Source organism: Ambystoma mexicanum, chromosome 3p (genome assembly GCF_040938575.1).
Source record: "Ambystoma mexicanum isolate Mex_15411 chromosome 3p, UKY_AmexF1_1, whole genome shotgun sequence".
NCBI classification, from domain to species: Eukaryota; Metazoa; Chordata; class Amphibia; order Caudata; family Ambystomatidae; genus Ambystoma; species Ambystoma mexicanum.
The window spans coordinates 338,542,173-338,686,351 of NC_090925.1; the positions used below are offsets into that span (position 1 = coordinate 338,542,173).

The 144,179-nt window shown below is 44.8% G+C and overlaps 1 protein-coding gene across 1 annotated transcript; it reads right to left on the bottom strand.

Annotated features, from left to right (window-relative positions):
- Nucleotides 1-12,731: 12,731 nt before the first annotated feature.
- PSMF1 (proteasome inhibitor subunit 1) lies at nt 12,732-119,201 on the bottom strand. The gene is made up of 7 exons (XM_069650933.1): nt 118,942-119,201; nt 90,363-90,515; nt 62,769-62,851; nt 61,559-61,738; nt 27,984-28,037; nt 26,061-26,219; nt 12,732-14,879 (listed from the first exon to the last, which is right to left on the bottom strand). The coding sequence occupies exons 1-7, from the start codon at nt 119,071-119,073 to the stop codon at nt 14,828-14,830; spliced, it is 813 nt and encodes a 270-aa protein (XP_069507034.1). The 5' UTR covers nt 119,074-119,201; the 3' UTR covers nt 12,732-14,827.
- Nucleotides 119,202-144,179: the final 24,978 nt, after the last annotated feature.

The following is a 144,179-nucleotide window of genomic DNA, read 5'->3' on the forward strand; positions in this document are numbered from 1 at the left end:
GTTGAGCATCTAATAAAGTCCCTATTGATTTAAAATATTTAACAGTGACCAGCTGAAAGCAGTATACTTGAAAAGTAGCTATTTTCTTAAACAGTGTTGCACCAGAGCAGGGTCCTGGTCGAGTTTGCAGCCCCTCTCAACCATTCACACACTTGAATGCGTTCAAGGTGAGCATAGCCGAATTAGTGGCATAGCACACAATTTAGGGGCCCCCTTGCAAGCCATGCTGAGGGCCCCCCAAGCTCCTTAAAGCACAGGGCATGCCACACCGCAGGCCAGCCCGGACCACCATGTGTGTACAATGTCCATGATGATTATGCCGCAGGGGCATGCACTACTCCAAGTGAAAGAAGTAAATGTATTCTTTTGCATCCAGTGATTGTTGGAACGTTGGTTTTACTTTGCACAATCCTGCACTGCGAGCACACGCAAAGCTATTGCTGGACTTCGAGCGCGGCCCCGAGGAGGCGGAACCGGCGCTAGTCACGTGGATCATCACGTGATCTACTACAGCTACAAAGCGCCCTCCCATCCACCCTTGCGGCGTTAAGCCCGGCGGTGACAAGGCTGCTAGCTGTGCTGTTGTGCGGCTGTTAGGCGCTGGTGGCACTATATTCTGGTTTGGAGACTGCAGAGGCATAATCTCTTTGATCCTTTCCAGAAATCAACAATCTACGTGTGCTATGGTGTAAAGCTGAACGTTCATTAGATCGCAGGTAACTAAGTTACGTGCCATTTTAACTTTGAAAAGTCAAGCCTCTTTTACATTCTCTGCTCAAGTTTGATTCCGACTCCGAGGGACCGAAACTATGTATAATCTAACCGCAGGAATGCCATGTGTGATGGACAAAGTTATGTTTGACAATAATTCTTGCACAACTCCAACTGGTGCATTAGCAAAACATTCTTTGAACACTCCGATTATCGATCTGGTACCCAAATCTTGTGACAAGCCCAAAAGCCTTACACAAACCTAAAAAAAACCCATCATTTTGACGCCAATCAAAAAAACGCCAGTTTCTAATCGTGACATTCGTAATTTTTATGAGAAGATTACGAGTGTCTCTAATCAAAGTGATAACTCGACTTCAATATCTAAGGCTAATGAACTCCTTATTTCTCAAATGCCTATTGTTGTGTCGCAGGAAGTAGCAGTGCCATCTTGTGCTTCTAACGTTTCGAAATTAGGGATTACGATCTCTGATTCTACTATACTCGCTATATCAAAGTCCCCTCAAAAAATTAAAAAATGTCCACAATCCATCCCAGTGGTAATAGAAGAATCCTTGAACGAAGATGCAATATCTAGTCATGATGACTGTCCTGTATCTTGTAACGAAACACCTTTGAATGATTCGGTAATGGGTATAGAGAATGTTGAAATAAGTGGTGTCTGAGGAGGTCCCGTTACTAGATTCATCAGTCCATGTAGATGGCCGAGAATTAGAAAACTCGAGAGCGTCAGTCCTGACAGATTATAATCTACCTGGCTCTATGGACTCAAGACATGGTGAGGACATATCCTTTTTACAACCAACGCCGCGCCGATGTCAATCCACGAGGAAACCTCGTGAACATTCGGCCAATCCTGCTCTTATGGAGATTACTTTAGGAGCCATAAATACCACTATATCTAGTCTGTTTAAACTGTATGAGTCCCTAGATTATAAAATCACTAGTCTTGCCTCCAAGCTAGATATAATTGGAAATGAGCTGAAAGTTGGCTCTCACCCTGTTCCCAATACATCGAAAATGGAAAATATCATGCAAAGATTGTCTAATTTAGAGACCTACTGCTTGTCTAACCAAACTGGTCAAACTCATGTTGGCTCAAGTATTGCGCAGAGACTCGTAGCATTAGAGTCTCTTCGCAACCTACCCATCATGACAGACTCAGTTTTGCCTTCATTTACCAATATTATTCGTCCTGTAGAAAGTGTAGAGATCACCGCAGAAAGAAAAAACAACTCTTGGATAAGTGTTGATTCTCCTGAGAGAACCACTACCCAAGATCAGTGTGGTGCTAAAACTGCCAATAGAGCTACACAAAAAAAAAAAAATCTCACCGACTGACACTAAGCTAAAAAAAGAAAACGGCACAAATTAAAGTTCCTTTAAAAAATACAAATGCTTTACCTAAGCCTAACTCACAGCAACAAAATGTCTCTGTAGTGAATCAGAAACGCTGATTGCTTTATACCAGCGTCAATAGAGACACTTCGAGAACCTTTAACCAATAATGTCACTCCGCATATGGGTGTACATGTGCCATTAAGATCTGTCCCCATTCCAGTTAACCATTCAGTGACACTGGACTTGACTTTGGGTTATATGCCACTAGATGATCTTCTTGAATTAGTGTCTCACGGTTCAAATAGACATACCAGGTCAGCTCCAAAAGTCCACAGAATCCATGACACACACACACTCAAGAGTGATGGTATTTGGTGTTGAGAAACCTTCCACTTAAACTGCCATACCACAACAAGGCCCTGACAATCGGCTGAGTACTCTTAAAGCTGCAGTTGATTCCTATCTCTTGAATAGATTGTCAGAGGTGTTGCCAGAATCAACTCCCGTCAATCTACAGTCCCTTCAACCCAAAACAGTACACTTTAGCAATGAACAGACTAATATCCCATTTAAAGATGCAAAAAACCCCGAGTCTTCCACAGCCTCTACATCTGGTGGCTGCTCTGGGCCTAGGGCCATTCAAATTCCCAAAAACACTGACACTCAGAAAACAGTGTCAAAAGTTCATGTGAGTGATAAGAGACTCTAGTGCTCTGAGATTTAAAACTTATCACACTTTGATTTTGAAATGCTGTGATGGTGATTTTCCTAAATATGATCTATGTCGTGCTAGTGTGCTAAATATTTTTGGTGATGTTGAGGGATTGGAAGCAATTGCTTCGAGTGACATAGATCAAATTGAATTTCTTTGCGATAGGAATCTATCTGTTGTTCGTTTATGGGTTAAATCAGGAGTAGTGCGTAATTTATTATGGAATGCAAGAATGGAACTGTTTAATATGGGGTTTTTATTGGCCCAGGCTCCAGCCCGACAGAACCTTCATAACCTGATAATATAGAGATACTCACAACCCCTGCAGTAGAGCCATGTGTATGTCATTTCTGTGTCAATGAAAACAGCCATAATTTAATATCATTATCAATGCATAACACTCATTCATAACCAGAAACGGGAGTCATAAGTATTGAAATTTCACTTGCCAGTTGGAATACGCGGGGCTCCTCTCACCTTCAAATGGACCAAAAATGATAATTTGAATAACTATGATATCGTAGTTTTGCAGGAAACATGGATGTTACATGCTCCTATATGGGACAACCATGATCTTGTTTTACTACCAGCTGAATTCTCTGGTAAAGGAAGGCCAACTTCTGGTCTGCTAGTGGCAGTGAAATCCAGTAGAGGACTTGGAATCTCTGCATGGAAATCTCCAAATAAAAGTTCATTCAGCTAGTCAGAATCACCATTGGCCTAGAAACATACGCCCTGATTAATCTTTATCGAAATCCAGTGGGCATTCTTGTAGAAATATTCTACAGTACTCTACCGAGTCTTTTTGAAATAACTGCTATAGAGATCTCTGGCATCTTGGTAATGGGTGATTTAAATCTCTCATGCCTTGAAACTAACAAAAAGAGTATACATTCTGATAGTCAGAGATGGTTGTTATTCATGAATGACCTTAATCTAAGGATGGCGAATGGTGCTATTCTTGGCGATATTCCTCCGATGAACACTTGGGAGAGAGGAAATTCCAAGTCCACTATTGATTATATTTTTATGAGCAATAATATTTTTATGAATGCCACCAAATTTGCTGCTGTTAAGCAGGTACAAAGTGACCACCATTTATTATCTCTTGTTTGGTCCATTGAAAACCAAATTGTACCGGCCACCAAACAATGGTATAGACAACCTCTTGTGGTTAATAATGGTAGGAATCGTTTTAGCTGGTCCTATGATAAACTTTCAGCCCTAAACACTGCTATTTTGAACAGCCATGGAACAAGCAATGTTGAATCATATGTTGATACCTTAAATACTTTTAAGAATATTCACTTACTGAAACATAAGACCTCCGTGATTCATACCCATGAATTTGACTTAGCACTTCATGCCCGCAAAAAGGCACATAGAAAAGAGATTAGAAGCCTCCGTAAATTACCCATGGCTGATCAAACAAAAGCTATTAAAATCAGCCAATTGTCATTATCGTAATTGGGTTCGATAAAGGAAGGCTGCCCTTTTGCAAATTGATGGTGAGAAAATTTTGACAGCATGTTACAAAATAAATTCTGCCCAGGTATGGAAATTACTAAACATTTGTAAGGCTGGCTCTCAAGTGAATTCCCAAATTAATGCTGTGACAGAAGTACTATGGATTAACATTTTCACTAAACTATATGCTGACAGCAAAATGTGCAATTACACTCACAATACGAGTATGGTTGGAAGGTGGTGTTTGAAGTGCTCCGTAGCAATAGTTGAGGACTTTATTAAAAGATCATCCTCCTCAAGGGCAGCAGGCCCTGATGGCCTCTCGAATTACATGTTTAAACAAAATGTAAATGAGTGGGCAAATATTCTAAATAATGCCTTTCAACACATCATACAAATTAAAACCATTCCTAATTCATGGCGTTCATCTATAATTGTACCAATATATAAAAAGGGTGACCGTAAGGACCCCAAAAGCTATCGGCTGATGGCATTGCTAGATGCGCCGGGGAAAATCTTTTCAAGGATGGTTTAAGGGAATTTAATGAATGGACAGTCAAAGCTGGCTTCCGCGATCCTGCCCAAACCGGGTTTGTTGCGGGTTTGGGGACTGCGGTAAACTTGATCACCTTGAATGCCATCAGACATCAAGCTCAAACTAAGAGATTTCCACTTTATTTCGCATTTGCGGACTTACACTCCGCATTTGATTCTGTTTCCAGACCAAAACTTATGGCTAAACTAATTCATGCCGATTGTCCGCCAACTCTGATTGACATTTTTTTACTTCACTCTCAGACAATAAGATTAAATATGGAAGGGCTACTCTCAAGCGCTGTTACAAATAGAAGCTTAAAACAAGGATGCATTTTGGCATCAGCATTGTTTAACTTTTTTATTAATGATGTGCGATGGATTTTCACCAAGCTCGTAGCTGATGCCCCAAAATTAAATGTGAAAATTAATGCTTTATGGTACGCAGACGATCTTGTTTTAGTATCAAAGACCAAGCGGTTTAAATAATTTGTTAAATTCACTTTGTTTATATTTTCGAGATAATGAATTAGTTGTTAATAGTACTAAGACCCAAACTGTTACATATGTCCCAAAGGGCATGCGAAGAAAGAGAATGATTTGGCAAATAGAAAATACTGCTTTACAAATAGTTCCAAATTACATTTATTTAGGCCTCATTTTTGATGGCCGTCCGTCCGACCATTCGCAACTACGTAAAATGGAACAAAAGCGATCCATTGCCATATACCAAACCAGAATAGTTCTTTCCAATTATGGCAAATTTACATTAAAGCCTGCTATTATTTACTGGAGCCAGAACGTAGTTGCTACATTACTATATGGTCTCGAGACAGATTGTACAATTTCAATTACTTTTCTGAATTCATTAGAAACACAATTTTGGCGTGCTATTTTACACTTACCACAATGTACCCCAGGAGTGCTCATTCGCTGCGAACTTGGGTTAATCTCATTAACTGCAATGTATAACGGGCGTCTATGTGCCTTGTTACGGAAATGTTTGCTGTCTTCAAGCAATAATACCACACTAGCTACAGTTACCAGCTATTTACTTAAAACCTCTGAAAGCTTTCCGAGACAATGGTTAAATAACATCTTTGCTGTTATGCTGTTATGCTGCATGCTGATATTTCTCTTGAGACCTTCCTATTTAATCCAGACCAGGCTAAAAAAAAATGTATCTGATGGATTGGATTGATACGAGGGATAGATGTCCCCAATATAAGGATTTTGATGCCTCAGTATTCAGTCCCAAACGCTATAGAGAAATGGCTTCATATTTAAATCTAGCTCCATCAGCTGCCTCAAGATATGCCATATTGCTCTTCCGATTTAATATCTGGCCTACCCGTGAGATTAAAGCCAGAAGGAAATTGATACCTTTTGATGATAGATGGTGTCATTTTTGTAAAGATAATAGTGTTGTTGAGACACTGCAACATGTAATTATTGACTGTTGACATGTATTATTGACTATTTAAGGAGGACTCATTTCCCAAAACATCTTGCGTGCTTTGCACAGATGAACCCTGAACATCGTTGGATAGCATTGGCCGCTACTAAATCCATGAGTATTAGTTTAGCCACCATTAATTTTTTGGCAGCTTTGAAAATGGAATGAATGGCATTTTATCGATCTGCACAGATGCACTTTAAATCAATTTAAATTACCTTTGAAAGTGTTCTCCAAGTGTTTGTAGATTGTATTCTTGTGATTTTTTGTGATGAGTTTTTATGGAGATTTGTTGGTGTAAAAATTGAGAATCGAAAATTGTAATTGTATATGTAAAAATCGCCTTTTTTTTCCTTTTTATTTTACTCTTGTTAATGGAATGATTGATAAAATTGTAATGATTGAAAAAAGTTGATTAAAGTCAACTATATTCAATAATAGAAAAAAAAATGTGTTCATTTAATCAAAGCTTAAATGTTTCACCTAGTGTAGAAAGAAGGGGGGCGTGCCTCTACCACATACATAGCCACCACTGGTGGCTTTTGAGTGGTTTTATTGGAGGGTGTAAATATTTGCCACAAGTATGCGATTGCGACTGAGCCTAGAAAGGGGGCATGCACCAACAAAAACAGGTTTGGGGTGGAATCGGTGTAATTCTCCCCCCTCCAATGACAGGTTTTGAATAATGAGTTAAAATGGTTCATTACACAGCCCACTTTCTGTAAAAATGTGGGTATGGGCAGACAGTTTGCATTCGGTTTTGTAGGGCAACTCATAAAAAAGGTACAATAGATGCAAGTCACCAAAAGTGCACAAGCACTTTCCCAATACATGGTCATGCCGGTCCCTTCAATATATGCCAGTATAAAAAACTTGCTGGCTCCACCAAAATTTCTTCAGATTTTATTTATAGTATCATTACTGGCACCAGGCCCAAAGCGGTTTCTGCCAGTGCTCCTATGTAAGAAATACACCCTTTGGTTTGGCCATTAAAAGCGACATGTCACAAGAAGGAAAAAAAACAAAAAAGACTAGATAAAAAAATGTAGTCCAACAGCCGCTCTCTGTACAAACCCCAAATGGGTGATATAGTTTAAACATGGATTCCAACAATGGAGATGTAAGTTCTTTTCTTCTTATGTATGAGTTCAATAGAAAAACACTGAATTCAAAGTAGTAGTGACGGTAATATGTTTATCAAAAACATGGATTCAAATAAAGGAGGAAAATCACTAATAATGTCTTAGTGAGGATTCAGCGGTCACATCTCATATTTTAAATAGACTTCTTTTACCAATGCATTTCGGAGCTTATAGCTCCTTCATCAGGGTAAGTCTAATCCAATTACATAGAATACAAATATATAACACAACATGTGAGAAATAACACAATATATAAAAAGACAAGGGTCTGGGACCCAAGGTGACACCTCTGGTGCCACCCACTACGGCTGAGATGCATTTTTACTTTCTCTTATTTTTCCATGGGCTGCCATCTTTGGAGCCTGTGTGGTTGTATGTTTTTCTTCTACTACTATCTCTGTTGTATATTTTTATAGTATTTTTTGATAGTATTTTTTCTATGTCTATGATATTGTTGCACATTTATTTTTCTTTTATCCACTTTCCTTCTTTCATTTACCTGAGTGTTGACAATTATATTTATAGTTCCATACATGCCCATATATCTCTAATGCAGTCTCGCTTATATGTACGTGCCGCATCACGCTGCTCGCCCGATGCGATGCTGTCACGTGGGTATTTATAGCAGCGTTACCATTAGCAATGCTTGCTTACAGCGATGCAGAACGGCGTTTTCCTAGCCGATACAGACCCCGATTATCCTCCAGGTAACCATTGTAGATGTTCCTTTGTAACTATAGCGCCACTACGCTCCCGAAACTCCTCTTAATGCACACTTTTGTTTCCGATAGCTTTATCGATCCGTCTGTACTCTGTACGCTGCTGTTACTGACAGCAGACCACACATCTGCTCTTTGACTGTGGATTCTCGTCTCTACGAGGCCAAACACGTCTCGTGAGTCCTTTTACATCATTTTCCCTTCGTTTACCTGGTCATATTATCCATGCTACTTTCAGTTATTTATTCTTTATTTTTTTCATTTTTTCATTACATATTCCATCCTGAACCCACATCGTGTCTTTGGTATGTGATTTTCAATTTTTACCTTGTCTTTTTATATATTGTGTTATTTCTCACATGTTGTGTTATATATTTGTATTCTATGTAATTAGATTAGACTTACCCTGATGAAGGAGCTATAAGCTCCGAAATGCATTGGTAAAAGAAGTCTATTTAAAATATGAGATGTGACAGCTGAATCCTCACTAAGACATTATTAGTGATTTTCCTCCTTTATTTGAATCCATGTTTTTGATAAACATATTACCGTCACTACTACTTTGAATTCAGTGTTTTTCTATTGAACTCATACATAAGAAGAAAAGAACTTACATCTCCATTGTTGGAATCCATGTTTAAACTATATCACCCATTTGGGGTTTGTACAGAGAGCGGCTGTTGGACTAGATTTTTTTATCTAGTCTTTTTTGGTTTTTTGGTTCAAGAGTCAGGGTGTCTCCAGACTTATTGCAGCCAGCTCCTGTAAGCATCTATTTGAGCGTCAATTTATCTTCATTTTTCGACTCTAATACTCACACAGTGGTGCCCACTTATCTTTGCTACATGTCACAAGAAGGAAACATGTCCTAACTGGTTCCAATGTATGCCAGTCTAGACCCATAAGAAAACTTACCCTCCTTAATACTACTCATCATTCTTGCTTTATCAAAGATGCCAAGTAATAAATGCCATGCCACAGTAAGCAATGGCTATACTGGCTGTACAAAAATGCCAGTTTAGCCAGGTAATGACACACACGAACTTGTCTTTGCCCGAAAATAGAAGTAAAACATGCAGTCAATAAAGGATGTGTCAAAATTGCACTAGTGATCCTCAGGGTCAGACGGACCGAACACCACATCTCCTCTCACATTCATTCACCACACAGGCATGCACCCACCCACTCAGAACATTCACACCCATTCTCCCACCAGTATACACCTTCAGTGGCACTCATATATATATATGCACCCGACCATTCACTCACCAATAAACCTCTCACGTCCACTGCATTCTCCACCAGGAACGCACCCACTCGCCCAGAACATTCAATACACACACCATCACATTATCAAATGTATTCCCATTCACCCACCACTCACTGACCCATCCACCTTCTCTCGCGTCCAATCACACTGCATTCTCCACAGACACATACCCATCCACAACAGTGAAATACTTCACATTCATACTCCTTCACCCAGCAGTCACTCACTCGTACACCTTCTGTTCCATCCACTCTCACTGCATTTTCCACATAGGGGGACACACACACACACACACACACACACACACACACACACACACACACACACACGCACGCACGCACGCACACCTTCTTACCCGCTTCTGTCCGCCACTCCAGGCCACACTCGGCTCCTCCGTGCTGCTCACAAACAGGAACCATAGGTGACACCAGGAAGCCGGAGGAGAAGGGAATTGGAGCTGTATGTGGCATGCAACACGTACCATATGTCACAGTCAGCTCCAACCTTAGCCTTCACGCTGATTGGTGAGGGACACCCCTGCCCCCACACGTGGTGTGGTGGGCTGCAGTGGCCCCCACTACGCCAGTGTCCACGAATTTCAGTTAAGAAAATAAAAAAAAAAACAGGATTAGAAGGGAGACCACAGGGGCCGTGGCTGCAATCCCTACCAACCCCCAAATGACGTCCCTGCTGTTCTGGGAAGAAGCTTCAATTAATCCATCCCAGTTTTGATTTTCTTTCCACCATGTGCAAAGACCAATTTTACATTTGGTAGCGATTAAGGATAGGTGAGCAAAGCGTGGGACTTTATTTGTTATTCCACCAGTGTTCCTGCCATCATTAGAGTGAATGGATTAATAGTCCTATAATGGAATAGTATTCTGGCGTTCACAAATTCTTTATGCAAATATCTTTATCACTGCACGGATAATCATTAAATTTGTTCAATGTCTTTACCACTATGTGCCTAAACACTGATATTGTATTCTACTTTACCTTTTTCCCAAAAATATGTGCTGATTGTTTCATTTATCTATTGAGGATCACTTTCTGTAGGCAGATAGATTTCTTTCCGAATATATTTCCAATGGGAATACTTTTTGTATTGCAAATGTGTCCTCAGGTCAGCTTAGAGGCCCTTTACAAAATGTCTTGGAGTTGTTGTGCTGGAGCTGAAAGACACAGGCTTTTCCAATCCACTTTTGTCTGAGCTACTGGCAATCAAAAAGAGCATTGGCTACAGAATCGACAGGAGCAAGACAACAGTGTATTTATTGCACAGTGTGGGTTCTTACAGGCTGGGTGAAGTCCAATCCAGTTTCAAGCAATAACATGTTAGATGAGGGCAACAAAATATAATTTCAAGACCAACTCTGTCCTTTCAGAGGAAGATAGTTACTTCTATGACAGATTATGCAATCCATCCAACTCATTCCAAATGCTTACCAGCTCATGATACCTCTGCAGGAATATCTAAAAAATCAATAGAACAAATTTAGGGTATGCTGGCAGACATGATCATTCTATTTTAGGAGTGGTCATCTTTTCTTGGTGCATTAAAAAAAACAACTGATTCAAGGGGTTTGCTGTAGAGCTTCTGGTCCTTTTGGAAATTGTCATTATTGGGCACCACAGGAGCATTGGTGATGCAGAGGTCTCAGTCCTTGTGCCCAACACAAGCATTCTGAAGTGGAGAACCAATAACCTTGCATTGCAAGTCTTTTTACTGATGCTCAAACATAAACCCAATTCAGATGGACATTACAACAAGTGTGTGCCAAGTCAAGAAACTGAGAAGAAATAAAAGTGTCACAGAATAACAAGTGAGTGCAGAATACCAAAGACTGTTTTTCCAACCAAAATGTGACCAGGACAAATTGCAATTGAATTAAAAAACGACATTGTCAATTTTAGGAGATGTGGGAGTCCCCTGCTCCCGACAGATCACTATAGCACTTCTGAAAACTGAGAATGCCTATACTTATGTCCACAATACCAAATTAGGCACTTCAGAGCAATGCATCTTCGTGTTAGGATCACAATTGTACTCTCTACACATATTCCTACCACGAGCCACAGCCTAAAAGACAGTGAGTCAAAGACTGATCTCTTCGTTTAGGCTGCAACAGGTTTGACTTCAAAAACTCCTTCAAATCTGAATCACTCATTTAATTCTACTCAGTATATAGACCCTGGTGTACAGAGATACGGTATTCTTAATCACAACCCTCCCTCATTAACAGTGTGGATCCTTAAATATGGCATGGTAAACTTGTTAGAAGTCTGGATGGGGATTTTGAGGGAGGCTATATGCCTTTCACATACATATATTATTTTTTTGAAGTGGAAGTATTTCATCACTGAGGAAATGCATCTATGGCTGCTATCTGGAGGGATGTACCATCAGTTCACACATTTTGCAAACTTGCTGTTTGGACTCTGTGCTAGAGAGCACTGCTAGGTGGATCAAGCCTCTTCGAAAAATCTTTGGGTGGGCCATCCCTCCTGTCCACCACCCAGCAGTTGGTGTCAGGGTTACAGACCAACAGCTTATGAATCTATAGGACTGCTTGCCGATTAATGGAAAGTTATTTACCTGAGGCATTAACTCTCCAGTAAGGATATCCTCCCCAGATACATAAGTGATCCGCCTTTACTGCCCTGTGCATGGTTGGATGGTTTCTATTAATGCCGACTGAGGCTGCTCTGTGGATGCAGTGAATTGTGAGAGGAAACAGGCTCAACCATAGTCATAAAAAGGTCTAGTGCATCACCTGTCTGCGAAGAAAATACTTTGTTGCGTCCATATTTTAATATAAATCAACATATTCAAAATCCAACTATTGACAAACCATGTAAGAACTATTGTTCATGTAAGAACTATTGTTACATGCAAGATGTCTACATCTCCATTTATACTTGATATCTGAAATAGTGTGCCATGCCCCATCACAGTTTTCAATAACTCTTGTGCGTCTAAACTGGCAAGTGCTTCCAAAGTGAGCCTAAACCTACTTCTTTTAAATGTTCTGTAAACCCCTGGAAAAAGGTCCTGTGGGAGCACAGCTAAAGCAGATTAAGCCTTTAACCACCACCTTCCCATTAAGATCATTTTCTCAAAAGGACCCGACAGATCAGGTTGAGGGATCAGTCAACAGACTGATAATACTGGCCTCAGAACGGCGTAGTACATACTGATGAATTAAAAAGCAACAGGCCTCAATAACGAACATAAGGTGCCACAAATTAACCTAAAAGCACCCGTGACCACCAATACGGTATTAGCCTTCAACCATAACACACCACACAAACCCAGAAAGTGGCACATACCACCATAGAAACATCACACAGCAGAATATTTTCTTTTACTTAGCTTTAATGTTACAAAAAGACATTTTAAACAAAATAATTCGAAAGTGCAAATAAGCGTTGCTATAAATGAGTATCTACAAAATCTAGAGATGGGGTCTTCAACCTGCGGTTCTCCAGACGTTTCGGACTACAACTCACAATCCCTCACCATACACCCAGCAGGGATGAGTGTATGGTGAGGGATTGTGAGTTGTATTCTCAGGCACCTGATTGGAGTTGTATTCTCAGGCACCTGAAGAGCCAAAGATTGCAGACCCCCGACTAAAGATATGAATCAATTTGGAAGATTCAAAGTGCAAGAGACTGATACCAGAAGAAGCTTTCAATATCGACAAATTGGTAGGGTGGAGGCAAAGTTCACGAGGAGCTTCCAGTGCAGATCAGAAGAACCTGGAAGTAAGCCTAGGGAGAAACTTCCATTGTTTGACACCGTAATGCCAGGAGAAAGAGGCCTTGAGTAGATACCAATGCAGATCTAAAGGACTGGAGTTCAAAGTCAGGTGGAGCAGGCCATAGATCAAGAAGGACAGTAAGTAGACATGGAAAAGGGGGAAGATTCCTTTATGAGAGACTGCACAGCAAGTAAAGCTTGCATTAGCTCTAGAGTAGATCATAAAAGAAGCTTTGGCTGCGTGAGATCATAGAAGAAACACTGAAGTCTAGAGGAACTTCCAATACATGTAGGAGAATTACAAATCGGCGCTCAAGGAAGTTTCCCCCTTCAGTCACCCCAGAAGGTTGGAATACTGGGGTCACCATATCAGGGTCATAGGCAGTTGCTTTTTAGTGAGATGAGTGTTATGAGCATCTAGACAATTGTACACTTTTGATGAAGCAGAAAACTAAAAAAAAAATATACCCACTAACTAAAAGGAAAATTAATAGAATAGGGCAGAAGAAACTTGGAAAACTGGTCGGAGAATGTTTATAACCTGTGCCTGGCTCGGCATACCCGTATCAATGTCCATCGAGAAACTTCCATTCAAAACTCAACCAGTGCAATCAGCATTCCTGATCCCTCCCATTACACTCCACAAGTATCCCTTCGCTCTTTAATCCACCATCTCCTAATCACTCTACTGTCTCAAATAAGCAGGTTTTGTCGTCTCACATTCTCAATCATCTCCCTCACCTTTCTTCTATGGGATTCTTTATGCTCCAGAACATTCTGGAAACTTGTTTATTTTGCACCTTTATGCCATTCTCATTACTTCTGCGGCTCTCTCCTTTTACTCACCCATTCAAAATTAGTATAGCATGCATGCCAACTGTTCATAGTACCACCCCTCAGAAACCCAACATTCTCCTGATCCCCTCATCACACCCCTTGAATACTCTGCAATGTCAGGTACCCTTCTAAAGAGGCTTTGCACTATAACCAGTTACCTATCCAACTGCATTCTCTGCACGCTAATCTTTTAGTTGTATGCTATGCTAACTCAGAATAACTAGTTTCTCCTAGGGTATGCACTAATACTCACTCACTCTGCATATGTTCTAGTATCTCCAGATATGCTTTGTACACGTACACCTCTTCCCTTCCAAATAAACCTCTTTCACTTGGCACTCTACTCTCCTAATCTCCTGTACCAACCTCTTGCAATGCACAAAGTACACACACTTGATTACAAAGTTTGCAGTCATTGTGCACTCATGACTTACCTAGACCACATTTCAACTGCATTCTGCTGGGCCCCATACCTTAATGTATGCACACTTTCTGTACTCGTGGCCGCCTACTCAGACAACTTTCTAACTTTTCATTTGCCACGTCCCCTGGAATGCAGTGAAGATTATAGATAAGAGTTCTGCTGAAAAGGAGGGAGACCAGGTCCGGCAAAAGAAATTGAAGGCTCAAAACTGCCACTACATAAGATGTTAGGGGATATAGATTACCATGAATAAGTCACCCCCTTCAGCAAAACCAGGATATAGAGCAGTCTCTTGAAGCACAACTGAGACAAAGCCTTTCCCTTTAGCTCCCAGAAGCTGTGGAAGAGCGAGCTTCCTCATCGAGGACTGGCATGTGCATCCTGGAGTGGGAAAGCAATCTTCCTCATTGAGGATTGGCAGGTGAATCCTTCACATGAACATATCATCATACCCTGGGGGAGGCAGGTGATCAGGATCTGGGCTGTAACAAGAAGATTAGAGCACTTAAATTCACAATGGGATTAATTCAACTCCCCCGATTCCCCCAGCCCCCCAAGCCAATTAAGGTTACTGGCACTTCCCCTCCCGCACCCCTCAAAGTCCTTCGTGCACACAGCTTCTCACACTCATACTTGCATCTGACACCCCCCCATTAATTTTTCCACATTTTATTTGTTGATTGCAATAGGCAAACTTACAGACAAATCAGCATGGCCATGAGACTGCATCAGTGTAAACAGACATGTATAGGCGCATTATACTCCATGCGCTATATATTATAATACCCTCTTCCCCCTGTCCTCCCTTCTACTACTGGCACATACTACCGTACCTCATTCATCTCTTCTTGCACTCCTCCGCTTCATTCTCATCTTGACTTTGTGGCTCTCTCTGTGAATGATGCTGCCGCCTCTATCACAATACTCTCCACCCTTGACTTACTTTATCCTACGCCCCACCCCCTTTTCTCCTACTCGCAAACCCCAACACCCATGGCTGTCCCTGCAACTCTGCTCTCTCCGTCGCGTTGAGCACCATTGGTGCAAATCAGGATCTGAGGCCAACACCTCATTGTTGGCCTCTCTTGCTCTTCTTATGATGGCGCTCTCCTCTCAGCCAAACAATCTTATTAGGGAGGTACAGGAGAAAAGCGGGGGAAGTTAGTTGTAGAGGAAGATTTTTCTATGTTTCCTGAAGGCGTGGTAGGACAGAGATTGTGAGGGAGCTTGTTCCAGAAAGCTGGTGCCTGGGCTAGAAAACTTGCCCCTCCCGCTCTTTGTTTCCTGTTGGATTTTGGTATGATAAAACAGTGTTTGTAGGCTGATCTGACCGGTCTAGTTAAAGAGTATTTTTTGATTGTGTCAGTTAGGTATTGGGGTGCCTCATTGGCAATGCATCTGTGGGTGATTGAAAGCAATTGTCCTTAACCGGGAGCCAATGGCCAGACTTTGTAGCCTCCGATACGTGGGCATGTCTGCCAATGTCAAGTGCAGCTCAGAGAGCATTGTTTTGGATTGTTTGACATTTGTGCAGGTTTTGTACTGCAGCATAGGGAGTTGCAGTAGTCCAGTTTGGCTCCTATTAGGGCCTTGGAAATTTCAATGTGGTTCTGGAGGAGAAGAAAGGTTTGCTAGCGTTGATGAGTTCCTTTGCATTCCCCAAGGAGGCAGCGATGTGGTTGATCTGGCGGGTCATGGTGAGTGAAGAATTCAGGTAAACGCCTAGAGTTGACAAAAGAGTCTACCGGTATCTTGTGGCCGTCAATGGTGAATGATTTGTAAGCCTCGTGCAGTTTGGTTAGGCGGGCCGGTGATGAGGAGCTCCGTTTTCTCATCGTTGAGGCAAAGGCTGTGTGCAGCCATCCAGGATTGGATGGTTACGTAGACTGCATTAATGGGGAGGGAATCCGTGGGATGGTCACCAGTGAGATGTACCGTCTCCGCCTTTTTCAAATTCGTACTCCTCCTTCCTCTTGACCCTGCTGCTCTCACTTCTCCACTCTTGGTTTTGGATCTCTTACTTCACCACTAAGGTCCTGCTCCTGCGCTCTGCCATTACTACTACTTCTGACCCTTCCTTCTCCCCATCACTGTCTACATTTCTCCCTCTTTCTAACTCAGACACTGCCTTTTTGTCCCAAGCTCATCCCCGCCTCCGCTACCTCAGACCCCCATTTCTTCCTCCCTTATTCTTAAAGTCTACCAGCCCTTACTGCCTTATCTCACTGCTCTCTTCAATATTTCTCTTATCCCCATGCTTTCCTTCTTCATTTAAACATGCCACTATCCTCCAGATCCTTAAAAAACCTTCACTTGCTTATTCAATGCCCTCCAATTTACATCCTGTCACTTCTCCCCTAACTTTCGTAGCACTTAGAGCATTCGGTTTATTCCCAAGTATCCTTTTATTTCCGCCAATTCTATTTTTTTGTATTTGTATTTTATTGATCTTTATATAGCGCGTTTTACCAAAGCGCGCTATATAAACAAAAGAACATCAGCAGTACATTAAAAACAGTATAATCGCTTGTCTTCACAGTTAACTACTAGGAGTAAGAAAGGATTCTGTAGTAAATAAGAGTTTAGGGAGGAGCGAAACAGTGAAGTGATCGATCAGAGGGATAATGGAAGAAGGTTCCAGTGAAGAGGAGCCAACAACTGAAAAGACCGAAAACAAGATTGTGCGCAGGGGGCACGTGGAACAGTAAGTAGAAGAGTCCAGGACGACAGACGGGGAGTAAAATGAAATAAGAGAGGCAAGATAATCAGGGGCAAGACCATATAAAGATTTAAATACTAGACAAAGAAAATAGAATTTCAACTGAGAGTGAAAAGAAAGCCATACAAGGGAGTCGAGAGAAGAGGAGAGAGTCATGATAGGATAATGAACAAAGCAACTGAATAGCAGAATTAATAGATTTGAGTGGCGCTAGTCGTGAACGAGGAAGGCCAAAAAGACAGAGCAGTGGAAAAGTTGAGAGAAGATTAGAGAAGAGACCAGGAGCTTAGAGGCATGAAAGGTGAGAAAGGGACGAATTTTACAAATATTAAAAGAGGCGAGAGGGACAAGCGCGAGAGGTAAGTGAAATGTGATGACTAAAGGAGAAGTGACAGTCAAGATGGAGACAGATTACGGGCGGTCCGAGAAATCAACAGAGAAGAGGGCAGATAAAGAATGAAGGCAGGAGGAGAATGGGGAGGAGGAGTAGTAGTAGTAGTAGCAGGAAAGAAAAGAACTTCTCATTTTCTCACTTTAAATAGCAGGAAACCAAAGTCCTCAATGACTTGATAGCAGTAAGACAGGAAGAGAGAGTGGCATGGATGTCAGGTGTGAAAGACAAAAAAGAAAGAGCTGGGTGTCGTCTGCATAAAAGTGATGCGACACTCCAAAAGAAGAAATAACGGGGGCAAGGAACGAGGTGTATATGGAGAAAAGGAAAGGACCAAAAGACCCTTGAACTCCATGATCAAAAAGAAAAGGAGAAGTGTTACCACCCCAAGATACAGAAAATGTGCAGTTGGATAGATAAGAGAACCAGGAGAGGACAGAACTACGAAAACCAAGAGAAGAAAGTGAATCAAGAAGCAAGGAATGGTCCACCGTGTCGAAAGCACCCGAGAGATCAAAAGAATAAGTAGCGAGGAGTGTTTCGAGTAACGAGCAGTGAGAAGAGAATTAAGCACTGAAGTCAAAGCAGTTTCTGTACAATGACATGGACGAAACCCAGATTTAGTAGGAGGAAGAAGGGATAGATCTGAAACAAAAGATGAGATTTCTGAGTAGACAATACGTTCCAAGAGCTTAGACAGAAAAGGTAAAAGAGATGGGGCGGAATTTTGAGGCGAGAGAAGGATTAGCTGTGGGTTTCTTGATAGGTATAATAATCGCATGTTTGAAGGCGGAAGGAAAAGTTGAGTTCGTAAGACAAATATTGAAGAAAGAGGTGAGAAAAGAAACCAAAAGTGGGTAGACTTTGGGAATGAGTGACAAAGGAAGAGGATCAGTTGGAGCAGCTGTAGAGTGGGTTCTAGCAAGAAGAAAAGCAACGTCAGAGACAAGAGTGAACTTAGAAACAGTGATAAAGGGAGAAGGAAAAGATAAAGAGGGGTTAAATAGAGATGGCAAAATATCCTAATGCAGATTATGTACTTTAGAAGTGAAAAGGTTAGCAAGGTCTGAAGCAGTTAAAGGTGATATAGTGGAAGGATCGGATGTAGGAGGAGAAAGTAGATGAGTTAAAGTTTGAAAAATAAAGTGAGAATGAGAAGATTGGGTAGTAAGAAGATCAGAATAATAAGTGCACTTAGTAGATTTAAGACAGGAGTCAGAGTGTGATTTGAAAAGTATGTAGACTGATGGTCAGAGTGTGATCTTTGTGCCATCGCCTCGCTAGGCGACGGAGGAGACGTGCATAGATGCAAGATGAGAAGAAAGCCAAGGTTGTGCCGGTTTACGAGAGGATAAAAAGGAAGAAAGAGGGTAGAGTTGGTCCAGACTACAAACTAAGGAAGAAGAAGAAGAAGAAAAGGATCAAGGTTGCTTCGTCTGCAGTAAGAGTAGAAAATTGAGTGAGAGAAGGAAGCGAGATAGTACAAGTGTCATAGAATAGGGTATAATTAAAATTACGCAAATAACGTCTGAAGAAAGTAGTTGACATGGAGGGGAGAGGAGTGGCAGAGACTGAAGGAAAAAGAGACCAAGAGTAAGAAATGGTCTGAGAAATAAGTAGGAAGGGAAAAAACAGAAGCAAATGATGAAACAAAGATCAGCTCAAGAGTAGAGCCAGAAGAGTGAGTCGGAGGAGTCAAAAGTGGAGAAAGTAAATATGAGTCTACTATAGAGAGAAAGGGTGATCCAGTATATCAGAGGAAAGCTGGAGATTAAAGAGTCCCAAGACAAGAGGAGTTGAAGTGGGAGAGATATCAAGAAGATGATCAATGCCCTCACAAAAAGACCCCATTGGGTCAGGAAGACGATAAATGATCAGAAATAAATAGCATGAGGAGTTGTGAAGGATTTAAACATATATTTATTCAAACGATGCATAATTAGGAAAAGTAAAAGGCACAGATAGGTATTTAGGATGGAACAACAAGCCAATGCCGCCACCACGTCCAGAGGCTCGGGAGACATGTGAAAAAGATGACAGGGAAGATGTAAGAGATGCAGCAACAGTTGTGTTATGTGGGAGAATCCATGTTTCCAGAGACAAAGGAAGTGGAGATGCGAGCAGAGAAATAAGTCCAGAACAGCAGAAGTCTTATTGCAAAGGGACCTTGCGTTTAGTTTACCGAGCTCAATCACGGTCGAAATTTTAGTAGTTTGAGGGTAGCTGAGATTGGATGACCGGGTAAGAGTATTGTCACCTGGCTGAGAACTAGAGAGCATAGATCGAGAAGATATTGGGATGGGTTAGGCTAAGAGTTAGGATGGGCAGAGTTTGCAGAGCATATCAATATGTGGGTAGTGGTCTTGTGTGCAATGTCAAACTGACACTTGTTTTCTATTAATGCTTGTTCTCGGCGATCTGCAGAGTTGTCTATGCAAAAAAGTGGATTGGGGTCTGACCCAGGCCAAGATGGAGGACTTCCCAAGCTGAGATCTAATTTGGAATGTTGAGGGGCGATTGTCCAGGCTGATCATTCTAAACTCCCCGTCATAGTTACTCTTAGATTCGACAGTTTCTTGTTAGTTCCTCTTAGGCCTACCCATTTTGAACAATTGGAAGCCAGAAGACTCTGCAAGCCTGATGAGATCTGCAGTCACTAATTACTGGTGGGAGCGCAGATTTTTGCGAGCTACTGCACGTTTAATGAATCTGTCAAGACTTTGCCTTGTGAACTGGTCAGGGAAAGCAGAGACTTAAAAGCTTGAAACTGTGAATCGGTTTGAAAGTCTCATGTTGATAGAAGACTGATCCCTTTGGAAACTGTTCAGGAAAATACCGGTTTAAAACAGAACTATTCACGTAATGTTATTGTTTGGTTGAAGGTGCTCATAAACTTGTAGAAGCGAGCAGCGCTTCAGGAAAAGGCAGCGTTTCCCCAACCCATCTGCTAGTAACTGCACCAATTAACTGTGAAACCAAAATATTTAAACTCTTTTTTGAGAGCGGTTGTTGATTCAGTTACCTATAGGAGCAGCAAACCTTTACGCACATTCAATTGGGCATTCAGAGCTTCGTGACAGCATGCAGCTCCATTTTCTGAATGCGGCCGTAGTTATCGCGTCAGCTGTAATTCCTTTCTTGCTCCTACGCTTGCTCAATGTAACGTAACTTTCTAAAGAAATAACTATGTGGGAAACGCACAGAATTTATGTAAGAAGCAGTGAAAGACTTGCAAGTGGTGAAAGACTTGGAAGCACGGCAGAAGTAAGTAACGTGCCGATCACTTGCATGTAAATAGTTGAGGATCCACACACGCACTGCCTAAGATGGCGGCCACCTTACTGTGAATTCTGGGAAACTTAGTTTAGGGTGCACACCATAGGAAGAGGGGAGTAGTAGAAGAGTTTGAAGACTAATCCATTTTTGGGCCGTAATATTGAGACGAAATAACTAGCCATGGAGGATGTCACTGGAAACCGGCTGAGCAGGCTAAGAATTCTAAGATTAAAAGATTTCAATAAGCAGCACATTTTCTCTTACAGGAATCAAATTCGAAGTCTAGAGTTGTCAGTAATTCTGCGAATATTGAATTGTTAAAACATTTTAAAAAAGGAGTATTTGGAGAAAGACTGTGGTAATATGAAATTCCTGATGAGGCTGAACTGGCACAGCACTATCCTTCCTCCAGGCTAGTAGAGGAGGAGCCATAGGTATAATCTGAACTAAGGTCTATTTAGAAGTGTTTCTTTGTGCGTAAATGTGCATTAACCTCTTAATCCTCATGCATGGTTCAACCAGCAACAAGAAGGGCTCCTGTGTCGTTTTTTGTTTTGTCCAATTCCCCTTCCCCCCCGCTGTCCGATCCCCACTATAAATTGAAAGTGAGGCGCAGAGCAGCTGGTGAGGGACTGTGGGGTTCAGCAGCTCCTACGGAAGGCAAAACGGGACCCTAGAGTCAGATGCTTTCGACTGTGGACCATTCTCTTCTTCTCTCCTCCCTTTGCTCCTTTGGGTTCTCTGGTTGGGTCCTAAATTAGTTTGTCCTGCTTATCTCATCACACTCCGTTTCCTGGCCTGGCAAACCTTCCATTCCTCCCCTTTGCCTTCTGCTTCAGTGTCCTTTCCTCCATTTTACCTGTAACCTTGGTGTTCACTTCGACTCCTCCCTTTCCTTCCCACCCCACCACACGTTCCTGCAGGTTTCATCTTTTTAACATTCGGAAAGCACAACCTTCTCACCTTCCATGCGACTAATCACCTTATTTGTTTTCATGCACTTTTACTGCTCCTCCCTTCTTTTTCGTCTCATTTAAGTTCCTTAAAATGTATCTATAATTCAGCTATTTATGTTTTGTCCCTCCCCTAGTTATTCCATTTCCTCTGCTATTTCGTCCTGTTAGTTGCCTTTTCACACCAATCTGAACTTTCTTTGCATAATCTTTAAGTCCCTCGACAACCTCGCCTCCCCCATATCTTTATTCCCCAATTTCATTATTTTCCCCACCTCACTCTTCCTTCTCGGTCTCTAGTCCTCTGAAATGTACTTTGCCCACTTTGTTCACAGTTTCCACTCACTCCCTCCCTCTCTTGGCCCCTTTACATTGGAACGCACTCCCGCTCTCCCCTGCTGTTTGTCTTCCTATCCCTTGTTCTGCTCTGGTTTTAAAGACCACCTGCTTAGTTCTAAATATTGTGTCGACATGTCATTTTACATCCAATTCTGTACCGTTTTATGAATAATTCTGTTCATCGCTATATAAATGAGTACAAAAGACCAGGATCTGAGGTAGTACCCGATGTCTAGAGTATGTGGGCCATTAGCTGCTATGGTCTGTAAGGATTGCCTCTAATGCCTCCCCATGCAACTATCAGCCAGCAGAAGTAACGTATTGACTAGAAAAATGAATAGAGTTGTGGAAGCAGCTGGCTGTCGGTATAAACCTCCTGGCTGAAAAAAAGATAACCTGAACAGGGAGTATGGTGAAGACACTCCCAGAATAACGTATATCACGGCAAAACCACACCTACATAGGGTATAGGCACTGGATGCAGGAAACCTACTTGCGACCAATCCTGCCTTATATCCAGAGTTCATAGAACCTGCACGAGGTGCGACAAAAACAAAATTATGGAAGAGCCCGACACAGCGACACCAGGAGACACAAAGGGGTTACGCCAGAACAAGTCACAGAATCTTAGGCAGCTCAAATCTAATCCACAATAAACGCCACTGAAGGGAATGGCCAACAAAGGCCAAGGCCCAGAGCTGCAGATCCAGGCGGAAGAAGGGGCTAGGACTCCCAGAAAGCGCAGTAGATGCACATCCCAGCCAATACACTAGGGAAGCACCAAGAAGCAAGTAACAACAATACTAGTAGCAGGTAGTCCATGGGAGAACCCTAGTTCATTATACAGGAGATCCAGTCATAGGGGGGAGACAACCGAGATATGGCACAACAGGTCAAGGAGAGGCACTATCAATTAACAAGGAGTGGGAGAATGCTTGAAGGCAATGAGAATAGACTAGAAGGAATGAGAAAGGGTAAGCACGGTTTCCAGGAAAAACCTGTAGTTCTACTGGTCCTGTAGCTGGCCAGAAAATCTGCTAGTGCCTCAAAAGAGCATATACAAGCGTTGAGGCGTGAGGGAACATGACAGGTGCATGTATTTTACCAATGTCCACACCATTTTAACCTCACTTTAAATGTGCATTGCATGTTGGATGTACATCTGTACCAAAGGTCAGCCTCACTTGCATAAGGTTTGGATACTTTGAGAAGCTGGTAACAGCTCAGACTATGCCGTTACCGTGAGCCAAAATGCCCCTTTCAATATCAACTTGCAGAATGGAACTGGTGAAGGAAAAGCAAACTTCCAAGAATAGAGTTTGAGCTCCCAAAAATAAATCCATGTTCAGCACCAACATCGCTGTCCATTAAATAGGGTTATTCAACATCATCCAGACTCTACAATGTTGTGTACAACCCTTTGCTACTCTAGAAGTACGCAGTTTGTCCAAGAATTGCCTCCCGGACACACCGTAATGTTCTGAAAGTAGCAAAGTGATTTAGGAATAATCACAGCAAACATCTCAGGAAAAGCTTTTTATAAAGATAATTTTCCCAACATTTTATAATTTAAGATCATGCCAGTAAAGGTCACAACTCACTGATCTGTGCTTTTACCCTTACCCATAAATAAATAATGCCTTAAAGGGCCCATTTAAAAAAGAAAAGTGCATTTTGACCACTTCACTACCAAACCTGAGAATTCACCAAACCTAATAGCTGAGCATGACAATAGTGAAACAGCACTGTTACTAACTCACTTCTTTCTTCTCACCACTCTAATCTGTCTTTTTGGCTTGCTTTCCTTGACCTTTCGAGTGTTTTTGATACAGTAGATCACTATTCTTCTCATCTCTTTCAAATCTCGTTTTTTTCGAGACATTGTTGAATTGGTTCCACTCCTGCCTCACAAGGCGTACGTTCTCAGTTTCCTAGAGCTGGTCATTATTCTCCCACTTTTCCTCTTCTACATGGTGTTCCGCAAGGCCCAGACCGCTGCTTTTCTTTTCTCTCTATACCTTTCTTCTTGGTTCCATTATTTCTCTTTTGGTTTCTCTCATCACCTTTATGCTGATTCACAAATCTGTATGTTTTCTTTCCTTCACTGATTCTCGTCCGCTTGTCTTCTGCTATCCAGGCCTGCATGCCTTCCCATTATCTTCACAGTAATCCCTCAAAAACGGAAGGTTTTTCCTACTTTCACTATCCCTCCCTCTTCCTCCCCCTTTCCTTTCTGTTCCATCTTGTTCTCCTTATTTCTTCTTCTGCCCGTAATCTTGGTGTCATTCTTTATTATCTTCATCATCTTTCTAACTCATATCTCGTCTATCTCATGCTCCTGTCGCTATCAACTTTTTAATATTTAAAAAGCTAGTCTGTTTCTCACTTTTCTTCTACTAAGCTTCTCATTTCCTCGCTAGGTTTCCCTCATTTATTTTACTGCTCTCCTCTTCTTCTTTGTCTTCCTGCATCTCATCTTGCCCTTCTTCGTTCTATTTATCAGTCTTCAATCCAGGTTCTTTGGACCCTTGCACCTTGCGATTATATCACTTCTGCTTAGATTCCCTGCAATGGCTTTTTTTTGAAAATCGTTTGCTTTTTAATTTTCTCTGTGCCATCTTTAAGTGTCTTTATGGCCTTGTTCCTTTTTATCCTTCTTCCATAATCTCCTTTTGATCTCCTGCTTGTTAACTTCGTTCTGTATCGCTTTTTCTTTTAACTGTTTCTCATGCACCTTGTACAGCTGGTTGCTTTGTACAGCACTTCAGCGTCGAGCGTTCTAGAAATTCAATAAAAATACGAATACAAATATTGACTTCAGGGTCTCCGCTATAAAGCAGTTGAGCGCTCCGACGCCCGGAAATGCCAAACCTTGGTGCATATGATGCGATCAAATTAATTTCACCATTGGCTCCACTGGTATTGCAAAGAGTGGGGGGGCAATCTGCCATGTTCCACACTCCAATAAGAAAGCCTCAGAAAGAGCAGTTGAAGGAGACCGTATTGAATGGTTTGATATCCAGCAAGTCTTCCAAACCCCACTTTACCCATGACCTTAAAAAGATTTTGCCAGGACACAGAATCAAATGCATTTTAAGCGTCTAACACTGCCAAGAAGGGACTGCCAAGACGGGTTAAACACTTAAGTGTTAATCTATAACAGGGCAGAAATAGTGTTGAAGATTAAGGGGTGTCATCTCCAAGGGATAAACCCTGCATAAAAGAAGGTGTTTGTCTAATAATTAAAACTGCAGACATGTTTTTACATCAGTATTTATTAGAGAGAAGGGTTTATAGAAGCCACACGGCTTGGGTTCCTTGCCTGGTTTTAACAAGCACGCTAGTATGCCCTCGCTCATAGAAGGGGATAAACAGCCAACATCCCAAACATACTCCCATACTGTCAGCAATTTAGGAGCAAGCGAACAAGACATCCCCTGAAAAATCCAGCTGTTAAGCAATCCAAACCTGGTGCCTTTGCAATTGGAAGAAGTAATTGCAGTGCTCAGTTCCGCTACAACCTCCATCAAGGATTCGAAGTGGAACGCTTGACACATAGCAATCAATCTCTGTGACAAATTCTGCTCAACTGCAGAACACACTACTTACACACCATCTAATAAATTGAGCTCCCATTGAGCTCCCAATTCCACTTTGGCACACGATACATACACTCACCTACCAGCAAATTCAGATTACCAACCTTTAGGAGATGGAAACCCTTTGAATTTTAGCACAAGCAGTCATCAAGGAACATGTAGCTCTCATACACCTTATAATGAACGGACAACTCCCTCTTGGGAACACCCTTCTCTCCATTAATTGTTCACTGCCACCTCTTTAGCAAAACCCTTACCCGAGGGTGCACAATGCTCATGCAGCACCATGTCCAAAGGAAGGCAATACACTTAAAACCGCTCAAACATAGGTAGTTTAAAGCTCTTGTCTACAGTGAGATGATAAACAGATTTCAACAAATACTCACCCAGCACCCCTGGAACCTGGTGGTCCAAAAGGGTCGAAGCGGGCTCCTGGTGGCACAGATCCTGGGGGCAGACGGCCTGGGATCCCAGAGGAGGGATCAAATCCTGAACGTGGGAATCCAGATCTTAAAGGATCTACAATCATTCCACCACTACGACCTCTGAAAGATGACAAAATGAAAAGCAAGACTTGTGAAAACAGGAGTGTGAAAATGTATAAACAAGTATTTTGGCATATGAAGCGGAGGCTATGGGAGAATATTAGGAGGATGTGGCAAACGGGTTGAATGTGCCAGGAGGAAGTGGAAAGGAGTGCATGTGTGCAGATGGGGGAAGGGAATGCAGGGAATGTGCTGGGGTATGGCATGGTCTACTGGGAGATGTTACGTTATTGGGAGCCCAGCTGACTCACTCCAGCGTCCTGCTCCATGACTCCTCACCATTGCCTTACTGTTGTAGTCTTACAGTAATGGTGTCTTCTGGTGGTGTGTTGTGGCCATTCGGCTTCTCTAGAGCAGGAGCCTTATACCTAGGATAGCTGCAGCATGGTGCTCTCCGCAACACATTCGTCCAGTGTGGATCGACAGGAGGCAACTAGAAAGCCTGGTGCCTGTATAGGGTAAAAAGGGACTGGGGAACCATTCTCCGCCCCACTCACCCTTGTCTCCTTCAAACCTATTTGCTTTCAGCTCTAGAGCACTGGTTTGTTTTGAACATCTGCTATTTCTATCCTGGTCCGGTGGATACTCTGCTCCAGAATTCCTGGCATAGGCAAATTTGGCGTGCTCGCTTTTGCACATTTCTCTGCTTCTTCAGTGGTTTCCTGAGTCTGCTTTCTATCACCTGCTCAACTTGTTCTGGTCAGGCTCGCTGATCATTTCCGTTGCTCCAACAACATCTACTAGACAGAAGGCCTAAATGTGAGCAAACTTGTGTGTAGGGAGAGCTGGGCAAGTGCGTGGGTGTGCGTGGACACACTCTGATAATGTGAATGAGGGGACAATGGAAGGGGCCGTGGCGTATCCAAGGTAAGAGCATGTAATGGAGTTGGTCATTGTATGTGGGTGGAGGGAAGGCTAAATGTGTGCAGTAATGGTTTAGGAAAGAGGATTGTGGATTATGTCAAGTATATGTAACAGCATATCTTTCCAGTGAAACAAGTAACTTCTGCTCCCACCCCCATTGGTCCAAACTCAAGGTTCCCTCATGTTGAAATCAGTATACTCCTGGATGGTTACCAAAGCATGCTGTGTTTAAGCTTGTCTGCACCACTGGAAATTCAACCAGTCAGATAGCACAGTGAGCTAAGCACTCTCCCCTGATATATGTATGCAGCCTGCTGTGGAAGGTTCGAATTCCAGCAGGGTCAGCTCAGTCTTTCATCCTTACAAGGTTGATAAATTGAGTACCACTCTGTAGGATAAGAAGGTCTTCCATTATTTCAGTGCTCCGAGACCTACATTATTACTATTATTTTTCATCCAGAATTTATATTATTTCATCCAGAGTTTAGTCTTAGTTATGGACTAGACTCGTTTTTCGAATAACTGCATGACCATGGCAAGATATTTTCCTGCATGTGACCAAGGCAATATTTTTAGGTCTCCCCTCCAAAAAGCTCACACCCCATAAGTGCTGGGGCTCTATTGTGGGATTAAAAGTGAAGTTCCTGGTTGTAATAAGTAACCTTTCAAACAAAAATGATATTCAATGCTCGTTTCAGCCAACTTAAGAGCCACAACACATACCATTTTACAGTAAAGGTAGCGCTGTACTACCAGTCTGTCGTCAAATTACTTATCTGGTTCTTTCCCTACTATACAGCCCACATTGCACCTACCCTCTCCCTGGTAGAACTCTGTACACGCAATAGAAATGTGCAAGAAGAGAAACTCGGACTTGCACTGCAAGGTGAACACACTCACGAAATGGGGTCCAGGTCAGCTCCACCAGCTGCAAACGGGTTTAATGGGTTGATCCTGGAAGGCAAACAAGACATAGAAAAATAGAGTGAGGCACGACGGCCACTAATATCGAGGCTCAATGACAACTGATCTCAGTATTAGAAAGAGAGGGGACACAAAAAACGAATCACATAAGGTGAGTGCAATGAGGAAGCAGAGTAAGAGCAAATGAGCGAAAAGACATGGGGCCTCATTACAAGTTTGGTTGTGCAGGAAAAAGTGGCAGTAATTCCATTACCGCCCGCCACGTCTAATCACAAATATGGGTGAATTACAACCGATTTTTGAAGGAAAAGTGGAGGATTTACCTCCAGCTTGATGCTGGAGGTAAATCTTCCACTTTTCTTCCAAAGATCGACAGATTTACCAGTAATTTCGTTTGTGGTAATTCCGCCATAAATCCCCAATGGAGTTCTATGGACTCAAGAAATGGGGACTAACAGCGCCTACCACCACTTGTAATCCAGTGATAAATCCACAGGAACAAGAGGCGATAATGGTAATTCTGTTTGGTGGTATACTGGCATGTTTACCGCCTGAATACTGCCAAACTCGTAACAAGGCCCACATAATAAAAGGATTGTACAGAGAAACATTTAAAAAAAAAAAAAAGGAGGATGGAATCGTGTTAGTGGAAGTGAGAGTGTGAAGATTGCTAAAGCAGTATGATTTATAAAACATGAACATTAATAGAAAATAAATCCAGTTTCAATTGTAAAAGATACAAAACAATGACATGAGTGAGATCTCAAGAAACTAGTGCAACTTACTGTACGCCAGAACCGAGACCAGGCAAAACAATATATTTCAAGAGGTTTTTTCATGTGCAAATATATATTTTAATTTTGTTTTCCAAAGCTCGACAAATATGAAAACCGGAAACAGATTTTTAATTTTATAAATAAACTAGCATTTTAGGGTCACCAGTACATCATTAATTCGGAACAGTTATCAGAACCTAGGGTTTTGTGCCTGCGTCGGACTTCTTCTAACAAGCAAAATTATATAGCAATCCCAATCTGCTCCCACCTTCTTGCGCCCCTTTCCGGTGTGTTCAGTGTAGATGACAATATAATGGAGTGGAGTTTTTATCTACCCGTCTCGGTCCAAGTCACTATTTCTATTCTGGATTCTGGCGTTACTTTTCTACCTGGCTCTCTTGTGTCCATTGACTTCTAGTCCTCCCCTTTGCCCGGTTTCCTTCATTGGGCGTCATATCACGTAAAAAATGGGTCCCACTCCATTTCCATGCAGGTTGGGGCAGTTATTTATTGAGCATTTGTAAGGAGTCTACACATTAGAAAGTGTTTCGAGGCACCACAGGACAAAGGGGGGTGGGAGGAATAACAATAAAACAGTTCTACTAGGCCGTGCGACATTCAGATTGTGCAAGCGCAATAACAGTAAGTACAGGGAGAGGGAAGAGGGTGGCAAGGGGGGCCCAAAGTGCTAAGGGAAGGGGGCAGCTAGTGCGAGGGTCCAGACTTGGTAGGCTAGTCAGGCAAGGGTCCCCGGGGCAAGTGCTGGTAAGAGGGGCGAGGGGGAGACACATTGAAGGAGGGCCTGGCCCCAATAAGGCTCATGCAGGGTGCAGGCAACCAGACAGAGGCAGGTGACCTAACAGGGGAGGGGGGAGCAGGAGTGAGGAGGAGAAAAGGAAGGTCTTCAGAAGCTGTCAGAATTTAAGGAGATTCGACCAAGACAGAGGGGCAGGAAGGCCATTCCAGCTGGAGACACCAGCCGAAGATATAGATCTACCCCCCCCCCCACCCTCCCGGTTTATTGAAGCGTACGACTAGCAGAGTTAGAGCTAGAAGACCGAAGAGTTCTAGCACATAGGTATTTAGGGAGAGAGAGTTGGATGTAGTGTGGTCCCAGGCTCCAGAAAGCCTTGTGAATGATGCAGAGGGCCTTGAATTTGATCCTTGCAGCCACAGGGAGCAAGTGGAGAGTTTTTAGGGCCGAAGAGATGCTGTCCCTGGACTTAAGGCCAAGAATAAGTCTCGCAGTCCTAATCCAGATTAGTTGAAGAGGGAGGGAGGAAAGGGGTAGATTAAGGAAGAAGCTACTGCAGTAGTCAAAACGAGAGGAGCACAGTTCTGGAGCCATTGAGTTTCTTGGGGAAGATCAGAAAGGGAGAACGGCTCTGAGGAGGTGAAGCTGAAAAGTGAGATTTCTTGACACGGTCAGTGATGTGAGGTAAGGAGAGAGAGGCGTCAAAGATAACACCCAGGCGTTTTTCCTCAAAAGAAGGTAAGGAGAGGGAGCCCAAGGAGTGCCGTCATAGGGGGGGGTGGAGGATGGGGCAGGAGTCCCAATGAGAAGTATTTCAGTCTTACTGGCATTAAGGCAGAGATCATTAGAAGCACACCATGCCTGAATAGCAGTCCGTCGGGAATGAGGGAGGAGGAAGAGGAGGGAAGCTTAAAGGAGAGCAGAGTGTTGTCAGCATAGCATTGAGAAGGTGGAGAGAAGTTGGAGCTCAGGTGAGGGAGAGGAGCAAGGTAAATATTGAAGAGCCACGGCGAGTGGATACAGGGACGTGGCAAGTGGAGAGTGAGATATAGGAGAGGAATGGGCGCAGTTGAACTTGGGAGGGCCTATTCAAGCAGAAGGAGGTCAACCAATCCAGTGCCTGGACAGTGATGCCTAGGGTTTCACAAAGCCGATTTATGAGGGTGGACTGGTTGACCACGTTGAAGGCAGAGGTAAGATTGAGGAGAACAGATTGAGAGCAGGTCATCACAGGTGTTCAGGAGCAGTTTTCGTTCCTCGGGCTGCTCTGAAACCAGACTGGTGGTTGTGAAGACAGCCAACAGATTCAGTGTGATGTATTAGTTGGGAGAGTACCAATTTTTCAAGGGGTTTGCCCAATAAAGGTGTAGTGGGCGATAGTGAGCCGAACAGGAAGGGTCAGCAGATGGCTTTTTAAGAGGAGGTACACAATGGAGTGCTTGAGGAGTGATGGAAAGGAGGCAGTGGCAAAGGAATGGTTACAGAACTCAGGGAGGGAGCAAGAGAGGCAATGTTGCCCTTGATAGTAGGAGCTGGGGAGCACCTGTTTGGATGACACTTTCATAGAGCAGACTGTCTTGGTGATCTCATCCGGTGCTATTGATGTGAAGGACGAGAGGAAGGAAAAAGAGGGGCCAAGGGAGGCACAGGTACAAGGGCGCAGGTAGGGAAGTAGAAGAGAGGACAGAATGTCCTGTGTTTTGGTAGTGAAGTGGGTGGCCAAGGCTGTGCATAGGGCCCGTGAAGCAAGATTAGAAGTAGAGACAGAAGTAGGATTGGAAAGTTTCTTGCACATTTTGAAAAGTTCAGCCGCGTTTGTGGCCCCGGATATGCGGGCTTGGATGTGGGTCAGTTTCCTGGAGCGGATGGAGAGTCTGTATTGCCTTTGGAGCAGGCGACAGGCCAGGCGACAGGCCAGTTTATCATAGGATATACTAGAAGCCAACCATTTTCATTCAGCGACTTTGAACTTGTGTTTAAGCGAGGCAAGGTCGGAATCATACCAGCCATTGCATTTGGAGGCCGGCCTAATGCGGATCCTCATGGCAGGGGCAAGGCAATCAAGGGTGTTGGAGATGGAAAGGTGAATGTTAGCAAGGGCAGAGTCGGTGTGGGAGTTGATAGCAGGGCAGGGGGAGGAATGAACAAGGTGGCAAAAGCAGCTACTGACACTCGCTTCATTGGTCGAATGATGGAGAAGGAGATTGGCAGTGGGGGCAGAGGCTTACCTGGGGGGCCAGGAAGCACAAGATGGGAAGAGAGGAGAGCATGGTCAGGCCAGGATTAATGAAAGGGTTAGACAGGGAGATATCAGCAGTGATGAGCGCATCAAGGGTGTGCCCGGCTGAGTGGGTTGGACCAAAGGGAAGACTGGTGAGGGAAAGAGTCACATAGGTTGCGGAAGGGTAGAGTGGCTGCATCAGAAGAGTCTAGATGAATATGGAAGTCTCCAAGGAAGAGAAGCTAAGAAGTAGGTCATAAGAGAAGGTGAGGTTGGCCTGCTCCGAGAGGAAGAGTGAGGTCGACCTGGGTTCCTGTAGATGGTAGCGAGAGTGAGTGAGCGGGAAGAGACGACGCAGAGTTTACAGATAAGACATCCAAAGGAGGAGTAGGTTTGGGTGGGTATGACAGACACAGGTACCAATTCAGTGTAGGCCGGTTGGACCTGGGTTTGGAGAGGATTTCATAACTCAGGAAGGAGAGTGTCAAAGCAGTGACAGAGCTGGCACTGAACCACGTCCCAGTGAGAGCCAGGACGTCAAGGTCAAGGTCTTCAAGGAGGTAACAGATGTCAGAGGAGTATTTGATAGCAGAGCTAAAGTTGAGAGTGGCTAGGTGTAGCCGGTTGCTACCTTTAAAAGGTCTTCCGAGACAGGGTACAGGGGTGACGTAAAGCCGTCGGTGGGGGGTGAAGAGGCCAGAAATGTGAAAGCCGGAGGAGTGGCCTGTGAAGGAGGAGGTTGGGCTTAGAGCCCTGGGCCATCATTCTGATATGATGCACCTAGAGGATAGGAAGTGGGCCAAGAGGACTTCCAACCTGTTTCAACCATTAATGGGTGAAGAGGAAAAAGGGGATCTAGATGAAGTGCAGTGATGCTCCCTATTTAGTATATTTGTTTAGCTTTATGGACCAATTCACGCTGTGTTGGGAGCTGTAGTCGCTTCTAGTACATGGCCAGGCTTGTGCTCGCTACTAACATGTTGCAAACCATGCAAGGGAGTGTTCCAAAGTGAAATTGGAGGCGAGACACTTCATAATCAAGCCAGGTAGTGTAATGAGGATGAGAGTATGTTCTTTCTAGTAGGAGATCTTGATTTGGGGAGTAGAACACGTGTATTTGTGTAACCCACACGTGTTTTGAACCTCAGGAGTCATTTTCGAAGCGATATGAGGTTGGTTCATACTAGGTGGTTATTCTTTTGCTGTGCCGGGGAGGTGCCCGAAGGAACAGTTGCATGGATATTTCACAAATTCTGCTGTGCTGAGGGGGCTTGGTAGGGATCTTGTAAGAGTCGCCTGGTGGCCGATCTGGCCTCCTGTGCACAGCACTTGTTGCACGCCTCAAATCAAGATTTCATACTCATTATTGGAGAGAAAATACTCTCATCCTCAGAGTACATGGCGTGATTGTGAGGGGTCTCAACCCTCAATTTAAAATTTCCAGCCAAGGACAGTGGGGCACTGTTCTAAGTAGACCTCACCACACAGAGCAGGGTATGCATTAACCATCAAATCAAGCCTGGTAGTTCTGTGTTTCTAGTGCTCCCACAAGCTCTTAGTCTTCCAAAGTGGCCAGTTTCTTCTGTGATGCCGAAAAAGAGCAGCATGGTGGTTAGCCCACCATGTATCCCATCAAGGTCCTTAATCCATGCAAACACCTCTTTCCAGTATACCTGGGCAAGAGGACCTCCCCACCAAACATGACAATACATTCCATCTACCCAACATCCCCTCCAGGAATATGGGTCCATCCAGGGGAACATTTTGGCTAATTTCTGGGCGGGGCGTGAAAGGGAATTGCCATTTCTTCAGTAGCTTATAGGTGTGCATCTAATATTGCATCGAGATGCAAGATTGCCAGACTCCTCTACACAAATATTGCCATAGGTCTTCTGAATTTCCTCTGTCTATATCAGATTCCTAGGAGGTTTTGAGGCTATAAGTCAGTTTGTGGATTTCTCGACAATTGGGCTTTGCATAGATTTGAGATTCAACCCTATGATCCGGTTTGTCCAAAATCTGTTCTAATGGGGATAGAACCCTATTATGATTGAAAGTTGTCTGGCACACCCCTTTCATAGAAGACGATGTTATGCGACTGTATTAAAGCCATGTATGACAAAGAAAAGGAGGTTGCCCTTTCAATGGCAACATCATGCCGTCCTGTTTTGTGGATATCCATATGCTGATATGCTGACTGCCATTAAAAGGCTTACCAACCTTCCTTGAGATTGGATTATTGCAGAGTAGTGAATTTCCTACGGCAAGGGTTTTCTTAATATGGTCTGTCCCTTGTCTTTCCAGGATGAAGTGGGTAGATATTTACCATTTACCAAGTCTGTTGGCCAATATGCTAGAAAATATTGTCTTCGAAGTTCGAGATATGAGCATGTAAGATTCACAGTTGGATTTAGCTTTCTCCTCCTTCGGAATGACAAGATTTCTTGCATAGGTAAATGATTTTCCCCACCTGCTCCTAATCAAGTATCTTTGTAAAGCTTGCTCAGGCATGGTGCAAGGACAACTCCATATCTTTTATAAAATTCTGGGGTAAATCTGTCCACTCCAGGATCTGACCCTACTTTCATTCTGTTGATTGCCCCAGGATCTCCCCTCTGTCGATCTGTACCTCTAGGCTATCCTTTCCCTGGTCTGTCAAGGTAGTCAGGCCGGACTCCCCAATTCCATCACTTCCCCAGCTGTGATCTTCCCACTCCACCTGTATAGGCGTGTTGCATAAACAACCAAATCTTCACACTATTTTGATGGGGTGGGTGAGAGTTTCCCCCGTGCTTCTCTCAGTCCTATCTGTTCTCATGGGGTTAGGCGCTCAGCCAGGCCACCAGTAATGTGTGGGGTTCAACCCCTTTCTCGTAGTGCTTTTTGTTTGGTAGATCTCAACTGACCAAGAACCCGGACCGTCCAAAGGTTTTTAAGTTCTAGTTTTTTGTCTAGAATGTCCTGTAGGACCCCTTAGTCGCCTCTCCACGTCCTCAATAGTTCTCATTCTATGAGGATTCCCCCACGCCTCCATACTTTCTGCAATCAATAGGCCCCTAAACATCGCAATGGCCACCTGCCATGTTATGTGGAGTGAGTTTCTCTGTGCCATTTATTTCAAAGAATGCCCCAATTTTGTCATGCATTTTCTCACAAAAGAGCGGACCTTTAAATAGTGTATCATTACAGATCTATCTCCTTTCCGTTTTGGAGCTTGCGCCCAGCTCCAAGGTAGTCCTGGGCAGACCAGCCCACTATTTGAATGAAAGCAGCTAATATTGTGTTCCTGGTCTGCTTCGACCTCTATGCAGTCGATGGGCGTGCAGATTGTATGTGGTTGTGAAAAAAAAAAGTACTGATTTAGCTCTGAATTTAGTTCCCACCAAACGTCTGTCAGAAAATGTGTTTGCAAAGGGATGACCTTGCCTCTTACGCTCCTTCACCAAGAGAAAACACATTTTTCTGTGGTATTGCCACCATGTTAAAAACTATCACACAGACTAATGTGGCCTCTTTCCACCCCAATAGCAGGTTAAATGCATCTGCACAGAATCTTGCTTGGTTCTGGTTTGAGATGTACAGAAAGCACAGGGTGACGGTCACATCCCAAAAATGTTCCTTTAGTCGCCAACAGACGCCCATGTAATGGCCTCTTCAGGTCAATGATTTGTAGCCCTAGAGTTGTTCAGATCATCATTCCCTCTACCCTCGTTTCTGTTTTATCTGAGGCCCATACCGTGTTTACCATCTAGCTTTCCTTTAATTTGTATTTCTCTCCAACCAGATACCGCTGCTCTTGCAAGCACAGTAGGTCTAATGAGACTAATTCAGTCACAGGGGAGCCTTTTCTTGTGAGGCAAGGGAGGTCAGCTCACTAGGCGAGACCCTCCATAGGGGTTGCAGCAAGAGACCTCACCGGGAGAGCCCCCGTCCCCCTTGGGGATATGGACTCCCGTTCCCGAAGAGGAACTCCCTTTTCCATCCCAACCCTACCTTTCATGTTGGGAGAAAAGAAGAGGAATATATTTGCTATACTGGTGTTGAATGTGAAAGTCAGTACCCGAGAGGTACTGAGATGAAGAAACCCGGAATGGCAACCAGACACTAAGAAAGGACTTCCCTGAGATGCAAGAAAAGCCAGAGAGCAGTGTCATTAAAAGGGGAGGAGAGAAACCAGCAAGGCGAGAGACCCAGGAACCAGTAGAGAGAGAGAGAGACATGCTGATGAACTCAGGAGAACACTGAAGTCCAAGAAGGGTAAACACTTGGAGAACAAGTGCCTGAGTTGCACAGTTCCCAAGACAGACGAGCGAGTGGATGTTTTTCCATCATGAGGCTAGTCCCAGAAGGAACTTGCACAAGAAGCTGGAAGGAGCAGGTGCCCGAGCTGCACTGCTAGTGTCAGACCAGAGTGTCAAACTGACACCAGTCCTGTGGCAGACAAGACGGGGAAAGAGATGAGAGCTCTATCAAGCCACTACCACTTACCTGAGAGAACGCTGAAGGGTGATGGCAGAAGTAATGCGCTGGCCAGCAAACCAGAACCGAAGGAGGAGAACGCTGACCCGGTGACGCAGTACCTTACAGAAGTAGGTAACGGGGAGAGCGGGAACCCCAGATAGAGAGGCGGTCAGAACGATTGGCATCAGTATAATCGTCACTGTTACCAGAACAAATAGAATGATCATACTCGTCCCAGTGAAAGGTCCAGTAACTCGGAGAAACATTGTGAACAGCATACTTGTCCCAGTGAAAAGGCCAATAACCAAGAGTAGAAGAGTCAATATCCAAGAGAGTGAGAACAAATACTGGGAGTATCATATTCGTCTCAGTACTGAAACGAGCGATCAAGCGAGTGAAAGTCAACCGGAGCTAGAAAGCCTTTTATACAAACATATAAACCCAAGAGACACCAAGTGGACCCAAGCTGAAAGAACTTCAATCGGAGGGATACTTCAGGGGAAACTAGGAGGCTGGGAGAACCCCCTTCAAGAACTAACAAACTTGTACAAAAGATAGTGTAGGATTTTCAGATGGTTCTTGGCTAACATGAACTGAGCTGAGAAAGCCTCCCCAGGAGAAGGGAGTCATTCTCCTGGACGTTCATGGTTTTGCATTAATAGTGCGGTCTTAGTAGCTTAGACTTTTGGACGACAGACTTTTCTATGGACTTCACTACCGACTAGGAGCACCCCAGTTAGTCGTGGTAGGTAGGGAACTCCAAAGAATAGGGATAGCAAGGCATTTTTCTATTTTAAATAAAACCTTTGAGAAACTGTCCACAAGTAGTCTGTCTCCTTCTGACCCGTCACATATGGTGTCAGAAGTGGGATCAGGCACAGCTGATAAAAACTGACAGGCCCTACAGTTTAGTGAGCCAAGTACCAAAGCCGCTGTGCCAACGCTGGCCATTGCTTAGTCGACTGGGTTTGACCTCCAGAGTTTTGCAGAGAGAATACAAGCAGGTGAAAGGCAATTTATTCCTACAGGGTTGATACCATCTCCCCCTAAAGGGACATACATCAGGCTAACTTCAAATCAGGTCTGGCATGGAAACACAGCCTCAACATAATGGCCCGAGCTATAGACCCAGAGTATAGAGGTGATGTGAAGGTTTTGTTACACAATCATAGAAAACATCCCTGTACTGTAAGGGAAGGTGAGAAAATTGCATAGGGGATTTTAGAAAATCTTACCCATTCCCCAAGATGTACCATAACAAACAGAGACCAATAGGGGCTCGCAAGGATTCGGAGAGGCTGATAGAGTGAAGTCAGGCTAGCCAACTGCAGCGCTTGATGAAGCTGGCCTTCTTCCCGATATAGCTTTCGCACAATGTAATGACCCAATACTGATGGAAGCATTCTCTAAGGCAATCTCGGAAGAAAAAAAAGTTGTAGTCAGATGGGTCCCTTTTTCTTTATAAAGGAAAGTCTTTTGTATTGGAGATATATTACCCCAGAAGGGAATCATAGTTCACAACTAGTCGATCCTAGAAGACACAGACGGATGGTGTTGGAGTGGGCCCACTCCCACTTGGCAGTTGGCCATCAGGGTGTGGGTAAAACACAAAACCAAGTTATACTGAAGTTCTATTTGCCCAGAATATACAGAGACGCCAAATAATTCGTATTAACCTGTTTATTTGCATTAATAAAGCGCACAACAGCCCTCAGGCATTGCAGCGCTGTTACAGAAAGCTTGCTTAGTTACATAAGTGCTAGTTAAAACATACATACATACATACATGCACACATACATACATGTTGCCTAGCCCCATGTTGCAGGGCGGCTTACTTGGTTGCATAAGTGCTTCCGAAGACATGCATATATCCTAACCTCTTGTTGCAGGGTGGCAGCAGTGTACAATGCAGAGTCAATTTGGGTGGCACAAACATGCTGCCCAGCCCCATGTTGCAAGGTGGCAGCAGTGTACAATGCAGAGTCAATTTGGGTGGCACAAACATGCTGCCTAGCCCCATGTTGCAAGGTGGCAGCAGCATACAATGCAGAGTCAATTTGGGTGGCACAAACATGTTTGTTCATTTGTTGTGCGCACCAGACCCTGAGGTAGCAGGGCGCATGAGAGCAAGTAGGTTTACAGCTTAGTTACAAAGGTTACACATTGCCCAGCCCCATGTTGCAGGGTGGCAGCAGCATACAATGCAGAGTCAATTTGGGTGGCACAAAACATGCTGCATATTACAGTCAATCAGGTGGGTGCAACACATTACAAGCCACACCTCAAGTTACGCGGTGCTCAAAGCAAAGGATGCAGGTAGAACATTACGGTCAGTTGGGTAACATTGGGTTTCTGAGCATCACAGGCGACCAAGGGGAGTGGTTGGGAGGCACACAGCATCACATGCGACCATGGCGTACCTGTAACAGAGAGGGAGCAGACAGGGGCCTTAGGAGTGGACCTTGGTAGGCCGAATTGAATCAAACCCCAGCCAATCAGGGGGTGGCCAAAAACCAATGCCAAAGCACTCCAGTGCAAGAAAAATAAGGCGGCCATCATGGAGTGCCTGGACAGACACATAGTCATGGAGGAGGTGATCTGCTTCCAGGCAAGCGGCGGCAAGCAGCGTCATTTACAGGATCCCTTTGCCAAAAGAATTCAACTACCCCTGTACCACCAGCTCCCCTACAGCCCTTACCCATTATTGAGGTCCCTTTTTCTGGTATTGTCATGGATATCGTAGGTCTACTTCGGCCACCCAAGCTGGGTAATAAGATAATTCTGCTCATCGTTGACTATGCTACCCAATATCCAGAAGCCTTCCTCCTACGAAACAACACAAGCCAACAAATATGAAGCATCTCATCCCTTTACTGTTCAGAGTAGGATTCCCTAAAGAGATCTTAACTGGTCAAGGGACCACATTTATGTCACGTATGATGTCCGAGGTGAAAGAAATCCTACAGATCAAAACCCTAAGAACTGTTTATCACCCACAGACTTGACGGACCAGTCGAACGCTTTAACCAGACCTTAAAGAAAATCCTCAACAAGCTTGTAGAAGCCGATGGCTCGACCCGGGATAAAATTATCACATGGGCACTCTTTGCTGTACGAAAGTTCCCTCAAGCCTCTTTGGGGTATTCTCCCTTCAAACTTCTTTACAGTAGAGAACCTCGAGATGTGCTTGATATGCTCAGAGAGGCAGGGGAGAAAAAGGAGGAAGCTGTGCTACTTGTATCCCAAACCACACAAAACCTCAAACAGGGCATGGCTACAGTCAGGGAAATAGTAAGAAAACACTTGGGAGAGGCCCAGGAAAACAAAAAGGTGCAACATATAAAAAGACCACCGTCCGCTCCTTCTCTATCGGACAAATGGACTTAAGTCTTACTACCAACCTATGACAATAAGATGCTATGAAAGTGGATTGGACCACATAAAATCCTGGAATAAAAAAGGTCCCTGTAACCATCTGGTCTCACAACCTGATCAAAAACAGAAAACCCAGATTTATCATATCAACCTTTTAGAGTGGAGGGTAGACCCCTTGTAATGCTTTTAAATAAAACATGGCGCTTGTGCGCAGTGCATCCTGGTGCACTCTAAGCCCTAGTGGACATTTGCTTCATGCCTCAGTGGAATCTGCACTTGATGCGAATTTTTCAGACAATAAACATTTTGAACGTTGCTCGTATTGTTCCACTGGTAAACATGTTTTTCAACGTTTTCATTGCTTATGTTAGTCTGCATTGCTGACTCAAGGACACTTGGGAAGAAGGTGTGCGAATAAGCTAGAATATGTCGGTTTCTAGACTGGTACCTGATAACGTTACCCTAGAAAATGTCAAAACTGAGTGAGTTATGGAGTTGCATTCTTGAGAGAGGGAAACGTTCTGCTCCTTGAAGTTTACCATGGGTCACTCCTGCCAACGGTTAGACACTTTTATAGACCCTTCTGGCTCTCAAGCACCACCCCACTATTGCAGAGGGCTTAACATGAGCGGGGCTGAGGCGGTCAGGTGGAAAGCTTCACATGGAGGATGGACCCATCAACCCAGGCCTGTTGAGATCTAGATCTCTCTCCTTGACCGTTTTGAGACTGTTCAGTGACTTGTGGCAAGAGGAGGATGTTCTTTGCTGCTGTGTCAATGGGGATGTATTTTATCTGGACCTCTTATTCTTTGCACATATAGAATTCCCTTATTCATTTAGTATTTTTGTTGCATTTATCCATTTATTGTTTTTGTCAATGGTATGAATAAATAGGCTGTAAATAGCCATTCAGCAGTGCAGATGGTTGTGAATAATTGCTCTCCAGCATCCAAGGTTTTAATTCAGTGCATTGGGGGAGAAAACAGCTAAGAGTTCTGTGTAATATATCCAGCCACTTTGTGAAAGCAAAACATGTTGGTGCTGTGAGCAGGGTACCTTGTGATGAAAAGTTCCAGGTACCGAAGAACTTGTGCTTGAACGCTGGTGGGCAATATTTGTGTTGGGAGTTTATTTTTGCGGTGGGAGTAAGGCTGCTTTAATAAGTGCTTTGTGTATGCGTGTTGCGTGACTGCATTTAGGTTGCAGCGAATAAGTTACGTAAATAGATTAAGTTATTGTAAATATGAACACATTTAAGAAAAAAAGAGAAGGGGTCATCTGCTGGCGGAGACTGCGTTAGTACTAGGATTCCAGGGTGGGCAAAGAGTCCATATGATAAATTAGCCCAAGGATGGGTGTTGTGCAGGATTGAGTGAACCGTGGGACGAGACCCTAGGTGATGCAGGACCTGCAGCGGTCGTGTTTTGTTAACAGCAAGTTTTAGTAAAGAAGAGAAAAGAATTAGCCGCACTGGGATGGCAGGGGTGGATTCTCTTGTATGCATTCAGAAAAATGCACCAGAGGAATGCTGAGTTGAATGAAGACATTTTACGATTGGAACAAAAGTTGACTGCTGAAAAGCACATTGCGCTAATGCAGCAGCTACAAAGCGGTGGCTGAGCGGGCAGCCGTATGGGTCACCCGATACAAGTACAAAATCCGGCGAGGTAAGACAAATAAGAGGAAAGTGGCAACTGTGATTGCCAAGGCAGGGGTGGACTGGGACCCATATCGATGGGACGGTGATGTCTGGCACTCCACAGACTCAGATCATTTCAGAGGTTGACACAGAATCTAAATCTAAACATGACAAAAAGACTGTAAATGCTACACTGGTAACGAGGCATAGGGCTGGCCCACATCCCCATAACCTGTGGGGGGGGGGGGGCGTTGTGTGTAATCCTCTAGTGTAGTCCAATTCACAACAGGAGATTGGCGAGATTATTACTCGGTTAAGGCAGAAAACAGGGGAGCCTTTGCTCACCTTGATAGTGAGCATGTTTGATGGGGTGCCACAGGCTTGTTGGTGTACCCCATAGATCGCCACTCTTTCTGCCTTTATCGAATGACATCAATATACAAGAAGTATTGCGGTCAGGGCCTCCTTCAGGCGAGGGTGACCAGGCTACGCAGGGGTAGTTGTTGGACCAAGCGGCCCTAGGGTGTAAAAGTATATCTCATTACTACAGATTGTCCTAGTGAGGAAAAGAAGCAGTATACATTAAAGGTGGCAGTTCAGAAGATCAGAGTCTGCCATGAAAGAGGCAATTCATGTTGAATATCTGGCACATATGGGGGTCGTGCAACTGTATGTCCACCAGAAATAGGGTACGGCCCCACCAGCATATAAAAGTGTAATTATGACCGTTAGTAGGTATGACTGGCAAACCAACTGATGAGGTGGTTGATGCAATTCTGCAACTGTCAGATCTGGGTGAATGGGACAAAAGTGAGGATAGAAAGAGGGAGGGGCGTAGTGAGAGAAGAACGGAGGGCCGGAGACAAGATAGAGACTCCAGGGTGTCAAGAAAGGACCCGTTTTTGCTATTGTTGAAATATGGGTGTACTACAGGGGCGGAGGGCAAATTGGCAGTATTGAAACCAGAGAAAGATGGGACTGGCTGGGAAGGCAGGTGATGACCATGCCAAAAAAGGACATTTCCTGAGGTGGTCTATGGGAGTCCCTTCGCCGAGACCATCCCAAGTATGCCGATTTGAGAAAACCGTGAGTGCAATGTTCGAGTCTGAATCGGAGTACACTCACTCTAAATTTGACTAGGATTATGTCCAAGTCCCGGCAGCTTCAGCTCGTATAAAAGTTGACAGACTACCTCATGTTAATGTTAAGATCTTTTGGAAGCATGGAAACACACAAGAGATCCAAGCTTTGATAAGACACTGGGGCGGAGGCCTCACTGACTGATGGAAATCCTTCCAGGTTTAAAACTCCTACCATTACTGAACTGGGGTGGTAAGGAAACACCAGCGACACAGACAGGAGTGAAAATGAAGATCGGTAATTTGCCAAAGCAGAAATAAAGTGTTGATTGTCCCAATGCCCGAGTATATAATTGGTTTTGACATTCTGGAAGGGTTGACTCTAGGACTGGGAGGTAAACACATTAACTTCAGTTATTGTAGGCAAATTAAAAATTCCTCTGGCGCATGTGCCTTTGGCCATGAAGCGTGCATCTATGAAGCAATACCGCATTCCCGGGGTCCATAAGGAAATTTCAGACACCATTAAGGAATATGTAGAAGCAGGAGTATTACATCCAATTACTGCTGCTTGGACCGACCCACTGTGGCCCGGGAAAAAGGTGGATGGAGTAGGAGAATAACTATGGATTACAGCGAGTTGAACAAATACACTCCTCCTTTAGTCTCTTGCAGCCCGAGACACCGTCACGTTGATTGAGAACATCGAAAAGTTTGAGGGAGCCTGAGACTTAGCAAAATGCTTTTCTCTCTGTGCCAATTGCTGAGGACTGCCAGGAACAGTTTTCATTTTCTTGGAATGGGCGGCAGTATACCTCACTAGCATATGGGGTTCTTGCACCGCCCAACAATTTGTCACTAGATGCTGGCAGAACATTTGGACAAGATACTATAAGCCTGACATACATATCTCGTATTACATTGATATTTTGATTCAGGGCAAAGGTGAACGAAGTGAGCAAGATCAAGTGGAAGTAATCATGGACGGGCTGAAGAAGGAAGGGTGGGAGAAGGAAGGGTGGGAGATTAACTCGAACAGAATTCAAGGGCCAGCGAAGACTGGTGCATTTCTGGGAATTCAGTGGCAGAATGGGCATTGAGAGATGGTGCCGAAAGCTCAGCAAAAGATACTAGAGTGTATCCCTCCTGTGAACAAGCTCAGCAGTTCATAGGGCTGTTTGGGTTTTGAGACAGCATATACCACATTTAGGGCAGATAATGGCTCGACTCTACAAAGTGACGTAAAAGAAATAAAAGTTTGAGTGGGGCGAAGAACAGAGTGTGTGATTTGGCAAAAGACACTGTGTAGCATGTGCTTGATTTGTGGCCTTTGAAGTAAGGAGAAGGAATTAAGTGCATCTGTACAAGATAATTACGCTAACTCGAGCTTGTGGCAAAAGCAAAACCACAACACTATGCTTTAAAGTACACAGACCAAATCATAGACTGTATTTAGAAAAACCTTTTCATACACATCCAGTAAGGTCGCATCTATTCTTGGGGAGTAAAAACCAATAGTTAGTTACTCTTAGATCACCTTCAGTAATACAAAGGTAGTATACCCTAGCAGTTGTACCACGACACTCATCAAGAAATCACATAGCAAACCAACTGGACAATATACTTCTCTGAATAGTGGAACACTTATTCTAGGAATAGTAGAAACCTATAACTCTGATTCAGGTTAACAGTTATTGTAGGGGAGTAGGACCTTGGGGTGTAATATACAATTTACTTTACAGCTCAGTGGAACACTGTGTAAGGTCAGTAAGAAACTTTTACACTAATTGAGGATTGCACCATGTATACCAGGGTCAGTTACACCTAAAGAACACTTTTCACGAATGGCACGCAGGTATTCTAGGCAGTTAAAACCTACATACTTTTAAAAAGGAGCAAGAAGCAACTTAAGGATCGGAATAACCTACGGCAGACTTATTCTGGACAGGTTAACAGCAAGTCAGGGGAAGCAAGACCCAATTGGGGACACTCATAGTTTATATCCTAACAGGAATAGTTCAGTGCAACCAATGGCATTACTTTTGGGAAGAAGGGGCCCAATTCACTGGTGAGCATATTAACCTTTTATCTACTTTCTGTTAAACTGGCAAGACAGTTTATAAGGAAAGTAAGACTTTATACACTTTTCAGAATGGCAGATAATTTCCAAGCTAAGTAAAATAACCCTACACAGCTTTGCAAGTGAAAAAAACACTTTCAAAGTACTTTTGTAACTGTTCACTCTGAGAGCTACAATTACCAACTAACTATTTAACAAGTAAATCAACTTTTCAACACTTGGTTTACTTTTCAAGGCAGATCCCTTTAAATATCCAGCCCTTCCCAATTCTATGAAAGAAGTTCTCTCAGAGGCAGAAGAGGAGCCCTAGGGGTCTAGGAGCCAGCTGTAGGCAGGTGAGATAAGGCTCACTTGCAGGCAAAGTCACAGTTCCTGAGGAATACTGTTCAAACAAGTGAGTATTCTACTTTAAAAGTTAGTTGGGTGTCCAGGTACTTCAGAGAAGACACACCTAGGAGGATTCCGCAGGGGGCCTAGACGACCTGGATGAGAGAACTCCCAGTCACAAGAAACGCCCCAAAGCTACTCAGGAATCACAAGAGACTTAAGGTAGGTAATGCCCAAGCCAACACAGCACAGAAGAAGAGTGCAGCAGGAGGACATCAGGATCTGCAGCCAAAAACCTGATCACTGGATTCCTTGTCAAGACGACTGCACCATGGAAGGACATTTGAAGCAAAGATCAACAGGGAAGGTTCCAGGCAAGAGTTTCTTTGTGGCTGGATGCTGTTCTGTGGTTTTGGCACCCTTTTCAGGAGCCAGAAGACGACTGGATATCTCTGGTCGGATTCCCGTTGTTTGCAAGGTCCAGCACTCCTCTATTCATGTTTCTGGAGGTCAAGCAGAATGCCCACAAAGTTTCAGCAAGATTCGGAATACCATGCACCGCACAATGGCTCGAGGTCTAGGCTATTGGGGGACCGCAGCATGACGCGGGATCGCTCAAAATGCAGGTCTTCTTAAGTCTACTGGATCTCACCAGGCTCTGGGTCGGGGATGTCATTTTCGGAGTCCCCAGGCCGATTGGAAGGGTAACAGCAGGCTCTCCGGTCGCTGGAAATCGTCTCAGCCGCGTTTTCTTCATGATGCTCTTCAGTTCCAGTGGTCGACTACGTCTTCAGCTTCCAGGATCAGACTTTTATGCAGGAACCAGCCAAAGCCAATCAAACAGCCATGCGACATTCAAACTTGGGGGGGTTGGAGGTCCATTCAGTACAGCCAACCTCCCAGTTTGAACCGGATTCTCGCAGGCTGGAACACAAAGGGCTGCAGAGTTTTGGACCCCTCCCTCGCTTCCGGTTTTCACAGACACTCTGGAGCCTGGGCAGGGAAGCCACAGGATTCCCTCCCCCCCCCCCCAAGCCAAAATTGACAAAGGATTTTCCCACCCTGGAGGTCAGGGGAAGGAACAAGAAAGGACAACGAACACTGAAATGGCAAAAAAGGAGACAGGGCCATTTTGGTAAAATTAGCACCCATTGGTGCCTTTACCAAGGCTGTGGTAACAGCCCACGGTAAAGGTGCACCGAATTAATAAAAAGGTTCACTGCCACCAGCCATTAAAGTTAAGTTTGTCGTTGTAACATAAATGTTACAGTAAAAGGAGAACAGGGACACATTGTGTCTCCCCAGCACTCCACATAAGGTCGGGTGTGCTGGTTTCAGCTAATAAAGTGTTACCAAAGATCCTTTCTACCCTTGGGAACTGTAGTTCTCACAAGGTTAGCTACTGAAAGGTAAAATGGGGGAGCCCCAAGGGCAATCCTGCAACAATAGGCAGTATGTGCCAAAAGTTGTCTAATAGGATAAAATTAAAAGGGCACTATGGAAAGTCTTAAAAATGACACCCATAAAAACAGTAAAAGACTTCAGGGTGGAAAAAGGTTCCCACTCACTGAGGTATAGGGAAAAAATAATCCACCAGTAAAGCAAAAGTTTGAGGTAGACACAGGTCAGGAAGATTTATCATTGCTATGAAAATCTTACCCAACACAGGGAAACTCCACCTAGATTTAGGGCCAGGGAGGCATTTTTGCAACCCCCCACTATTATTTAAATAAAAGTATTTGGGCAAGCAAACACTGTCTCGTATGTTCATCCCCTAAAACCTGTCAAAGACTATGTCCTTTCCACCTTATCTTGGAAGAGGATGTTAATTATGTCTTTCATTGTTCTTTCCAGAGTGGACACGCTTTCCCAGCCTCTCTCCCTTACCCCAAGTAGGCAGAGGTTGCACATTCGCTTGCACTTTTCTAGATCAATTTTTAAGACTAGGGACATTTCTCTAGTTGAGGTCTTGTATTCCGGTGTCAAATTTAATTTCTGGGAGGTCGGCTGAGACCTGGTTGTTTGACAGTCTCCATTTTATCCTCTTTGTCCATCCTCTTCTTTAACTCATTGTGATTGAGGTTTGATCGCTCACCCGCAGGGAATTTTATTTCCTCAAGCAATAGTTTTAGGTCCAATGTAGTTGCTACTTTGCCAAATTCCTTTTTATGTGGTATTTACGTGGTCATGTCATCGCCTGTTGCGGTTAATATGGAGTGGGGGGTACACGAGGGGGGGGGGGGTTGCCGATAATGCTGCAATATAGCAACTGTCCTCTTGACTTGCATTAATGTCCTTTTGCAGACAATCTTGAGCTCATGTTCGTTAGGGTTGTAACACTAATGGAAGGTGTAAAAGCATAGAGTAAGGCTTTAAGGCCTTCCATTAACATCACACTCTATTTTCAATCATTTGTATGGCAGAGAGGAGGGGCAGAACGTAACTTGTGTTTCTCCTTCCTTCCTTCCTTCCTTCCTTCCTTCCTTCCTTCCTTCCTTCCTTCCTTCCTTCCTTCCTTCCTTCCTTCCTTCCTTCCTTCCTTCCTTCCTTCCTTCCTTCCTTCCTTCCTTCCTTCCTTCCTTCCTTCCTTCCTTCCTTCCTTCCTTCCTTCCTTCCTTCCTTCCTTCCTTCCTTCCTTCCTTCCTTCCTTCCTTCCTTCCTTCCTTCCTTCCTTCCTTCCTTCCTTCCTTCCTTCCTTCCTTCCTTCCTTCCTTCCTTCCTTCCTTCCTTCCTTCCTTCCTTCCTTCCTTCCTTCCTTCCTTCCTTCCTTCCTTCCTTCCTTCCTTCCTTCCTTCCTTCCTTCCTTCCTTCCTTCCTTCCTTCCTTCCTTCCTTCCTTCCTTCCTTCCTTCCTTCCTTCCTTCCTTCCTTCCTTCCTTCCTTCCTTCCTTCCTTCCTTCCTTCCTTCCTTCCTTCCTTCCTTCCTTCCTTCCTTCCTTCCTTCCTTCCTTCCTTCCTTCCTTCCTTCCTTCCTTCCTTCCTTCCTTCCTTCCTTCCTTCCTTCCTTCCTTCCTTCCTTCCTTCCTTCCTTCCTTCCTTCCTTCCTTCCTTCCTTCCTTCCTTCCTTCCTTCCTTCCTTCCTTCCTTCCTTCCTTCCTTCCTTCCTTCCTTCCTTCCTTCCTTCCTTCCTTCCTTCCTTCCTTCCTTCCTTCCTTCCTTCCTTCCTTCCTTCCTTCCTTCCTTCCTTCCTTCCTTCCTTCCTTCCCCCATTGAAATGCTCCAGCATTTGCGCCGATATGGATTTTTATGCCGGCACAAATGCTGGTGATGGCTATGGGGTCCCCCGGCATCATGCACTAGCAAAAGCCGGTGGACCACATAGTGATCCATTGTACACAATGTCTGCCATGTGTATAATTAAACACCGTTTGACATGCTGGCATGTTTGGCAGCATTTAATTTTAATTGAACGCTGCTTACCAGCGTTCTCAATTAAAAGTAAAAGCTGCCTGGGGGGGGCGCTGTTGCACACGTTGGAAATGGCCGCCTGATCTAAGAGCTCCCGCTCCACCAAGAAATCCTGAGCTAGTTTATCCGTCCAGCGCTGCCTGTTTCGGCTCGGACGATCTGGGGGGCTGACCCGGCCGCCCGTGGGTGACCAGTCGAAATCCTGAGGCTCCGGGTCCGGGGACGCCAGAGATACGGCACGATTCAGATTGACCGGTACACGGAGGGACAGGAATCCGGAGGCAAGCTCCAGAGCAGTCTACTACAGAACCGCGGCGCAGCTAAAACGGCTGGGCCCAAAAGGGGAGGAGCTTGGTCCCGGCTCTGCCCTGACACTCTTCTAATGGCACGTTACGGCATCTGGGCTGCCGCGGTGTGGACGACTCTCCGGCCCGTACCTGCCCAAGGCCCGACCCAGCCCCGGTAGGGGTTGCCGCAGTTGCTAAGCCTCAGAGAACTCCTTACGAACCCTACAGTGCGGAGCAGGGCGAGGCATCCAGTGCAAATCGCAGTACGCGGCCTGAGGAAGTAGGCCGCGTGGGTAGTAATACCCACACAGACGACCGGTAAGGAGACGAGGCTGGGCGGAGAGGGAGCCCCCGCGGGATGCCACATGGTCGGCCGGGGTAGCAGCTAAATCGGACCCGCAATCACCCTTGTTGAGGCGGTAGGCTCCAGTGCCCGAGTGGGCGGGAAACCAGACAGGGTGCTGGCCCGGGATCAGGCGGCGGCGCGGGACCCCTACTGGAAACTGTAGAATATTTGGGATACAGTACACAGCACCACCTGGAACGCCATTCATCATGGCGGAACCACAGAGGCCGGCAAAGGGCTCCAAGACTCCGGGGAAGCTGAGGAAGGGCCCCATGGACGCCTACACGGGGGGGGGGGTCAGGGTCAGGCCGCGTCGGCCAACGCCCACGCGGCCGACACCGAGAACCCTGCTGCGGAATCCAGTGAGAATTTGGACAACCTAACAGCTATAGTCCAAAATGGGTTTCGCTCAATAAACACAAAATTGGATGACATAGTCTCTACCATCGGCTCCTTAAAGGCTAGAGTGGAGAGGGAAAGCCTACGCATAACGGAAAGTGAAACCCGCATCAGCACTAATGAAGACACTATCTCGCACCACAGCTGTGATATCATCCAAAATTAAGGAAAGCATGACGAAGCTACAGAACAAGTGCGAGGACCTAGAATCGCGCTCCAGGCGCAATAACATTCGTGTTGTGGGTGTAGCGGAATCATTTGGAAAGGGCCAAATGGAGACACATCGAGACACTGCTTAAAACCCGGTTCGGACCGGAGGCCTTCTCTGAACAATTTCTGGTGGGACGAGCACATCGTACGCTGGCCCCTGCACCTAAACCAGGCGCGCCACCACACACCATAATTGCTCGGCTCCTCAACTATAGAGGCAGGGACACAATCCTACGAAAAGCGAGAGAGGCGGGCACCCTTCACTATGAGGAAAGTCGCATACATTTTTATCTCGATTTCTCCTCTGGAGTTCAAGCGAGCAGAAGGTCCTATGAGCCAGTTAAGAAGCTCCTAAGAGAGCGCCGGATTCCATACGCTTTAATGTTCCTGGCAAAAATGAGGCTTCAACATGCGGGCAGGGCCCATTTCTTCGAGTCCCCAGCGGAGGCCATGCATTATATTGAAACTTCGATACCCCTTCCTCCCAGAGGGGGCAGACCAGCACAAAACAACAGGCCCAGACCCGTGGAATGAGAAACACTTGTGTGTCGACCCTGCTTGGGCCCGGGGTCCATTTGAGTAACTGATTAAGGTACACCAGGCACTTTGGTTGGTAGAGTTGTTGGACCTGATTGGCGGCCATGTGAAGCAACATGGCCACCCGTGGAATGTTCCATAAGTTGTATGGGCTACATCGTCAAGTTGGGGGTGAAGGGGAAGTTACGTTCAGTTGTTGGATGGACTTATGGTGGCATTTTGTTGAGGATTTTGGCTACCTTCCGGAGCTACCTCTAAAGGGAGGGTGGAAGGGGACGGCCTGTTGGTTGAAAAGTAAAGTTTTGGTCATGTTTGGGCTGGCACTGACTGTAAGGCACGAATACTGTGAACTTGTCAGTTTTGAAAATGGCTTATGTTCCATCGCGGGTCCCCGGGGGTGGGCTACAGGTTAAGCTGCTGACATGGAATGTGAGGGGGTTGAACAATCCAGTTAAGGTTAGGAAAATATCCAACTACGTCTCCAGGCATAATCCACAAATACTGATGTTGCAGGAGACCCATGCAGTGGGGATGGGTAATTCTCACATCCTGCCCGGGTGGGGTCCCCTGAGGTTCCACACGGACTACTCGACTCAGTCCAGAGGGGTTCTCACCCTTATTCACCCAGGCCTTGGGTTCCGGTTTGGTGGTCACAAGGTCGATCCCCAGGGGAGATTTGTCATGGTCTGGGGGGAGGTGGTTAACCAACAGCTTCTCCTGGTTAATAGATATGGCCCCAACATTGATGACCCGGCCTTCTAGCTGGATATATATCAGATGGTTATATCACTGGATATTTCGGGTGTCTTGTGAGGGGGGGGGGGGGGGGAAAGACTTCAACTTGGCCACATTGATCCGGTTCTTGATAGATCCTCTACGGTGATGAGGCCCCCAAGCAGGACAGCACTGAATCTTAGACATGTCATTGCACAGCTCTCACTGGTTGATGCGTGGAGGGAGGTCCACCCGGGCAGTAGAAGATACACGTTTTATTCCTCGGTACATGATTCCGAGTCCAGGATTGATTACTGGTTGGTCTCCATGCCCATGACGCCCTCGGTTGAGCGATGTGAAATCCTGCCCCGCACCCTCTCAGATCACTCCCCAGTATTGTTGGAACTATTATTCCGGAACACCCCAAGTCCCTTCAGGAGGTGGAGGATGTCTGGTGGAATGTTATGTGAACCCGGGGTAGTGGAGCCACTCCATGTTGAAATATCGGACTTTCTGTCCAATAATATCGAATCGGTCGACAGACTCTCGACAGTGTGGGAATCATTCAAGGTCTGGATGAGGGGTCTGTTGATGTCTAGAACTACGGGTATGTTAAAGACTGTGAGGACCGAACTGTCGTCTGTTGAAGTGAAGTTAGATGCACTTGATAAAACATTCAAATACGCAAGACAAGAAAGTACTAGCTGATATACACACACATCTCCAGGAATTTGACAAGCTTGCACTGAGGGAGGTCCGATATGTGGCGGCCCCGCAGGTACGGGGAGGGCAACAAGGCTGGCAGGGCGCTCTCCAACCTAATTAAACACGATAAACGACCCACACAGATCACAAGCATACGCACGCAACAGGGGAGGGTTCTCCTTGGGGATAAGGACATTAACAGGGAATTTATGGAATTCTATAAGAGGCTATACACTAACCAAGATAAGAAAACATCCGCAGAAATCAAGACCTATCTTGAAGCCCTCTCCCTCCCTAGGCTCCCTGACGAGGCGCGACTGGCGATGGATCAGCCAGTAACGATGGAAGAGATTGGGGAAGCAATCAAGGATCTGTCAACAGGCAGGGCACCGGGGTCAGACGGGTTGGGCGCTGAATTTTACAAGGAGTTCCGTGAGGAACTTGTGCCGATACTATTACAAGTGTGGGAGGAGGCACTCGAATCCGGCAGATTGCCCTCAACTATGAGAGAGGCCATAATAGTGGTACTCCACAAGCCCAGGCGACCACCACAGGACGTTTCATCCTACAGGCCCTTGTCACTCATCAACACGGACGCTAAAATCTTTGCAAAGGTCCTAGCGAATCGCCTTCTGCCAGCAGTCTCAACCCTAGTCCATCCCGATCGAGTAGGGACAAACCCATTCTGATCTACAGCCCTAAACCTCAGACGACTCTTTGGTATTATGGCACAGATCGACCCCGCGAGGAGCGCAGTGGCCATATCCCTTGACGCTGAAAAAGCGTTTGACTCGGTATCGTGGGTCTATCTCCTTTCGGTGTTTGAGGCGTTTGGGGTGGGTCTCACCTTTATACGATACGTAAAACTCCTATATACGGAACCTGGAGCCCATGTCCTGACCAATAAAGCCATTTCCGAGATGTTCCTCCTGGAGAGGGGGACCAGACAGGGGTGCCCTTTTTCGCCCCTACTATTCGCACTGACCATTGAACCCATGGCGGCCGCTGTCCGTCTTAGACACTCAGACAAAGGGATCACTATGAAGGGTTCCAACCTAACTAATTTCGCTTTACGCGGATGACACATTGTTATATGTCAGGGAGCCTGAGGTAAATATAGCACCCATCATGACAGAGATCCAGGGGTTTGCAGAATATTCCGGGTATACTATAAATATGCCCAAATCAGAAATATTCCCTCTAACACCTGCCACCCGATGCCCTACAGACACAGGGGGACTCAAATGGTCCGCAGACCACATTAGATACCTGGGAATACTGGTCTCCAGGGACAAGCTCACACTCTATGCAGATAACCATGAGGGCTCCCTACAGGCATTAGGCTCCAAGCTTCAGATTTGGGGGCGGCTCCCAATTTCCTTATCCGGCCGTGTTGCCATTCTTAAAATGGTGGTCCTCCCTAAACTTTTATACTTATTTGTCAATATTCCTATATGGCCGGGCAGGGCCTTCTTCTCCAAGCTCAGATCCATGGTGGTAACATTTCTCTGGAACGGGAAGACTGCTAGGATTAGCTGGGAGAAAATGACAGAGCCCTATTCCTCTGGAGGGATAGCGGCCCCCGATTTCGAGCTTTATTATTACATCTCCCAAGCCCAATTTGCGAAATATTGGTATAATGACGAGAACAGTACACCCCATGCATGGATAGAGGAACACACCACACATCCCACGAATATACAATCAGTTATTTTCGATCCAAAGTATAAAGACACATGTGCATATAATCCGGTTAGCTGTACAGTCAGGGCATGGATGGCTATATTCAAGAGGCTGGGAGTGGAGGTCCCCTACAATCCAGAGGTACCGCTTTGGAACTTCCCGGGTATACCCCCCCACGCATGATGCTAACATACAGGAGTCCTGGGACTCAAACGGGGAAATGAAGCTGGGTGACATGTTCGTTAATGGTGTTTTTGTGGACCGAGGTCTCTTGCTGAGGGCACTGGGGGGTGGACCCCTGAAAACGTTGCAATATTACTGTATGAGGTCTGCATTCCAGAAGAGGTGGCCTCTCTTCCCGGATGAACCCCCACCCTATCCATGTGCGCAGTTAGTAACATGTAAAAATGGCCTGGGGATTTCTAGGTTATACACAGCTGTTCAAGCTCACACCCCCACATTAAATCAGATAAAGGAGCAGTGGGAAGCGGATTTACAGGGGACCATTGAAGAAAAGAAATGGGCCAGCTATTGTGCGTTATCCAAGAAGGTCTCACTTAATGCTGGCCTAAGGGTGATCCAATTTAAAATCCTGAACAGGCTACATTATACACCGGCCAAAATCGCAAGTTTTGCATTGGATGCATCCGACGCCTGTCCTAAATATAATGCTCCTCAGGCTGGATCCTTTCACATGTACTGGGACTGCCCGGCACTGAGGGGATTCTGGAGGGCGGTGGCTGAGCTGCTGGAAGAAATCACTGAGGTGCCCCCCGATTTGACTCCTCAGAAGTATTTGTTTGGGGACATTGGCAAGCACTCAGAGAAAATTAGAACATTATTTAACATTTCATGCGCTATTGCCAAAAAACGTATTTTACAGACATGGAAAAGTTCTCTCCCGCCCACCCTGAACCAATTTCTACAAGAACTGACATGTCAACGAGTCTGAGGAACAGTTTGTTTTAACCCGACCCTCGGCATGCAGACCCAAGGACATTTGGGGCCCGTTCAGATTCTACCTATGTAATACGATTACTGAACCCGACTTGTCTTCATAATATTGCTATGCGAAATGTAACGGATATTTTACTCCTGATGTAACAGTTAAACAGATGTGCTGTGGTGTAACAGCCTATACGTGACCACTAATAAAAAAGTTTTAAAAAAAAAAAAAAAAGTAGAAGCTGCCTGGCATGTGAGCATGCCAGGCAGCTTTTACTCCTTTGCATGGCGGAGTGCAAATATGCAGGACAAAAAGGTGGCAAGTTTACACTCAGTCTGTGCAAATGATTAACATTTAGGGCGGAATCCGGCTACGCCCGTGTGCACACATACCAGGTCCTTGCTGCCAAATTACGTTTTAGAGCAATATGAGCTGCTCTGTCACTTTATCTGCCCATGTGGGTGCACTGTTGAGTTTGCTCTGCTTTGGGCATCCTTCCTTTAGCTCCCACTGCCAACCACCATGCGATAGTAGGGCCTTATATTCTACCTTTCTTCTGTCTATCACCTTTGATAGAGTGTGAACAGGTTATCTTAACTTATATATGCAATACTGCGATTCCCCGGTGTTCCTCTTACTGTGTTGGCTTGGTAGGATGGTGTCAAGTCCTCAGATTTTTGGATTTGATCAATGATTTGGATTTCAGCCGGTTTCCCCTGCAACCTCACTGGTGTTTCAATCACTGGTGCATCTGTATTGCCTCACGGCTCCCTCCGTGCCAGGGGTGTTCTATGCAGTTTTGTGCCCCGCCGGTTGGCTGAGTGTGGGGTTGAGGGCGGACGAGAGCCTTTACTTGCATATCTATATACACAGACTTGCCTCCACCCTGCCTATCGGCCCATCTCACTCCTTACTCTCCCCTCGCTCCCTAAGATAATCCTCCGCTCACCTCCTTTCCACGTCGCATGCCCCTTGCATTCAACCTAGTTTCTGCTCCTTGCTCCCCTTCTTCCTAGAAGAACCCAACTCCCATTCTATCTGTATTTAAATCCAACTTCTACTTTCTGAATAACCACTTGCATAGCATTCTATGGTACCACATCTCCCTGGTATCCACAAAACTAGAACCTAAATTGGGAATCAATACCTAAAATCTTCCCTGTCGTCGTATCACTTGGATTCAAGTCACATTTATTCAATTATTCCTTCTCTTTTGGAGTTAATCCATAGTTATGAATTCCTGTATTTTGCCTTCAGGGTTACACACATTTTGGTGTATTTTCTGTGTTTTCCAAATAAACATTTATTCTTTATTTGCGTTTTTTTGGATTGCAACTAGTTAAAATTTAAAAACTATGTTTCGGAGTGTTGGACCTGGACCGATGATAATCGAGGACTAGTCGTCAAAGGTCACTCCTATTTCTATTGGGTTTGGAGATCTGTTTGTTGTGTGAACTCCGTTCCTCAGTTTATTAAAAGAACGATCCCTTCTTAATACTGGGATCGAAATGCGGTCTGATGTAGGGATCTCCCTGATCCGTGTTGGTCTACTTAGGTCGCAAAAAGAAGCCGACCGGTTTCAGTGGTATAGAGATGAATGTCACCACTTTCTTCAGGGCTAAAGACACGCACCGATTTTATGTGCAGTCTGATTTCTTCTTGTTGAATGGGCTGAATCTCTAATATTCAGGAACAGGAGGTCGCCCTGTATGGTACATGGAGCAGGGTGTGGGAGGGAGAGACAAACACAGGGGAACTGCTACAAGTGTTAGGAATCGGGGCCAGGTTTCTCAAACACATGGCCAGCGAAAACAGGGACACCTCTCTTGCTCGAAAAGAGGTTCACAAATGGAAATTCACTCGGAACGTTCCAAGAAGAAGAAGAAAATCCCTCCCCCTCTCCCTCTCCCTCTCCCTCTCCCGAAGAGGGCTCTGCTCTTAAAGATACCCCTTGTCTTCAATGTCCGATAGAGGATAAACCATCACTACTCAAATCTTTCCTTCCCTCTCCCCCTCCTCCAATAACTCTCTCCATTTCTTTTATTGGAATAAACTTGTCCATGTTCCAAAGTAACTCGCTCTTCTGAAGGCAATATCCTACTTCCAAGATGACTTCCAACTCTTTCCTCCAAATCTCTCCTGCCCACCTCCAATCCTCTTCTGTAACCTCCCATATTCTTGTACTGCCCCCCCTACTCCCTCTTCAGGAAATCTCTGCCTTGACAGTCCCCTCCAAACGCCTTCATTCAGCTCCTTCCCGGGCGACCTACACATAGGGACTCAACAGGTTGCTTTTTACAGTCCGATTTCCCCTCTTCTCAAGAAGTGCATAGGGCCATGGCCTGGACCTAGACAGCATTGTCTGGGGCGGTATCTGGTTGGTTCATTTGATTGTGGGTTACATGGGAAGCAGGGGTCTGGCATAAAGGAACATCGAGAAATGCTGCCATTTTGGATCTGAAAGCATTGTTGTACACTGGCAGGTTTTCCTCCCTGTTATGGCCCCCCTCATACTGCCGGTCTCATGCTGGGTCCCCTTTTTGTCAATGTGCGAATGAGGTCACACTGGTAACTTGCAGTGACAAACATACTCATTTGTATCCCCGAAGTGGCCCCATCAGGGACAGTAGAGTTCTATTCATCAGTGTGTAGGATCACACATACAATTACTCTTGCTTGCCATTTGCTGTGCAGTGTTTGTTGTCCTGCATGGGCATGCCATATGTTGAGGTATTCCCTAGATACTCGAGTTAACATGCTTTTTCAGGTGGTGCAGCTGCTCTGATGTTGAAGCATTCCAACAGCTTTTTATGTAATGTGTCCATGAGGTCTTCACAGCCATTCTGAATGCTGGAGGACTTCTCCAGCAATTGTGCCAAATTAACCTCCTCCACCCCCACCCATCATCCTCCTCCCCCGCCCATCCCCACCCATCCTCCTCCTCCTCTTCCTCCAGCTCCCGCCCATCATTCTCCTCCTCCACCCCCACCCATCCTCATCCTCCTCCTCCACCCATCCTCCTCATCCATCTCTACATATCCTCCCCTCCAGCCCATCCTCCTCCACATCGTCCTCCTCGTCCATTCACGCACATCCTCCTCTGCCACCCCCACCCACCCTCCCCGTCATATCCATCCATCCATCCATCCATATCATCGTCGTCGTCGTCGTCCACCCCTCTCATCGTCCTCCTCGTCCCAGCTTCCTCCACACCATTCTACTCCCTCACCCTCTTCCTCCACCCACTCTGCCTGCCTCTCCTACAACATCTTCCCCTCCTTGGTCCAAGTTCTTAACATATCTGGTTGCCATACTGAGGTCAGGTGGAAATGCCATGACATCTGCTTGACATCAGCACAGCCCCCGTTTGTCAGCCTTCTCACCACAAACCAGGCTCACGAGAGGGTCTGCTGCTTGAGTTTGGTTCCAGCATTCTCAAATCTGAAGAGGGACAGAGAAGACTCGTATGCCATTCCCTCTCACACTTCAGTTTTTCCTGCAGAGCACCTCACAGTCCTAATCCGTTAGGCAGACACTAGCATCCTCTTCTCTAGGTTACTTTAACATGTATTGAAGGTGGGGGGGTCGGGAACTACAGATGGTTTGTGTGACAAAGTAAGAGGCTCTGAGATATTTCCCATATACAGGGGTAGTGCTGTGCAGCAGACATTTCCTCGCGGGTCCCCCGGCGGGCACCATGCAACACCATCACACTAGACAGTGATCAATTGGTCAAACATGGAATAAGCGATCCAAAGACACAGCGCTGACATTTCATTGGGAGAAAAGGGGGTGCTCACTGCAGCCGGTGAAGCTTAAAGAAAGATTCCCCCTTGACCACAGCACCAACCTGGGAATCCCTGATCACATTTGACTGCCAGAGAAGAGAGGTTTTACTTTCTCAGAATAGGTAATGTGTGTGGACCAAAAATATTCAGATGGGGTGCAGGTAGGTAGTTGGAAGGTGTAGCAGATGGGGAGTCCACAGCAAAAGCACCTTCACTTTAGATGTACTCTTTCGAAACCATTATGCCTCATTTACTGGTCATCTCCATCCCAGCGATAGTTACATTTGTATTTATTGATTTAATTTTGGCTATGTATTGAGTGTGATCATAGCTTTGCGGGGGGGGGGGGCAGGGGGCTGTACACCAGTAGCAATTCCAGGCACACACTAGAAGGGTGTGGGGAGATAGTCCATTCAAAGAATGAAGACATGCAAAGAGAGGAGGTGGGGTGGAAAAGATACCTAGATGCACACAACTAGAACTTTGGTGCAACGAGAATAATATGCATGTCAGAAAGGAGAGCTCAAGAGTCAAGGGAGTAGTATATGGTGGATATTTATACTGGTGCTGCACTTTATTGTAACACAACCTCGACTGTAGTACTATCCAAGTTGTTTACTTTTTTTTTTAACTCTTTATTGGCATTTTATAATAACAACCCAAGTACCCTACCCCTCCCAACCCTCCCAAACCACACTCCCCCAAACCCCTCCCCTACACACATTGAATAACTTTAATTAAACAGCATTAGTAGCTCCCTAACCCCACCCACCTCTGCCCCGACCCCCCCCCTCTAGTGTCCAGATTAGCACTTCGGGCATCCACTCCTTCCATCGATCACAGCATACAGACCTACATCATCCATGGTTTCCCTGAGGATCAGACTTAGTCTTTGCCAGTTCACTAGTGCCTCCTTCCCCCATTCCACCTCACCCCCTCATCCTCCCGCCCCTATCTGTATTTCTTCACGGCGGTCGTAAATAGTGGTCCTTTGACAGGTCATTAAGCAATTGGGTCCAGTGGTTTGTTACATCTTCCCCTTCCGTTTCTGAGCTCACCTTCTGCAGAACCGTCAATTCTGCTAAACCCCATCTCCGCACATCCTTTCGCCAGAGGTTGATCTCCAGGCCCTGTGGGCACTTCCACGCTATCGCCATTCGGCGTTTAGTCAGTATAAGCAGAAACCGGCCCATTCTGTTCCGCACTTTATGCCTCTTCACCCCCCTGGGAGCTTACCCCATAGACATGTTTCCAGACAACGTTCCAGGCCAGTTCCTAATAAACCATTCACCCCTTTTAGAACCTCATCCCAATACTCAACTATTACCCTACAGTCCCATATCATATGCCAGAACCCTGCCTGCGCCGCCCCACATCTTGGACATTCATCCGATAGATCCCTGTTCATTGCCCGGAGTACCACCGGGGTCATATATGTCCTATGTAAAATATTGAATTGAACCAACTGAAAACTAGCATTCCTTGATGTCTGCCGGACTAGCCCCCAGATCTGCACCCAGTCTGCACTTGGTATTGGGCGACCCATGTCCGCCTTCCATTTCCCCTTGACCCCAATTCCCCCTCTGCCCTCCCCTCCCAAAGGGCCTTATTGTGCAGCGAAATGCAGGCCCTACACCCCACCGCCTGGTCAAGTAGTACTCCGAGTACCGAACACGACTCCGGCTCCTCCAGGATTTCTACCCACAGCTCTGCCAGCCTATGGACCACTGCCCCGTAGGCTAGAAAAACACAAGTTGTTTACTTGACCAAGCTCACATTTATAATGTAATAGAACCATCCAAGTTAAATAACGGTATATTTGCTCTGGGAATGAGACCAGGTTAAAACACCCAGCGTTGGACAAAAAGTAAAAGGGACATCACTGAGGGAAAGTAGATCGAATGAAGGTGGATTAAGAATAGAGATATCACTGGATTAATTTTTCAGCAGTATGATAACCTTCTAGCAAAGTGACGGTAAACCAGTTATCACAGTATTGAGTATTTAAAATGTCTCTTAAGGTAGCAGTACTTTGGTAAAACAGCTCTAAAATGTTACAGATTTGATAAGCAACAGATCAAAAAGATAATGTTAGTTTAATTTACTTGTAGTTTCCTTTATTTTGCTTTAACTACATTGGATAAGGCCCAACACAAAACGTGGTTAGTTTATTTTCGGGTTTAGGGATTTAAAAATGGAGCATATGGTGAACATTACAAGTTGTATTGGATAGCGTTGCATTGGATTCTTGCTCAGGGACCAGTCCATTTTTCAGGGCCAACCCATGCACATCAATGTTAATGACACCAAGTGTTTAACCATTTTAAAAGGATTAATAAGTCTGAATTAAGGTGCCTCTTTACCAGCAATTATTGATCACCCCAACAAAACTTTGGTGAGGCCCATTTTCCCAGTGCTTGTGTTCCAGGTCTGTAGCTCTATGAATATCAAATGTTCCTATTAACCAAGTCACCACTATCTTTCTGTATAGAGTGCCTAGAAAGAGAATGGCAGAGACCAATAGTCTTCCTTAAAGAATCTTTTTTCCTTCTGTTAAGGGAAACACAACCACTCATCCCAGCACAATTATATCACTTGTATGTGAAACGTAACACCAACCAACAGATTTTGTCCTAAAAAGGTTGAGGCCTGGCGGGCGGGGTTATTACTGTACCCCTGACGCGATCAACTGTTACATTTCAGTATTCCTGTTTTTAGAAGGGTCTTCAATTATGGATCCACTACTACACTCATTTTTTACTTAACCACTGCCATGCTCTATGTTAACCTTGTGGTGGGCAGCATAATTACAAAATCAAAAATGACATACATGTCAATGATTTTAAATAATTAAAGCTACCCTAACTTTAAAAAACTGCTAGCTTTTTATAATCAGGTTGCCAACCACTTGCCACTAACGTGTTTGCCCACATTGAAGCCCTTCTTCCCAATACTTGAATCACCCAAATGTTGAAAGAATAGCAATAGCACCTACAGTTGGACCATTCAGCATTTGGTGTTGTACAAAACACCATAAAGAATAGATGTCAAGTTGCTATTCAGCAAAGCTAAGACAATGGGGGCTAAAAATAAAATGTAGTAGATTTCTTTTTCAAGAATTATAATTGCCAGTAAAAGCTAAAGCCAGAATTAACAGGTCATGGTTTTGAGAAGGCCGAGCAATGCTTCATTTTCTTGGGAACATATGTTAGACCTCTGCAGTGCAATAGCACTGCTGAAAATGTGTTCCTTTACAACTAATCACTTTCCTTTGACAAGAAACAGAGGATAGATGGTAAATCGGTATTAAATAAATTAAGGTGGTTAGAAAAAACAAGGCCTTCACTGTACAAATACTGCATACCTTTACCCTAGGTTAGAGTGCGTTCATGAAAATGAATCCTTTTAAAAATGTGAAAGTTACGGAAACCTGGAGAGATGATGCTATCTAGTTGTCGACGGCAGAAATAGACGTTTTGAGAAAAATCGCATAATTCTGGATAAATAATGATTATCTTGTCCATCAATTGCAACAGATTTGGAGTATTTGGAAGAAGGCAAATGCCAATATTAAACTCAATGTAATCAAAAAGTGCAATAGCTGTTCTATTAGTGAAAGAAAGAAAACCAGTAGACTAGATGGCCTTGTAATCTGCAGTCGAAACTGTTTGGAGTGTCCAGAGATCGAGGCACATTGCAGCCAAAAATGTGATCTGATATGTAATCAGCTAAGGTGGTGGTGCTTAGCAGGACATACATTTCCTAAGGGGAATGCCATACGATTTAATGTAAAACACTCTTCACAGGGTCACTCACCTGCTTGGATGGCCACTGGGTTGTGGATTTCGAGGTGGTATACGAAGAGGATCATAGCCCCTAGGGTTTTCACGCGTTAGAAATTCCTCCTCCGCCTTCGGTTTCTCAGACTTACTGGAGAACGGAGAGATGATGGTAGAAAGGAGCTGGCGACTTAGTTCGTCACTCTTCTTGAATACGCTGTATAGAGGGGAAGGCGGGAGAATGAGAAACGGGTAGGTCTGTGCTGGGATTCAAACTAATGACCAAACTTCCTGATGGGATACCTGAGCTTGATCCAGACACAGAGAAGAAGTAAAAGGATGGGAGCCAGGGAGAGACGGACAGTTGTGTACTGCTAACAATACCACAGAAAACCACATAACAAAAAAATAAAAGAATAAAAAAAAAAAAACAAAAAAAAAAACACAGATTGGACAGAGAGACAAAGAACACCGGAAACATTGTTCCTGTGATAGGGCCATAGAAAGCCTAAACTTGTCTTCAACACAGAACACGAGAACCGTGCACAACTATCACACCATAACACATCATAGTCGCAGCACAAAGTTCGGTAAAAGCAGGGAGCATCATAAATGTAACAATATGCCACAAATAGGACTTCAGAAAACACTAGAAGTGTCCATAAAGTAGCCCACCACAAAAAACAGACAAATGGTGCTTTAACAAAAGCATGACACAAAGCCTCACCAAAACCACAATTCACAAGCAGAACACCATGACAATATGTCGCAAACAATAGATACCCAAACTGAGGCACACACATTTCACAAACAGAACCATAAGACCATGCCACCAGAACTCCCGCCTGGAACACAAGCCAACATGCCATGCCACTGCAACAAAAACAATATTTGTAATTACCTGTAGCAATTATGTACTGAGAAGACACCTTTTTGAATATTGAAAGTGTTCCCAGTTATCTTAATAACTGCACAACAGCTGACTTTTGAAGACAGTACCAAAGCACTGCACCACACACAAACTTTAGATTTAAGTTTGCCCTTAGTCATCATACATCCACTTAAATCAACTGCTGCAAACTGAAATGTCAGAGTGCCCTGCACTGCAAAGTCCCCCAGAAACAGGAGTAAATGTTGGAAAACAAGAGCACCCTATCAAACATCCAGTTCCTTGATAAAGCAATTGGCCCCACGAAACCAGAAGGGATTCCCAGATAAAAGAGGCAGCTCAGGATCATTGCAGATACCTGTGAAAGTTCTGCAAGTTGTCTTGATCAATGTAATCTTCCACATTCAGTGTGAGGTCCACGACCTGCTCCAGCTTGGGGTCCTGAAGGAAAGAAATGGAGCAGTTTGTGAGTAGTGAAGATGGGCAAGAATAAGCCAGATTGCAGACACTGGTGCTGCGAGGAACGGCCATTCAACAGAAGATTGTAGCAGAGATCGGCATAGCTTCAATACCAAAAGCAGCACCTTGGCAGGAGAGGCCACCCAGGTTTTTCCTAACCATAATTTCAGTCAAAGGCAGCCTAACATGGACATCCTCGACCAAGTTAGATTCTCCAGGTTTCCACAGATGCCCAAATCAGATCTTAGCCCCAATGATATGCCTGGAATTTCATCCAAAGAGCAGGCAACAATTTTGTGGATAACCACACCTCCAGTTTCACTGTAAAGAGCCTACCATTCCAAAATGCAAACAATGTAGAATCTGCACTGGCGTCCACACTCCACCTCTCCAAGCTAGTCACACACTGTGGAGCTAAGGCAGGTCAATGCACCACCCTAATGGCTTTAATGTCACAACCTGCCAAAGAAGGTGCACAGTTGGTCAGCAGGTGCAAGTGGATCTAGGTGTGCAAGTGGATCTAGGTCACGTGGCCTAATCCCCACCCACCAGTCAATCACTGCTAAACTGTTGACCCCTTCCAGTTTGGTGCCCTTTTTCCCTACTTAAGCAGCCCAGTGGCTTCTTTTCATTTGCAGTTGGTGACCAGGTGAAAGTGGAACCATCCCCACCCACCTTCTTAGCACTTCCTCTTCCTTTCCTCTCTTAACTCTTAGATCAAGGGCATCTATCGCCTGGGGCGTCCAAAGTGAAGGGCAGACGAAGAAAAGGGTAATTCCTGTTCGGACCGGGACGCCCCAGGTACAGAACCCCTACGCAGACAGGTAAGCATGCACCGACATGCGTTTTCTCCCTCCGTCCCCACCATCACCAGGCAACACCAAATGTCACCGACATCGCCCCTCTTCTAAGTCATGGACTCTGCAATGCAGTAGCCTCACCCACATCAGCCTCAAGCCCATCAGTACCCCCACACCATCCACAACATGGGAGGTTGATGCTCGCCAACATCCACTCAGCTATCACCCATGCAGCAGACATCACCAACCTCATCACTACACACTACCTTGACGCCATCTTCATCACCGAGAATTGGCTGACACCCACATCCTAAACATCATTGTACCAGACAGCTACAGCATCCAACAAAGAGAAAGGCAGAACAATAAAGGCAGAGGCCTTGCAGTCAACCACAAGACCTTGTAGTCCTGCACCACACTGGACGTCGACAACATTGACTCCTCCAAAGTACTCTCCTACAACTTCCCGCTGTCCCTGACAGACACAGTCACCTTCCATCTCATCTACAGACAGTAAATCCAAACACTGCCTTGATCTGAGACTTCACTGTCCTGGTCAACACCATATCCTGCACGCACAACATCTTCCTAGGCAACTTCAACCTCTCAGGAAACAAGGCCACCAAACTGATGAAGGAAGCTCTCCTCAGTCTTCTTGACACCCTCAGCCTCACAGGGCACACAAGACAACGTATGAAAAAAGTAAAATCCTCAACCTAATCATCACTGCACTGCCTTACCTCCACTACAGCTCTCCTCTCCAGCTTGACTGGTCTGACCACCTGCTCGTGCCTTTGAACATCCTGCACACCACTGCAGTCAAGCACTCCCAGCAGTAACCCATCTGACAAAACCTTCAGGTCCTTCAAGAACTTCCAGATGGAAGCCCTCCGGGAAGAGCTTGCCAACCTCCAACTCACATGGACTGACCACTCTCAACCAACTGCAACCCTCTACTGTAAGTACTGTACGCTGCCCTCTCAGCCTCCATTACCAACACGCGTCTCTGAAACAACTCATCTGCAAACCAAAACATTCAGCAGCCTTGTACACACAAGAACTCATCCTGAGCAAAAGTGTCAGCAGGAAACAAGAGAAAACCTGGTGCCGCTCCAGGAACAAATCAAACCGGGTGCTCCTCAAGGAACTGCATGCAAACGGTCGACAACTAAACAAAGCCAAGTCCTCCTACTATCATCACACCATAGCAGAAGCCTACAACAAAAGTAGAGCCCTCTTCAAAGTGGTCAAGCACCGAGTCAACCCGCTACGCTACGCTACGCTACCCGACCCTACCCTACCCTACCCTACCCTACCCTATCGGAAAATCCATCAACACCTTAATCGACAAAATCAGCAAGATCCGGCAGCACATAGACAACAGCTCTGCATCCACAGACCCACCTCACGTCCCTCCTTGTGAAATCTCCACACCCTGGACAACATACAAGACACTCTCTACAGAGGACCCTGTAGAAACCCTGGCCGCCCTCAAAGGCACATCGTATACAGACGACATCATCCCAACATCTATGCTCAAGACCCTCCCAGCAGAAACTCGCCTTCCCTACCTGGAGATCATCAACAGCTCCATAACTCAAAGCACCTTCCCATCGACCCAAAAGACAGGACAAATCCTCCCTCTACTAAAGAAACCCACTCTGGATCCCGACAGCCTAGGTAACTATCACCCCATAACCAATCTTCCTGTCCTAGGTAAGATCATAGAAAATGTGATAGCAGCCAGCACAACTGCAGCAACACATTGACACCAACAATCTCCTCCAAACCTATCATTCCGTGTTCAGACCCAGATGCAGCACAGGGACAGCAACCATACAGGCTGACAATGCCCTCAACATCCTGGACGACGGCCACCCTTGCCTCCTGGTTCTGCTTGACCTCTCTGCCGCTTTCGACGCAGTAGATCACCAGACGCTCGCAGACATCCTACATCAGCGCATGGGGGAGGGGGCGGAATCAGCGACCTTGTCCTATGCTGGTTCAAGTGCAACCTCGCCAACCACCAGCAGTTTGTTCGGATGGACTCCTCTAGATCGTCTATGCTACCAGTCACCTGTGGAGTCCAGCAGGGTTCCACCCCCCCTCAGTGATCTTCAATTTATACATGGAGCTATAGAGAGCTCTCCGAGCCACACACAACATCCACATACGCCAATGACACACAGCTTTATCTCAAGATCGACTCCATCAAGGACATCCACAAGGTCAAAATCGGCTTCTCGCTGATCCACCCGCCGACACCAAATTCCTACTCCTCACCAAAAACACTTAACACCCAAACATACAGGCTTGGCTATCAACCATGAACCCCGAGGGATTCACACCCGAGCTCACCTCCTACACCAAGCCCCTCGGGTTCCACATTGACAAACACCTCTCCTTCAAGACACACATAGCTAAGAAAACTTAACAGCTAGGTACCAGCTCTCCCTCATGCGGAAAGTCAAGCCTTTCTTCCCTCCGGACAGCTTTAGATCCACCATTCAAGCACTGGTCCTATCCCACCTGGAAGGGGGCAAAGCCCTCCTTGAAGGCCTCCCATCATCCTCAGTTGTGCCCCTGAGAAGTGTCCTACACGCAGTCACACGCCTCATCAAGGATCTACACAGATATGACCACATCACCCGGCCCTCATCGACCATCAATGGCTCCCACTAAATGCACAAATCACCTTCAAGTCTTGCGGCATCAACTATAAGGCAGTTGCCCTCAAGTGACCCCGCTACCTCGCAGAGAAACTCAGCATCTCCGGCAGAGAGCGCACCACCATAAGCCAGGACACATGCAGACTTGAAATCCGCTGCTGCAAAAAGGAAAAGACCAGAAAATAAGTCTTCTCTGCCTATGCCCCGAGACTATGGAAACTCCTCTCAGTCAGCTGTTAGGGAAATTTGTCACTTGTATGCTTCAGTTCCTCTCCTAGTGAGACTCCCAGCACTTTTTGCTGGAAGTCTGGACCTTTTTCTGAAATCCTGAACACAGATCCCTTTCCACTCATTCATTCTTATGGGCTCTGTCTTTTGGAACTCTATTCTTTGTATTTTACCTGTCCTATGGAGTCGATTTTCCTCCAAAACTATTAAAAGGTATCTATATTTTACGAATGCAGCACACAGCTCCTTATGGGCAGTGTTGCTGGGTTACTTTGGGTCCTCCTTTGAGCTCATTTTATTCATCCTAGAGTAACTATAGTGATTAAGATACTTAGCATCTCTCCTAAAACTTTAGTCTCAGGTATTGGCACACACCACCTATTGTAGAGTGCCAAAGGGATAACCATTATCCCCCTTCTCTCTGCTCCTGTGACTTTTTAGCCACAGACAAACTCCTAGTTATGGCTGGTGGCAGTGAATGTGTCCTACCTACTATTGTGTGATTTTTCTATCGCAGGCTATGTCCACAACAGATACCCAAGTACTAACTTGGGGCTTTCCTTTTTTCGCCATTACTAGCATGGTTGTTCTTGGTCAGCCCTTCTACCATACTGGGAGAGGTCAGGGGGAAAGAGGGGTGGCATGTTTGTGCGCATTTTGCCTTTGGTGGGAACCCTTGGGTGTCCCTGCCTAGGCTCTATAGTGTCTGGGCAGGCAGGAAGTGGGGGGGGGAGGGAGAAGGGAGGGGTTTCCACCACCCCGCCCCCATACCCCTGGTCCTTTGTCTGCCAGAGTGCCTGTATGGGACCAGCTCCCACTGGGGGTCTGGCTGTCCTGATTGGTAGCCAAACACTCCTCTCTGTAAACTGCCAAGGAAGATTGCAGTGGAGTGAGCGCTGGAACTGGTTAAAAGGCAAGGCTCCTGGAGCAAAAAGCAAGTCGACCACTGGAAGCTGAAGTAACCGAAGAAGACGACGACCAAAGACACCTGCAGACCCTTTGCAACACTGACGCAACCACTGCTGTCCTAACCCAGTTTTCTGTGTGACAGAGGTACTCCGAAGAGGACGACTCCTTCCCTTTGACTGGTGGGAACAACCAGTCCCTTGACGACCTTTGATTTGAGCCATCTCCCGAGGTCTTGCGAGTTTCCAGAACTGCAGGACCCCAAAACAGGAGACCTGCTACCCATTTCCAGTGCATCATTGTGGAAAGGCTGAAGTCTTTGCTGAGCCCTCAAAGACACTCCAGAGACACAATCTAACTCATACAGACCCCCTCAGCAGAGTGTGGGACTGCAGGAAACGAAGAAGATTGACCGGGCGAACCGCGTCCTTTGTTGATGCTGCAGTAAAGGCGCCAAAACTACAGAGTCACCAGAGGAGTTTATGAAAGCCGTGCCGGAGGTCCTCCCTCGAGACTACTGCTGAAAGAGCCAGTCCATTGTCCTGCCTTTCATCATCAGACCAAGGAATCCGGAGGTCGAGTCCAGCTCTGCCACATTGAGGAGAATCCAGCTACAACCCCATCTTACCTCAGACTCAAGCCACAGCTTGTGTCCTTTTAGCGAGTCCTTTAACAGGGTCTTCAAAGTTGGTTAAGCTTTCTGCATTTTCTTTCCTAGAGACTAGAAAGTATCCACAGGAACATTTGACTTCTGCAGATTTTTAAGACTTTAAGCCTCTCCGAATTGCCTTTTAGCTAGGGTAGCGTTTTGCACTTCTAAAGACTTTCTGTGCACAGAAACTGCTTCTAGAACCTGAAGCTCTGCTAGGATAACACTAACCAACTGTTTTCTCTCCCAAAAATCACTATCTTATATGCGTGTGCTGACTAAATGCAATTACTGTATTACTTTGTGGGTGTGCGTTATTACCGATAGTACGGTAGACCTGTCAAACTCCTGGAACAATTGTGCCTGTCCAGCAACTATCAACCAAGTTGAGAAGTATACCTGTGTGTTGGTTTATTGTGCCAAGTATTTAACAGTGATGTTGTGTAAATATAATAAATCTATATTTTTAATAGAAATGTATGTGTGTTTCTTTGATGTGCGTTACTAATTGGGTTTAGTGTACTTACCTACAGCTCACATCTTCCTCTTAAAATAAGCCTGACTGCTCTGCCACTCTACCAAGGTCTCGGAGTAGTACAGTCTGATACCAAGAGTCTGGTTGGGTGGGGGAAGTGGATCTCCAAACCACTTGGACAGCTTACTAAAGTTTTACCTCCAAGTGAGACTTTAGGAACACTCCCCTAGAATCAGACTCCCCCACAATTCAGAAAGCACTCCAAACCCACCTAGTCAAGGAGTCTCTTGTCAACACCTAGGTCATAACATTGTACCCCCCTCACCCCCAACACCACTTAACTCACTAGACGCCTTATGCCCCTCTACTCCGAAGCATCAGTACTGTTGTATACTTCTCTCAAGCGCTCTGTTGCTTCTCAAAGCTAGGTTTGTGCTCAACAAATACCATAATATATATAAAAGTTTAAAGAAGGTAGAGATACTACCATCCTCAGTTAGCATCTATCGTAGATGGTCCAAACACATTGGGAAATCAAATTCCATCCCTTCAACAGGCCTCATAATTTGAAGTCTCCACTAGCAATTGGTAAGTGAAACTTGACTTTTGGCATGTAAGAATGGTGTGCTGTGAGCATGCGAAGAACTGAGAGGGCAACTTGATTTTTATTCCTGGTTAGTAGCTTCCAAAGTGGTTGACACCAGACTTCACACAAAAGTCAGGATGACACCCAATTTAAGAGTATCCAACATGCGAGTAGTGTTCCAGAATCAATACTAGTCTGAACTTCTGACACCGATTTGTAAAATAGTTGGCTCTACGTGCAGACAGCACAGCTTTGTCTCAAACATCATCAGTTTTACTGTGATTGGAAATCCTGTAAATTGGATGTTAATAAACTTTAAGATTTGCATTCAGATAACAAAAACAATAGGAAGAAAAATAAATCTTCCAGAAACGTGCAGTTTTGTTGCCGTCAAGATTTCTGCGTTAAAGTTATGCTAAATGGAACTGTAAAAAAGTCACAGAAAAGCTTAAGGTACGGTACATGGAAATGACCTTAGAAGAGCTCTAAATGAAATTCTACCAGACAAGGAGGAATGATCATATATAAAGAGATTGATACAGAAAACTAGCAGAGTGGTAGGACATAGGAAGGGGCTTTAACAAACTAGAGAAGGGAGAAAGATGAAAGCTATGAAGAGGACTAGACTGAAATGGCAGGGAAATGGGAGATGTGAAGATGCCTACACAGGAGGAAAAAAAAGACAACATGAAGGGATACAAGCTTTGAATAGTATTATATGGAAAACTGACCGGAGTGGTGTGTGCCATGATGAGGTCAAGATAGCCTAGCCAAGTATAGTGGTAAACTATAAAAAGCAATATATACAACACAGTCAAATGAGCGTGATATGGAAGGTTTATAGTGAGCAGACAAGGGTAAGAGGACTATTCAGTCAGGATGAAGTTGAACATTAGTTTTAGTAGCTTGGAGAACTTTAAATTGGGTTTCAAAAGAAGATGGGAGTGCACCGTGGCATTTGCGCTGGGCTTTGAATATCTAGATTGTTTCGGGGAGGCTGCCGATATGGCACAAGTATGGTCATTACACACTGCGTCCAAACATTTAGAATTACACATGAATGTATAACCTGAAACTTACGTGTGCCTCATACTACGCTTAACTTGCAATTAATCTTTTTTTCGATATAATTAATGCTCTAGCGCCAACGGAATTAAACCTCTGAAAAAATGTAAGTGGCAGCATAGATCTGCATTGGCTAATGCATCAGTCATTTTTGATTTTAACTTGGATAATTTAGTAGATCTAGTCTATTATAGAGACATGTTTCATTGACGACTGCAAGGCTTTATATCATACTAGCGTGGCCATAAATGTTGCTATGAAATGGGGGAGTCCGAGGAATCAGGGTGGAGGTGGAATCACCATTACATAGATGGTAACCTTTGATTCAACTGTCCTTTCTCACCTTTTGTGGGAAAATATGACCGATGTTAGCAAACATTGTCCTGAATAAACATAGGACTATGAAACTTTTGCTCCGCTCTCACCTCGAGATTCACCCAACTTGTTGTTTTAAGGTCTCGATAGACTGTTAGAATTTTTGTAAGGACTGTTATTATATCTTGGATGCAAGTCATTTTTAAAAGTATTGCCACCTCACGATATTAAGCATCTGTCAAATGAACCTACTCATGTCTCGGGAGGATAGCTCAGGGACAACGTGCTCGCCTTGGAAGCAAGGCGACACGGAGCAACACAGGTTCGATACCCGGGTCCGTGCTTAGAAACCTCTGGGTATTAAGCACCTTATAAATAACCTATCATATCATACCTATCAAGGTCATTGTATAGATAAAGTTCTCTTTAGGGATCCAATATGCATGCCAGACAGCACCATACAACTGGGTCTGGCAATTTCATCAGGTTATTTAGTATCAATTATTGTTCAGCCATAGGATGACAGAAAATGCAAGGTTACAAGTGTAGTCGCAAACTAACTTCGCCTCAAGTCCAGAAATCATGAACATTTCATTACGGCCTTGGTCTTGCTTCCGCATTGTGTGGGTTTGGCTCTTGGGTTGTGGCCCGCTGTGGTCTTGTTCCCGTCTGGAAACCCTCTGTTTTGCTCCCGTGTTGTGCCCTCTAGGTTTCTGCTGACCATTGATCTTGCTTCTGGGTCACGTTCAACTGTGACCCTGCTCGTGGGCCGTGCCATCCTATTTGCACTGCCACGATCTTGTTCCAGGGTTGTGCCTGCTGTGATCTTGCTGGTAGGCTGGTGCCCATTGTGCTCATGCCCGGCATGGAGGAACTTGAGAAATGGACTATAGATACAAAAGTGGCTGTAAGGAAGAAAGTCCTCCTTCACATCTGTTTGAGGGGACCCGGGAGGGGGGTGGGGGGTGGGGGGGGGGGGGGAATTCTCTTCTGCTTTTATTTAATTGTGTCCCGACTATTTTCCACCCGTAAAATCCATCTAGGTTTCACTAGGGGTACAACAATGTATATGAGATCCTGTAGGGTGCCAACAAGTGCCTCTCTGTGCAAGTATCCAGATAAAACAGTTGTATTGTTTCTGGGAGGTGGCAGTACGCGTTGTAGCCATTTGTACTCATAAGAAGCCCGTCCCTTGCTGAAAAATCGAGTTACTTTACAGTTACAACTTTACTTTGTGCCATTTGTGCGAATGGGTGGAGACCCGGAATTATCATGTGGGGTAATTTCAGTGTTAGGAGCTCTGTCCAGGAGCTCACAAGAGTGTGTGGGGTTACATGGAGTTCGCAATGGGCTAACTGCAGGGGATTCTTTTGGAATGGGCATCCCACTCAAAACGGACCACGGGGGAAAACAAAAAACAGAGGTTTGTGTGCAGCGGCCAGCTATGGTTGGCTGGCCCTAGGAGTTTGATGGTCCACTTGTGTATGATTGGTAGTTTAGGGTTAGTCTCTATTCTCTGGTTTAGCACAACAGCCAATACTCTACGCCAGGAACTTTATCAATTTGTTGGTATTCAACCCTGAAGCATCCAATAGAGACGACTGACCAGACAACAACTTTGGAAGCGCAAACACCAGAATCGGTCGATAATTTGAAAATCGTATAGCAAATGTGTGCAACTGTGACAAGTGCCCTTTCCCCTCGCTCCTGTAGGGACAACTGCATTCTCTCTTTTGGAAGCGTTTTTGTTATCCTTTAATTCTTAGGGCTCACCATGTGCAGCTTAATCTCTGAACAGTCCACCACATTCTCCTGTTATCCTGGTGTGGTGTGGAGGGTACGCAGCAAATAACCTGTGTATTAGCACCCTGGTACCATCCAGCAGTGTGTCCTTCTGGACTTATTTTGAACCCTGGTGCTCTTTGAACCAAATGTTGGATCTCTGAACTGCCATTGTTGAGCCAACGGTCAACTGCATGCATTTCTTCAGGAGGTCCCTTTGAACTGGGCAACCAGGTCAGATCCTCTGTGGTTGCAGTCAGCCAAGGACCTTGCTCCCTGTGCTACTCCAAGGGCACCACTCGGCAGGCTTTTTTCTAGAACATCTGTGGGGGGGATTCTCAGACTTACCTGTCAAGTTAGTGCCATTCTTTCCAAGATTTAGGGCAAGCGTCCAGTTGTAACCCTTCCAGAGCCCAACTGTGTCATTCCCATAGAGGTGACGGCATCCCTGCTGGTGATTTCACAAATATCTGCTGTCTGTGAGTCTGGTAAGTACAACTCTTGTGTTGGACTGCCTCTGAAGATTTCTCTGATCACTATTGAAGTCTTCTTGGGTCTAAACTGCCTTGTGGGAGCTATGTGGGCCAAAGGATAGAACATTGGGGGGGGGGGGCGTTGGGTTTCTAAAGTCTGTCTGCTTTAAGAGAAGTCCAGACTTATGTGAGCTATATGAACATTGTATTGTTCTGTGAGACAATATTTTTTAACAATATTCTGCAAAAGATTGTTCTCAAATCACAGGATAACAGATGGCCCCAACCTCAACAACTAATCTCCCCCCTTTCACTGCATCACAGTCCCTTTCAGTAAACAACCTCGGGCAAGGGGTGGATGGAACAGCCAATGCTTCTTGGTGGCCGCTCAGGTCCCCCTCTCCCCCCAGGAGGTCAATTCACGGGGACCCTGAGCACCAGAGCCACTATAACGCAGATTATAGCTCAAAAACTGCCCTCCACCCCACCCTAGGACTCAAATGAAGGGGAACAACTAGAAAACTTACTACAAGGTCCCATTCTCAAACACATACACAATCCAGCATATGTAAAGATATGGAAACAAAATCTTAACTCAGGGGACACATCTGCTTTAGACTGCTCCAGTCTACCTCATGGTTATCCTCCACCCCCTAGCTTTCCCCATGTGTTACAGCGAGAGGGCGGTACCCTGGGGGCCTTGATGTTTTCTACAAGGAGAGTTAGTAGAGATGTTTTGATCCTCCGGAGTCAGTAGCGTAGCGACTTCTCTCAAACAGCTTAGTCTACACCTTTTTATAGATCGGTAATCTTAGCACTTAATGTGTGTCTACCCGACCCATCAGCCTCCCCATTAAGGTGTGTGCATGATATAAACACAAAACAAAATGGGCACTCTGCTAGCAATCGGCGAGTGATAATTCACTCTTAAGGAGAAAGAAATGGTGTGCTTTGTGCATTTGGAGAATTAGCGGTCATGGTGGAGGTGTGGGTGGCAAGTAGCTACATGACATTTCCTTTTTACATACATATTCATTTAGAAATTGAAACGTGTGCAAGACAGTCTTGAAAGTCAGACAATGACGCCTATGTAATTTGGCACTGCCACAACCCTGGAACTAGGCACAGAATTCCGTGGAGATAAAGGTGAATTTTCAGAAAAAGAATGCAGGTCATTTGATGTTCAAATAGGTCTTATTAAAGCAATCTGTTTTATCTTTAACTACGAATGGGAACCATCGTACCACTGAGCAAGAAAAATGACTATTGATTTGTAATGTAAAACTCCACAAACTGAAATGTGCCTCTGCATTATGAGCAACTTTAAGAACCTGTGCACTGAAGGTGGAGAGGCCAATTATGAAATTGGAGAAGTACACGAAGTACTGTTGACTGGTTTGCCACGCTGATATTTGGATTTCTGATTTCAACTGTGAGTGCAGATGTGAAGTGCCTTGGATTTGCTCTGCGAGGACTCGAGGAGGAAGTCTTTACTGGCGACACAGTTGTTGCCTGGTTGCCGGAAACCGACAAGGTGACTGTTGCATATACGTTTTCCCAGCGTGACCGTTGTGGCTAGCGTGGACTTTGTGCACGTAGTGCTGGTTTATTGAGCTTTGCGATCCTCACCTAATCCCTGAATCCTTTTCTATTTTGTTTAAAGGTCGCTCTTCCGGGTTCCCAACCCCTGGATACAGACACCCGTTCTCTATTTATATAAAATACCAGCGCCCTGCGCACCCGCGCGCGCACCGGAGAAGTACACGAAGTACTGTTCACTGTTCACAGTGCGGGGCACAGGCTCTAGTTCTTTTGTTTTTTTTGTCCGACCTCTAAACCATTTTTGTTTCTTCAAGAATTGGAATGGTTAACAGGCTTCGTAGCGGACAAAGGATTCATGATACTATTGGTGAGATGATGAATGATTCCATAGGAAGTCATACCACTATGGTAGACACTAATGTAATGGTTAACAATGGAATTAATCTTTGCAATGAGGTGGGAACATCGGTGTGCGCAGAATTACAGGGTGAATTGAGTTGTTATGAGCCCACCAATGAAATACTTCCGATGCAAACTATTGATCGCTTACTGGCATCTGGTACTGTTACCTATACGCTTAAAAAAATAAACCAAGACCAGGGAAATGATATGGTGTGTGGGCACCTAGAAATTCCACCAAATGGAGAATTATTAACCCAGATGGGTATTAAATCAACAAAAAACATAGATTTTCTGATGTTTCGATTATTGCCCCGGCCATTGAGGCACTTCTGGATAAGAGAATGCGCTTTTCCAGGGGTCCCTCTACACCAGTGAAAGTTGGCAGATTTTGCTTGGAAGATGTCCATGTGCACACTGATTCTGGCAATTTGCTTGTAACGAAAGCTCAGGTACACACATTTTTTGATGATCATGCCATTAAGAATGAGGCCAATAGGGGCTTTAAAAATATAGAGACTAGCTCACCATCAGAAATTGAAAATACCCATGACTTAGTTGATGTTCCGTCGGGGTCTAATCCTGTGATGTCAACCCCTCCTGCTGAACAACAAACGAGCCTTTCGGCACTCGAAGTTGAAGTGGAACGCAATTTAATGGAGTCCTCAAACCTTGGAGTTGATTTCCCGGTTCTGACCAGGATTCTCAACCAACTTGACAAGGGCCACAAACATACACATGCGCAAATTATATACTCACATAGTCTAATAATGGAGCTTCTAGCTAAGGTCAATCGGATAGAAGGTATTTTATTTACCTGTGATGCTGTTGCTGACTTATCAATGGGTAAACAAAGGGGGAGTGCGCAAATGTCTGACATATCCTCCCAAACTCCAGCTGACTCACGAATGGGGCCTTATGCTGTTACAACCTTTGCCGCAGTTACTGCGTCAGACTTCAGGAAAGAGGATGGGGTACCATCTCAAGTAACAAGTCAGTTGATTGAGAGGGCATCAGTAAATTCAGTAGCAATTCAACAGATATTACTGGGTATAGCAAAGATTAATCAAATTGATCAATCACCAGGTGATAGGATTCCGACTGGCCACGTGATGACTGTTTCATTAGCACAGACTGCTAGTGGTAACGCAGAAGAACTCCTAGATAGCCCTTCAGCATTGACTAACTTGATTGATTTAGATGATGTACAGAAATCTCATGACCGGGTTGAATCCTCTAAAGAGCACACGGTAGAGGATCAGACCTATGAACCGGTATTAACAAGAAAACAAAAAAGACTTCTGTTGAGAGCTACCAAACGCAAGGTTAAACAAGCTAAGAATCTAAAACTGAAAAATAAACAAAATCCATCGAAAGGCTTATTAGAATTTTTAAAGGTTGAGGTTAAGGATTCCACGTTTGAGGAGGAGAAGATTGATCTCCAGCAACTAAACCAGGAATCAAGGGCTCTTTTGAATATTGATGCCGCTCAGAATCCTGTCGATAGTCGAAAGTTGTCGGTGATCAAACATACTGAGAAAGACTGGCATTGTTACTCATGTCGAAGGCTCTTGTGTTGCTAAACAAAAGCAAACTGATTTAGTAAATTTCTTTCCGGCCCTATATATGAAGAAGGCTTCTAACAAAATTAAAGGATAGTTCCGGGACTTTTTTTTTATTGTTCCTATGGTTCGGCCATGTGTTTTTAAGCATAAATCGGTAGATCGTAGAAAACCTTCCTATGGACCTTACCCGACTTTTCGTCCATTAACGCACTCGAAAACATCCGCCATTTTATGATAATCCTATCATTTCCCCCCCATCGCCCTGGCTCACCTGCTTTTGCGGCACTAAATCAAATCCCCCGCCCCTGAGCCTGACATCAGCAGACGCGTACCGCCCATTTCCCGTTTCGTGTCAACAATCGCTGCGCCTCAGCTAATGAAGTGTCGCCATGGAAATGGCAGGACGCCTCTTTCCTCAATAAGTATAAACAGACCGTTTCACAACACACAGCAGCAGATTTTCGAATCCATTCCTCTCTCTGTGTTACTTTGAGTATTCTGTGACTCGTTTCTGTGCTCTGGTCAGCTACCTTCGTTGATTGTAGCCCGTGTGAACAGATACCAGTACCACCGCTATAAATTATTTTACTTTCTTTACCACACAATGGCTACAATAATGCCGTATATGTACGAGCCCGAGTACACCGAGGAAGAACTACTGGAAAGGCAAGCACGCGAAAACGATGGGGATTCGGACAGCAGTTGGGAGGACCAGTCAACGGATGAAGAGCCTGGACCATGTCGCATGGACGGCGTCTCCACCTGGTGCACGTGCAATCGGTGCGAGCTAATGCCAACTGAGGAGGAGAACTGCTGCTGCCGAGAAAACTCGGGATGCCTGGCCTACATTTCGGAAGGCGAGCAAAGTCTGCAGGAAGGCGAGCAAAGTCCGCAATGCATCACCGAGCTGCCAGAGTTCAGGGAAGCCTGCCTCTCACGGACCGTGTTGAGGATGATGATGGTGCTTATGCACGAACTTCGCGGCACTGTTCGTCCGCGTAATCCGAGTAACGAGTAACGCAATTTAATTACTATACAGTAGCTTTAAAGACGGGTTAAGTTGTACTTGTTCATTCTATGTGGCATATTGTTTTGTACCGCGCACTATCTTGGGGAGAACCGTCTCCTTTTACGGAAGCACCTCCAAACCTTCCTCTTTGCTTCTGCTTTCTCTCTCCCTCTCCCCTGCTACAACTTGTCCACTGTCTGCGACCTCGGTCCTGGGCCCTTCCACTCTCCACCTGCACTCCCTGTCAACCCCTGCACTGGGGGACTGTCTCAGTATCCTACAGCCCCCCTTGACGTATAAAACCCAGTTGCACTGTCCTAGCTATGAAATAATTTCCAGACCTAATATATAAAATGAATAATTTTAATAAAGATCTGATGGTGAGACTAATTTCCTTTTTTTATGTTTTTCAAATAGATACATCGTCCATTACTGTCTGTGTCACGAGTACCAGACACCGGCGGATGGCTTTTTTAACCGCCAGCTGCTTCTCCGCGTGAACAACGTTAGCACCCTGACCATTTTGTGGGACGATCGCCAAGTACAAGTATGCCCTTACGCGGTACTAACGGCTAGATGCAACATACAGACCGTTGTGGTGCCCTAGTGCCTCGTTGTTGGAATAGCCATGCGATTATCAGTGCGACCGAAGAGCTTATTTTATCGTAAACCAACACCCTGTCTACTGCACACGAACATCGCTTGCCTCAAGACGAAATATTTTGGATCGAGAGCAAATAAAAATGCAAATCGCTGAATATTCTCAAAACATTTGATGTCAAATAAATGTACTTTGCCAAATGTACAATCTTGCCGTTTGCTTTTAAACCACTGTTTCATATTCCGAATTGTGGCGCTGTATTGTGAGATGATCTAAGACCCTGTGTACAGCAAAGGAACATCGTGTGCCTCGAAACAAACTTTTTGGAACGTGAGCAAATAAAAATGCTAATCGCTGAATATTCTCAAAACATTTGATGTCAAATAAATGTACTTTGCCAAATGTACAATCTTGCCGTTTGCTTTTAAACCACTGTTTCATATTCCGAATTGTGGCGCTGTATTGTGAGATGATCTAAGACCCTGTGTACAGCAAAGGAACATCGTGTGCCTCGAAACGAACTTTTTGGAACGTGAGCAAATAAAAATGCTAATCGCTGAATATTCTCAAAACATTTGATGTCAAATAAATGTACTTTACCAAATTTACAATCTTGCGGTTTAATTTAAAAGTACAGTTTCATATTCCCAATTGTGGCGCGCTGTGTTGTTTGAGCTCATCTGTGTTGATTTCCTGGTTCTGTGTGGAGTCGCGTAGAAGACGCCTGGGCGCGTTTGCCTACGCAGCTCAGTCACGTCACGGATAGAGGCGGGGAATATGAATGTTTTGATCAAGTCTGTTTCAGGGGCGGGGGATTTGATTTAGTGCCGCAAAAGCAAGTGAGCCAGGGCGATACGGCAAGTGAGAGGATTATCATAAAATGGCGGATGTTTTCGAGTGCGTTAATGGACGAAAAGTCGGGTAAGGTCCATAGGAAAGTTTTCTACGATCTACCGATTTATGCTTAAAAACACATGGCCGAACCATAGGAACAATAAAAAAAAAGTCCCGGAACTATCCTTTAAGGTAGCAGGTCCCATGAAACCTTTGAACAAAACATTGGTGAATAAATCTAAACAATGCCAACTCAGTGACAAGATTGCAATCCCACATACGTGAACCTTCTAATAATTCTTCTAATCTGGAGGGGCCTTCTATAATAATGTTGGAAAAGAACCGGCGCCTTATTTCAACAATAAGGATGGTGCTAATGTTGAAGCAGAAGATATGTCCCATTGCAAGATTAACAAAAATATGGCTAGGGGCAGAACTAATTCAGGGATTCATTCTCATATTCATGAATCATTTTCTAACACCCATGAGCCTATGCCCAAGACTGAGGTTATGATTCTAACCCCCGACATGCCATCCATCATGGGCTGGGAAACTAAAACACCAAGCAATGTAAAGGTGAGCCTAAATCGCTCTGCAATGCTCAAGGCCTTTCAGGCTATCCCAGCCTTACGTACCATCACAAGTGATGATATTGATTGGGTTAGTTTGTCCCATAACAACCCGACTCGTATGATTTGCTGTTATCATCCGCATATCATTATAAGATTAATCTGGGCGCAGCGTGATGATTTAGAACTTTTAGGCTTATTTCCTTGTCTATTTAATTCTGATGAATTAGCAGAAATTTTTATAGCGACTCTGCCAGATCCTCCACAGACCGTAAATTCGACAGATAAGTCAACTGCTGATTAATGAGGAGGTGTTGAAACAATTTATGAATTTTGCGGCTTCTTTATCAGGAATGATGGGAATGGGGCCTTTGAATCCAACTGCAACGGATAAAAAGTAGGATGAAAGTGTTTGGATGACCTTTTTTTCAAGGAACTCATGTGGTAGTTCCAACTTGAGGTCATAGAGTGCTTCAATTAACAATGGTACTCGCCCAGGAATCTGTTTAATTCAAGAAACCATGATTACGGGCGAACTAGAGTTGGAGGGGTTTGATTCTTACCATCAGCCTGCTTTGAAGGGGATACTAGGTTGCCCGGCTGGAGGCCTAGCTATTCTAATCGATAAACATTTGAGATTGGAATCGTCCGTGTTATGGGCCGATGCGGCATTATTGGTGATTGAAATTGTGTATAGAGATGTTCAACGTCAGGATTTTCTTGTGGTAAATCTGTATTGGAATGATGTTAGAACTTCCTTTGAAACCATTACTAATCGCTTGAACCTTATTTTTGAACAGGCTTTCCGTCATACATCTAGCTCGAATGTAATCATTGCTGGAGATTTTAATTCCTTCTGCTTATCCTTAGATAAAGATGGGAAACATTGCAATTATGACCTGAAGAAAAAAATCCTATGTGTATGGTAAAAAATGGTTGGATTACTTCATGACATGGGATATACAAATGGTCCCGTTTGAAATAGGAACCTATCATTATACTTGGACAAGAGACCCTTGGACCTAATTGATTATTTTTTTGCTTCCACAGGATTATTACAGGTGAGTGATCCAATTTGATTAGCATCTTATCCTTGGGAGATCACTTTGCTTTGAACTTCAAATTTAGATTGAAAATTGGGAGCCTACAAGTTGCTCCGACTTTATCTGCCATTGAATTTGACCGAGCTCGCCTGTCGGTCAAGTGGACCTGCAAAAGGTGCAAGAAAGTCACCATCAATATCCAAGAGGATCCCTTACTTATTTTGAACAATACCTTAAGAGGCTTGTCTTTAAGAGGCCTGTCTTGTGTTGTTGCAGAATTCTGTAAGACTTGCTGTACATGTGTCACTTATGACCAGCAGGGACTTTAGTTGTCCATCGATGCATCGACATTTTTATAATCAGAAAGTGGTAGACTTACGAAAAGAGAAACGGCAATTGATTAGGCAACTTGGCTGTCGCGATCTTGATGCTAATAAATTCCATGTGTTGAAAGCCCATATTATTATGACATATAAAAAGAGAAATTAAAACTCTGAAGTATGAGCTTAGTAATGTTGACAATCAAAACCTTATTGCTCTACTACTGAAGAATAACACTAGACAGGTTTGGGCGACGATTCGTACATTGATTGGAAACTCAGAGATGATTGAAGAATCGGCCATTTCAGCTGTCACTTGGTCCAGTTATATCAAATCTAAGTTTTCTATGCCGCATGGTTTTCGTTCGTACTCAGCTATGACCTCATTTAATCCCATTGGTAGCGGCTGCCCGTGCACCACTGAGGACATATATATGACCATTATGATATCCAAAGGCTCCAGGGCCCCGGGGCCAGATGGAATTCCACCATGTGTAATTAAATTGAATCCCGAGTTGTGGGCTGGGATTTTTAAAATTAAATTTGATGCCAAGTGTTATCTTGGTCATATACCTAGTTCCTGGTGCTCGGCTATTATTATACCGATTTATAAAAAGGGTCCTATGAATGAACCAGCTAACTTTAGGCCTATTGCGTTAATGGATGCTTCGGCAAAAAAATTTTCAGGTCTTAAAATTCAATGTATTCATCAGCATATTAATAAGACTAATGTATTGCCTACATTTCAGATTGCTTTTCGTCGTTGTGTGGGATGCCAATTAAATGCAACCATAATTGCCCATGTATATCAGCTTACTAGAACATCTAATGTAGGTCCGGTTTATATGGCAGCTTTGGATCTCACTGCTGCCTTCGACTCGGTCATTAGAGAACTTTTGTGGGTAAAACTGATTAAATATGGATTTTCTGTGCAGCTTGTGTCAATGATTGCTGCCCTACACAAACAAACTACCTATCGAATACGTTTGACGAAATTTGGAGCACTTACTGACCCTATTTTAACTGAAATAGGATTGAAACAGGACTGCAATCTTGCTGCAGTCCTGTTCAACTTATATCTACTTGACCTGGACCAGCAATGGAAGGAGGCCATAATTTTTCCAGTGAAATTAGGATCATTGTCATTGAACTGGCTAAGCTTTGCGGATGACCTATTGTTTTTTGATCGGACCCCCTTTGGGCTCCAGACAAAGCTGGGTCTCTTTCACACATATGCCAGTAAACATAATTTACAAATTAACCTTGAAAAATCCGTCATTATTACATTTGTTGAAGGACGAAAAAGATGCGCCAATTTCACATGGTGCCTTAATGGTATTACCATTTCTAGGTCACCTTCCATGCGCTATCTAGGTTATCACCTTGCTAGTAGATATTCATTGGAAGGGTGGAATATGATTTTGAATAACAAAGCTAATTTGTTTACTGCACAGATGAAGCCGATTCATCAACGATTGGGGACATTTTCCGTGCTTCCCATGCTTAAATTTTACCTTCAGAAAAATCGAACCAATTTCACTTTATGCCTTGGATATATGTCTATGAACTGGAGGGACCTCTAGACGTTATCCAGGGCAAAATGTTAAAAAGTGTTTTGGGACCGGCATCCTCTACGCCCAATGCCTTTATTTGCCATGAATTGGGTCTGCTCCCGTTATCTGTCAAATGGCATTGGCGATTACTTTTAAATTACAGAAAAATGTTATCTCCCCCCAAGGATTCGTTATATGAAGACCTAGCAAGTATGATTTAGAAAGTTCATCCTCCATCCTTCCTGAAATTTAGGATTAAGATGGAAGAATTGCTATCCTGTACTATGATCAGTCATGATGACCTGGTATAAGGATTGCCGTCATGTAAACTTAAATCCTGTTGATACTATTGGTGCATGCTAATCGAGAAGATCAATAACTATAAATCCTATCATGAATATGCGAAATTTACTAGGCAGTGGGGTTTCCGTCCGAAGTATCAGGACATTTTCCATGTAATTTAGCTAGAAAGTCGTATTTGAGATTTCGCTTGAACCAGCTACTCACTAATGAGAAATTGATGTTGTGGAATCAGTATAAAACCAACTTGAATAGAGGGCAATGTAGATTCTGTAGTACTAAAAAGACGATTGAAACCCTAACACATCTTACTGTGTATGGTTTGTATTTTGAACCTCAAAAGGAAACATTTATTTGGAGAATTTATTTACCTCAGACTCTAGTACGAGTAGAGAAACGCTTTGGCAAAGATGCATGTGGGGAATGAGTCAATCCCTCATTCTTAGTTTAACACATTTTTTGCTAATCATTGAGGAAAAACTGATGAAGTCAAGAATTTCATTTGATGACGAATGTAAATTGAATGAGTATATTGGCTAAATTTGTATCTTGTGTTGCCACCTAGACCTCATGAATGTTATTGGTTCAGAAATTTCATAATTATGATGTGTTCGGATGGTGAATCTTAATTTTTAATGCTTATTTTTCTTCTCGCTTTAACTGTTTTAATGGGTTATTATTTAGAATGAAATATTGTTGAGATGTATTATGACTTATAGATGGTGTTTTGCATATTGGTGTTATGGATGTATTTTTTACTCTTAATTGTGTTGGGTTTAATGCAGCTGTTGCTGGTTATATGTATTTATATTTCGTTGCGAAAAGTTTTGTTTTTTGTCCTTGCAAAGTAAAATGTAAAGTTTTTTAACCATAAACAAAAAACAAAAAAAAAATACGTGGTTTTATAGCTCTTTGAATGCCATTAAGTTAGTGATGGATCAAACAGCCAATGGAAGAGAATCCCACAATGTGGGAGCCAGCACGGAAACTATGTCCCCACAGCCCCTTTGATTTAGGAGGCAGGTTCAGGAGCAGCCGACATGTGAAGATTGCCCTTTGGGATAAACGGATTGATTTTTTTGGCCTTGAACAAAAGTAGGGCCCATCTGTGTACAGAGTTAAAACAAAGACAAACTACGATTACTGACTGAAAGTCAAAGAAATTATTGCCTCGAGCAACTTGAAGGGTCCCTTTTCGTTTGCCCAAACATCAGCCAAATTGTGTTCTGGACACCTAGACGGTTATGTTAGGTTAGTGGTAGTTGTATAGCGCACCGTCACCAATTGGTCCCCAGGCGCTCTGGCGGATCTGTAAACAGGAAGGGTGGGTAGGGTTAGTCGGGAGGAGGGGAGAAGGAGAGTGGGAGAAGCGGTGTGCTGTTGGCAGCTTCAGCTCGGTATACACTGAGTGCTGGGCTTTGGTGCTAGTATTGGATCGGATGAAGGCCTCGAGTGCTGTGGGTGAAGTTTAAGTGTTGTTGATGCGGTGTTGTAAAGTGCGCGCGGATTGCTGGGAGAGAGATGGTTGTGTGGGTTTAAGTATGCAGAAGATTGAGGGTTGGGTTAGTGGGGACTGTATCCTGGTTCAGGTACTTAGGATTCCGTTAGAGTTGTAAACCTGTGGATTCAGATGTCGCTGGTTCTTCGAGGGCCAGCTTGTTTTGGTGGTGATGCGCTGATCCACCTGTATCCTATTGAGTATAGTTTGGATTGGTGGGTGCGTCTGAACCTAATCTTCAGGTGTGGGACTGGGTGGGTGATATTTGTTCTCAGGTGATCTAGTGTGACCCTGGTCGGTTAAGGCTTTGAATGGTTCAGGGTCGGGGTCGTGTTGCAGTGTTGTCCTTCTGTCCTGACCGGTTCTTTGATTTTCGTGGGGCGAGCATCCTTGGGACTATTGTTTAGTTGTAGTTTTGTGTGGTGGGGCATTGTGCTTCATGCTTTGTATTGGTGGGCAGTGTGTAGTGATGAAACATTCCGTTTCTCACCCATTGTAACGGGGCCCATGATGCAGTGCTTCCTTTCTCTCTCCATGTTTTGTTATTATGACTGTTGGGTAAGGTCATAGTTAAGGTCACGGTCCTCTTGATGATTCGTTCTAGTCTTTCTGTCTTAGTTTGCTAGGTTTACTGTCTTTCGTCGTATTGCGACTGTATCCCATTTGGTCCTTTAGTACATCTTGGGATATTTACCTCAGTTTTTCCCAGTGATAGATTGGTGTGTATCGCTGTCACTCTATACTCATTGATGTTTTTAGTTGCGTCGGTGCCCCTGTGGCTAGTCTTTAATTATGATGTGAAGAGCCAGGTTTTGAGTAGTTTCCTGAATAATAATAGGTGGTTTCTTGTGTTGCGTATGTACTTCGCAAGTCGTCCCAGGTTTTCGGGGCTTGGTGAGAGAAGGAGGATCCTCCAAGTCTTCTTTTATTGTAGGGCTTCAGTTCCAAGCAGATGTCCATGCTTGATCTGAGCATTCTTGTTGGTTGATGTAGGCTCAGTTTGTCTCTTAGGAACTCAGCGCCTTTGTTGTGTACTGCTCTGTGCGTAATGCACATTGTTTTGAATTTTATTTGTTGTTTTATTGGTAGCCAATGTAGTGTTTTCAGCGCTGGTGCAGTGTGTTCTCTTCGGGGTAGTTTCAGAAGTAGTCTGGCTGCCGCGTTTTGAATGCGTTGTGTTTTTTTTTTTTAGGAGTCGTTCAGGCATGCCTTGGGTTGGGCTATTGGCGTAGTCTACTTTGGACATGACGAGGGCGATGATGGTGGTTGTATTCTCTTTGCCGCTCGCAGGAGGAAGAAGCATTTCTTGTGCAGAGCATTTACTTGTGGCTCTAGCGTGAGATTGTCCATTAGAACCCCCCGTTTTTTTTACAATCGCCAAGGGTGCTGGGGTTGTCCAGAGTTCCCTTGGCCAAGGGATGAATTGGTTTTCTCCTCCATTTTTTTGTGAAGATCATTATTTCAGTTTTGCCTGGGTTGATTTTGAGGGAATTAGAGTTCATCCAGAAGAATACATCGCAGAGGCAGTTTTCTAGCGTTGAGTTTCTTTCCGGGTTGCCTTGTATTTTGAAGATTATTTGTGCATCATCAGCGTAGTTGTAGCAAGTAAGGCCGTGTCTTTTGAGGATTCTGATCAGTAGGTACAGGTAGATGTTGAATAGTAGCAGGGAGAAGGATGATCCTTGTGGTACTCCACAGGCGGAATCTCTCGAGCTGGATTTGAAGGGTTTCATCCATACAGTTTCTGTTCGGTTTGTTAGGAAAGATTTGATCCATAGTAGGGGTGTCCGTTATTCCAAGTCCTTCTAATCTCGTTATGAGGGTGTCATGGTCGACTGTCAAATGCTGCCGATGGGTCTAGGAGTATCAAGGCAGTGCTGTTGTCCAAGTCTGCGTTGATTTTTAGATCGTCCCATATTGAGAGTAGAGCCGATTCCGTTCCTCTCAGTGGTCTGAAGCCAATTTGTGCTTGGTCTAGTAGGCAGTGCTCTTCTATAAACTCTTGGGCCATTTTGTATATGTACGTTTCGAGCAGCTTGGCTGTATACGGGATGTTGGAGATGGGTCTGTAGTTGGGGAGGTCCTCTACGTTTCCCGCTGTATCTTTTAGTGGCCTGATGTATGCAGTTTTGAAGGCTTGTGGCACTTTCCAGTTGCGATGGAATGGTTGAGGATGTTCCTGTGATACTCCATGGGCGTTCCTTGTTTAAGAACCGATTTGTATATGTCTGGTGGGCATGGGTCTTCGGGGGACCCTGAGTTATTGCTTTCATTCACCAGTTTGACGAATGTCTCCACTGATATTTCTGGAAAGCTTTGTAGTTTGTTTGGGTGCTCCTCCCGGGTATAGGTTGGGGTTGTGGTCAGATCAGACGGTCTGCTTTGAATGGTTTGTTGGATGTTGGTGATAGTTTTTGAAATGGTCAGCAAGGTCATTGCAGAGTTTCGCGGACGGAGTTGGTGTGTTGTTACATCCATGAGGGTTTTTGATTTAGTTTATGATTTTGAAGAGCTCTTTTTGGGTGTTTGGTGCTTCCAAGATTCGGTTGTCGTAGTGTTTCCCCTTTGCTTTTTGTATTTCCTTTTTGTAAGCCTGGTTGTGTTGTAGGAATTTCAGTTTGTTCGCCGCGTCGTTTTGTTTTCTCCAATCAAGTTCTAGTGTTAGTTTGTTTCTTTTCATGGTGCAAAGTAGTGGGGTGACCATTTTGCCATAGACCGTTTATTAGAAGAAGCAAAGGGTTTTTCTTTGGCGATGTTGTCTACAGTAGTTATAATCCAGGAATGCAGCAGGGTTACCTTTTTGTCCAAGGTGCTGAATTTGATACACTGAAATGCTTGCATTAGAGTAATTCAGTTTCGAGTTGATTAGACAGAATACAACAAGATGGTTGAAAGTGGAGGGATTAAAAAGGAAGAACTTGGTAAAGCTTAATAAGTAGTAAATCTGGGAATGTATACCACGGTCAGAGTCCTAATAACCACACAGGTTTCTGATTGATTCAGTAAAAAGGGATCACTCGACCAACAATTTTAATTTGAACAGGGAGTCGGTGGGATTCTGCTTTATACGACTGGGGTCCCAGTAGCAGGACCACCATCTTTGAGTAGTTTACATTTAGTTTACTATGCCGCATCCAAACACAGAGATTATCAAGCCCAGAGAATAGAATAATAAAGTTGTTTTGTAGGCCATCAACATGTAGTAAAATCTGTGGGTCGTCAGCATAGGCATTTTACCTCACCGGAGGTTGAGGAAAGCTACGAGGACAACCATCGGCAAAGTAAGACAATAAACAAAGGGAGTGTTGGAGGTAGGGAGCGGTGGGGAAGCCTCATGGAAATCCACTTCAAAACTAGGCAGGCTTTACTTAGCAATTTGTACCCTTTGTGGACGTATGGAGAAAAAAAAAATGACACCATTCTAATGGGGTGGGGGTTCTTGTAATTACCCCATGGTGTTAAAAATGTCCTATTAGAAGTCGTGACTGACCGTGCTGAACGGATCGAACATAAGGTGAGTAAAGGATCCTGCCTCAAGTTCACAACCATGACGAAACCCTGGCTTGATCGATGTCCTTAACATTAAATTGCACCAAGCAAGTTTGGAATTGGTTCAATACGGTTTACTCTAGAATTCTGGAAAGACAAGAGAATCCAGCAAACAGTAGGGTCCAGAAATGTTGTCTTCAAAAAGAGGACGAGAACATCAGATTTGAAAAAGATAAGATAAACCCCAAGATGCCAAGGAGAGATTGAGAAATGCAGCAATATGGCTCAAGTGCTTCGGCATGTATATGATCAGCCATGGCGGGGGTCAGAACAACAGCATTATTGGTTGGACGTAAAGGATAAAAAAAAATTTTAAAAAAAATTGTTATTAAATACAAATAAGGGAAGCTTCGGAAAGTTCTGATGGCCATTACTAACCATTAAGAAAGTATCCATGGGGTGGGGTTTCGGAATTTAATACACAGGAAAATACATTTGAAAGGCCTCACAACACTTATGTGATGGATTAATCATTTGTATTGCAGAGAGCAGAAATAAAGTTCTGAAATAAGCTTCTTGGGCCGTTCAGACAACGAAAAATGTTTTTGCTGGCAATGTTTTTTTAATTGAAAATCCTTTTTGTAAATAGTCAGGGCAACCTTTACAGTAATAGGGACAACATAAGTTTGCGACTCCCCTAAACACACAACCCCTCCTCCCCATGCACACACGACCCTTAAAAAACCTTATAGCATAAGGGAACAGGAGCAATTGCTGTAGTTCCTTTTCAATTTTAAAAGCATGTGGTTTTTTTTTTAAAGAACCATGCCCATTATTAAGTGCAAGTAGTTAATCTTTCACAAACAATAGACATATCACAACACATGAAGCAGAAGCCTTGAATAAAGCAAAGCAAGGACCTCAATCCCGTAAATAGGTAAGTGGTGTCTCAGAAAGCCGAATACCATTCCACAGCTTAACAGGCTCCAACAGGCTTTGCATAGTCTTTCAGGCCCTGCCGGCGCGTGCCAGAGGGGTACTTGGGAATGCTTTCAATTCCGAACTCATGGAAATCCAAGCACATTGCTTTAGCAGCATTACTAGTTAGCAGGCAGGAAAAGAAAAAAAAACAGACTTCTGCTAGATCCATCAAGATAAAGAGTCTACAATGGGTACAGCAGCCTACAGCGTCTAACAAAATAAACAACCTAAAAAAGTGCTTTCTACAAAACGATGCACTTATTTTCCTTCAGTGACTCGTGTATCTGAATCAATGTCTGGACATCGTGATCTGGAAAAAAAATTATCAGAGCCGTTTGGAAAATGATACTGCATTGAAATTAATGAAGAACACTGCAAGACAAAGCAGATTGACTCGAGTGTAGATTGACTCGAGTGTTCCAATTTACAACTCTGTACTTGCGAGTTGCCATCACAGAACAGATTATGTGCACATAGTCTACTCTATAACGGTTGTGGAATTCCTTGCAACTTTCTATGGTGAACGTCAAAATTATTGCTGGAGGTCACCAGAAAGTTAGGACATGAACAACATGGAATTGGTAACGTATTAAGTTTGGAATTTAAAGTACAATTACCATGGAGCACTTTTAGAAAAAAAAGGCAATATTTAATTGGATGCCTATGAGAGGAATTGTCCCAAAGGGAACGCCTCTCAAATTCAATTTCCCCATTAAAGATGTCAAAATACTTCTAAGAGAAAAGAAAAACAGACTCGGACAAGCTTACTTACATAAATACTAGTGTACAGGCCCATGTGCACAGGCCAACGTGCAGGTTTTCATTCACACAGAAGGCAGAAGGACCACTATATATATTCGAAGCCTACAGCTCCCTCTAGAGTGACAACAGGCGAAGCTATGCAAATTGGAACACTGTATATCTTAAGGCAACAACTCCCTCTAGCAGAGCAATCTGTGCGTTGGGGCAGCCTCTACAGCGCATGATGGCATCGAACAAACATACATCTGGCCTTTTATTATTGTTAGACGATATGCTCGTGTTCCTAATCAGAGCTAGGGATGTGGTAGTGTAAGGTTACAAATGTTAAAGAAGGATGTTATTGTTTTCAAATATTTTTTGCTTGTTAACCAAGGTTTATTCATTTAGCTTGAGAACCTGGGTTCCTACATAATCATGCTTGAATGTCTTGAATTGAGTCTGCAAACCAGGAGGTGATGGATGGAAGGCTAACGACTGGCATCACTCTGGGCAACCATCTAGACCATCGATCTTCGCCTACCACGCCATTAAAGAAAGGGGAAAAAAACCATATGCAAATCAGGCTTCGTGCTACTCAAGCCCAAACTGCTTGGTCACATACCTTCTGCACGAGACCGCCTGCAAACCCAGACATGTTTCTGATTTCCAAGCCCTGCATTTTAAATGAGCAAATTAAAGTTTTCCGCTGAGCCTTCTGGCAAGCGACCCTGAAAGGTTAAGGGAAAATAAAGGAGTCTACTATGATAAAAAAAAGGAACATGCCTAAAGCGTGCATATGAAAATGACAGGGAAGGTAGAAACAGTTAATGAAACAATATAGCATGTTTGAGACCTATATTTCAGTTGGATCTTAGAAATGCCATGCAATGGAATTCCTGAGGTCAGGTTGGGCTTTTAGAAAAGCAAAGCACAGTTCAGATGTTCATTGTATTAAAAGGGACAAGCTATGCCCATGCCCATTTCCCTTAGCCTGCTTGGTTCAAAGATTTGCAACACCAATTCTTATGGTGTCCACCCTTATGGTGTGGCCTTGAACAAAGCTTAGGTCTTTGATGCAGCATTAGGATTCCAGCTTCTCACCATAGCGTTAATTATCATGCTGCTCTCCACCATTATAGCCTTCAGGAGGATCTCCTTGGTGTCGTCCATAGAGCGGTACCGCAGGGTATAGAGCTCCTTGTCTGTGTTCCATCCAGAAGGAAGCAGCTCAGACTTGGTCTCATTAGGAGCTGGCTAAAAAAATGGGAAAGAAAAGGAACAACATCACACATGGGAAATCCATCACATCTACTAATCCGGCCAATTTGCGTTTGCACACACAATACACATGTCTAGGAGGAAACAATGCACTAGAGGTCTAGAGTTCCTTAGATAATAGCGAACTGAAGCTCCACTGCCACCATAACAAAGTTACAATGGGGGCCCCTTACCAACAGTCTTTAGCACTGACAGAAACTACAGCTAAAACAATCATGGAAGGCATTGACTCTGCAAGAACAGGAGTGGAGGATGAATCTTGCAGAATAGCAACAATACTGACAAGGACCCTTGCAGAAAATGGTTTAGAGCAGGGCATCCTTGAAGAAGTCTGAGTAGCTAAGTAATACCCAGTCTAACATGCTAAAGAACTGAAAGGGGACACTTCAATGGATAGTCATATGAAACCTCCTGGAATAATTCCAGAGGCTAGAACCCCACCTCATGAACGGAAAGACAGTCGAATAGGTCTACATGCTTAGGAAGCGTTTTCTAGGATTAACATTCTTTCCCCACATAGAGGATTCTCCCATGGGTTCGGTGGACCTGTATTTACAAAGTGTGGGTGCCTACCGCGTTGCGAGGAGCATGTGTGCTTGTGCGCAATCTGGGCTTCACAGGTGTGAATTTGTGTGGTAAATTCGATAGCAGACAGGAGTGTCTGTGTGTAGATGGTATTATCCTCCTACCCCTTGTGACTCTGTATTTTGGGGGACTTTGTATGTTCCCATGTGCTTGCTTCCGAGTGTGCAGTAGAACTCCTGTGGTTCCATTTCGCAAACGGTTGCAGCTCATATGAAAACCAGGTGTGCGCGTGATGGCAACTCAATCTCCAAAGTGTCAGAGGCTTATATAGTATCATGGGTGCCGCTTTGCATGGACCTACGACACCCATATGCATTTGGAGAATACATTGATTCCCAGCAACATGTGTGCCGTATTCTATAGCCATATGTACATGTTAACAGGCGTGATGAATCGTTTCAGTGTGTATGCTGAGAGGGCAGACATGGCCAGTGTAGGGGGGAGGGGGGGCGAAACCTATGGTCTTAGGACATCTCTTGGTATGTTGCGTGAACCCCCGCCCTCCCCCACACCCTCTCTCTTTGCTTTCCAATACCATTCAGTGGGGCATGTTCTCAGCTCCATGGGATGGTGAATGGAATTGTTCTTATGTTATCACAGCGCTCGAAATTGAGGAGAACTATTTAGCTCCTGCTTCTGGTCTAGGGGAGCCTGGTTAGCTTCAAAGCAACATGTACCAGGCGCTACTTTTGGCTCCCCAAACAATTGGTGCCTTACAAATCTGCATACATGACATTTACCGAGTATTTGAGAATGCTACTATAGAAGAATTCGGACTCAACTGGTACATATTTAAACAAAATGAATGTTACACACTAACTTTTTGTACATTATGTATCTCATGTGGAAGTTAGATTTGCGGTGTGCTGGGTACTCCCTCCTGGTTCCACAAAGGTAGCTCCTGCCTACTGCCTGACACCCAGGAACTGGTTTTAGCTCCTGCTCATTGAATCTTAATTTTGAAACCTGTAGGAGTTGGTGTATGAAAAGTGTGTTGGGTGCACATAAGTGGTCCGTCACATGGTCTTTCCCCTTTTGTAATGGCTTGGCAGGCAAAGAACGATAGTCCTGAGGATTTCCCAGAGCAATGCCTGAGGTTAGGATTAATTCTAAACCTTCCAGCCATAACCTCTTTAGTTTTGCTATAGACGGCCCGAGTGGGACGGGTATGCCCACACGTGGGTGCCATGCCTGCTGGGCCTAGAGAACCAAGCTACTCCTCACTGATGAGGCCCAACAAGGCTGAAACATGTCTGGGGTACTTGTGGTCTTGTGCAGAAGGGATGTGAACAAGTGGGCTGGACAGCCCCTTTTGGGGTGGGACCAGGCCCAATTTGCATATGGCCTTTCACCCTTTTGTAATGGCGTGGCAGGCAAAGAACGATGGTCTGGAGGGTTGCCCAGAGCAATGTCTGAGGTTAAGATGAATTCTAAACCTTTCAGCCATCACCTCTTTTGTTTTGTAATAAGCATGCAAACACTAGGGCACGAATGTGTGGTTAGAAAGGTGTTGTGACTGTTGTATATATGGCAGTTGATTGAGAGTTGCTGCCGACTGTGCTTTTATCCTTATTTCACTTGTAATGAAGAGTGGAATATACATGGCAGAACAGAAAAAATGAGTGCCATTGTAGCAGGTGCTGTCTGAACAGAAGGAACACCGGCACAGCAACTCAAGTACACATAAAGCCAAAGTATGAAAGTTGAAGATGGAAAGGACATATTAAAAGGCAAACATTGAAAAAGATTTGATGATTAGGTACTCGGGGCAGGTCGTGGACATCAGGCCTCATCCAGCAAGCAGGAGCCACTTCTGTGGAATGATGAGGTACCACATAGTGTGCCACAAACTAAACGTACACAGGATTATATGAACAATATTATAACTTTTTCCATTACATCAGCTATCTAGTTATGCTTTAAACGTCTTCTAGATATGTGCCCCCAGCATCCAGTGTAGCGTGAGATGGCAGCACAGTTTCAAAACACTTGATATGCTGCTCCTCGTACACCACTGCGGACATCTATGTGCTCAGAAGCACAGTCAAAGAAAAAGAAAACAGCCACACCAAATGGAAAAGGGCTGGGTAGCCAGGTAACGAGTCATGTTCTCTAAATGTACAGACAAAGCATGCATTGGCCGTGGCACAAATAAACGTGCTCGGTTATAGTGGGTTGTTCTCAATCAAGTATGTTTTCTCTCATATGTTTTTCCAGCTTTCCCTTCTTCAAAAGGAGACCTCTCTCTCCCTTTCCAGCTTTCCCTTTTTCAAAGGAGACCCCTCTCCCAATCTGATTTATGTGGGACCCACGCACCGGTCTTATGCGCAGATGTTGTTTGGGTTCCATGTCATTTCATCGCGGGATATTTTTTCCGATGGGGTTTTTAACTGTGAATTTTTTAACGAAAAAAAAACATTGAATTTTTGTTAAAAAAATATTTGAGGGGGTGTGGGGTATCCCCCCAAACTCCCCATTCCCTTTCATTTTTTAGCCCAAACACCAACATCCTATATAATTTTCTAACCCCCCCCAAAGAGATTAGATTTTTTTCCAGTTAAAAAAGTAGCTGTAAAAAGAACCTGCGATAAAACGTCCCGCAATGAAAGGACGTTGTACCGTTGATTATTAAACGATGCCTCTGCCACCCCCGCCTGTACCGTTTTAAAGCATACCTCACCTATTTCTATGTACTGACCCAGAATGCTGCATGCAGGCAGTGCAGGTGAAAAGGAAGCATGCAAAAATTTGAATCCAGTAAGATGACTCAGGGCTTTCTGTGACAACCTTCTAGGCCCTAACTCATCTCTGAGACAATGAAAGTGTCAGTATTCAAAAGATGACACTATGGTCCTAGGCTTAGGATCAGCAATGGGCTAAGTTAGTAGTGCCAATGCCCAGAATGGCGTTTGGGGCAATGATCCTTCTAAGGTTCAATATTACAGCCTTTTAAAATACTGATTACAGATGGCGCTTATTTGAAGGACAGCTTAGACTTTAATTGCGACACGGGTTGTGCACTCCAACGCCACTCAATTTTACGAGCTATATATATATATATATATATATATCTCTCAATTAGCCACTAGGCATACAGAGTTGTGTTAACCACCTGACAATTTTATCCGCCTGCTGTGTTAACGTACACGGCCACCTTTAGGATTCTACAGATTTTCCTGTAACTTTAATTTTTCGTGCCTTGAAGACGACCTGCGTGTCGCAACACGTGTCAGCTGTTCTCGATTCAATTAAACCTACAAATACTGTATCTTGTACTCACTATTACTTGAATGGTGCTAAGCGCATTACCATCCCATCCTCGACTAAGGTATCATCAGTTATCAGAGATGTTTTTCTTCCTATGGTCAAGGTAATCCCAGCTACTCCCCTTCCCCTCTATGCAGCATCTTCAAACAGCACCTGCAAACCTTGATCCACCTGTAGATGCCCAAGCACAAATACCCTGCAGCTCTATCGCTTCAGGTGGGAGATGAGGGTGCGGAGGAAGCTGAGTAATGAAGACCACCAGCCAGTGCAATCAGGGCATTACCCCCCTCATCACTCCTTTTTCGTTCCTTATGTTCCATGAAAAGCACAACAAAGTGACCCTATACGTGCTGCTGAACTGTACAGAGGAACAAAAACACGGATTGCCGCAAAACACCAACACTATGAACCAATACACAAAGAGAGTCAGTCCACCAGGATGGCACTATATTGCTGCCGACAGGACCTCATCCCCGAAAGGGAGTTCATGGTCTCCCACCACCCTGGCGCCATAATACAATACGTTAGTGCTGAAGCCCATGGCGCTGCTCTGCAAATGTCCTGTCAAGGGATGACATTAGCCTCAGGCCATGAAGCTGCCAGACCTCTGGTAGACCCACCCTGCACTAATGGGGGGGGGGGGGGGAGTTGTGTGGGGGGGGGGGGGAATATCACCCTAGCCCTGGGGTACACCTCTGCTATAGTGACTGACCCACTTGATCAATGGGGCCAATAAAAGGCGCAACCAGGGGTCTGCCAAAGTCACCAGCAGTGAATCACATTTCTTGAAAGGGGACAACCTTCTAAAAAGGTAAATCAGCACTGCCCAGCATGCTGACCGAGCCCGACCTCCCCTCCCCCCAAAGCAAAGTGCTGTCGTTATGACACCGACACTAAAATGTGACCTTACAAAACAGCAATTTAAGCGGGAACATCATGCTGCAGAGCCCCGGGAACACGAGGCAGGTCCCATGGTGGCAGCAACGTTCTGACCGGAGGTCTAAGGAGTTTAAAACTATGGTGAAGCCCAGATGCATACGAAATGATCCAAGGAGATCTGCAACATCTGCTCGTTGAATTCTGAGTGTGGATATGGAAAGACCCATTAGGGAAACCTTTTGTTGAAAGGTCAAAATACAAAATGTTTTGGTTTCCCTTGCAATGGGAATGAGAAGTTCCACTTACATAAAAAGGTGTGAAATGACTTCCAATGCCTCAAATAAGATGCGCAGTTGAGGGGTGTTGGGAATTTTGAATTGCTATTGCCAAATCTCGCAACAATACCTTTAACCATTCCCGCTCAACCTTCAGACTGATGGGCACAATTCCAGTGGGCAACAGTCCACTGGATGAATCCATTCAACTCTACAGATAAGTGGTGTATCAACCATTTTTACTCTGTAAAAATAGGCAAATACTCCCAGAAAATAAAAAAGGGGAGAATAAATACATCCAACAAAAATGGGCAATTGACGCATAGGAGCCCACCCCCCTGACCTCATCCACACAGCTCCACGGATATGTTTGGCCCAGTAGTACGAGTAACGAAACAAGAAAACACTCCTGTCCGATCTGAAGAGTTACAATGTATATTTTAATGTGTATTACTAGCTTGTTACATAATATGTATTACAAAACATTTCTGTTTTACAGTTACAAATATTTGTACTTGCTTATTAAATGCTACCATTGGGAATAAGAATTACTTTTCTACTCCCTGAAGAACAAAAAAAAATGTTATTCCCAACTTTACAAAATAGGGAGTTAAATACTTCCCCTTCAAAAACGTATCTGGAGCATGGATATCTAGTCCAGCTCCTGGGCCAGCCTCGGCAATGGGACAAAGAAATTCTTTGCTGGGAGGGAACTACCTTAATTAAATTGTCCCACTCCCTCCAGAACTGCATCAGAACGTCCCCGATTAGGGTGAAATTGGGGGTGGCGGAGGAAGGGGTGCATACACGAGGCCACAGAGCTAGGCTACTGACATGAAATCCAGAGCCCATGTCTGGGGTACCTAAAACCTTGAGCAATACAAAAAGGTACCTTTGCTTTGCAGAAGGAGGAAGAGGACAGAAATATTCGACTCAAGGAGTCGTCGATGTGATTATCTACCATCTGAATGTGGACAGCACACAGTGCTAACATGTGATCCTGACCCACTTGTCTCACTCAAGGCTTGCTTGTTCAATGTGGGAGACCTTGTCCACCCACTTCGACTGACAACTCTGGCTACACTGTCGTTTGTCTGGACCATCACCCTTTGGAAGACCTGTAGGCCCCAAAAGATCCCTTCCAACTCATTCCATTTCAAAGATCTGCCTCTCTGCCATCTGCCCTGAGCCCTCGAATTTCTTATGGTAGCACCCCGCCCCCTTGCACCAGCTTCTGTGATTACCACACTGAACTGATGGGGGTAGTAGAAGCCCCCTTTTGGAGCTTTCTGGTGTCCAACCACTACATCAGTGCCTGTAGGATTGTCTGGGGGAGAGGTATGAGGGACTCCAGACTGTGCTTTGAGAAAGGCCCGAGTTAACAGGCTTGAGGTGCCAGTATGCCTATGAAGCTACAAATATGGCTGTGGTCATGTCTCCACAGAGTTCTCAACCAAGCCCTTGCCAATGGCTATAGGTGGGCTAGAAGTTCCAGAAGATGCCGGTGATGCCTCGTCTTTCTGAAAATGGAACTTGTGAATTGGTTCTGTGATAACAGGGGGGGACTTTTTCCCACTCAACAGTATCCCGAACATCTGATGGGTTGTGCACCATCCAGTCATCCAGGTATGGTTGACAGACTATGCCCTTTGCATGGTTCTGAGCCACCATAAGAGCCATAGCCTCTGTAAACACCTAGTTTCTCGGTTGGACAGAAAGTTTTAGAAAGTGACTATGCATTGGACATATTCAAATCTGAAGGTATGCGTCTGGCATATGAAAAACCGACACCGATAATCACCACTGGAATAAAACACCCGTGCAGGTCAGGCTACCGTAGGCTCCCTCTCCAAGAAAACGATAGCAGAGAAACCTTCCATACTGGCTTCCAGAGCGACCTCTTGGGGCCCGACTTGGGTGCAGGATGCTCAGGCCAGACACAGAGGGCCTCCTATTTCTCTGGCATCTGGGCAGAGGCGTCTCTCTAAACCTAGAAGGCTGCAGAGTGTAATCGAAGTCTATTCTGCACCACAGGAATCCTCCTTGAAAGCCTGACAGACGACTACATACCGAAACATCCATTAGTTCAGGAGGATAGTCACAGCGAGAAGTGGAAGCAGCCACCGTCGTGGAGGGAGTTGGTTTCGGAAAGCTGACCTGGGCCATTTGGGCAGATATCTTGTCCTACTGGAATGAATGCTTGAAATCTCTCTTGGAAGGTTATGCTTGAAATCTCTTGGAAGCTGTAGGCTTAGGCTTCGCCTGAAAGATAGTGGCTCTGTCTGCCCTCATATGCCCTCTTAATAACCATGTCAATTTGTTCTCTGAACAACTCCTTGCTGAAGAAGGGGAGCTCGATCATACTGGCCCTCTGCAAAGGTTCCTCCTTCCAGTCCCTGGTTGACAAGTTGCTGTGGCACAAGATGGACATTCCACCACATCCTAGATCCACACAACCTGTCTCTGGATCATCTCAATTAGCGCTCTACATCCTGCCCCCTCAGTCAAGGCGTAAAGAAAAGATTCAAAGTCCCTTACTTCTGATCTGGCCATATAAACAATATGGTCCGCTTACCATAGACCCAGACTTCAGCCTGCAAAGCACTTCTTTAATGCAGCGCCACCTTGCGGTCAACAGAATCTACCCAAATCGGTTCCTCAGAGAACATCACCATGCATCAAATCAGGCCCATTTGTCCTGGATTTACCTCTACTGCTCTGGCCAAGACCTGGTCCTTCCCCTCCAAGTCACAGATTTACATGAGTAAATTAGGGATGGAGTTTTCTGCCCATTCCTGCATCATAAAGTCTAATATTATCGGCAAGGGATAGCCAGGCTGGCCTCGTCCTATAATCGTGGAGGAAGGAGGGGGGCATCAAGAGGAGGAATCTTAGTTTTCCGTCAGAAGTGCAATAATGTCCAATGCCACCTCTTTTCGTACAGAACACCAGTATACATTGGTATCTCTGGACATTTGCCCCCAACATGGAAGAGGTAGAGGATTGCCTAGGCAATTTTATCTGCAGTTTACACAATTTAGACAGAATGGCCATAATCTTGTCCTGGTAAGGGTTAGGTCGAAATTACCGGAAAAAAAATGGTCGCATTGACCAATAGTTCTAAAAATGCTACCACCAAAGGTTCGAACACCAAAAGTTTGAACCTTTGGTGGTAGCATAAAAAAAGAAATAAAAACGGGGGCTGCTTGGGTGTCCCTCGCATCACCCCGCTCATTATACTTCATGGTATAGTGAGCATGGGTTGCGGGGGGGGGGGGGGGGGGGGGAGGGGAATACACCCCTTCAGCCATCAATTTAAAAAAATAAAAAAAAATTTTTAAAAAAAAGGGGAAAAGAAAAGGGACCCTGCAGCGCCGGTTCCCGATCACAGAAATGAAAGGGAACTGCCGCTACAGGAACCCAGCGTGAAGATGAAGGTAAGCAGCGTTTGTTTATGTTGGGGGTGTGGGTGGGAGTGTGCCGAGGGTGGTGGGGTGGTATGGGTGCGTTGTGCGTGTGGGAATGTATGTGTGTGCGTGTGAGAATGTATGTGTGTTCGCAAGAGAAATGTGCAGACATTTGGTAGTTCGCACCTTTCTCATGCGAACGATTTGCCCGCGGTACTTCAGCCGCAGGCAAATCACTTACATTCCTCTGGTAAACCTCTTGCCCCTGGGGTCTATGGGAGCTGTGCCTGGATTACTTGTCCCTTTTTCCCTCCATATGCAGGGAAGCTACTAGGTGTAAGAAGAACTGCTCCAAAATCTTGCCCAGTTCCACACACATCCTGCAATTACTGCTTCCTTCTTTAAAAACATCCACCTGCACTGGAAACCTGGGCGTGTCCCCTCCACTTCCTGGCACTGTCGCCATGCCTGCCTGCTCCATTCCTTTCAACGGCCCCACTGCTGAAGGAGCCTTAAGTGAGAGAGGTGTGTGGCCCTTTTTTGCCAGTATTTCTGGGTGCCAGACCTGCAGGTGCCTTGTATCACACCAGTCCCAGAGGTGCTCACGTGCCTATACATAAGCTAAAGGGAGGGGAAACAGAGGGAGGCCAAAGACAACGGTCTTACTAGGCCTAGTGACATTGAGATGGCGCAAGTGCAGGTGAGAGGGGAAAAGGTGCCAGGGGCAGGGGAGGAAGGGCGAGTGCTGTGCAGGGGAATCAAAAACAACAAGTAGTGCAGACAGCAAGTGTCCAATACGTGCAGGTAAGGTGACTGTAGGGTTGCAGATACATATCCAAGTGCATGGGGTTGACAGGAGGCAGTGCGGGTGTGCAACTGGGTGGGCAAGGACCTGGACCCGAATTCAGAGGGTTGCCTGGTGACCAGTCCAGTATGACACACAAGATCAGCAGGGGCGAGGAAGAGAGAAGGCAGAAGCAGAGAGGAAGGTCTTGAAGTGCTTGTGGAACCAGAGATGGTTCTGCTCAAGTTTCAGAGAAGCAGGGAGGCTGTTCCAGAGGGAGGCACCAGTCGAAGAAACATTTACCCCCAACTCGTTGCTTGGAGAAGCGACTGACCCCGAGGGAGTTGGAGGATCGAAGAGCTTGAGTGGGAAGATATTTTCGAAGAGGAGTGTTGGAGGTATTCTGGTCCCAGGCCGCAGAAGGCCTTGTGGACAATACAGAGGGTCTTGAACTTGATCCTTGCAGCCACTGGGAGCCAATGGAGAGATTTCAGAGCTGGAAAGATACTTGGGCTTGTGGCCAAGGACAAGTCTCACAGTCCTGTTCTGGATGAGTTGTAGAGGGCGGAGAGTAGAAGCAGGCAGATTTAAAAAAAGGCTGTTGCAGTAGTCCAGCCAAGAGAGAACCAGCGCTCTGGAGACGTTGAGCTTCTGAGGGAAGGTGAGGAAAGGAAGAATACCTATGAGGAGGTGAGGGTGGCAGTTTGACGTCTTAAAGACGTCTGAGATATGAGGAGAGAAGGAGTGTGGAGTCGAAGAGGACCACGACATTCTTAGCCTCACAGGTGGGAGCAAGAAGGAGGGCCAAGGGAGGCCGGCCAGAGAGTGACAGGAAAGGAAGGTGCAGGTGTGCCGATGAGGAGGATCTCAGTCTTACTGGCATTAAGGCAGAGATCATTGGCAGCACACCACTTCTGGACAGCAGACAGTAAGAGATGAGAGAGGGAGAAGAGGCAGCAGAGGGGAGCCTGAAAACGAGCTGAGTGTCATCCGCATAGCACTGAAAGTTGGAGCAGAGAGCAGCAATGCAGTGGGAGAGAGGTGTCAGGTATTGGTTGAAAAGCCAGGGAGACAGGTTAGACCCCTGCAGAACACCACAGGTAGAGCGTGAGATAGAGGAAAAGAAGGAGCCAAGTGGGACCAGAGAGGGTCGGTCCGAGAGGATCAGCGATACCCAGGTTATCACCGAGACGGTTGAGCAGGATGGCATGGTTGACCGTGTCAAAAGCACAAGAGAGATCGAATAAAATGAGGACAGAGGGGTGATTAGCATCAAGGTTAGAGAGTAGGGTGTTCAGGAGAGCAGTTCCCTCAGCTCTGAAGCCAGACTGATGGTCATGGAGACAACCAACAGATTCAGTGTGAAGATTATGCTGGGAGATGGCCAGCTTTTCTCAGAGTTTGCCCAGGAAAGGAGCGATGGAGATTGGGCGAGAGTTAGCAGGAAGGGTCAGCTGAGGGTTTCAGGTGGGAAGGGGGTGATTGCAGGAGTCGGCCAAGGCTGGAGCGAGGGTGGCAATGTGGTCCTTGATAGTTTGGAAGAACCGGTTTTGAAGAGACTTCATAGATCGGACTTGTCTAGAAAACTCGGGTTTACAGAGCAAAGGCAGAGAAGGGAGGTGCGGGGGGGGAAAGAGGTGGCTGCAGGTAGAGGAGAGCATAGAAGGAGAAGGAGGATGGACAGGAGATGAAATGAGAAGCCATGGCTGTGCAGAGGGGCTGGGAGGGGACAGGGGGAAGTAGAGACTGCAGCAGGATTGGCCAGCTCCTTGCAGACTTTTAAGAGTTCGGCCGAATTGTTAGATGCCGCAGAGACACACGCTTGGGTATGAGCTCTCTTAGTGCGGAGAGAGAGCCGGTATTGCCTTTGGAGCAGGCAGCACGTCAGTTTGTGAGAGGATGCACAAGATGCTAGCCATTTCCTCTCTTCACTTGTGTTTAAGGGTGACGAGGTCAGAGACGTACCAAGATTTGCACTTGGCTGTGGGCTTCAAGCAGATCCTCATGACAGGGGCAAGTAAATCAAGAGTATCAGAGATAAAAGAGTGGAGCATGAAAAGGGCTGCGTCAGGATGCGAGTCAGCAGGGGATGGAGGAGGGGGGAGAGAAAGTGGCGGCGAAAGCCTCAACTGACACATGCTTCATGGGTCGGATGACCGAGATGGTGGGTGGCAGTATGTGGGTTGGCTCGGCCTGAGGGGTAGAGAGAGATGAGAGGAGGACGTGATCACTCCAGGAGAGAGAAGTGGTGAGAGGGCTGGAGAGGGCGAGGTCTGAGGAGATCAGAGCATCCAGAGTGTGCCCTGCAGAATGAGTCAGGCCAGAGGGAAGACTAGAAAGAGATAGTTTCAGAGGTCACGAAAGAGTCCAGAGACAGGACAGGAATATATAACCTGGCTATAGGGCCAGTCATCACATGACTATACTTATGTGAACTGTTATAAGTGAAGCAGCTGCTCTACTCGTTGCTTGCCTCCAAGCATAACGCGCAATAACAGAGCTTAAGTTTCAGGCATACCTTGAACCCTTTGAATGAGCCCATCTATATGCTGGCTTAAAGGGGTGGGTTTTTCAGCATTACAGAAGGAGATTACATCACGTTTTTTTATGCATTTTGCTCCCAGCCACCTTACAAGCTCTTTAATTCTTCCTTCTCCTCTTGTACTATCTGACCCACTACTGGAACCACCCTCTCTAGGTGAACTGGGGAGAATGTGAGGGAGAAAGGGAGACAGCGAGGAGTAAAAGAAAAAAAGATAAGTAAGTGATATGGGAGACTGGGCATCCAGAGGGACTAGGGTGTTGAACTAAGGTGAGAGACAGGGACATTGGACTTGGTCGAGCAACTGACAGACCCATAAATTACAGGGCTCTGCAGTTTTCTTTCGTTTACTGGTTGTGCCTGCTCGAAGTTATGCTAGCAGAAGAAAGCCACACGAGTGTCAGGAAACAAAACTAAATTTATGACTGCATGGCAATAGCATTGGCAGTTGCCACATCACCCAAATATTCTGCTTTTCAACACCATTTCCCCTCGTCTCTGCAGGATTCTTTTGCCCACCATGAGACGCTTAACCTGCACCATGTGTGGTAAAAACCAAAAAGGACATGCTCAGGCAAGGCCGCCAAATACTATCTTTTGGGTTAAATGCTTCCTTTTACCTACAACAAAATCGGTAGACCATCTTGGCAAGGTTAAGGTCTCAAACATCGTCTTGTACTGGCGATCCACCAATACCCAACTCCTACCTGTTGACTGCTTTCATAAGCCCAGATGGGTAAAGCCATACAATTATACATGGCCTTTCCAGTCCTTTATGACATTTTGGAGTTTGGGGATTCTGGGGAAGTAATCAATGGAACCTTAAAGAAAGTGTTCAGCATGCTAGGAGAGTATAGAATAAAGATACACCATGAAGTGAAGGTTCACTGGCAAGGAAGTAAAATACATTGGATATGTGATTTCGGAAGGTACAAGACCACATAAGGCAAGGGGTCTGCAGGTTTTGGCTCAACAGATGTTTTGGGCCATATCTCCCAACAACCTTAACCTGCATGGCAAGTGGTGAGCAGCAAGCATGGGAGTCATAATCCAAATGATTGGGAGATGCACAGGTTGTGGCCACAGGCACTAGGGTACGTTACTTTGGGCACCGCCAACAATAGATAGGGTACTGTTTGCATCGAAGGAGTACTTCACAAAAACGTTTTGCAATAGTAACTGAACCAATGAAGATGCTTATGAAAGAACACAGTTTGGACTGGGAAAGCAAAACGAAAACGGTTTTCATGCCCTTATTAGCTTACTAGGAAGAGCTCTGCCAGCCATTTCATCTGTCCCTACAAAGAACGACCAGAGTAAATACTAAGGTCTATGCGTTAGGTGCTGGCCTAACAATAGGAGGCAGCCAGATCAATGACGCCAACAGAACTGAGCTACTACGTCATACAGAGGGAAACTCTTGTTTGCAGGAAATCATTTCAGGTCATTTTTATGAGCTAATCTGCTAATTCTAGAAATAGGCCTCAAGCCACTAGCAGTAACAATCCTAGAAATCCTGTAGGGTGCCACCCCCTGCCCTTTTAAAGGAGAGCCCCGTTTTTTCAAAGCCACATTTTATGCATGTGAGGTTTTGCCCTCTGTAAGCAGGTTTGCAGCCTTGGAAATTAGGTTGAGCGTCTTTAAAAAGGTCATGTATAATAAATCATTATTAGAGTATTTATTGAACACAGACCTAGCTTTGGGAAAGCACCTGCACGCCTTACAATCATTGGGAAGAACACAGTGAGGGAAGCAGAGAAAAAGGAAGTGGAGGACAAACAGGGGAGGTGGACAAATGGCAGCAAGGGATCTACAAGCAACCAGCGGAGACTCTCATGTAGGGTGGGGAGTGGAGGGTTTGTGGAACTAGGTGTAAGGAAGGAGCCATACCTGAAGAGTAAGGTCTTGAGCTCTTTCCTGAACTTTAGAAGCAATAGGGCAAGACCTATGTTGACATGGAGGATGCTCCAGAGTCTTGAGGGGTAGACAGAACATCCGTTTTCTGGTTTTCCTCCCAGCACCCACAGAGTTGAAGTCTGCACAGGTCCTTACTTCTGGCGAATTGCAGCCCTCCGGAGACATGGAGTTTCTCAGTGAGGTAGCTGGGGACTACAGCGTGACTGCCTTATAGATGATGCAACAGTATTTGAAGAGGATACGGTCTTGCAGTGGGAGCCAGAGCAGTATCTAGGGGGTAATGATCTATAATAGCATTATTGCCATCATGTAATACAGAGTCGCCAACCCGTCGATCGCGAGCCACTGATAGCTCGCCTGAGCTTCAAAATGGTTCGTGCACATCGGACTCCAAAATGAACACTGGGTCCTCTTCCCCTGCCCCCTCCCTCCAGCCTCCCCCTGCAAAGCAGAAGCCAAAAGTGATATGTAGGGCTGCAGCACATCAGCAACTTATAAACATTTATTTAGTCATTTACATGTTTGTGTGCATTATCACGCATAGGTATATGCGAACATAAGTTGACAAAATAGCATGGGCAGAATGCCATCACCAATGTGCACTTGTACAGCAATACCAATAAAATATTCATTTAGAAATTGATAAAGTACAATTCTGAAGTTCTTTGGCGCAAGGAGTCATTGATACTGCACTTCATAGTTATAAGGCTATTTAGTGCTAAGCACAGACAGCCACATTTCATATACTACTACTTTTTTTTGCACAGACAGGCAACGTAAAACTATCACTTGCACTGACCAACTTGTGCAATAATAATAATTAGGCTTTTATATAGCGCTACAAACCCTCAGGTATCCGAGCGCTGCTTATTATTACCCACGGTGTGTGGTGCTCATTTATCGACCTCGGAAGGATGAAAGGCTGGGTTTGGCCCCGCCGGGATTCGAACCTGCGTTAACAGGCTCTGCACGGGTGTCAAAGCAAGCGCTCTACTCGCTGTGCCACTTGACCGGCAATGTAATTCCGAAACATCTTTGCGCCGCAGCAAAATTGCTCAGCTACAATAGAGTTCATGTAACCTGGTCCACTGAGAGCTGCATCACCCAAACATTTGGGTTTTAGCATATGTGAACGGCAGCTGATGTTTGTTTATTGTATGGCGCACCAAATCCAAGGGTAACAGAGTACAGGAAACTATGAGTACTTAAAAGCTTAGTTACAGGGTAAGGCACAATATGAGTATAAGACATTACAATCCGGCAAACCAAATTAAAAGATATACATATATACAGTCAGCAAATTACATTTTGGCAAGTCAGTTAAAGAATATACATATATACAGTCGGATTGGGTAGGATCTGTTGATGTAATAAAGGCAAGGTTAGTCTTGGGGTCGTTAGAACGTAGCCAGGTAAGAGTATGCCGCCTAAAGCTATAGTAGGATTGGTCTGTTCTGATGTTGAGTGGGAGAGTATTCCAGTATTGGGCTGCCTTAACTGGGAAGCTACTGCCGCGCCTTTCTTTTTTTGTCTAAATTTAGGTACCAGGAGTTGTGCTGTGCTGGAGGCTAATGTCCTCTATGGCAATCCAAACTCTTCACGCAGACCGTGACCTATTCTCCTGACAAGTTCCGTCTATTTGTCATTAGCTCCTATGTCTAAGCACATAAAATCTATGTTTGTGCCCCATATCACTCACACTATTCGCCCTCATGCTCATCACATTGGGCCTCATTTCAAGTGTGGCAGTGTTGGTTAAAACTACGGTAATGTGGCCGTAATCCTGTTACGGCCACATTGCTGCACCGCCATAGTACAATTTTGGTGTTAAGACGGAGGATTTACAACCAGCAAAAAAGTAGTAAATACTCGACATTACTGCCAAAAATGGGCAAAAAATAACAAAAAAAATAGAATCTGCAGGATTACCGGCAGTGAAATTACTGCAGTAGTAATACTGCCGAAATCCCCAGGGAATCCTGTGGACTCTAAAAATAGGTATTAATGCCGCCCTACCACCGCTTGTAATACCGCAGTAAATACAAAGGACAAAGTGGTGGTAGCAGTAGTGAGTTTGGTGGATTTACCACAGAATTACTGCAAACTTTTTTTTAAATTCTCTTTATTTTTATCAACACAAAAATAAAACAGCATTACCATATAAACAAATTAATCTGACATCGTAGTCATCTTATAATGTGTGGTCCTCCGAGATGCCATCAGGGGAATCAGACCCCACCCGAGCCTGGGTGAATACATATAATTTGTATGCATCCCAAATGTTCCGGGGTCTTGCATTGGGGTGCAGGGTGGAACAGTATTCAGATTTAATGTCATGACAATAAAGAATGTCCCTTTTCCACCGAGCCAGTTCAGGAGGCCGGCCCGCCCCAAACCATGGCCACTCTCTTCTTTGCCAAGAGTAACAAAAGACCCACCAACTTCTTGACATGCATAGCAATTTGCTGTACCCTAACAATGCTACCAGCGGGGAGAGACTATAACTTCACCCACAAGGTCACTCAGGGTATCAACACTGAGTCCAATAGTCGAATATGTGTGGACATTGCCAGGCCAAACGAATAAAGGTCGCTGGAGAATGTCTAAATCTCAGACATTCATCCGAGGTTCCTGGAAAAAACCTCTGTAGGACTGCAGGTGTGTAATAAAATTGCTTTGCTGCAAGAATTGCATTAACTTGAATTTACCACTAATAGCCACCCCCTTGACCTGTGCACAGTAGTACCGCCAGACGTCGTCAGGATGCTGGATCCCCAACACCTCCACCCATTTCCCCATGTGCCACAGTAGTCCAACCCAACTTTCTATCTAGGATCTTGCTGTATAAACTGGAGACCAACTTCCCGCTACCTTCGGCTACTATCATGTCATGAAGTAACGGGGCAAAGTCAGGGGCTTTAGGAAATGAAGGAAATAACTCTTGTAGAGTGGTCCTGAGCCGAAAGTCTAAAAACCAGTCTAACGCATTCGTGGCTCCTAATTGTTTAAATTCTTCCAAAGCGAGACCGCATCCCTGCATAAAAAAGGTCCCGAAATTGTGAAGTATACAATTTACTCATGCATCGCGCTTACCCCCTCTCACTAGTCAAGTGCATCCCTGCAATTTGTACTACAGGCAACGGGAGGGGTGTGGGGGGTGAGGAATTTAAGACCTCTTGGCGCGACTTGCATTCAATATCTCACAAAGCTTGGCACGTACCCCCTACTATGTGATCCACCATGGCCATACATTGTGGGAAAGTAAGAATCACAGACCTAAAGAGTGCCAGCAATGTCAAGGCCCTCTCAATTTGCACGTGTGGTCTATCTAGGGCGGGAGAAAACCAGTACGATAGAAACGCAGCTTGCACTGCATCATATTAGGTTCCCAGGTCTGGGAGCGCTAGTCCACCCCTATCCAGAGGCCAATCGGTTTGCCCCAACCCACCCACGGTTGCTTACCCACCCAGATGAACCTAGGTATTACGGAGTTCACCTCCTTGAAGAAGGATCGCAGAATCAATAAAGGAACATTAAGAAAAGCATAGAACAACCTAGGCAAGAGGACCATTTTAACAAGAGAAATTCTACCAAGAAGAGAGAGCGGGAGGCTCTGCCAATCACGGTCCGAGTCAGGTACTTGACAAAATTCTTTTGGAAAAGGGCAGTGGAAGACCTAGACAACTCTACTCCCAAACACTGTGTACTGTCTAGGTGCCACTGAAAGCCAAGACCATCCTGATACACTTCCATCCGGTCTGTTAATGGGAAAAGCCCTGATTTAGTGGGATCAATTCTTAAACCAGAAAATATCCCAAATTCAAGAAATCTGCCATTATCGGTGCCAAGTTAACGACCAGAGTCTGAGACGTACAACACTATGTTATTTGCATATAGCAAAATCACAAGGCTGTGCGTAAACAATTGGACCCCCCTGAGGATATGTCTGTGCCTGATTAACTCGGCTAAGGGCTCAATAGCCAGAGCAAACAACAAGGGGGAAAGGTGACAGCCCTGCTTAGTTTCCCTTCCCAAGCAGATCGGCCCTGAAAGTTGTCCAGCAACTCACAGTTGCACCACCGGAGTAGTATACAACAAGGACACCAAAGAGACAAATTCGTCCCACGCTCCCATCCATCTCAGTACTGAGAAGAAAAAGGGCCACTCCACAGAGTTGAACTCCTTCTCAGCGTCTAACAAGGTAGCCACTACAGGTTGCTGCTGATCAAGTGCTAAGAAAAAGCCAAAATCCTGTGCAAATCATAGGAGGTGGACCTTCCAGGTATGAAGCCCGCCTGATCTGCCCATACACATTTTGTCATCAGGGGAGCCAACCGAGTAGCCAGAACATGTGCCAGAATTTTATTATCTATATTAATAAGAGATATCTGCCTATAGGAGGCACATTTTTTAGCCGCTTTCAACAAAAAAGTGTAAAAAACACCTTCCTCATTGTTTCTGGTAGCCTACCGTTCAGTAGTGCTTGCTGAAACACTCGTAGAAGGTATGGCACCAGACTTGACGCGAAGGCCTTCTAAAAATCACCCATGAAGCAGTCTGGCCTGGGGCTTTACCCGAAGGTAGTGCGTGGATATTATTCTGAACTTCCCGTAGCATTACAGTGCTGCCCCAACTACCCCCGGTCCCCCGAATCAAACCAAATTAGTGCAATCTGATCAAGGAACTCTTAACGACCCTGGGACGCAGTCATTCGGAAAGAATAAAGAGCTGTGCACAACTCCACCAAGACCTGAGTGATCGCCATATCAGTGTGTTTTAGATCTCCTCCCCCTTTACTTTTGATGGCTCTAATATGGAATTTGGGAGCCTCAACCCTTGCCACATGAGCCAGTAGCCTGCCTGGGGGCAGACCCTCCCCATATTGCTGGGCCGACATCTGTCCTCTCAAAATATTCACTTCTCTGACAGCAGCCTCGCGAAAGGCCTCTAGCTCTCTATACAACTGAGCAGGTTTAGCAGGGTCAGGGGGAATGGTCTAATTCCACCTCAATATTATGAATCCAGTCCTCACTGGTAGCAAACTAGGCTCTGATAGTTTTAGGCAGGCCTGCTTCTTTTGCTATGCATTCCCTCGGATGACACATTTAAACTGAGGCTACAGAGCTGTCGTTTTGACTCTTGATTCAATGATTCTTCCCTGGATGGCCTCTCTAAACACATCAGTCAAACTCTCATTTTTAAAAAGCCAGGAGCCTCTCAGTCTCCCTTTGCCAGGTATAGCCACCTTTATAGTCACTGGAGCGTGGTCCGACAATGTGTGAGCCAATATTACACCATCCGTGACCCAACCGGTTCCCTCCTCCGATACCAAAACATAGTCCAACCGAGAAGCTGATTAGTGAACTGCAGACCTGAACATATTTCCCCTCTCAGTGGGGCGACGTTCCCTCCAAACATCCCTTAATGTGCAGGTAGTGTAAATGTGATGCAACTTCTGTGTAGTATAGAATATGGCCTGAGTGCCCCACTCATTCTGTCTAGGTGAAGGTCCATAACAGCATTAAAATCCCCTGCCCAAAGAGTTACACTGTGAGGAAACCTCAACAGTTGCCTCAAACCACTCGAATGACTCCAGCCATTCAAAGTTGGGACCATAATAGTTAACCAACATAATTACCTGGCCACATATCACTCTATCAGGGTTCAAAATTGAGGGGAGCTGGGAGCTATTTAGCTCCTGCTTCTAGGACAGTAGAGCCTGGTTAGCTTGAAACCAACAGCTACCAAGAGCTACTTTTGACTCCTAGGGCCAACTGGTGCCTTCCAAACATATAAATGTGACATTAACTTTGAGTATTTGAGTAATTGTTTATTTGTGGAGCGCTTATACACAAGTGAAGTGCTTCAAAGCAGTAAGGAAACATGGGAGTACAGTCGTCATTCTTAGGCGTTGACGATTCCAAATGATTTATGTTAATAAAAAAAGAACACATTTAAAAACAATGGTTCATACAAAATGGACAAAGTGTTAGTGAAGCCACTCTGGTAGCTCCTGGTTCCCCCGCGGTAGCTCCTGCCTACAGGATGCTGCCCGACACCAGGAGCTGGTTTTAACTCCTGCTCACCAATTCTCAATTTTGAACACTGCCCCATTGACAACCAGCGCTCTGCCCTCTGTGTCCTTTGCAACCTCTACAAGGCGAATGTCTGCTCTCCTGCGTACTAAAATGCACACCCCTCTGGAGTAGCTAGAATAGGAGAAGTATCTATGGCATCCCCATGATTTGGTAAATTGTGATTCCACTGGGGTGGCTAGATGCGTCTCCTGTAAAAATGCTATGTCCACCTGGTGCCTTTGCAAATATAGTAATACTGTTTGGGCCTTAGAGGGACAATTAAGGCCACGGACATTCCACATCATACCCAACAACTCACTGGTCATTCACACCTCGCCACTAGGACAATCTCCCGAATCATCACTGACTGATTACCCCAACTGACCAATAACGAGACCATCCCGTCCTCCCCAGATGAAGGAGACTCCAAAAAAAGAGGCTAACACGTGACCATCTTTTATTCATTGAAAAAGTGCTGTCTGAAACAACCACCAACAAACCAACTGAACAACCTCAAAATTCCCCTGAAAACCACACCCACAAGTGACCCACATGCCCCCTTGCCCCCCTAAATAACCCCAAAACACATTCTGCGCATAGGCATGAAGACCACCCTGGGCCCAGACACCAAATGCACTGCTCAGCCAGATAGGAAACAGCCACCTGCAATCCGGATAATGCGTCACTGTCACAAGGGCCATCAGGGTTATTGCTATCCGTCGGAGTCTGAGCCACTAGACTATGCATTCAAAAAAATAAAACACCTTCCATTGTGTTCAACTTGGAGCCTTGCAGGAAACAACATTGCATATTTTATACCCTTTGCTCGAAGTCGCTTCTTAACGTCTAATAAATGTTCTTCTAAACGCCTGGACCGTGTCTAGGAATAGCCACACTTGGTCCCCCTTATATAGGAGGGTGCCTTGTTCCCTAGAACGGCGCAATGCAAAATCCCCATCTCTATAATTGAGCAGCCTGGCAATAATTGGCCGGGGCGCTTCTCCATGTATTGAGGTCTCCCTCATGGTATACAGTGAGCCCGGTCCACTACAAACACTGAAGAAAAACCATCCTGACCCAGGACTACACGCAAGATAGCCTCTGCCAGATATTTCATTGAACCCGAGTCTGCCGACTCCGGTACCCACCCAACAATTCTAAGGATGTTCCGGCGATCTCGATTCCAGGTTCTCCTGTTTCTCCATCAATTCTTCAATCACTTTTTTCATCTGGGCCACTTCTCTGGAGGTCGACTAAGTTTCATCGACAGTGGAGAGACGGGTTTCGGCCTCATCCAATCTATCACTGGTTTATTTAATCTGACCTCCATGTGGACAACCTTGCAGGTCAAAGTGTCAAGTTGGTTGTCCAATGAGTGGATGCCGGCTTGCAACTGTGAAAGCATGGTTTTAATGTCCTGCAGCGCGGCTGAGGAGGCAGTGGTTTGCAGCTGCTCTGCAGACTCTGCCCCTAATTCCACTCTGGTGGATTGTTTACTCTGGGAGAGAGTTGAAAAGGAAAGTTTGGACTGATTCCTGTCCGATTTACCCTTTGTGGCACAGATCACGTAGGTTGGAACCAAAGTAAGGAAACAACTCCAGTAATGGCATGCGTAATCAACACTCACAGCCAGCAATGGGTGTCAAGACTACCCAGTAATCCCTGCATGATTGCACCCACCCCTCGCCCCCAATTCGGTGGGGTGCTAGGGACCTTCACATAGCAGGCACCACTGACTTATGCCCCTCCCCAGCCAGAAGTACAGGACTATGGTCGGATTTATCTTGGGAGAGCAGGGAGCTCAAACGATGGTGGCCATTTTGGCAGGGCTCATAAGCACCCTCCAATTACTGCAAACTCTTAATGAGACTTTTGTCTGCTGTTCTACCTGAACCTCCATACTGTCTGTCCATATGAAACAAACTTCCAACGCTGTACTGTTTTTCAAACTAGCCACACTGCCCATCGATAGGCTGAAGGCCTGCATGCCACAAGAGGGAGAACATTCACAATCAAGAGGAAGGCATGGTAATTAAGAGGCATGGGCAAAGATGGAGACAATGAAGGGCATACATGTCATTACAAAGCAGCTCATGTACACACAAAAGAAGGAAAAAGGTACTGAAGGGATCCGGACAGTGTCTATAGAAGGTGCCCCATGTGCCGAGGGCTAATGGGTAGGGTGATTAACATAGAATGTCTACCATAAAAGGAGTTGGGAAATGGGTGGTTCTGGTGATTGTTCTCAAAAGGGGCAAATGCCTGCTGATTAGAAAGGGGAAGGGTGCATAAATCTGCATGCCTTGTTAAATAAAGGTGGCGATTATTCGTACACTATGGTTTTTTAGATGTCTTTAGGTTTGCATTACATTGCACGCTAGTAATTGTAGGCCTTCATTCAGAATGGGAAAAAATAAAGCTGCAACCGTAATCTATTTGTATGTTGCAAGTCACCTAGTTTATGCTGATTCATACAGATAAATATGGACTCAAAGAACTTGATTTGCGAGTTTGGTTTCATACTATATTTTATGAAACAAGAGTATGAATGAATGAATGAACGAATGAATGAGAAAAGTGGTCATTGATTTGTAGGTATATATTTGGATAAAGAATTCTGCAAGGTAACATGGAAATATCCAATGGATGCCTGGTCACCCAACAGTAAATGGGAGCATTTTACAACATGCTTTCATGATGTCTTTGCACACACAAAATAGCACTGCCACTGTAAAACACAGGTTGCTTATGCCTGTGCACACAATGTCTCATCATTGTCATTTCATATCATGTTTGTGATGCTGGTGCCACCAATATGTTTGGACAGCCGTACATAAAATCCACTCGTGACCCATTGTGCATGCACCAGAAGGCACGATTCCTGCAGGGAGAGGCACCGCTCTGGTGCGTTTTTCTATGGGATATGGCCTTCTTCATAATGGGCAGATGGTTGGCAGGTCGCTGTCCATTATGAACCAAAAGCCCCTCACTACAACTATACGCTTACATCCATCTATTTCTTTCTATCTTATACATTATTAAGAGAAAAAATACTTTTAAGATTAGTCATTGGCTTACATTTGCTTGGCTTAGTTCTGTGAAACAGCATATGAGCATGCCAAATGTTCCAATGTGCATGAATTATAGCATGAGCTAACACGGCAGTGGATTTTATTTTTTGACAAAGCAGAACTTTGTCTATGGTGGATGATTTCGTTTTTTAAACCATGATAATACAAGTCGTTCTCGGATCCCCCCCCCAAAAAAATCATACAAACTTTTTATTTGAAGTTCACTATAGAATGGGTGAATGCACGATTTCCTTTTCTGTATAGTGAGCAAATAAACCGGCCCCTCGTCCCCCAAAAAATATCGCATGTGTGCAAAAAATGTGGGGGGAAGACACCCACAAACCGTCCCATAGCTCCACTACTATTAACTTTACCCCCCCCACATATATATATGCAGCGAGATGGGGATATCGAAATTTGCCATTTTCGTTTGTGCAGTAAAAGTATGTGCAGTGATGGTATGATACCAAAAAATGTCGGCACTAATTCCCATGCTCATGAAACACCCCAGTCGCTCACGCCTATTAGCCCTGAACTACAAGTAGCTTTTTCCTAACATAACGGTTGGGGACCCATGGTTATAAACACATGTCAGAAGAAATCAAATTTAATTTTGGGCTCACTTTCGAGATTGCCACTGCCAGTATCTTCAGAAAGGGAAGTGATTGAAGAAGAAGCATGTGCTATATTTGCTAGTGGACTATGGAGGCATGACCTATTTTGCCAAGGAGCAATGCGATGTTACCAGAAACGCAACAGGTTTTACGTGGGGGAAAAACAAGAGCTGATGCACAGAACAGTTAGCAGAAGGAGCTATGCAGCCATATGTAAATAAAGCATGCAATTCTCCAGAAGAGCCATAAGCTATGTTGAGAAATTAAATGTGTGAGCAACCTATTAACGTAAGGGAAAACCTCATTTGCTTTCAACATTCATGACATTTGGGGACTGAGCATACCAAAAGTAAGGTTAGGGGTAAGGATCGAATTGAGCACTTGAGAAGATGGCTGAAAAGCGTGCTACATGCATGTTGGCAACATTCTTTGCAAACATGAATTTCTCAACTGCATTCCACTCCCCCTATTGGCCTCCAACAGGGCAGCTATGGGTGGGTTATTGATTTCTTACACCTGCACAGGATTCTTGAGACCGATAGTAGATTCGGATTGTTATAAAAAAATAAATATATATAGACTATATAAAAGGTGAGTGGAAGTCGCTTTCATCAACTTACTCTGTGACAGAATTTTTGACTAATTTATTGGGCGAGTTTCCCCGAGTCCATCATGAGTGGCAGTGGGGTGTCATTTGTATCAGTTAGCACAAAACCTCTTTTGAAGGATTGTGCAAAAATTTCATCAGATTAGTGGAAGGGTACACTTGTGTACTAAAGGAATACATATAAAAAGGGTAGTTGGAATAACGTGAAGCTGTTACAATGAAGAGAGTTTATTAGTAAGTTGAGCCCAGAAGAACAAATCCGTTTTTGATATGAAAGAAAACTTTATATTTTAAAGACTGGAACAGTAGGTTCCGTCAGAAAACCAGGGAGACGAACGCTCCATCTTAAAATGTGTATCAGCTTGTCAGTTGAACAATTGGGTTGTAAAAACATGAAAGTGGCCAATGGCAAGTGGTGGAGCAGCGGACGGGTCGTTAGTAGATTTCCTTATCTTCCTTGCAGAGCCATATTTCAGGAAGATCATGTGTGCTTCAAAAGTGTTTTAAAATGCAAGCTATTATGTGGAGAATTGAAATAGAGTCTAAAGCTACTTGAGAAATTCTTACCCTAGGCGGGATTTGGAGCAGAAGGATCATTGTGGAGGCCCTAAGGAGGCAATAGTTGAAACAGGTCCCAAAATGTGCACTCACTAACAGCCATTAGCTAGGTGTAATGACACTTTTTAAATTAGAAATTGAGCGAGGGGATAACTTTAAGCCTGGTCAGTAGCTTGCAACTGAATTTTTGACCCCAGTTTGAAGAATATATTTCTTGATATCCCAACGAGGTTGGAATTACTAGGATTAGGGAAGTTAGAGCTAGCACCATTCCGGATTATAAGAGTTACAAAATATTAGAATGAGGTGCGACTGGTGGTCTAGCTTGAATTTTCTTTAAAGAAGAAAGATGCGCAGATTAGTTATTTAGTGGTGTTTGCTTCGGGCGGTGGTGGTAGTTGTAAGCAGATGTTAACCAATAAGTTGGCTTGTGAGAGTGTTAAGGGATCGAAAAGTTGGGAGGTTGCATTAGGAAAAGAGAGCACAAAAGTGTTCTTTTGGGTGCGACAAAAGTTGTAGCTCTCTTGCTGTCAAAGCTTTAGGGGAGAGAAGTTGCAGCAGAAGGGGAGCGCGAGTGGCTTCCCAGCCACCCAGAAATGGCTTGGAGAATTGTTAAACAAATAGCATGCAATGATTTTAGGAGTACATGTAGCCAGTAGATCTATAAATCATTTTGGAGATATGTTGGACCGCTGTCTTGTAAGCAGGGCTCGAAATTGATGGGATCTATTTGGCTGCTGCTTGTAGCCTCGGAGAATCTGAGCTGAAACCAATAGCTACCAGGAGTTACTTTTGGCTCCCGAGGCCTTCCAAACATGCCTATGTGACATTAACTTTGAGAATATTAATAAAGAAGAATGAGAAGATATTTAGTACACATTGAAACATGATGGATCCTATTTAAATGGACAAAAGTGTAGTGTGTAAATTAGATTTGCAGTGCACTGGTTACTCGCTCCACAGCGGCAGCACCTGCCTACTGGTGATGCCCGACACCCATGAGATGGTTTTAGTTGCGGCTCATCATACCTTAAAATTCCAATCCTGCTTGTAGTATCTTGTGGGTGAGGCTATGAGCTTTTCATTTTTGAGCTTTAATTGTGATAGACTCTGGAAATGTATGATCATGGGTTTCAAATCAAAGATGGAGGTGGACTAAGGAAAGTCAACACAAATGGAGTTTGCATGACCCGAGTGAATGATGGCTCTGAGGAGAGGCAATATAGCAGTAAAGTTGCAAGCCAGGTTGTGGGTACAGTTGCAGGATTTGACTGCGTGATTGATGTGTTTCTGGATAGAGTTTGCTGTCCGAGAGATGTCCTGATTTTAGATAGATTCAACAAAAACAGTAGAAGGACCCAATTCAGGTGGCCAAATAGGATGAGGGGACAATGTAGGGTGTGTGCATGCAAGTATGCATAAAGAATCTACAGTGCGGATAGAATTATGTCATCTAGTAACAGATGTACATTGCAGTTATTTGAATTATGTTGTACCAGTGACAAGAGTCCCCTTTGTTAATAAAATCTTTTTATTTATCTGGAAATTCCCACCACTCTCCAGGGTGGATGGGTTTTTGTTGGCAATGAATTCCAACTGATCCAACCGCCAGTGATAGCATGTTAATGTTGGAGGGGCTTAGCAAAACAAAGAGGTGTACACACACACACACACAACCACCACCCTCCACACCCCAGTGGAGGCACGAAACGCGTTGCTGCTTTTTTCGGTGGGACATTGGTGTGCATAAAAAAACAACTTTTTTTTTAAGCCAGACTCCACGTGTGTGTCTGGTGCTCCTGTGTGCGCCCTACACATTATTCTGGATGAATATATATATGCACTTCTTTCTTTTGTATTGTTGTTATACTGTAAAGCGCTTTGGTGTAAAGCGCTATATAAACTCAATAAACATATATATATATATATGCATACGGCTTTGCTCGCATGGATTTTGCGATTGGTACAATTGTTTTCAAAAGCCATGGTTTTTTGTATAAAATGTGATTTACAGGTTGATGTCTTAACGTAATAAGCAATATTTATTGCACATGTTAGTTGGGGCATATTGGCTACAAAAACAAAGATAGTTGTTCCATTCATGTGCATCCAGAAATGGATTGTGTTGTAATTACAAACAGACAATGAGACAGACAATGACTTATTTGGCATCGGCAACCTACCAAAAATAAATAAAAAGAAACAATGAGTACTTCTTTGTAGACTACATTAGTGGTTATTCCTTCACGTGCTAGGATTACCAGAGAGTTAGGTGAGCTCACGCTGAAACAAGCCACGTGAAACTGCCCATACGAGAAGCAGTCTTCCCTTAGGTCAATCCCTGCTAACTTTAAAGTCTGTCCCCGAGATGTGTTTATGGTCATGGGAAAACAAACCTTTAAGGGGAACTGAAGTCTTTTGAGTTCAAACAGATATTCTAAAGGTATAAGACTTATTTGTGGTATGAACACCCCTTAACCAGAACCGGTTAGCACCATAATCTCAATCACATTTCTGTGGCGAGCTTTCACTCGCAATCTGGTGCCATTACAGAGCTTAGGTTGGTTGAGATTCTGCAATAATATTACAGGTGCGCCTACTTTCAGAAGAAGTTTGTGTTCGGGGAGACCAGGAGGATTTAAAGTGTTCAAGAACTCACCGGGGATGTGGACTCCCTTTGAACCGCTGAGTTTACAGATTTGGACTCCTCCGAAATAATTGATAAGTATCTTACTGATTACGGCAGCCATGCTGTTCTTTGGCGTTAAAATGGCACGCACATAAAAAAAAAATATATATCTAATCAATGTGGGCTTTGTAGCACTCGCCTTACAAGTTGTGTTTGCTGGAACCCTACTGACTGTCACTTCCCTCAGAGTATTCATAAGTGTTATCACCTTGTTGCCTTTTAATACTTCTTCGTCCACAGCAGCTACTTGCTGACAAAGGGGGATTTATAGATTCCGAGTGGGCATTTAGCGTTTGAGATCCCTGCTGGCTGGCCTGCTCATGGAAATCAGCAGCTATTAACTTCCGGCTGTATTTCGTTGTTTCCATTATAATGTAGGCTCCCCACGGGTGCCTCAGACTTTTTTTTACACTCTAAGGCCCCCAAACATCACGTTGAAATGGGCAACCACACATGTACAGCTACAGCCAGGACTGGGTGGGGAACAGAGAGGATGGACAGAGGAGGGGGAGATTTGCGGAGACATTATAAGCGTACCAGTGGTGAGAGAGAGGGAAGAGAGAGAGAGAGCCACTGCAGCACAGTGTAGAGAATGCAAAGGGTCGCGCGTGCTCTCGTTGTAAACAAAACACGAGCACGCGCGACCGCCGCGAGACCCTTTGCATTCTCTACACACAGCCAACAGTGAACAGAGAAATAAAACGATTGGGGTTGTGGGGGAGAGGGAGGGCAACAGAAGACCAATACTGTAGGATAAGTACTTCAGATAAAAAGACTCCTGCGTAAAACAAAAAAAAGTGTAAATAGAGTGTAAGGGTGTGTAGTGCCCACCTTTAATAATAGTAACTGGTCTATTTTGGACAAAAAGTGTGGGGCAACCATTTTAATATTCATGAATGACGGCGGTATAATGAGCTTGAATACTCCACTCCTGCATTGTATTGCGCCTCAATCATCAGACTGATGTTCTCCAATGTGCAAAACCAATGGATCTTTCAACGACCTAAGACTCTAAAAATATGCTTTCTCCCCATAATAACCCCGATAACCCTGACAACATATCTTATGCCGACACTTAAATGGTTGAGAGGTAGGAAGCGAAGAGCACTCAATTCGCCCGAGTCACTCACCTTATCTCCCGTCCCTAAACACCCATAGCCCTTAGAGACCAGCTCCCAATGAACGAAGCATATCAAAGCGTCTTGTGGCACCGTGAGTTCATTGGACACCGATGCGAAGAGCAACTGCAGCCCGGGAGCCATGCTGGAAGAGGTAAAAGCACGTTATATCGGGGACAGTGGGGCAAAGCGCACACAAGCTCCCCGGCGCTGTCACTTTTTCAGCACGGTCACTGTGCGCCCGAGTTCCTGTTAGAGGAACGGGCCTCGCTGCGTGTTCTCATCACGTGCCCTACACGTTATCCTTCATTAAACGTAAACACGCGCGGTCTACGTCCACTTCTGTTCATTTCCAGGCAAACGAATGTGCTTCTGCCCAATTATTTCACCAACGGCAGTTGAGAATATAGCATCAATCGAAACTTGTGTTTCGGTGGCTGCATGTGTCTCTATGGCTTCCGGCTCTTTACAGGCGATAGGTGATTTATCTATGTTGCAGACATGCCAACATTGTGGAGCCCCTAAGAGTGAGATTTCACAACAGAAATCGGGAGAATGCAGTTTTCACATAAGACTGCATTGGGGTTATAATGATTTTAGGTCGGAAACAGTTAAAAATAGCATTATTTTTAACCAAAAAAACGGGAGTCTCCTGCCTAAATGGGGAGGGTTGGCATGTATGATGTTGAAAGCAACGAGAGGCTGTGGTGCATGAAATTTGGGACAATAGCCTACTGCTTTGGTCTGTGGGAACTGAGCAGCACCAGACTTTTCGGCTCCTACTGTGGTTGCTTTAGCACCGCCGTTTGGAGACACTAATGGCATTAGACTATCAAACCTTTCTCAATCCCATAGCTATCAACTCACCCGCTTTTGGCGGGTGTCACCCGCCTTGCAAAGGGCTGACTCACCCGCCAAGTCTCCTGCACGCCCATTCATTCCAATGGGCGTCTCACCCGCCAGAAACAAAATCGGGTGATTTCACCCGCCTTTGCCAAACAAATGGTTGAGAGCTATGCAATCCCCTTCGTTTTTTGCATCGGATACCTCTAAACTTTTTGAGCTTTCGTCCTGTTTGTATCAACCATCAACATCTAAGAGCACCCTGACGAACACCCTGCCGAACTTTAATGAGGGTTCTAACGGTACCGGCTCAGCGGTATATGCTCTTAATTTTGCCCTAATTTCAGTAAAACTATATGACATTACACAAAAAGATTTTAAAATGCAGGACAATTCTCTATCTGTGATTATAGCTAAACTTAATTTTTGGGAGGGATACATTTTTGCCAAATCTTCAGAAAGTGTAGCTGGATTACATGAGGCTAACATCTCTAATCGGTTAGTGGCGATGAAAGTGGTAGATTTTCAGGCGGACGGCTCAGATCCCTGTATTATAATTATTGAAGCAACCTCTAGCAGTTATCTTTAAACTAAGCAGCAGCCTGCATGTTTGTCTTCAACTTGGAACGCAATTGGAGATGGAGTTCAGACTTTAACTCATTCTGGTGAAATCCAGCCAAATAATGCTTTGCCTTGTACAGCGCCTGTTGTTCTTGAGAGAAGGGCTGTCAGTCAGAAAAATATCGCCATCCCTACGTAGAAGTTTAAACATTTAAAAAATAATGCTAAAACGAAAAACAAAGGATCAAGAAAATTCCTAAGGCTTCTCAGGATGAGTTTATACCGAATTAATGAGGTGCTGGATGCACCTGAAGTAGCTCCTATACCTCCTGCAGCTGATATACCTGTAAATGAAGAGGTTACAGAGTCTAATTAACAATAATAAAAATGGCAAAAAACTAGGAAACTGAATATCAAGTTAGCGGAAGGAAGTAATGCTATTACACGTTTTATGAAATCGGTATTGACTGATGGTGTTCCAGCTGTGGAGGAATCGGGCTTGGATCTTAGTTTGTTACCTATTCATCTATCCGATGAGTTGAAAGATAGGTCTCATTTGTTTGATTCAGAACACATTCTACCTGGAGTTCTGGACTTCGCAACCTGGAGTTCCTTGTTAGGTTGAATATTTATTGTATGATTGGGATCAGGAGATGGGCTCTTCCCGGGACCCGCAGGCAAATTCTTTTAAAGCAAGCATTATTAAAAAATGTAAAAATGGTGTATCTATAGGGCTTATTCGTCCTTCACCAGGTGTGGACAAATTCATAAAATTCTGTGAATTCAAAAAAATAAATATATCTATTTTACTCTATTCGTTACCTTTGCTTCTTGTTGTGATTAATAGGCTTCATGGGTAAAAACTCTAACCTGTTCTCCTGTAAGTTGGAGTAATGCCTCCTGACTGTACCGAAATCTATTCCGGTTTTCTTGTATTATCAGTTTTTTCACAAATCGAATCTGAAAATAAGTCACAGTTGCTCACATGAGAATTGTAATGATGGAAGGGTTAGGAATGGGATCAGTCGCTATGTTTTAGCGCTGTGTCCCACTTCTAAGCCCTGATTTTAACTAGTGCTCTTATATTTTCATTTTTATGGTTTTTGCGCTCACCTCTGTTAAAAGGTTGATTGTGATTGCACTTGATGCTGTCTACAATCCGTTTGGCTCTACCATGAGAGCGACAGAGATTAGGATTCCTCGCTTGTTCACATAGTCTGTTCTGCAATTTTTCCTGGCAGAATCCTATGGGTGGCAAACTCCTTTTAGTCCTGTGTTATTAGTCCCTGAGGTTCCTTTCATAATGAGTGGAAATTAGATGGTAAGCTCGTACCTTACATTCCTGTGGCGTTGTTCGCCGATTATCTCCCTCTTCGTTATGCGTGATTGAATTTGCTGTGAGTTTCGTTCGCCTTTCGCAGTTACTTATTTTTCGTGTAGGGTCCTATGTTTTCCCCGGGTCTGCAATATAATATATATATATTTGTCCCTAGTTACCTAATTATTCATTACGTGATGTCGCTCTATCTCGTATTTCTGTTGCTTACCTCATATCAGCTCTTCGTTTTCTTCAGCAGTCTTCTGCGTTCCACGCGCTCTCCCGCCGTCATGCTGTAACAGTTGCTGTGGTTACCTGGTTGTTTATCTACTTGCTCAGATGTAGGTGCCGAATTAGAACAGGGACGTCCTTATGGAAGCTCAAGGAGCGCCATCTTTGAGTGGAGCTGATTAGATGCAATAGCTTTTTGTGCAAATTAATATTCGAAGTTCCTTCTCAGGATAAACACGCTTGGCCATATAGAGGTATTTTCCTATGCACAATATATCTTGCCATTGGATATTCAATATTTGTTTTTGTGGTATATTCTTCAGACAGAATGCACTGTTTTCATTGGAGCTCTTTTGTCCATAACATCTTTAGGATCAGAGTTCAGTTATAGTCCCATAGCAATGGGGCTAGCCTAGATATATTAACTTTGCATTACACGGTCTAAATATTTCTGTGGATAGATAGCTTAATTCATCCTCACTCTTTGTAATGGGGCATTTCCTGGAGGGTAGGACAAGGTTTCCTTTTAATGCATTTCTGCGTATTCCTTCTTATAAAAAAACAGCTCAAATCCCAGTCCATGTTACACCATTCGGTGACATGGAATTGAGGCGATCGATCCAATAATTTTCACGCTGTAGGAGCAATCTGTTCATGTTTCCACCTCTCCTTGGTGTATTGACTTGCTCTAAAATACTAAATCTTATTTGAGCAATTGTGTGACTCTGACTCCTGAAATGTTGTGCCACTGGCGATTTTTCTGATGCCATACGCATGTTTGATTTATGTTCTGACCACCTGGTTTTTGCTTTCCCGGTGGACAGACCCACGTAGTACAGGCCACAAGGGCATCTTATCCCGTAAATTAAATTTTTTACAAATTTTTAGAATCGCAGGTTGAAGAATCATAGAGGTTAATCGCGTATCCTTTGTGTGTGTGATTGATGCTGTTACCTTTGATTAGGTTATTACAATTGTTGCAGTTGTGACACAGTACAGTTACTTTGTACTTTTCTTTTGTCTCCTTCTTTGCGGAAAAATCTGCTTTGATAAGATGCTCTCTTATAGATTTGCTTTTATTGTAAGCAAATAGTGGTGGTTCCGGGAACAGTCTCCCCATCATTGGATCCAATGTCAAGGTGTTCCAATTTTTCTTGATTATTTTCCTTATCTTTGGACTTTGCTACAAATAAGTCGTCACATATACCAATTTCTCTCCTTGTTCATGAGTTTTGGGTTCCAATGCATCACACCTCCTTATGTTCCCTGCTTTTTCGGCTCCTACATTAATATTGGCTTGTTGGTATCCTCTTTTCTCAAATTTCTTTTTCAGTTCTCTGGATGTATTCCTCTTGATCTGAAATGATCCGTCTATAGCATAAAAATTGGCTAAACGGTATACTCTCAATGGATTTCCTGGGATGGAAACTACTCGCATTGTGTATGCTATTTCTATTTGTGCTTTTGGTAAATACCGTGGTTTCCAATTTGCCAGATGTCTTGTATACTTTTACATCCAGAGATTCAATTGATTTTGTGCTGGTTTTAGATGTCAGTTGTATTCTTGGTGCCATTTTGTTTAGGTGTTGAAAGAATTCTGACAGGTCTTCTTGAGAACCATTCCAGATTCCAAATAGATCGTCGATAAATCTAACTAAACATTTGAGATGATTGGTCCATTTTGTGTCACAAAAGATGTTTTTCTACTCCAGGTATGACATATATGTATTGGCATAACTTGGGGCATTGCAGCCCCCATAGAAGTACCAGATATCTGAATGAAATATCTATCTTCAAACATGAAGAAGTTATTCTGTAGTACTATTTCAGTAATTTCAAGATAAGTTCCTCATCCGCTTTGCAATTAGATGTTGAGGATAAAAATAGCCACTCCATGGCTTCAAGTCCCACTTCGGGATCTGGCATTGATAAGGGATCCAGTAAGTGATAGGGTGTTCTTGGGAATAGGGTGACTTACAAGTGTATCTGTATGCTTATTTTGACTCCGGCGTTTCTTTTGGTGGAGGTGAGTAGGAGTTGGGGTTGGAGTTAAAGGTGTCGTAGCTAGAGTTTGCTTATCCATGTGTGTCTGTATAGATGGGAATCTAGCAGTATTGTTAGTACTGTTTCTTTTAGGTTCGTATATGCAAGGTAGCCTTGCCCTGAGTCTCAGGTTTCTGTCTGTGGGGGGGGCGAGTGCTAAAGGTAGCAAAGGTCATGATTTTAACTAGGAGGGTCAGGGAGGTCAAGTTTCTGCACATGGTAGTTGGTGTGGTTCACTGATGCAATTTACTTCCCTTATTTTGCTAAGATGTCTGGCTAGGTTGACGCAATGTGTAGTGCAAGTGGCTAGTTGAAGCCAGGGCTGCGCCTAGTGATAAAGGGCATGATATTCACGAAACACAGTGTGAGCTAGAGTGCATGGTCTGTTAATGATGATAGGGCACAACACAATCAAGGTGGTCCGTTAGCGACCATAAGGCACAACACAGGCAAAGTGGTCCGTTAGCGACCATAAGGCACAACACAGTTAAAGTGGTCTGTTAGCGACCATGAGGCACAACACAGGCAGTGTGGTCCGTTAGCGACCATAAGGCACAACACAGGCAGTGTGGTCCGTTAGCGACCATAAGGCACAACACAGTTAAAGTGGTCCGTTAGCGACCATAAGGCACAACACAGGCAATGTGGTCCGTTAGCGACCATAAGGCACAACACAGTTAAAGTGGTCTGTTAGTGACCATAAGGCACAACACAGGCAAAGTGGTCCGATAGCGACCATAAGGCACAACACAGTTAAAGTGGTCCGTTACCGACCATAAGGCACAACACAGGCAATGTGGTCCGTTAGCGACCATAAGGCACAACACAGTTAAAGTGGTCTGTTAGTGACCATAAGGCACAACGCAGGCAAAGTGGTCCGTTAGCGACCATAAGGCACAACACAGGCAGTGTGGTCCGTTAGCGACCATAAGGCACAACACAGTTAAAGTGGTCTGTTAGTGACCATAAGGCACAACACAGGCAAAGTGGTCCATTAGCGACCATAAGGCACAACACAGTTAAAGTGGTCCGTTAGCGACCATAAGGCACAACACAGGCAATGTGGTCCGTTAGCGACCATAAGGCACAACACAGTTAAAGTGGTCTGTTAGTGACCATAAGGCACAACGCAGGCAAAGTGGTCCGTTAGCGACCATGAGGCACAACACAGGCAGTGTGGTCCGTTAGCGACCATAAGGCACAACACAGGCAGTGTGGTCTGTTAGCGACCATAAGGCACAACACAGTTAAAGTGGTCCGTTAGCGACCATAAGGCACAACACAGTTAAAGTGGTCTGTTAGCGACCATAAGGCACAACACAGTTAAAGTGGTCCGTTAGCGACCATAAGGCACAACACAGGCAGTGTGGTCCGTTAGCGACCATAAGGCACAACACAGTTAAAGTGGTCCGTTAGCGACCATAAGGCACAACACAGGCAATGTGGTCCGTTAGCGACCATAAGGCACAACACAGTTAAAGTGGTCCGTTAGTGACCATAAGGCACAACACAGGCAAAGTGGTCCGTTAGCGACCATAAGGCACAACACAGTTAAAGTGGTCCGTGAGCGACCATACGGCACAACACAGTTGAAGTGGTCCGTTAGCGACCATAAGGCACAACACAATAAGGTGCACCATGAACACCTGGGTATAAGTAGCACCAAGAAAACTAGGGTCTAAGTATGTGGACACAGCTATGGCAGTTATCGTGGGTACGGGTCTAGATCAAATCATGCAAACATAAATCGATGCATTAACAATGCAAGGGACACAGATTAAATGCATGAATCAGGGGTACCAGGATTCGAATTTAGCAGGAGGAGCCAGAAAGGCACTGGCTGATAATGCAATGGGACACAAATTAAATGCATAAGTCCGGGGTACCTAGATTCGAATTTAGCAGGAGGAGCCAAAAAGGCACTGGCTGATAATGCAATGGGACACAAATTAAATGCATAAGTCCGGGGTACCTAGATTCGAATTTAGCAGGAGGAGCCAAAAAGGCACTGGCTAATAATGCAATGGGACACAATTTAAATGCATAAATCAGGGGTACCTAGATTCGAATTTAGCAGGATGAACTTAAAATGCAGTGGGACACAAGATCAAAGTGTATGAGCAAAGAAAAAAAAGAGCACAACAATGTAAATTGCCAGAGGGTGAGAGGGCATAATAAGCGTAGTAGTGATGCTCATCGGGGTGTGCTGAACATAAGGCAGGCTATGGTGGCGCAATGTTGTGGCAGTTTAGGCAACCTGAACGTCCCGTGCAGTGACTGCAGCACATGACATGTGCTAGAAAGTCAATGAGGAGAGCCGTTTGGGAGGATAGAGCAGGTAGTATAGCTTAAGGCAAATATAAGTTACTCACAGCCTCAAGCAAGCAGGGGGTATGGCCCTGGGCTCTGGCCAGCTCAGGACAGTCTCTGGACAGTTGTTGGCCTTGCCCTCAGGGCCTTTCCAGGAAGGGCCGGCTTACGCCTTCCGGCGCGGGATTGGGTGGAAAGTAGGCTGCTAGGGCCACTCAGCAGGCGCCTCCCGTCTGCTGAGGAAGTGGGTGCAAGGAAGGAATCAAATGGTCCGTGCGGCCATCTTGGAGTTGCTTAAACTCGTGTGCTGTAATGGCGGAGGCACAGCTTGAAGGGTAGATGCAGCTTGGGCTGCAATGCGCATCAGCTGAAATGTGCGCGTTTCTATTTACAGCATTATCAAGTAGAAATGCTGCTCCTGGTTACCGCGCCTAGTGCACTCAGAATAACCATTTAAAAAACATTTTGAGTTAGCTTCTTAACTCTGATGCCATACCTTAGTGCTGTCCTGCACTCGGATGGTGGATGTAGGCCACTGCTCCTGCAGTAGACCGGAGCTCCTGCTCCCTCCCGAGTGAAGATGCGAGTGGACCACACCTGTCTCGTATCACAATTTAAGAGATGGTGAAACATCCTCTCATTGTCACCCAACATCAATTCATGCCTCATCATCTTAATACGATTCCGATACTGTTGGTTAATTCTTTGTTTCAGTGGTTGATAGATATCCCAATCAAGTTTCACGGAACCCAAGACTCGTAAATCTTTCCTTTTTGCTTTGCGTAAATTTGCCACTGTGATGTTATAACAGTGGCAATGGCTAGGCCCTATCTTTATTAGGTTCTGTAGAGAGGCCAACTGCTTTATATATCGCAGAATTCTCATGTTGTTTTGGCGTATATACAGCCTGCGCCTATCCGGTCGACTGCGAAGATAATCAAGGGGTCCTCCCTTAGATGGGACACCAACCTATGACATGTTTTATGATCCCACCTCACTGAGATGGAGGTGCGGTCAGCTACAACTAAACTTAATGGAGGATTAGAAGAAAAACGCCTTATGCACTCATTCAGGGTAAGCTTCAGAGCTAAGGGTTCACCCAGAGCAAGATCACATATAAACATCCTATCAATGTTAGCTTGGAGAGTAGTGGAGACAAAAAATTAATCAATCTGAGAAGAGTAAGGCCCTCGTGACCAGGTGTGAGCACACAACCCTGAGTTCGAGGGCACTAGTTGGATGTCCCATGTAAGGAAATAGTCCACCCATCTCTTCCCATTGTATCTGGAAGTTACCCCTACATGGTAATAAGGGGGATTACATAAATCACCCATCTCTGTGCAGGTTGAATTAAGCCCCCCCCACGATGACCTTAATGTTGGGGTCGTTACAAAAGGCATCCTCAAGAATGTTGTCTAGTTGGTTAGACACTTCTAAGAATGATGCGACCACTTTGCTCCAATAGATGCCGATAACCAGGATCTCCCTCGAGGCATTGCTAAGGAAGCTTATACGAACTGCTGGAATAGAATACTCTGCAAAAACGAATACAGAGGAGATTCTGCGCGCTTTATCTATCAAAACGGCTAAGCCACCTGAAGGACACCCTAGTTCACTCTTCACTGCAGGTTGAATGTGTGTGTAGTAGCCATCCACCTCAAATTGGCCCAAATGCATGGTTTCTTGTATTAACACTATCTCAGGGCGGGACTCCTCGTCAAGGTGTGTGGCCCATAATCTAAACTTATTGAGACCACATACGTTCCATGACATAAGTGCCATCCCCGGTCCCTCATTCTAGTATTCTACCACAGGATTGGGGACCTGAGACTGAAAACCGCTGGGACCAGCAAACGCTACGGCGAAGGACATGACTTGCCTGAAAAGCTTGTCACTAAGTGGAGCAGAATCATTGCCCAGCTCGCGCCATATGGGTATCACCGGCCTCGGTGGCGGCTGCTCCACAAAAGTGTTTGCTTGATCCTCTGTGCAAAATATATAAGGAGTTAATCCAAGCAATTCAAAATCCCATCTTTGGGCCCACATCAATTTCATAATGATATGGGAGTGATACCCACATATCATCCTGGTATGATTATTTGGAGAAAGGCGGACCCAATCGATGTCATTGGATCTTATGGTTCTTAACGATGGTATGGCCTGAAAGGCCTTTAACATCGCAGATCTATTTAGGCTAGTTTTCCCATTAGAGGGTGACTTGCGTTCCCAACCCATGATCGATGGTATATCTGAGGTCAGGATAGGACCTTCTTCCGTGGTGCCAATCGTACTGTGAAGCTCTGACCCATCCCTGTGGCCAGTGCCGTTTGGCATATTCACCAAAACCTTTGGAGGGAACATGGGAGGAACAACTACACTTTCTGCACCAAGGGACCCAGAACCTTCGGCACTTCCAGCACCCCGGGTTGCATTCGACATAGTCACCAAAACATTTGGGGGAAGCGTGGAAGGAGCAGCTACACTTTCTGCACCCGGGGATCCCAGGGGAATAGTGCGAGCCTCTACCTTGACGGTGCAATGGAACCGGCTGCACTTTACCCTTCATTAACGGGTTGGCAGAATTGGAACCGTCCCCTCCTTTAATTGTGTTATGGCCTATTTTTATGTGCAAGGCAGGGTAGAAATTCAAGAGATCCAATTGTTTATGAATGCCTAAACCAGAGGATACATTCTTTACAGACCCCCCAGCAGCAGCAGCAGTGTCACAACTACCTGAATCTTGGTGACCATTCCTATTAATTTTCTTTTTTGCTTTCCCCTTGGAATCAGCTAGGGGTGCCTTAGGCGATCTCACTAAATTCAGTAATTCCTTAGATTCTGGATCTAGTTGTTGAAGATCAATTGCCTCTTCCTCTATTACCAAGAATGCAGGAGTTTTAGCTGCGGGGGTCAATTTATCCTTTTGTTTTAGAAAATCATTCACACCCTTTTTTGTAGCTGCACTGAGGGTCTTAGCCTGATGATACTTCCTTTTTTGAGCCCCCGCGGCTAGTTTTCTTTGTTTTCTGCTAAGAACAACAATGGGACAAGAGTCAGTTTCAATAAGAGGCATTACCGCAACCGGAGGCCCTTTGTGGACTAGTAAGTCTTCATCCAGATCTATTAAATTGGTAAGATCAGATGGGCTATCATTGTGATCATTGTATGGGTGAATGCCCTCTTGGCCCGAGTGCGGACTGGTACCCTGTACTACAGACACTTCATTAGCCTCGACTGGCACAGGTCTAAGTTCTTTTATTAGCTGCTGTAGGGCCGACACATTGGCTTTCACCGCATGCATAAGTTCAGAGGGCACACTTTGGCTCTTGTTCTCTCCCCTTGAGTGGTTCACTGCGGCCAGAGCAGCAAAAGACCTAATATCCTCACCTACCATCCTTGGGTCAGCCAATGTTTGAGTTAACAGATCAGCTTTGACAATTATTTGAGCATTTTTAGCCACCGTCAATGCAGCCACAGCGTTACATGTGAATAGAAATCCTTCAATCTTACTTATTTTAGTTAGGACGTCAACAAGTGTGCCCTTCAGCGCGGCAAGTTCACAATGGGTCTGCTCATGGCCCCTGTCTATCAGATTCAGGAGTCTAGTCATCACCGGGAACTCTTGGTCCAGGGCTTCTAGATCCGAAATCTGATGTTCAATCGGCTTACCCAATTCGAAGGGCCGTACCTCAGGATTTTGGGAGGATGCAAACATAGCTAATTTGTGATTGGACAGAGATAAAGCTCCCATTTGAATGGAGTTGGAGATCACATCAGATGGTGAGCTGGATTTTATATTGCCAAAATCATTGGTGGAATAACCGCCCTTATAATTTTCTCTTGCACCACTCCTCTGCTGTCTTGCATTTTTCTCTTCCATTTTGCTAAACATATGGACATTCTCCATTCCATATCTACTTTGAGTCACCGGGGTAGAGGGGCCCAGGGAAAACCTCATCCCTTTCCCCAGCTCAGCCTATATCACTGGTGCTATCATGGATACATCAGTAAATTTCGGTCTCATAGGCTCAATTCCCATATGGCTTAATAGTCTCCCTGAATCAGATAGAGCTTCTATTGCTGTTGACAGACAAATTCCTGTCATGTTGACACTTTTATTCATTTCATTAAGCATATAGGTTTTAATAGGTGCAGGCGCTGCTACCGACCCTTCCATGAGTTGCCCTTTCAGAGAGCTAGCCAAGGACACATTTACAGAGGCTTCAAAGATACGCGGAGCCTCCATACACATCAAATGGGGCACATCCTCACACATAGGAGACCCCTCTCTAATGGGTGCCACATGAGAGTGTGAACATAACGCAACACAGCCAGAGGCATCAGAGTAAAGCGGCGCTAGTTCTCCGTCACACTCCTTTGGGGACTTGTGGATTTTCCGCCCACTGCGGAGGCCGTTCACCATTGTGCCAAAAAACTCTCGGGGTCAAAATGTTGGCCAACAATTACAGGCTTAACTAAAGGTAAGACTATAGGATGCCTTTCTGAAGTAATTGGACAGGAGAGATAGATTTAGAATGGATAAATACACTCCCGGACCCAAATAACAGTAAGGGAACAAAACACAAGCCCAGTTCAATTATGCCTCTTTGCTCAGTAATAACTACAACTCACACTGCCCTTGATGTCAATAGAACATAATATTAACAAAACACACACACCCGTATTTGCTTTCAAATGGGTGAATGCAATGTATAGAGTTCTCCAACCTCACAGTCCCTCTTACTCACCGGCTACCAGGTGCGAGGAACATATAGGGGCCAACAAGACTCACCAGATGCCAAACAATACTGCCTTAGGCTGTATCTTCGAATTACAACCTCCGTTCCTCAGCCCCAAGGAATGGCCAAGAGAGGTACCCCAGATGCAATACAGAGTAGTCTATCAACACAACACAACCCACACCCTCCCAGCCTAACAGCACAACAGTACTTTTGAGTACTTCCAGGGTGCGCGCGTGGGTGCGCATGCACCTAGTGCTAAGTAGGCTGGGAGGAGGGCGGGTCGAACACCGGGGGTGGAGTCCTTGAGTTCGCTCACAAGTGAATTTAGAGAGGGGAGAACAAAAGCAAGACGTAAGTAATTACGTTGGCGTAGTGAGAACCCCCTCCCACTAAAGCACCAGTCCAAAGTCCCAGTTCACAAGGCGCAGGCGTGTTAAACAGCCAAGCTTAAACATTGATGAATAACTTTGATATTTACTCTGGATTCGAAAGTCCCGCCTGCCATGTTGTGCAGCAAGTCTCCTTCCTCTTGCGCATGGAGCTCAGAGCTCTCAGATAAACGGCCGCGGCACAAAACTAGAAGTAGCAGCCGGATCCTCCAACAGCAAAATCCCACAGCACAACAGTACTTTCGAGTACTTCCGGGGTGTGCGCGCGGATGCGCAAGCCCCTAGTGCTAAGTAGGCTGGGAGGAGGGTGGGTGGAACAATGGGGGTGGAGTCCTTGAGTTCACTCACAAGTGAATCTAGAGAGGGGAGAACAAAAGCAAGACGTAAGTAATTACGTCGGCATAGTGAGAACCCCCGCCCACCAAAGCACCAAAGCACCAGTCCAAAGTCCCAGTTCACAAGACGCAGGCGTGTTAAACAGCCAAGCTTAAACACTGATGAATAACTTTGATATTTACTCTGGATTCGAAAGTCCTGTGTCCCGTGTTGTGCAGCAAATGTCCTTCCTCTTGCGCATGGAGCTCAGAGCTCCCAGATAAACGGCGGCGGCACAAAACTAGAAGTAGCAGCCGGATCCTACAATAGCAAAATCCCACAGCACAACAGTACTTTCGAGTACTTCCGGGGTGCGCGCACGGGTGCGCACGCAACTAGTGCTAAGTAGGCAGGGAGGAGGGTGGGTGGAACACCAGGGGCGGAGTCCTTGATTTCGCTCACAAGTGAATTCTGGATTTTAAAGTCCTGTGTCCTGTGTTGCGCAGCAAGTGCCCTTCCTCTTGAGCATGGAGCTCAGAGCTCTCACATAAACGGCGGCGGCACAAAACTAGAAGTAGCAGCCGGATCCTCCAACAGCAAAATCCTACAGCACAACAGTACTTTCAAGTACTTCCGGGGTACACCACTTTGTGGGTGATGTTAGTTTATAAACTCACCATGTCCAAACTCCACCTTTAGAGGGTGCACCACACTACTTATGAAACAGAAATGTCCTTTTCCAAAATTGAAACGCTAACAACAAATAGAGCTGTTACTTTGGGCTTTACACCGGAAGAAGCCACCATAATTTTGGGTTTAATCAAAGACACCAACCTCGACCTGAGTTCTTCAGACAAACCAGAAGAATTGATAAATCAGTTAAAATGTCTGCTACGACATGAAATCAGTCAAAAGTTGCATGCCACCACACTGGCAAAGTATTACAAAGCACAATGAATCGTGAGAGGCTTAAGAATAGAATTAGAACCAACTCTATTCAAAGAGAACCCGGACTTTGTAAAAAGATGGAGGTACATACTAAACAAATGTTCATTAGATTTAATACCATTCAAAATTGAAGAGCTTTCAAAATCATTATCCAATTTGGACACAGAACTTGAAACACTGAAGATAACATTACTAAAATCCATCACAAAAGAAGAGTATTTTGGAACACAATTATATCTCTGTGGTGTACTCAAGCATCAGCCCAATTAAAACCGATATCAGAAATAACTTGGATGGAACATTTTGAATCATTATATACTACATCCAAGGAGGATTCTCCTCCTCAGTTGAGTATCACTGTACTGTGTCATGGAGGAGATGCCTTGGTACAGATGATTACCCGGGAAGATGTTTTGAGTATCATTAGAAAAGCCAGTTCCTCTGGGTCTCTGGCCCTAACAAATTGGCCAGTTGCTTATTTAAATTGGATGTGCATACTTGGGCAACAATATTAACACTATAGCCTAGAGAGGGGTGTATTTCCATCCTCATGACAAACGTTTTATGTTGCACCTATTTTTACAAAGGGTTCAACATCGAACCTTAAGAACTATCAACCTGATTACAATTATGGATGTAAATAGTAACATTTTCGCATTCATACTTTTAGAACATCTGATCAATTGGGCTGACAGTGTGAGAGGTCCAAGAATCTTTCATACAGGCTTTAGGAAGCCTTATGGTGCAAATGTGAATGGCTTTTTGTTCAAGTGCTGTCAGGATTTAACGTGTGAGAAGAGGTACTCCTCCATTTTTATTGCCTCCATTGGTCTCACTTCAGCATTTGATTTGGTGAACAAGGGTCATCTTGAGGAAAACTGGATCCCTGGGGTATTCCTCTGGGTTTGTTGTGCCTTATTATTGGATTACACAATAATTCCAATATTCAGGTTTGCCTGGATGCGGAAGGGGATGTGTTTAATTGGATCTATACCCTTTATGGTCTAAGACAAGGGTACATTCTTGCACCATGTCTTTTTAATTTGTATGTATCGGATCTTGATCAGTATTTGGCGAAAGATCTTTTTATACCACCAAAATTAGCCGATTTTAGATTTCCATGTTTGCCATATGTGTATCACTTCCTCTTGCTCCATTGTACCCCAGTAGGTTTATATCGGTATTTGTATAACTTTGCTCGCTGAGAACGTTTTAAATATCAATCCTGTCAAAACGATTATTTGAAGATTCACCAAGTCAAAAAAGTAAATCGGCCTAATTACAGGGTCGGCGGTCAAACCCGGCGGTAGACGGCGGGCTACCGCTGACCCTGCAAAACCGTTTCCGCAGGCGGCGCAACGGTAAATCCCCATTTCCATGGTATCCCAAAGAACTCCACAGGAATGGGGTCACTGAAGCACTGGCACTGTTGCTAACAGTGCCAGTGCTTCAGTGAAAACACTGCTGTTAGGGGCCTGAACTCCCGACAGGTCTGTGCCACTAGGGGCAAAGTCGGCACTTTGCTACCGGCACCCTTGTTTTCGGACCGTGAAGATTTGTGGGATAAGGTAATACCTTGTGGTCTTTCTTTGGCACATTTAAAGTGGCACATCTTTAGCTTGAAGAGCTACAACAAGATGCTATGTGTCAGGCATCATCCACTAGGCAGGAGCTACCATTGTGGAACCAGGTGCAAGTATACATGTAAGGAACTCATGGTGGCAACAGTAGAGACCAACACAAGTGATCACAGTTCCAGGGTGTTTATCAAACTGTAAAGGTAGGTTGGAAAAAGGCCTAATCTAAATCTAAAACTAGGATGGGAGCAAGCTACGACCATCAAACAATAATAAGGCAGTCCGAGTGGCGTCTTGTCAAAATAAAAGGGCCTATACTAAAAAACCTATTGCCAATCCTTACGCTAAATACAAAAAGAAGTGTGGGATAATGTTTATAAGAAAGAAGGAAGTGTTCACAAATAAAAAGTAAGGATGCAGTAGTTGGGTTATCCCTTCCCCATGTTTTCAGCACGGGACAAGGTAGGACTTTGGAGCACAGCACACGCTGGAGCTTTCCCAGCTGGAGCCAACAGTTCCGCTCTCAGCAATCAGGACCTTCGGTGGTTAAGTCTCTTTTCTACAAAAAAGTCTCTATACCCGCCGTGGACCTAATGTATTCAAGAATAATAAACAAATGTTCCTTTCTGCTTTCACATTGGATGATGGCTTTCACCCTTGGATCCCTCTCTTCCGGGCGCAGATCCCACTCGACTGTTCACCTCCCTCAATCGGGTTCACTATGGATTTCAATGCAATTTTGTTGGTGACATTGTCGAATCCTAATGTCTTTTTAAACAGTTCACTGTGGACATCCCTCTGCCAGGTTCACTCTTGTCAACACACTGTATTTCGGGACTTTAAACTTCTCCCCCTCTTTATCGGCTTCCCTCTTTCGGGTTCACTCTTGCCAATCTTGTCTTTTCTCATTCAATTCTTACAATGCGGGATTCACTTCCATTAACTTCACAATCTGTCGGTCAAACACTTTCGACTGTACAGAGGATTTAATAAGACCCCTGTATGGCCGCTTTGACACCCTTTCTTGCCTTTCCCAAGGCCTTCTGGTACTGGTAGCTCAATGATCGGGTAATCGACCTGAGTATTCTTGAGTGAGCACCTGCGTGGTGCCTGACTCCTCTGTTGCTGGTTTTCCCCCTTTTTCTCTCCCCTGGGCTGGGCAGCAGTGACCCTTCACTGACTGGGAATGGTATAAAACCCAAACCCCCACCCCCTAATATGATGATGATAAATCATGATAAAATCGGAACACGATACGTGTACAGGAAGAATCAATTGGTTTTTATTTCATCTTCTCCTTTTTTAAGCGTGTAACAATACACAGCAACATCGAATTTCTGAAATCATCTTTATGTCCTGAAGATGGCTGGTGTATGTGACTTAGACAGATTACCCAGCAGAAATTTGAGTAGACATGTTTAAAACTTCAGTGGACAACAAATGCTCGACAGCTCAATGAAAATTAAATAAGGCAAATGATTGTATCATAAATGTATTATTGATATACACCAGCATTTCTAAATGACAGTGCATTTATGATCATTATAGCACGTTGCACTTTAGGCTGATTTCCTTTTTCGACCTATCCTTGTTTTAAATGTGTGTTCATCAATTTGCACAGTATGAATGAAATCGTATGTGAATGATTGTTGGTCAGGCTGAGTGATTGGTGTGTAGGTTGTGTATGTGTGTGTGTATCCTTTTTTCACTAAGTGTGGAGCTATCAATTCAAAAAGATTTAATGAATGTTTTCTGATTTTTCTCTGTGTTTTTCTTATGTATGAATACAACTGTTGAAATAAATGAAACTGGGATAACAATTGGATATTGTCACTATGTGTAGGAGTTTGTAATACTCGAATACTTGATGAATACTGTGAGAGGTGGTATATGCTTTTTGGTATATACATTTTTTTGTGTCTAGGTTAATTAGCCTTACACCTTCAGCCAAACAAAGAAAGACCAGTTTGACCACAATTTTTTGTAGGTTTCCCCCTTTTAGCATCAATAGCTCTTTATGCTTTCACAGTTCAATTAACTGTTTGCTACTTTTTGTTCAACACAGTTCGGTTTCTTATTGACTGTCCCATCGACTCACTGGCAGTTATGAACCACTTGGCTTCCTTCTCTTTGGAGACAAGCGTCTTTCCCCAGCTTTGTTATCAGTGGAGGAGGGTCTTGTGTACTGTTGACATCTGCTGCAACATACGCTGGCTATTGTTTGCGGTCTTAAGGTTCCTTCTGCGTAGGTTTCACAGGCCTTGGTCGGAAAGGACAAGGTTGCTTCTCTCCTTGTCACCCTCTCGGTTCGTGCTGTATTTCTCCTCCTCTTGAACTGCCATGCTGAGTTAGCTCTCTCGACGTGCGGTCTGCCTTGCTCATCTTGTGCGCCACCTTTTATCCCTGTGGGGAAGGGAAAGGGTCATCAGGTGTGTGCAGTTCTGGTCAATTGCCTGACTTTGCCTGATCCTGGTGTTGGGACATGCCATGTAAATGGCTCTGGTGTTTGTCTGTCGTCTTTCGTGGTGTGAGAAAGTGTTCATGTCAGAAAAGGGGGGTAGAGTGTCTGAGTATCCTAGGGGGTAGGATGGGGAAAAGTTGTTATAAGAAGGGGGATACCGTGTCTCACCCATCGGTGTCCCACTTCAACTCCCAGAGGACCTCCCATCCAGGTTATCCTCCCTCAATGGTCCACCCCCAGGAACTGGATCCAATAGCGATAGCCGTATCCTGGCCATCTGGATGACAGATCCCCGGGACTAGTCAGGGAGACACCTTCATGTTTCTCACAAGAAAGTCAGCAAAACAGAAGGGGATCGCAAGGAGGGAAGTTTCCATGACCTTTTCAACAGGGAACTCTTACTTTCCAGAAACCAGAGGAATAGAAAGCGTAAAACCAGGAAACCAGGCTGAAGAATCTTGCATTGTGTGTCAGAGATACCCGGGGCCCTCACGCGTCCATAAACAAGGCGGGGAGAGCACGTACCGCTGTGGTACCGTCCTTGACTCCAAGAACAAAGCAGCGTCAGTGAAATCAACACAGCCGGTGAGTTGGGGAGACCGATACAGGACCGATCTGTGTTGAAGCCAAGGTTGCAAGCAGCAACATTGTATGGCGAGCGCTGGAATGAACATTGTTAAAACATGTGTGAGAAAAAGCGCAAGTAAAGTTGAACTGCTGATGAGTGATTGAACTTTCAAAGCAAGATTCACTACCTTTGACAGAGTGGTCCGGCACTGCCTGGGTACTGAATCGAAGGTCTCTGTAAGGTATCCAGCTGAGAAGTAGTGAAAGGGAGAAAGAGGTTATATCAAGAAGAGAGTGAGTAATTGTGAATCGAAGTGGTCCTGCGCCGGGTTGAGCAAAATCCAGCGCACAGTTGAAAGTCTTTGATTTTTTAAGTAAAGAAAGCTTGGAAAAGTAGATAAAGTTGGTCTGAGCCCAGCAGAGGGAGATCAATTGAAAGCTTTGTGTATAGCGGGTCTAAGTGGGTCTAAGCCCCACGGAAGAGGCCCCAGGGTGAACAATAAATCACCCGAGAAGGTTTTGTGTTAATGTCGGTCCAAACCCGGCAGAGGGGGACCCTGGGTGAACCGAAAATCACCCGAGAAGACGTACATGTGACAACCTAAGAAGAAAGGAACTTTGTTGTGTTGCATCAGGCCATCTGAAATAAGAGACTCTGGGCCTCATTACACGGAAGGCGGAGGACCAAGGTGCTATCAGCACCTTGGTCCATGCCGGTAAAATAACGGCACCGCCTTGGTGGAAAGGAGAATTACCTCCCCATTCCAAGGTTGGCGGGGCGGTAATTCCCCCTTCCACCACTGCCCTTCCCCATTCCCATTTTTGCCTCATAGGGCATAATGGGAATGGGGAAGGTTTTAATTACAGCACCGCAATTTTGCAGTGCCGTAATTAGCACCAAGGTCCCTTAGCGGGTTGGTTTTTAACGCCTGCAAAAAGCAGGCGTTAAAGCACCAACCCGATAAGGGACCTCGTAGTAAGGCGGTAATGGTTAACGGTCACCGTTACCATTAACGGTGACCATTAACCATTACCGCCTTCCGTGTAATGAGGCCCTTTGAATGGCAAAGACTTTGGCACAGAAGGGCCTGATGTTGAAGTTTTGAACTGCATCCTCATGCAAGAGAAGCCAGAAAATGTGCTAAGCTTGAGTGTGCTACCTTGTCCCGTGCTGAAAACGCGGGGAAGGGAAGCCAATGGCTTGAATATCCTGACATATCATTTCTTGAACACTTTTCTTTTGCATAACATTGTTTCCCACACTATTTGTATTTAGAAGTAAGAATTGGCAATAGGTGTATTATTATAGGCACTTTTATTTTCACTAGGACTGCATTATTATTATTTGATGGTCGTAGCTTGCTCCCATCTTTAGATTTAGGATTAGATGGGTGTTTTACAAAACCCAATTGAAGTTCAATAAACACCCTTGAACTGTGATCACTTGTTTCTGTCTTACTGTTTGATACCATGCCTTCCTTACAGTTACCATTCACTTACTATAGAGCTGGATTATAACCAAGAGTTCATTAAAAAAGGCATTTTACCTAGCTATGGTGGTTAATGGCAATCCATGTACACTTGGCATGCTAAGAAGAGTGATGCACTTGATTCATGGAGCTAGAACTATCTGAATTAGCACAACACTGTGCCATATCTAAAAACATATTACTGTGGTGTACCTTGATGTTTATTTAAAGGAAACAAACTTCCATATTGTCTCACCTATGTCTGAGCAGTAGATTATCCACCTAATCTATGTATGGCATGCAGCAGTGAAGCTCCTAGTCACTGCTTTCTGAAACAGCACTGTTTTTGTTATACAGATTTGGACTACAGTCCTATGATAGTCGTGAATAATTTTGGAAAACGTATGAAGTTCATCTCGACTGCATTTACTAAAACTGGCATAGTAAATAGAATGAAGCCCAAAATAGGCTGGTTTGATGATAATTGTAGAAGTGCCAAAATATATCTTTTATACACTCTGAGAAGACCAGATACCAATAGTTCAGTGATCAGGAAACTGAAGGAACCCTGCAAGAAAACCTTCGAGGTCAGAAAGGCCGAATTGAACACTATGGCCTGACACAACTATGTGATGCTGCTGGATAAGAATTTTTGGTGAATTGTGTACCAAAATACCTAACTCACCGTAATGTAATGCCATTTAATAGAAAGTGGTCTTATATAGCGCTCTTCTGCCAATAATATTAGCCTTGCTGCGCATGGCTTTGTAACAAAGGAGGGCAGGGTATGTTAGTTGGATAGCGGGAAGGCAGATGCAGGAACCTTTGGTGTTAATGGGTGCAGGTCGGAAGTACACGTTACCTGTTTGTCAATATGAACATCTCTAAATTGTTTGTGGTTGGTACTGACTTGGCAGGTTAGCCATATGACCATTCCCCAGATTGTGGAGTGCACAAATTGACAGCATGGGTGTTGATAAAAGATGGATAGGGTCTGAATCTGTTAAGTACAGTAGACCTGGAGGTCGTCTGTAGGAGTGTGGCAAGTGTGAGGATGCAAGATTTTAGTAGTCTGGAGTTAGGTGAGGGATGAGGAGGTGGAGAGTGGGGGCGAGGGTGTTGTCACTTCCTTGCTCTTGCTGGTAGATTACACTGATATTAAAGGTTCGGACGAGTGATAGATATGCATGGCTATAGTATAAAAAGCCATAAAAGTGTAATGTTTCAAAGTAGCTCCAGGGGGTGTGTATATGCACACCAACAGAGTATGTGATTATGTGTTTGGTATACAGGCAATGACAAAGAGTGAAATTCAGTTATGTGTTAGGTATGCAGTGAGCAGTATGGTGAAAAGCGAAGTTGTGATGTCTCAATGATTACCAGCTTATGTGATATGTGCGCATGCAGCAATCGTTAGCTGTGCAGATGTAGTGGATGGTATACACAGATTTAGGTTAGACAATTGCTAGCCATGCAGTCTAATCACAATATCAATGTCAAACATGTTTAGCTAGAATTTCAGGCGAAAAAACATCAGTCTAGCTTTGTGTTATGAGGCAGCGGTATGATGAGCTATACAGATACATTGGTTGCTAAACAGATTCACTCTGGATAATTACTAGTCTAAACACAACAAGATTATAGTTGAAAGAAATGTACAAGATTCTGTATGGGTGGCACATCTTTCTAGTTTGTACAGCAAATGGCAGATAAACACTCTTAGTGATTTGAATGAGCCGAGCAGTGGGTTTTGTGTAAGGTCAGAAGAAGCAGACAGACCACGTTGTGGCATTCTTGCAGATGTTTTATTGAAATAATGAATGAAAAGGCCTCACTCTCCCTCATCTATGGATTTCCCTGTCTAATGAAATTAACTAGGGGGCTCTTTGTCGTGAAGTCCAAAGCAAATAATGTGTCCTCCGTCCAAAGCTAAGCTAGACTGACCCTACCACTAAGACAAAACAACAAAAGCCCAGGAAAATGACTCCCTTCTACTGGATAAGCTTTCCTAGCATTTTTATATAATTCTAAGTTCGTTTTTGGTTATTTCCTGTTTTAGCCTGCTCAGTTCCTTTAGGTAACTTGTTAAAGTCTTTGGTTCTCCTCCTTCTTGATTTTGTAACCTTCTCATTCTTAGTGTTCTTGGCCTTTGAATTTCTCTTTTTATGCTTTCCTCAAGTGTCTCTGAAAGTCCCTCTTTCGCAGATATCTCTGAGGAAATATAATATTTCTTTATGTGGTTTGAGGTTGTTGTCCCTTCTCCCCTAGGGGGAGACCTTTCCCATGTGGTCAGGGCGCTGCGACCACAGTACAATAGTGCCCCTGGTGTGGTGCGTTGTGGGGAGATCACATGGCGAAGGAAGCCCCTTCTGGTATTGGGCATGACCATTCTCGGAAAACACGGTATACCTCTGCTTTAATACACCCAACCCATTCTTCAATGCCAAATCCTCCAGCCCCCTCGCTAGACAGAACCAATGTGTTTTATTGGCAAATCAGTCAACCTAATATACTTGACAGGACTAAAACACCAGAGACTACAAAGTATGTTACATATGGTTTTAATACAAGTACTTTTAAGAAGAAGATAGCCAGGAGTCTGAGGATCACTCTAGAGAACCAGAGTGAGCTGTCTAGCCTCTCACGGTATGTAATTGGCCCAGAGCAATACATCAATCCAGCGCAGGAGTTTAAAGGCAGCTCAGCTGAGACTTTAAGAGAGAGCTGTCCTCTGAGGAGGAACCACGGGAGTCGTGCACCAGACGAGCAGACGAGAGCCAAAAGAGAAGATGTGAATGGAGGAAAGGAGAACATGAACGCAGTCCAGGATGGAAGGACTACTCGGGCTGCTGCCAAGTCGAACCTCTGGGCATATGAGGCCTTGGAAATGCATCTAAGAGAGAGGATGCCCAGCCGGGAAGTGTCAGTCATCGGCAGAGCAGCTGCAGACCCCACCGGTTACTCAAACACTAACACAGCTGTTTGGCAAATGCTGGTACCTTCATGGGAAAGACAAACAGGTACTCGCGTTACCCGAGAGGTGCTAGAGGTTCGGGGAAGCAAGGGGATGAAAACAGAAGCTAAAATCAGAGGGTCTGGTACCCTGAGAAGACATTGCGAGTCTGGTTCCCGCACCCACATGGAAGTCAAAGTATAAGAGGCTCTTGGACCCTAAAAATAACCAAGATAGAGAAAGAGGAATCATATGTTTGGCAGGAGAGTGAACCAAGCAGTTACGATAATGAATTGCGAGTCTGGGCCCCGCACCCATTTGAGAATCCAAGAATAAGAGTGTCTGGGACCCTAATTGTAAAAGAAACAAAAAAGGAAGAATGATATGCTTGGCAGGTGAGTAAACCAAGCTGCTATAATCCAAAATTGCAAGTCTGGGACCTGGACCCATATGAGAGACAAAAGCCTAAAGTAACGAAAAATAAGAGTGTCTGGGACCCTTAGAGAGACAGTCCATGAGAGGACAGTTGTTCGGCAGGAGAGTAAACCAAGCCGTTCAGAATATTGCGAATCTGGGACCTGCACCCAAAAGGACTATCTTGGACCTGCACCCACAAGGACTAATTAACAAGCTTTGAGAATAAGTGGGTCAAGAATCCTGGAAGTGAAAAATACTAATGAAAAGGAATCCTACGCTTGGTAGGGAACTGTGCCAAGTTGGTGGTATAAAGAACTGTGAATCTGACACGCATATCCTTGTGAATAACCCAGTGACATTTACCTAAGAAGATATAGGGCTCAGAAGCCCAAAAGGAAGGAAAGTAGAAAAAGTAGGAGGGGCGTGCATTGGCAGCCATGGAATAGGCTGCTTTCTTCATGTGCTCCTGGATCCAACAATTGATCCGGACGAGCGCATGCCTTCCGACTACCTATTTCAGCAAGAAATGCAGCAAAAAGAAATAAGAAAGTGAGCGGAACCCGATGCACCTTCCCGCGGGCAGATCGAGTGAAATTGACAGGAGTTATGAAACTTTGTAGCCTCCGACAGATGATGCGGGGCTGGCAGCAAGATGGCAGCGAGATCTAAACAAAGGAGCCTCCTGAAGCGCGGACGGTGCCCACTGTGTGGATCGCTGCAGCAAGGGAACAGGCGCTTATTCCAAAGTGTGGACGACAGCCGGGCATACCCTGCAAGGAAGCGGAGTGCGCGGCCGAGCATCGCTGCCCGTGCCGGAGCACCCGGGTTGCAGTGAAGGTAAAGGGTGACTCCGCAGGGGGCTGCGAACGGGTGGCGAATTCCCGTGTAAGCACGAGCATAGCTGCGCTGTGAAGCCTTGGGTCCCTAAAGCACGGATGCCAAGCGCCCAGGAATTGGGCTGAATTCAGCGGCCTCATGCGCCGCAATAAAATCCTGCTCCTGGGAGGGACGAGCGGCCGCGCATATTAAACAGAAAGACACAAGCGCATATGAAAAGAACGCACGCCGACAATAAGTAAAGACGTGCCATATAGGGGGCGTGAGGGAGCTCTGGAGGACTGTATTGTTAAGCGTATTCAAAAGTAATAAGTAAAACGCTATTGCCCAACAATACCGCATGAAAGCAGACGAACACAAAGAAACACAGCCCTCCTATAGGAGGACGCCATGTAACACAAGTGCAACACCTCCCCTGCATCCAAAGGGCACCGTATAGACACAGCAGCAAGCCCTGAGTGAGGACTACAAGAAATAGCAACAGAGTGCGGGGCACCTTGCGAGAGTACACGGAAAGTTCACCCTGCCAAAGGAAAAGGTGTCAAACCCAAAGGCACCATAAAGTCGTCACCAGAACAAGCGCACACCGAGGTGCAGCTGTGCACAAAGGAACAGCGCCTTGAGGACGCTGGCAAAGACTGGGCACTGAATAGCTGACCAGTGAAGGCCCCACGAGGACAGAGGAGCTAAACCATAGCTGGAGGCACACAGACAGTGGATCTTGGCGCAAATGGAGGTGCACCCCCCATAAATAAACAAAGTCAGGGGCAATTGAAGAGGTGAGGAGAAGGGAAGGAATACCCTTGGTATGGCACAAGAGGACCCCGCAAATGCTCTCAGGCCAGCAGAGCTAGGGCCGGGCCCGTCCTCCTCCAAAACAGCACACTAGCCCTAAGGTGGGGTCCGGACACGTTTGGAGTGCCAGTGAGAAACCACCTGGGCGTGGGAGGCATGCATAGTATACATGGAAGTGAGTCCCCGAGGTGACTGCGCCAAGGTAGAAACACAGAACCGGTGCAGCACTGAAGCCCCCATGGAACAACTAAGCGCACCATAGTTGGGAAGCCGGGGGATCAGATCAGCAGGCTACACATATAGTAGACCTGCACACTAAAGAATAAGCGCACACTGTAGACAGGGCCACATGGAGCCCTGCACCCGAGAAGCTAAGGCTGGGGGCCAGCAAAAACACCAACATAATGTGGGCGCAACAGCAGCCTGTGCAACAGACGGACAGGACTCGGAGCGTTTGGTGCAATGGCTCTCAAG

What these genes read in the sequence shown, in the direction of transcription:
- PSMF1 (XM_069650933.1), bottom strand. Translation starts at nt 119,073, where the DNA reads ATGGCTCCCGGGCTGCAGTTGCTCTTCGCATCGGTGTCCAATGAACTC. An exon ending in AACTTGCAGAACTTTCACAG is followed by an intron (nt 61,739 to 62,768) that starts GTATCTGCAATG and finishes CCCTCTATACAG; the next exon opens with CGTATTCAAGAAGAGTGACG. An exon ending in CCAGGTTCCAGGGGTGCTGG is followed by an intron (nt 14,880 to 26,060) that starts GTGAGTATTTGT and finishes TTCTTGTTACAG; the next exon opens with CCCAGATCCTGATCACCTGC.